A 125,778-nucleotide genomic window follows, 5' to 3' on the forward strand; every position below is an offset into this window, starting at 1 on the left:
TAAAAATAAATAAATAAAGAGAGAATTTAGGCTATAGAGAATGAAGAGAGTGAAGAGAAGGTAGACACTGCAAAGAAACTGCAAACTGTGATAGGGCTGGAAAATCTTGCTCTGAAAACTGATTACACATCCTAGGTAATGAAAATCATAACACATGCATGTCATTAGTGTCCAAAGAGAAAAGAACAAAATAAGGAATTAAGCACACTAATGTACACAAAGTAAATTTTAAAACCTGCAGCTTGGTTATTTAATGTGTATTAGCCAATTGAATCTTCCTATATTTTGTAGAAGCAATTTATGAATACCATAAATACTGTTTTCCAAAAGACCTTGCCTTCATATGTATAGAGAAAAGTCTGATAGTTTGATTTTATCTTAAATAACAGCAAGAAACAAACTTTGATAGAAATGCTTAGCTAACATAAATTCATTTTTACTAGTTTGTGGCAAATTATAAAAGCTAAGATTAAAAGGATTCCAAAGATGGCACTGCTTTCTGCATAATCAGGCTTGAAGTCATAATAGAGGTTATCATAATAAAATTATGACATTTGGAAGTCTACATTTTAAGAAAAATAAAGGAGAACAGGCATTTCAGAAATCACACCTAAGAAAAAAATATATATGTTTGACTTTGCATGAAGTGGATTCCAGATTCATACAAACCCCCACCAGTTATGTTTTCTCATGTCTTATTATTCCCTAGAAAGTCTCTCTATAAACATCAGATTTGTTTATTTACAAAATAAATGAATAAATAAATAAATAAATAAATAAATAAACCTATCTTCTGGCAACTTCTCATACTTCACTACAGCCATTTAATCAATGATTTCTACATGGGTAATTCTAACACTTATTTGCTGGATTTCATTACAGAAAAAATATATATATATATTATTCCTTATAATCTATGACACACGTACACATGGGATGGTAGAATAATATTGCTAATTTCAATCCAAAGATTGGAGGCACTGAAACTGACACTGAAGATTTAAAAAATAGTCTAAAATATCATGTTAACATGTGTGATTATATATTGGCAATGTTTGTTGTAGAGTGACTAAACTTTCCATGAATCGTTCATCATGACTAAAATAAGGAGGAACTAGAGTGTCAAGTCTTGACCTGGATGCAGATCTTTTAAAATATTCCAAGGATACAGTTTATGTATCCCTGGTTTTGGTCAGACAGCTGCAGAAAGTAGATTTTTTTTTTTCCTCTGAGTTAAGAGCTAAGATTTTTGTTTGGAACATCTTATGACTTCACCACAAATTATCTACTTAGGATGGGTAAAAAACATGCTGAACAAATGAGGTTCTTCAAAATTCACATAGTTCTAAAGATAAAAAATGGTTTCCAAAACCTGGCTTACAAAGAAGAAATAGAACAGAAATGTGAGATCTAGACTTCCAAGAGTCTGAATATAGTCTTCAACAAGATTTTTGGTATGACTCCTCAGCAGCAAGCTATTCACTCAGTGGTCTTCAATTTCTAATTCATCTGGAAGAATGATGTTCTTTACTGTCATGACTTATTAACTGGAATTCTATGATTAGAAGAATGTGACAACAAAGATCCCTGTAAATCAAAAAGTTTTTAAAAATATCATTCATGAATTCTAGAAAGTCGCTGTATGATGACTGCATTTCATAAAAAGCCAGGAAACTTGGAGATTTATGGGCTATTATATCTCACTTCATATCAGGAAAAAGTGATAAATAACCTGCTCGGAAATGAAATAAATCAACACCTGTATACATGTAATCTGATGGTGAACCAGCAAAATTTTGCAAAATATAGAAACTTTGTCATCATTTTATACTGTTATATGCAACTGCTAACACAGAGAACCTGGTTTTCTTGACTCTATCTAGAACTAAATTTAATATAATATAAATTAATTATAATATAAAAAATAATTAATAATTAATTATAATATAAATATAAATTCTTCAGAGCAGGACTCTCCGCTTCTTTGTCTTTGCATAAAGTCTAGAATTGTATGATTTTTATTCAGTTTGCAGTCATAACCACAGTGTTAATACTACTACTAATAATAATAAAGTAAAAACTTCTTTATTAATGTTTTATAAAAATATCAGCAGAGGTGGCACCAGTCTCAAAGTATATACCCTAATCAAAAATAACTATCTCCAAATTTCCAAAGTGTTTGGATATTAGGTATAGATTATAATCTATTCTTGACATAAACAGAAATAAATCAAGAGCTGGTAATAAAATTAATTATAAAATTATTTTTTTATAAGTAGTTAAAAATTGGACTACTGGATTCCAGACTTATTGTTCAGAATTACGGCAGTTAAAAATGAGTGTCCCAACCTTTGAAGTTACAACAGACTTAGACACTTGCTTCAAAAAAATAACGGCCAGTTGTTCTCTGCATATATTTCAGATGGAAAACTCTATGTTATAACAAAACTCCAGGGGCATTTAACTCTTCTTGAGGAAACATATGTTCTTCTCATAAAATTATTGTTCATAGCTCCAGAAAATTAAATGCCACCTAAATATGCTGAGATACACAATATAATGTTCCCTCCTTAACAGTCATAAAGAACTACAAAAAAAAAAAAAAAAAAAAAAAAAGGAGAAAGAGAATTAAGTTATGCCTGTGACTACTTAAACTCCTCAGTTTTCTAGCTGTACATCAATAATACCTGTGTGAAGGATATGGAAATATTTCATTTGACTGAATGAAGCGGTTGACTTTCTGTACTAAACAAACTACAGCTTTGACTTCAAAATACACAATACTTTAAATTCGGTCTTAATATTCCACTAAGTCCGGTGTGTATTTTTGCTTTATATACTAGTATAAAGTAGTAATCATAGTATTTTTTTAAATGGCATTGAAAAAAGAAATAAGAAGCATTTCTCCCCACTTTTTTGCAACAAAGTATTTTCCACAAGGAATGTGCATAAGTGCCTGAAGGGAGGTATTGAAGAACTGGAGAATCATGTCTGTTTCCTTTAGTTTTCAACTGGCGTCTGTCTACAGTAAAATTGACAGCTCCATCTGAAGGACCTACACTGAACTGGAAAATTATCTGGTTTTAATACAGTTCTTTTGAATTTTATGAAATTACTGTTGGGTAAATAGCTGCCACTTAAAAAACCTCTTATGGGATCTTGCTAACATGAACTAAAGTGAGATTGTTTCTGGCAAAATTAAATCTCTCCCACCTTTGGGCCAACATTCCTGTCCAAATCGGATACACCAGAGTGTTAAATGAATTCAAATGTTCCTTGACAGATGGACTGAAATAAGGGGAACTTTTTGCTGTATCTGTAGGGATGAGAACAATGTTATTTGTTGGCCAAGAAGTAATTCAGGATAGGACCATATTTCTGACAGCAGCAAAGAAAATGAAGAGCAGTTGTGTGTGCTTGTCTGTGTGTGTGTGTTCTGGACTTGGAGCGTGGGTTAGAAATACTCAGAAGGAAAGGGTGCCAGAGGGAATCACAACTTCTGCTGATGCTGAGTCCCTTACATCCTGAGTCTCCTCTAGTTCCCCAATAGTTCTGACCCACCATTGAGATACCAAAATTTCTCTCAGTCGCAAATACAAAGCTTTCCAATTCTCTTGACCCCAAACCCTAAAAAAAAAATATATATATATATATATAAACTTTGCTTTTTAGAAGAGCTTTCTCCTTACTAATCCACTTTTTACCGTAATCTCCTTAAAAGTACAAAACCTTAGCTTATTTCTCAATTGACACTGCACTGAACAAAAATAATAGGCTAATTTCTGAAAGCAAGAAAGAAAAACTTTTCCAGAAAAAGGCAAGGGACAGAAAAAAAATCATAAAATGTCTAAATCTAGTCAGTGTCTTATTTCTGCTGTGATCCTTGCCAGTATCATGAGCCCCATTAATAATGCTATAAGAACAGTCAACAAAAATGAAATCTCTGGATAAGTCCCTTGTCCACAAAAAATCTAGAAGCAGATTTAATACTGTGTGAATGCAAGATAAGCAGGATGCGTGTAAATATTCCTGTGCTCACCACTTGGAAAATGTCCACAGCAGGTCTCCACCAGTTCCCTGCTGACGCAGGAGCTGCCAGGAAATTGTAGGGAAGCAAGGAGCATTGTCTAGAGATGGAAGCATGAGAGGGACTGGTGGGGCAGTACCAGCAGCAATGCCTTCTATCATTTTTCTGTTATTTATCAAGCGAGCTCTTTCCAGCTTACTAAATAAGAAAGCCTCACAAGCAGATCTAGAGCCACCTGAAACCACCGATTCCACATGAGTAACAGGGATTGTTCTCCATGGCTTTTCACCCACGGTTCCTATGAGTCGAAGGACTAGTGCTACAGGTTTTGAGAAAGGTGGCTGATAAACATACTTTCCTTACTGTGACAGCTCTGTATGGGAGGGTCCAAAAGACTCCAAATCTAAAGAAACACTATAGCTCTGGCAAGCTCCAAAGCTACTCAGAAGTCTTTGACTGAAAGTTTCCAAATATTTCCAAAAGCTGCATCAAATTCTCAGCTGGGTGGGGAGCCAAGCAAAGCAAGCCCAGATGCGAGAGCATTAGCAGCTTCCTGCTTCTGTTACTGTCTTCTCATATCCAGGCTCAGATGCATATGGAGCATCTGGGTCCTTATAACACTTAAATTCTATTAATTCTGACCATTCACACTGTTTTCAGACTGGCACCAATGTGGTATGGGGAAGAATAGGATATTCGATCCCCATTTACATTGTATTGGCTTCTGTGTAACGATATTTGACAATAGGTTTACCAGTTTTCCACCAGTCACGTTTCCTCCTCCAGACTAGCTGCTCTTTCAGGCGTGACAATGGGTCTGTAACTTTAGACAGAAAGTGTGAAGCCTGAGCTCAAACACAGCAGCAAGACAAAAAACACTTTAGTATCATTCAACAACGATGAATTGCCAGCACATAGTGAATACAGATAGGCAGGAGATGTCTGCAGGACTCATTCTCACACAAGGAAACTTAAAGCAAACCTGTAGCAGACCTGGATAAGAGACATGGTACTTACAGCCCAAGTTCAGGTGAAATTAATTCAGATGAAGTTGTTAATGTTTTTGTGCCTCATGTTACGATGTCTTCCTATAATCTGATGATCATCTTTAGTTTGAATCAGAGCACTTCATTTCAATGAGAAAAGAATATTAAGTGAGTGAACTGACAGTGAAAAAGGAAAGTATCTATTTGGCCACTTAGGTGAATGCTGTAATTTTTGAAATGTCTTCTTATTTGATCTACCAAATTGCTGAAGCCAGAAAACTTTGCTTTGTCACAGAAGACTTGTTTGTACCTACAGGGAAAAACAGACTGTCAGCAAACTGGAATGGAAAGTCAGACAAGAGGCTTGATTTAATACCTCCCTCAGACAAGACCATTCTCTCTAGATTCAGAAAATAGATTGAGATGTTCAAAATTAACGCCTACCTTGCAGTGAGACAAGTCTACTGTCTCTGTTGCTGTCACTATCTCGCTTGTAAGTGTGGTAAGTGTTTTGAACTAAGGTGCTGGAAGACATTTCTTCTGTCCCTGCTTTCCTAGCTGGCGGTGGTCAGAACACGTCAGTGCACTTGGAGTCACAAGGAGATTACATGAAGTGTGGAAAGTACATCGGGGTTTACATGGATGGCACACATTCTGTGGCAAGAAGTTTTCTGACTTGATAGGACACTTCTCCAAAACAGCTCTTAATGACCACTGGGAACATCATAGCAGTCACTTGGAAGCTCTGACAGCCAACATAAAAAGCATCCTGGATGATTTTATCAGAGCTTTACCAGTAGAGTCATGTCTATTTTCAGATACATGTAATGAAATGATTGGCAAACATGCTAGTAATGGTTGTCAAAAGCAAAGCACTTGCTTAGTGCTTTGAACTCCAAAAATTTCTTTCATGATGATCCATTTGAACTGGCACATGATCCTGAAATCTAAGCATGGCTTTGCTGGATTGTTTTCTCTCTGGTTGTTTTCATGACTGAATGATTTCAGCTTACATTTGCAAGTAAAGAGACTAATGGCTTTGAATATGCACACTAAAACTGAGATCTCATCAAAAAAAAAAAAAAAGAGAGAGAGAAAGAAAAAAAAAATGAAAGAAAGAAAAAGAAAAATAGATTTTAACGTAAATAAGAGGTGCCCTTCATCATTTTTTTGGCTCACAGTGATCTGTGAAGTGAAGCAGAGGAGCACTTCTCAGTGTTCAAATGTCATTTTCTGTAATACTTCCTTGAAGTAAGCAAAGAGGGTGATTAGATAAGAAAGAGCAGTGCTGCTCTGGTTTCAACCTAGCTGCTATGGAGAAACAGCAAACTGCTTGAATTACCCAGCAAGGGTGACCTGATGCTTGAATTCAAGCAAGACCCTCTTACCTGATTACAGTAAGAGAGAAAGAAAGAGAACCCTGTCTTGCAGAGTTTATTATGCTCTCAATGCCATTCACAGCAGCAGACTTTTGTGAAGTTGGTTTTCAGTTTAGTGTTAGTGAAAATATTCTGTCATTACAAAATAGATGTTAAAAGAGATGTCTGTTTAAAACTGCCATCAATCCTATCAAACCTTCACTTTCTCTCTGCCAAAAAGCAATCTCAACTATCTCAAACTGTAAGTAAGTACACAGAGGTGTATCTGTTTCTCCCGTGTTTTATCAGCCAGTTTAAATATATCTAGTTAAAATAGTTCATTACAAGTACATTACAAATCAATTTATGTAAATAGTATTTCTCAGGATTCCATATGCCTAGTGAATAACCAAACACTAGAGGTTCAAAAAAAAGCATTTGTCAGATGTAGCACGTTTCCTGGAATAGGTCCACCTGTTTGGAAGGCTTTATTAAGATGACTTCAGATCATCATCAAGGCTCCCAAAGCTTTCAGGATAACACTGTTTTCTCTAGCTTTTGGAGATTAAGACATTGACCTTAGTACACCCATCTCAGTAAAGGATCTGTTTAGTCCCATTTATACATACTGTTCCATTTTATTCATGTTTGAAAAGTTCTCCAACACCTTCACGTGTAAAACACCAGGGCGGGACATGCTGGATCAGGCAAGAGAAAGAAGGAGATTAAACAAAAGTCCTAAACTTTGAGTATTTTCCATTCTGGAGCCTCATCTCTTTCATTTTTTTACCTCAGTTTTTGTTATTTTTAGGTTTCTAAATTCATTCAAACCAATGAAAATATGAAGAAATGTTTTACAAGACTTTAATTAAAATCTTCTACTCTCTAGTCATTCAGACTGTCATTTAATTCATATTAACTGTAATTTTGAGGCAAAACAGAACAGAGAATTTCTTCTCCATATATGAAACTTTAATAAACCAGGTAACGATGGAAATATTTTGTCTTCTGATTAAAATGAATTGTTAAGAAACAATGTTATCCTGAAACCTGAACACGCATGTTAAAGGGGAGAGTAAATTTTATTATGTGACCCATCTATTTATTTTAATCTGCTTGCTCTTTGAAAAAATGAATGAGAATTTAAACACACATGGCAGTTTTACAAGGAGCAAATTTTTTTTCTAATTATGTATTCTTTACTTATTAATCAGTGCTACAATTTCCTGTGACATTTAACACAGACACAAGTTATTTTCATTCCAAAAGTTAGCAGCTCACTGTATCGCTATACACATGGCACAAGCATTGCAAATGTAAATAAATGTAGGCGTCTGGGTTTTAACCACTGCTCTCAGAGAAATGTCTTTTTTAATGTGGTATAACTTGCAATCACACTGAATGTCATCACAGCTTTTGAGAGTGGGCAAGTCTTCATGCAAACTTAATTTTTTACAGAAAAAAATCCTGGCATTTGTGCAAAAATAATGAAGCCCATAAAAGAGGAAAGAGAGGAATGTAGCTAATAATCCTATTTATGTTCTTATGCACTACGTTTAATTTACTAGAAATAGCATGACTAAATTCTAATAAATAAATATACTAATTGGCCATTGGAAAAGCAAATTTCAACAACAATCTTTAATGCAGTATAATAAAACCCATTACAAGCACCAGCTTTGTAGATGCTTTGATTGTAAATAAGAGATTAGTTTTAAATTCAGATGTGCTGAACAGGTTGGCATAATTTCAGGTAGCAGTGGATTTAGGCTGCTTGCCAATCTGTGGGAACAGCAGATATATTAATACCTGCACTGTTTCTGCTCTCGTATATTCAGTCTGAGTATCTGTTATTTGCTACTTTAAATTATATTGGGTGGCAGACTTAAATATGTTTTTGTTTTCTAGTTTCTTACAGATCACTTCTCTTAGTTTTTGTATATTCTTTAAGGCCATATTGTCCTACAGCTTGTTTCACTTTTCCATCACGCCGAAAAAATATATCTTGATGACCACAGGATAAGACACCTCGCTGAAAATGAAAAACTAACATGTCATTTCCCCTGCAACTGGGATATTGCAAACACATGCCTTCACCATCCTTCATTTTCTAGTTAATGAGAAGAGTCTTTCTGTGGTATTGTCCATCCCACTACCATTGAAATCAATGAATAAACTTCTCCTATGGCAATTCTGCAGATGGTCTCAACTGTTCTAGCTCTTGGCCAAAGATTCATTTCTTTCCTGACATGACTTAAATTACCACCAAAAAAGGATATATCTCTGACATCATGACTAGACAAAGATCTTGGTCCTGCACCATGCAAGTCAGTAGAAGTGTTGGCCTTGGTGCCAGTGGGAGAAATAAAACACTTCATTTGAGTAGGGCCAGAAAGATGTGATTTACATTAATGTTCCTTGCTAATCTTTACTGTTTTAAAAACTTTTATCCTTCTAGATTCTATTTCTGTGGCTCCAAGCACTTGCTCAAGCCTCCCCAGGAGAAGAATATTTTACAGAGATGTTAACAAAAAGTATCTTATTTACCTGAACAGTACTGCCCTGCTGACAGATTATCAGATGGTACTAAGGCTCTTTGAGCTTTCCCAGCCTCTGCCACCTGTCTTCCTAAGATGAAGAATTCAGCTGACACCTTGGTAAACATGACTAATGAGTTTTGCAAGCTACACCTTTAAGATTTTCTAAGGCAACCTTATTCAGGTTTGGAAATGGATAGTTTTAGAACCTAATCTCTCAAGTCTGTTGAAAATTTATGAAGAGAACTGAGCCTCCCACTTTGCATGTACATATATGAAAATTAAGGTCACTCAGCATTTGGCAGCTTTTGGCTCCTACCACTGAAATTCTTCGGGGCTTCACCTAAGTAAAGCCAAAGCTTCAACCTGTGAGAGATAAAGTGACTTCTGTTATCTGAAATGAAAGATTATCAGTGTCACAAGGAGTCTGAGAACTTGACAGCCTAAGCACTAAATCACGATTGTATCTATTTTGTTGGTTTGTAAAAATACAGTAAAATAATAAAAATAAAAAAAATAAAATAAAATAAAATAAAATAAAATAAAATAAAATAAAATAAAATAAAATAAAATAAAATAAAATAAAATAAAATAAAATAAAAAATAAAATAAAATAAAATAAAATAAAATAAAATAAAATAAAATAAAATAAAATAAAATAAAATAAAATAAAATAAAATAAAATAAAAAATAAAATAAATAAAATAAAATAAAATAAAATAATAAATAATAAGTAATAAGTAATAAGTAATAAGTAATAAGTAATAAGTAATAAAAGTAATAAATAATGGCTGACTCTAACCCACTAAGTTATGCTGAGATAACCTACGTGGCCATGTGTTGCTGCCACTGGTTTCGTTTCCAGTCCTCTCGCCTTAATTATTGTCTCATATACCCACTTGTTGCATCCTGCCTTAGATTAATTGTAAATTCTTTGGTACTGGGACTGTTTCCAGTTCTGCTTTAGCATACCCCCAAGCACTGCAGTCTGAGCAGGACCTGAGGGACTTCTGTAATAGGAATAATAACTACTGAAACTGGGATGCTTTGGCCTGAAGGAGAAAAACTAAAACAGGGAAATTGATTGAGGTGTCTAAAATGAAATTTGTTTCCCTAAAAAAGGCCTGAGTGGCATCTCCGAGTGATGATATAATAGAGTGACAGATCTTTTTGATACACCAAGTCAGCACAGAACCTGAGGTAGACAACTTTGACATGTGCTCCAAACACTTTGGGGTGAGCAATCCCTCCTTGTCTTCAGGAGCAGGCAGCTACGTGCTTTATCTTGAAATTTCCCTCACATTCCTCTGTGACATATAAATTTTCTCAGGAGTTTTCATGGCCAAGACCCACCGAAAGTCTGGGAATCACACACTGTGTGCCCAGTATTTTTCCTCTCTCCCTTTTGAAAGGACAGTAGACTATCCCCAGCACCCTAGATTGTGTAAGAAACACCAGTTTAGCAACTGTTTGAAAATATCTGTTTTTCTTTTTTTCTTTTTTTTTTCCTCATAAGAAAGAATGATAAATTTCAACTGGCCTATGATAAACCCATGGGATCCAAAGGACAACCTACAGTTTTACAGACCTTGGACATAGGTTTTTACTGCTTTTATCATAGCATTACCACCATCGCAGGCTGATTAACATTTCTGCATTTTTTATAAGCTGAATACTGTGTGAAGTGGTCATACAGTTTGGTTAATAATCTAGAGTTCCCCGTGGGGCATTTTTCATTCTGCAGCATTGTCTTTAGCAATCCAAAGATCTTTATACAAATTTATCAATTATTTATGAAAAGAGTACTTAACTGTAGTATGACAGATCCGGAGACCAAAATTCATGCCTTGTGAAAGCAAGCCAAGCTGCATGTACTTCAGTTAAGGCCGGCCCCATTACGCTACTGCTACACTTTAACTGCCAGCCTGGAATATGCTGCACAGTTATTAATAAATTATCTTAATGACAGTTTTTAGCTAAAACAATCATTTGTAAATTTCCTGAATACTCCCACAAACCAAATTGCCACGATGTTTTACATTTTGATCTTTTATTTCTCATATCCTGTTGAATGCCCTACATAAATTATTCATTTCTAGCCATGCTATGTCCCTTTTTCTTAGTTATGACTTGCTGATGCCAATGAATAAAATGTGATTCAGCCCTCTGGTGCATCAGAAGGGCCCACAGGGCTGACTTCTGTCCATTCCCTGTCTTTGCAACCTGCTGGTTTTTTGCAAATAATTTGGTCTGGGGAAATAAAACAACTATTCTTTCAATATATACTTATATTTCAATATACTTTCAAGGTACTTTGGTACTAATGATCATAAAACACACTTCTCAACTCTGTCCCAAGAGAACTGTTCAAAGTTATTTTATGAGAGACTAGGGAGATCCATTAATGAGTGAAGTAATTGTTACCTATGGGTACAGATTTATGACGACTTCATACTTCAGATTCCAAAAGCACAAATATCTTTCTTACAGCCATGTCATGTGCAGCAAACAAAAGGGATTTTCATGGAGTCAGAGATATGGATGTTAGGCTGCACAATATGTGTTCTATTACATCCAGAAAAAAAAAAAAAAGCATTCATAGACAGAAGATTTGGTGTCATAAGCTCTTGTAAAACAAACAAACAGAAAAAAATCAAAACAATAAGTGGAGTAATATTCCATACAGCATGGTGAAATCTACAACATGCTGTTTATTTACAAGCATACACAAAATTAAACTACATTTCCTGTTTAATTTACAATATTAAACAAAGGCACAATACCAGATCCTGATACCACTGTGCCAATTCAGGATGTGCTCACTTCTGGTTTATTTCCAATATTTAGTTCTTAACTTAATCTTGGGTGGTATATTTATATATTTACATGTATATTAATTGATAAGATGATAGCATAAAATTAGAGTATAATCTATTTCAACGTAGTCATTTTGCACATTCCAGCAGCATCAAAAAGACTCAAAAACTCAAAAAAAAATGCAAAATAACCATCTTGTGGAACGATCTCTTTTATTCTTGGAGATGATTTAAAGGACTCCAGTAGTGCCCCACTCCACCACGAGGCACAGCAGAGGACAGGGAGAGGTGTTAGAGGTGTTACTCCAGGAAGGTGTTACTCCCTGAACATACTGAGAGTCTGTGAAGCAGAATACTTGCTTTCAATTTACCTCCTCTGTGTTTAGAGGGTTTCACTGAAATGATGTGACTATCCCGCTTGTGACAAGCACATGTATATTCTTGAACGTTAAACCTTTCTCTCCTTTCTCTCCAAATTCCTCCCTTGTTTGTGTGGGAATGAGACAAGTCTCACTGTCTGTGAGAGGTGGCATCACCACCTCACCTAAATTTCTGTGCCATCCCACCACCCCAAAGATCCATGGACTCATTTTCTCCATCGTTCTACCCACTCCGTTCCCTGCAGCTTAGCTGAACATCTCTTTCTCCAACAACTACTAATTCCTGAAGGACTTCAGTGTCAAGCATCCCAGCTGCCTATGATCTTTCCCTCAAAGTCAGTCTGTTCCCTTGTTTCATCTCTTACCCTTTTGTGCTGGCACTGCTCTACAGCTCCTGTGATAAGCAGATCTATGTAGGTGGAACAGGCTTGACAACTGCAGGAAACTTGATGTCTTCTCTCCAGGCATGTGTTGTTTGTGCCTCCAGGTTGTAAACAGATACCAATTTATAATCTATTCTTTCCGTGCTATTGTAGGCCAACACAACAGTTAAACATGAGCAATATGGCCAAGGTGCTGGATGCACAGCAAAAGAGAAGATTCAGAGTGAAGCCTCTCAAATATATAACAAATGTTGTGTTTTCTTCTCTGCCCCTGCTTCCCCAAATCCCCTGACAACCATGAGATGATGAAGGAAGGGGAAGGAAGCACCTGTCTTCATGCAGCCCTCCATCGTCCCTCTCAGTAGGAGCTTTTAGAGGCCTCCACTGTGTTGCTCTCTTAGAGGTATTAACTCATAATACTCAGGTATTAGCTTCTACAGCAAGCAGAGGCCCTTGCAGGGAAGCAGGCAGACTAGAACAAAAAAAAATGTGGGGGGAAAGGTGTATTTGCAGAGCAGAAAAATATTTTTTGTAAGTCATTTTCTCTGTTCCCTTTTGGTTTCACTTCCAGCTGTTTGTGGGTCTGTAACTGTTCCTCCTCAAGAGTAAGTTTTATCTTCTGGTGGTTTGAACAGCTTAATCGTGATCCAGAAGCCATTACAAAGGGTTTCATCACCTTCAGGTACACTCGCCGTTACACTCCTTCTGGGTATCCAGTTGGCAGGACACAAGGAGATGAGTCAGGAAGGACAAGCTCTTGTTTCAGAATAAATGCCTTCAAAAGTTAGTGGCTATGATCTAAAAAACTTTTAAAAAATAACTGCAAGTGTCGTGGTATAAGGTTCATTATAGATCACATTTAAAGGGCTGAAGAGTTTGCAAGTACTCAGTGGTTATGGCCAAGACAGGCGGAGAGGTCATTGAAAGTGTAGCTTAATGCAATCAAAAAGAAAATAAGATTTCTATTCACAAAAGGAAGATAACTAAAATAACACCTGGAAAACTGATATAATAGATTTCAGAATCTCACCCAAAGCACCAAGAAAGGTAATTACCAGATTTGTGTCATTCAGGAAACACATTGCCTAAATTTTTTATTTTTTTTTTTGATAGAGCTCGACTCTTTTGTGACATTAAAGTCCAACAGTTGCATTTTGCTCCTTTGAGGATTTCTGATGAGTTTATGTTAGACAAGGTCAGGGCTGGTTTATGGCCAGGCATGCAACAAACATAAGAGATTTTCTCAGCCCTCTTGAATACAGAATGCACTTTCAGTAAATGCGTACTTGGTGCAAAGCAACTGAAGCTGGGTATTATGTAATAAATTAATTTCATTTTACAGTCTACAATTGCGCAGATGATATTTAACTGACCTGAACTGGCTCTCATCTAACTAGTTATGTTATGTTCTGGAAGATTTTTCTCCTTTAAACAGTATTTTTTTGCTTTTGTTATGGATTTTGCATTTTATGGGGAAAAAAATACCCCAAAACCCCGCAGGGCCCCATCTATCTGTTTACTTAGAAGTACAATTATTCAAGACTTGATAACTGCTCCTCTGGTTATGTTCTGGAGTTTTCAAAAATGCATAACACAGCAAGCACTTTGACAAGGCTTGCAACATTTTTAAAGGAGAACCACCACCTACACTATGAGAAAATTTTTAAGGCATTTTCATTCCTGAAGTCATAGATTATTACTTACATGCTTTTGTGAATCTTATTACACATTTATCTTCAGCTTGAGTACCTAAAGAGGATAAAAATGTAACTTTGCTTGTTCCATCTTTTTATTCTTATTTTATATTGCTTGTTTTGGATTTATATCTCAAACACTTGTCTCAAATACAAATGAAACTTTTTTTTTTTTCTGCTGAAAGGTATGAATTCCTGAATGGCAATTTAGCATATACACTTCAGGGAAACACTGCATGACTTTTCATATGATTTAAATTAACCTTTCATTAAAAATGAGCATGATTTGGATCCTACTGCATAAGAGCAGCAGAAAGTAAATGATAGTCTCCAGAAACTGAAGCTTTTTTTTTTATCTAACTGGAGAGACTGAGGATTGCATGATTATTTGAAAATTTCTCCCTTCTTCTCATATGTTAAGAATGCTAAAGTAGCTGATGGGAGTAACAGAAAAATCCTGGGGATTAGAATAATTTTGGGGAGGGAGAATCATAGGGAGTATACTGGGCAGGGGCTGTCTCTGCTCACATCTAATAAAATATCCTATTCTAGTGGGAAAAGACCTAAATTTTAGACCCGATCCATTTGAACCAGTTTGCCCATTAACTTGTGTATAGTCAGGAGTACAGGGTTAGGATACACATTCTTGCCTGTTGGACTCCACACCAGCTTCGCTGGCTAAAATATACAATATTCTCATGCAGAAATCCAGAGTAAATAGGGATATTGGTCCCTGCTGGCCTTAAAATCTATGAATATATGGCCAATATAGCCACTTCCAAATGAAGATCATCTACCATGTAATTTTCAGAGGGATTGGAGCCACGGCAAAGGTGGGACAAGAATAGCATCAAATAACGGGAAATATTCCTGAAATCAGGTCCAGGATGGTGGTAGTGGGAAAGAACATCTGGTAGCTGGAAGGTAACCAGAAATCAGGAACATATGGAAAAGGGGCTGCGGAGAGGCGGGAATGGGGTTGTTTCCAATACCCTGTGTCATAATGTCTAACCCCAGATTTAGTAGGGGCCACTGAGCAGGTTTGTGTGGTGTTTGCCAGTGCTTTGTGCAGCATTATTGTTGCTTTGTTTTGTTTCTAAGGAGAATTACAATCTGTTACTGTATTAAATATGGGTGTGTGTTTAGGTTGGTGGGGTTTTTTTATGTATATAGAGATGCATGCATTTCTCTCCTGCTTTAAGGCATGGTTTTCAGCTTCAGAAATAATTTTCAGATTCAGAAACGGTGGAAGAGCCAACAAAACATGAATTGTTTGTCCACATTATCTGTGAACTACATGACTTGCTGTTTCCTAGGGAAAGCTCTATAATTTGATTGCAGATCTATATTTAAATTTGGGAAAGAGTCTAAAGGGGACCTGACACCTCCACTGTAAAAACTTAGATAATACAGACTTCAGGAGCGCAGAGTTCAAGGTATTTACATATTGATGTTTTCCAGCACTAGTGCAAGCAACCTAACAGTACAAGATGTGCTACCAACTGACTGTTTGGTTCAGGCTGGGGGTTTTTCAACTCTCATTTAAGTGTGAATTCCTAGATATCTGAATTTACAAAGGCAAGTCCACTGGATTTCCATTTACATATTTTTGGCAGCAGTCCACCTCATTAATGCAGGAGAGAATCAGCCAATATTATAAGAAAAACACATATGACACTCAAGGGAATTAGAAATATATTGTTAATTTGACGGCGTGTTAATAGGACCCCTAATGTCACCAGTTTTTCCTAGCAGTTGTCTGCAATGTTTATTTCTTGTTGGACCAACAAAATCCCAGTTCATATTATAGACATGAGCTCAGCAGTGATAGTGGCTCTTTAAGAGAGATGTGTTCCCAAGCAGGTTTTCAGCATTTAGTACTCCTCTTCATTTTAATCAAAGTCTCTAAGTCAAAGGAGGGAGGAAATCAAACTCTAACTTAAATCTCTCATGTAAAAGTAGATATTATTTTTGAATGATGCCTCCCAAGAAACTTTTCATTGACCTCTAAAGCAGGAAGGCTGCAATGGAACGGTTATCAGCTTTAACTTTGGTGACCCACAGCTGAAATCATTGTAGACTGGTGGCTGGAGGGAGATTAAATTCAGAATGTCCTGTAAGCTGAAAGAAATATGAATCTAAGCAGTGCTCTTTAAGAAGCATTAAAGAGAGTGTATAGAAACTTAAATTTCCTCTGTGTTAAGTTACTTGGTATTCCTTTGCAGTTCTTCATAGATTTATAAAGGACTACCCCATTATTTTTGACCTTTTACCAGTAAGGGCCGGGAGGTTACAAGTTTTGCTCTGGTAATTACCTATCAGTCTAACAAAGTAACCTTAATTAGTGGGATTTTTTTCATACCGTATATAGGAATGGGGCATGGTGTGAACACATGTTATTATGATTTAACACCTTGCTTGGATCTCATGTATATCCTTTGTCTTTTGCTGTCACCACTGTAATTAGGCAGCAGAGGTGCAATATATTCAGATTTTTGTCAATACCTGCCCAAAGCTCTAAATGCATGTGTGATAGAAATGAAGGCTAATATGCAAAGAAAAGCTATAATGACCATTGCAGACAACCGAGCTCCATTTAGCTCACTACAGGCATACACTTTGTTCATGTGATCACTCTCATTTCACCTAGACAGGCTATTGCTTAGAAAGAGTGGGGTTTTTATCTTTCATTTCAGTACAAATCTGTTTTATCTTCCCTCAACCTGACTTTTGATTAGAACAGGTTGAGGAGTGCTGCAGACAACACTAGCATTTCATCGTCTGTGCCTTTTCTGTTCAATCCGTACTGATTAACCAACTTCATTATGTATAAATCCTAAGCAGGAAATCACCAGCACCGACATTCCATGCTTCCCTCCCTCTCAATGCCCCAGGATTTGAAAAGCACAGAAAAAAAGACCTTCTCAGTGAACACAAGGCAGAATATTTTCCATCTTTCCCTGTCCGTCATATGTGCCCAGTTATTTTGTGCAAAGACCACAGGAAAATAAACGAAATTAAGATGCAGAGCTAAGTATTGCTAGAAAAAGTCTTTTGGTTAAAGTTTGCTTGTAGTCTCATAGGTTGGTCTCCTAAAATGCACCAGTTCCTTCTCATTTATTTTCTGTCTAACAAAGAGATCTCAGTCCCCAGAGATTTTCTCCTCTTGATCCCAAGAGCAAAATTTATTCAGCCAGGGATTAAAAACCATGCTGTGTGGTATGGGTAGCCAATCACAACTAATCACATAGCTCAGACATTGACTGTCAAATCATTTCAGTGAAATCTTTTCACCAAAAAAAGGAAAACACCACAAAAGCTGTTTTGAAGAAAATATGATTTTTAAGTCTACCAAGAGATAATCAGAAATCAAGAAAAAGGCAAATTTCACTAACTTGTTTATTTTAAATAACATGATGTCATAGAATCATAGAATGGCTTGGGTTGAAAGGGACTTTAAAGACCACCGTAGTTCCAACTCCCCTGCCATGAGAAGGGACACCTCCCACTAGACCATGTTGCCCAAAGTCCCATCCAGCCTGGCCTTGGGCACTTCCAGGGATGGGGCAGCCACAGCTTCCCTGGGCAGCATGATCCAGTGCCTCACTATCCTCTGTGTGAAGTATTTCTACAACAGTAAGTAATTTATTTCTAAGGACCCATATTGCAATTTCTGTTGTGATAAAATAGTACTTGTAACCAGTGAAATATGTGAGCTACCAGTTTCTAAAAGAATTTTTCTTATCATCTCCTACTTTTTTCACAATCTCATTGGAAATCTTCCTCCAAGCCACTTTAGGATATAGCTCATTAAAGCTGTGTACATGATGAAGAGCCACCTGGGAGGAAAGAGATGCTGCTACAATACATAGTAGGAGAATGGATGAAGAATACATAGGATGTGTATGTTGGGGGAGGGATGAGAAATGATGAAAGTGACATATGGGAATGCAATCTAAATACTGGGAAATATGAATTATTACAAAGGTCTTACATTAGGCTTTAAATTAGGTTGAACTATTCCTCTCATAAAAGTCCACAGGACTTCTTGAGAGTAAAGTAGTAACTAATATGAACAAGAGCATGTATCTTGCAAATAAGGTAAAAGCAGGCAGTCAAAAGTAGTCGTCTAGATTCAGGTGGATTGCCTAACTTTAATTCATAATTAGAGGGAAAAAAATAGGTTTTACAAAGGCAATTCATCCTAATCAAAAGAAGCAATCTAAAATAGGCCTGATGAACTGCACCTTATTTTTCCCTGTTGACTGCAATAGTCATGTAGAAGTCCAGACTTCATACAAATAAACAGTTCAGATGAAGATGTTTGTTTTTCAGGCAGCTAAAACCAAGTGAGGGGAACTTTATCCCAAGTTTGTACATATCCCATCAAACTCAGAAAACAAATTAGCAATATGGGGAATAAACAAAATTTTTCATTAATAAAAATAATATCACCATCTACTTCTCTGTAGTTTTCATTTTTATGATATAATAATTATCCTGCTCAGGTGGCTGATTGAAAAGTGAAAACTCTTGATACTGTGAAGCATACTTTAATGTATAAGCAAAGCTCCAGGATTTATTAAATGCTTCTTTAGTTATGTCTTTCAGTCTCAATACATAAGATTAAAATATTAAAAGCCAACTATCTCAGAAGTATATGTCATCCTTTACTAAGAGTTAATGCTCTGTAAATATCTACTTTACACATTTTGTCTAATGAAGACACAGTGAGAATCTTTTCTCATTAGGTTAATGTGCCAACATATCCAAGTTTCATCACCAGGATAATTTAAAAACATAAATGTATCAATATACGTACTTTTTCTTAGTACTTTTCTCTTTAGGAGACTATATCTTTAATACACAAAGTTAAGAAAAGAAGTATTGATGTACTTAAATCTAAGGCAATAAACCATCTTTGAAGGTAGATACGCAAGATGACCTTTTTTCTTTTTCTTTTTTTTTCCCCACTGGTTCCTGTGCAAGTGGCAATGTATTTATTTTCCCCAGTAGGTTTTCTTGCCAGAAAGCAAGAGCAATGGCTAAAAAACTGCACAGGAGGAAAAGCCTTCATAGCTCTACTCTTTTACAAGTCATCTGTATATAACAGGCTTTTAGAAATATTTTCATTTTTATGCACATTTTCATAGTATCCACCAGTACAATACCTCAACACTGTGCCCAACCTAATGTATGCTTAGGCATGGCTCAGTTCTTGCTCTGATTTCTACCAGTGTAACATTGACTTCAACATACTTATTCCAGATTTTCACTAAAGGAATTGAAATTGCAGCAGACCTCTTTGAGCAGCACTCAGTATTATGTAGCTCTGCAGAATTTACTCAGTTTCTATTAGCACTTATTCAAAGTTGGCCACAAGTGTCAAATGAAGCTCCCATTTATAGAAATCAAGGTACTTAATTAAAATCTTACCAATAAAAAGAGATTTTCCATTGTGTAATTGGAAGTCCAGATACTTAATCCTACTTAAAAATAACAAGTACTTGTACTTTTAAATAAAGAAGTGCCCCCTTTATTTTTTTAACTTTCAATAGTGTGTGAACAGTAAGCTTGCTATGGTTTTAACCACTGAATTCTTATAATTTAAATGTTTTTGAAATTCTGGTAAATGTTCATATTTGTTTTTGACTTTGAATTTTATTATGTCATTTTATACAGTGAAGTTCCCTAGAGCCTTGTCAGGATAAGTAAGTTTCCTCTAGAAATCAAGTTTTCAGGAAGATTAATGAAAGAAAATAGGTTGTATTTTTAACTAGTGTTGATAAATATCTAATATGGCTATTCATTTTAGCAGGTTAGGTTCAAATCCAAAGGGCTTGGCACTGCTTTTCTACCTGGCTGTCCAAGGCAAATCTTGAGATATTCAAAGTCTGTGTGAAAACAGCTAGCTAATATTATGCAGACCCTCTCACCTAGGGTCTTCAAGGGGCATCTACATCTCATGCCCTAATCTGAGAGATGGAGAAGTCAAGGTACACAGTATGCGTAAGATGTGTCTCAGGTTGCCCCCCAGCACAGCAGTAGGTCTCTGTGAGGCACCCAGTGCTATATCCAGTAGGTCAGGCTACCTGAAAAAGACATTGTCAGGACCTCAACCTCCACGGATCCCTTTCAGGAAGCAGACAAAATATGGAAAAATCAGTCCTGAGTACTGAATACACATATTTTGAGTCAACACATCTTTTTAACTAGTGGGAGTTCAAAATACAGAAAGACTGGTGCAATGTTATGTTGTAGAAATTACCCCATCCATTTCCACACTCACATCAATGATCATGCTCACTGAGATTCTTGAGGCACTACGGCAATTTATTAAATGATTGTGAAAGTATATATTTAGACATTGTTTAAACAGGACTACCTGGGAATTCTTTTTAATGAAAGCAGAAAATAATAGCTAACTTATTCTCATGGAGGAGTACTGTGCAGGGACTAATGTCTGCTAATGTGACCAAGTCAAATTATCTTGTTGCTTGTTCTGCGTGCTAGCCCAGTTATGATTCATTGTCTTTAAATAATTTTATCCAAAATTTGAGAGCATGGTAGCAGGCTAGATTTCAGTCAACAAAGTGGTTTTAATCATTGCCGAGGTGTAGCAACAGAAGGTATTTCCAGAGACTTGTAACTCTCACTTTCCTGCATTGGGTGGCAAAACTGTGAGGTTCTTCTCTGTAGAGCACCTCCTGCTCTCCAGAAATCACCATAGATTTTGGCAGAATTACATGCCATTTGGCAGGCTTTGTTCATGCTTGAGAATTGCCAGGGCTTCCTTTGCCAGGGAAGAAAACTGATTCAAAGCTTAAAGGAGTCAGTTGAGAGAGTTGGATTCAATGAACGTTAGAGCAATTCTAGGTCAGAGATGATGCACCATAATGAAGCATCTGAAAGCAACAAGTGTGACTTATCACCCACTACACCCCATAGGAGCCAGTTTGGTTACATGGTTATATTTGATTGACTCACAAGACTGACAGGGACCATTGAGGTTTCCTTGCTTCTCTCTCTCTAGAGTGTTTTGCTTTGGAGGATCACCTGGGCACTTCACCTAACACATGGGAACAGGAACACACTTAAAATACGTGCAGTTGTAGGGACCTCAGGTACTGAGGACCTGCAGCCCTTGATTTTACCTGCTGTCTTGCTGGGACACATAAAAAAAAAAAAAAGGCAAAGTTTCCAACTGCTAAGTTGCATTAAAAAGCACTGGGAACCAAAGTGTGTTGTACTAGGATTAACTCTATGGATATGCCTGGATCGGGCCCATACAGCCATGCGTTGCATCCAGCATCTAGCACTGGACTCGGTTACTCACAGTTCTTTTAAACCCATTTATTCTATGGATGCACAGTCCCAGTCAACAGGGACACTGGGATGCCTCTGTCCAGTGAAATCTGGTAGCTGTGTGAGTGTGAACAATACACCATCCTCCAAAGCCTGGTCAACATCAAAGGTTAACTAACTGTATGATGCCTCTCTCAGAGAAACAAGCTTCAGTAATATTACTTAATGGTTTTGAAGATGTCCAGTCCTATTTACCACTGACATATAAGCTCCATTTTATACTTATTTTCATGAGTAAAGTACCTAACATATTGAAGCTCAAAACACTCTCCCTCCTCTACATTTATTTTGATGAGTTCTACATTCTGGAGAGAAATACTGGAGACATAAGTTAGAGACTTAACTAAACTGAAAACTATGAAAGCCCTTGTCAACTATCCAGAATATAGACACAGGAATACAGTGCTTGTATTCAGGTTCTTTTCAAATGGGCAGATAGTCATCCACAGAAATTGCTCAACTTCTATAAGGTTTCAAGTCTTATGAAGATGTTTAACTGTCCTGCAATTAGGCAGCATTAAATCCATGAGTCAAAGTTAGAATCACTTTCGCATCCTATCCATAACCCGAGCTGTATGAAGTATTATTAGCCTAGAAGCTTACTCCAGGGGGTGTTTACAACAGACATAAAACAAACTATAACCACCATTTAGTTGATAGGATCACAACTGCAAATATAAGAATATCTGTTGTGCTCTTATTCTAATTATTATCCACTTTCTCCAGTTTTCTCCAGAGACTTGAGACTTGTTTGTTGCAGCAGACATATCTATTATTAATCTGTAGGTAGTTAGTAGAATAATTTGCAACATTCATTAACAAGTATCACCTTATGGATTACTAAAAAGCATCTATGCTTCTGCTAATGAGCCCCAGTAGTGCAATACTTTACATATTTTATAGCCAGACAATTATGTGATGCTTTGCTTTTATAGTCAATCTGAAAATAAATTGTTTCAGACATAAAGATAGATAGCTAACATGAATAGTTAGCACTGGGAAATCTTGCCGCCTGAGCTGCTCAGTTATAACTATGAAGAGATGACATATTTCCAAAGCATTCTTTTATTATTTCTAAAATCCTGCAGCCCACAAAAAATGCATGTTATTCACACTTAGGATAAATCACAAAAAGTGCAAAAAAATGAGCCAGAGTTTCAGATCTAAACTGTTCCTCCATTTAATGTTTTTTAATTTGATTTTAAGCAGGTTCCATCTAAAAATGATGCAGATATTTCATACTCGCCAACTTAAGGTAATAATAAAATCTGAATTACATCAGTAAGTAGATGGCAAAATCATTCATACTGGTTCACCTCCAGTAAGTGAAAGCACTCATCTATTTACATATGTGAAGAATTCACTCATTTTACCTCACATTCATCCAGGAAAAAATATTTGCTTCAGTTCCAAGATATCCTTGAGAAACAGCATGCAGTTCCTTTTTAATTCCCATGTTATTCTAAGTTTCTCATTTCTCCCTTTTGTCTTTAAAAACCTGGGTAAAGCAAACCCAGCACAAGTGGCAGCAGTTCAGGCTCCTAGTGCTGGCCTGCCAGTGTGCCCCTGCCCTGCTCTGGAGGGACCACCTTGAGGCATATGGGAATAATTTCCTCTCAATGCCCATTAAATCTTTAGCCTTCCCTTTGAGACTGTAACAACGGTACCAATTAATGTCAATTGTCGTGGTGGTTTATGGGACTGGGACACCTGCCCACAAGGAGCTGAGCAGAGATCACCAACTGAGACAGCGCAGCCCTTGCCTGTGGTGCTCTACTATACAAATAATTTCACAGGCAATAAAGCTGCGTTGACTCATCACAACTTTCATTCATTAGCAACATGAGTGGGATGGGAGCTAGAGCTTGACCACGAGAGGAAGGCTCTGCAATGCATCTCAGGTCTGCTCCAGCTTTTTCCTCTTGCCGTCACCTCTCTCTTGCAGTGGCTGACATCCTCTATTTCATTCTTTGCAAACCAACAAGAGTCAGTGTTCTGTTGATAGCTCCTGCTTACACAGCTTTGCAGGCCAGCTGGTATAGACCAAGCCTTTGGAAAAATTAAAAGAAAAAAGAAAGAAAAAAAAAAAAAGACCTGTATTCCATGTAAAACCAACCAACAAAACAAGTTCTGCAACAAGTGAAACATCTGGCTTTTTGCCTCAAGCTTGTCAGGCTTTCATGATGACAAGGTCGTATTATTCAGACTGAAACATCCTCAGAAATTACTTACTGCCCACCACCACTCCATATCGCAAGGAGTAGGAGATGTCCTTTCCATCACCATAAATTAGCTTTTCTGTGCACTGCAGAATGACATCCTTTAGGAAAAAGCCCCCAGGTCAGTAAGGCCAGCCTGGCTGCATGACAAGCCCCCAAGCCCCTGCAGCAGCTCTACAGCAGGGTTGTGGTTACCTCCATGCACAGTGCCTTCCCTGCTTAGCCTGCTGCACAGTGGCATGGATGGGGACCTTCTTGCATGGGGCTGCACCAGTTATAATCATGGCAGAATGTGTAGCATAATGCACAAGACATTTAGGAAGTTCTCAGGTTCTGTGGTGCAGAAACTTGAATTGTCTGAATCTGAAGCATTTTGCACAAAGTTCTCACCATTGATTATTTTTTCCCTACAGAAATATTCCCTTTTCCCCAGAAAAAAAAATAAAAATAAAAATAGCAATTAACAGCAGGATTTTATTTTCTTCTCCTTTACTAGCTGTCTCTTTTTAAAGTGTTCCTATGACATTTGTTTTTTTCAGCTGTGTCACCCAAAGATATATGAAAAAGAAATCAACAAAGGAAAAAAAAAAAGTGAGAATTAATTACTTCATTAAAAATGTAAAAACTGTCCATGGGAAATCTCACTCAAGCTTTCAGAAAACCAAAACATTTTAACCAACTCCGGTATCAATAGATAATACATGTTTCTGCATGTGTCCATGTGTTTATGTAACATTTGAGGTAGTAACTTCTCTGGAAAGTGAATTCACAAAAAAAATGCAACTCTCATTTTCTCTTTAAACTTCTCTCCTTTATGGAATCACTGCCATGCCAGATGCAAGTTAAAGTCATGTTTTTCTGTCCTACACCTCCACAGAATTGGGCTAGAATTATTCAGGAAGCTATCAGTTATCATGTTTTATCATTCTTTAGTTGTTTCACTCTATATTTAAAAAAAAAAAAAAAGAGGAGCATTAGTTAGCAAACAGCTCTTGTAAGCCACTACTCATTATAGCTCCCTGTTCTGTCCCACTAACTGTACCCAGTGTCTACTGGATATAACTGCCCACATATAGATTTGTGCTTCGAAATTCAGTGCCAAAGATATACCAGAGCTGCTCCCACTTTTTAACAAGAGGCAGCTAATTTTGAGAGTAAATACAGCAAAACAAGCTAGTTGTTTTATGAGCAGAGGGACCAACAAACCTGGGCTTCCTCCAGTCAGGCTTGTGCACCCTGCCCTTCCTACAGACCACACTTAAATTGGCCCTTCTCCCCTGTATATTTATATAATTCTTTTCCCAGAAGTAATTGCACACTGACTTTCACTGGAATAATATTTGGCCTTGTTCCTCAATTTTCAGTGGAGCCTCTGTTAAAATTAATTGGTCCCCCGGGACTAAGAGCATTTGGCAATATCCCCAATAACCTGTTACCGATTCTGCCCTCCCAGGGGAATAATTAGGGAGAAAATTCATTGGGGAAAACTTCATGGAGGTGTCTTACTCTTTTCCTCACTAGCATGGGCTTTGCTAGGAAATTAGCTTATGGTCCTGAAGAACTGATCTGGGTGACTGAATGAGTACCCCACCTATTTGAGCTCACTGTCAGCGAGGTCAATGAGATCTGATAATGTGCCACTGCATGAGATGAACAATAGTCCCTTTTCTTCTGACCTGTCCGGCTATTCCTCAGTAATATTCTGTTCTTAAACTGAGCCCATCACCTTGGCATCTGAGTCACCCATCTGTCAGTAAGCTGTAGGAACTGCAGAGGGGTCACACCACCCTGTAGCTAATTGTACAACATAATTAATGCATCTTCCAGGATTTCTGACTCTTTCTGACTCCAGAATTACAGAGGTGTTTCAGACTTAGGTGTCCACGAAAATGAGGTTCCTCTTTGCAAGAAGCTCCTGAAAATACTAAAGACTGTTCATGGCAAAATTAAATTATAGCAAGATATTTTTATGCCAGACTTGAGAATTTATGCATTGAATGCATATAGGCATGTAATGTACACAATAAAATAAAAATAATAATTTAAAAAAAAAAGAACAAAAAAATTTTTGAATATTAAATTTTGATGTAAGTACATCACGGCAACGTCTTTGTCTTCTTACAAGTTGGTATGTCATTGCACCCCTAAAAAAAAAGGACAGAATAAATATTAAAAATCAGATGTTTTAATTACTTTTCCAATCCCTGCAGATCTCTCACATGTATAGTGCAAAATTAAGGGCAGAGCCAATTCACTGGGCAATTGCATTCTTTCTTTGACACAGAGTAGAATTTTACCGGGATCAGAAAACTGCGGACAACATGGAGAAGTTCTCATTTAAGCTCCCATTTTCCTATCCCTTTGATGACGGACTCTCTGTAGATGAAAATGGCCACCCAAACACGCCCTTCTGTTTGATAGGGACCTTACCATCCCATCATCCTGATGTTGAATGGATGCAGTGGAGCTGTGTGAGGGATGACAGAGGCTTCTGCTCGTGTTTACTCCATCTTGGAGCAAGGTGTGATTGTCTGAGTGCTGGACACCGCACACTTACTGATGCGTAACTGCAGATTTTCTCATTTAGCCAATTGCCCTGCACTCTGGCTGGGGGTGTGTAATTTGCATAATCATTGCCCAGGTACAGTGCAGTGAGTGCATCCCTTGCTCTGGCAATCAGCCACCGTTCACCCAATCAGGGATTTGCATAATCCCTTTGCAGCTCTTTCCCAGCAGCTTCTCTCTGGATATGCAAATCCCTCCATTCTCGTTGGCTGCTGCAATTCCCCTGTGCTGATTGATTTCTCTGCTGTTTCATTTTTCAGATGTTTAAAAAAAAAAAAAAAAAAAAAAAAAAACAGCTATTCCTTTAGCTCATGGTGTCCCTTTCCATGAAAAGAAAGGAGAAACCACACAGGCGTCTCCATAGAGATTGGTGTCTCTGGTAACTTCCTCTCTCATTCCCTTTTGGTCTTCCCTGTCCCACTATCCCACTCTTGGCAAAAAGGACAAATGTCCATTTTGTGGTTCCCCCAGGAGATTCATGTTCCTCTTTGCACTCGAGCTTTGTAAGATAACAGGTAAAGCTGGGCTGTGGAGAGTTGCTTTTCTGATCCTTTGGGAAGGTGAAAGGAAAAACGGAGGATGCAAGGCTGAACAAAGAGCAGTTTAGAAATGATAGGTCACCTACAGAAATACTGGTCCTAATTACCTTATGGCACTCAGTCCACAAGAAAGACAGACCTCTTGGAGTGGGTCTAGAGGAGGGACAGGAAGTTGCTCAGAGGGCTGGAGCACCTCTCCTATGAGGACAGGCTGAGGGAGCTGGGGTGTTCAGCCTGGAGAAGAGAAGGCTCCGGGGGACACCTCATTGTGGCTATTCAGTACTTAAAGAGGGCTTATAAAAAAATGAGTGACTTTTTGTACCGAGAGATAGCAATAGGACTAGGGGGAACAGTATTGAACTAAAAGAGGAGAGATTTATATTGGATGTGAGGAGGAAATTCTTCAATCCAAGGGTGGTGAGGCACTGGAACAGGTTGCCCAGAGAAAATGTGGATGTCCCATCCCTGGAGATGTTCAAGGCCAGGTTGGATGGGGCTTTAGGCAGCCTGATCTAGTGGGTGGCATCCCTGCCCATGGCAGGGGGGTTGGAACTGTATATCTCCCTTCCAACATGAGCCATTCTATGATTCTATAATTCAAATAATTTCCTTTGCTCTTTCTGGCCTTTCTGGTCTTGAAGCATTGAGATTAGTGTGCTTTCAGGGCAATACAACACATAGAAGCAGCTAACACAAGTTCTGCAGTACCAGCAGCCTTCACGTAACCCATTTAATATCACTGTATGTTATATAGCTATGAAATCTAGGGGTAGTATCCTGACTTCTTCAGTGTCAGAAAATACTACAAGCACATTACATGAAAGCAGTAAATGGCTGTGGCTGATTTTTCCTTCAGCCCATTTTAAGTGGGTATGTGTAACTCCATTTGCTTTTAATGAGTTACACAAATGCACAAGAAAATCACATATAATGAGTGTATGATGAATCATCAGTTTCAAAAATAAAGTTGATTGCCAACACTAGCACAATCGTAATGTTGAGGTCATGGCTTCAATCTGGAAAAAAACATCTCAAAGATAATTATTTTGTTTTGGGAAAATAAAAACAAAAATTATATTAACTTCAACTGCTAATGGAGTAAAAGGTCCTTGCAGTCTGGCTTCTGAGGTCATAGGCTATTTGTGAAATATAACACCTTTTCCAAGACCTTTCAAGGAAATAACCTTAGCAATGATGTATGGTACAGCCTAATAGTCTAAGAAGAGTCTTTTGCTGACCACTTAAATAATAATGTGCTCAGATTCCCCACATTTTACGATGTCACAAAATACCATAATCCATAAATCTTTGGTAAATACCTACTTATCTCTAAAGCACCTACACATATTGTTGACAATGTTTCTGCAGAACTGTAAATTCTTACTAGTTACAGGTATTTTAATGTTTCTGCAACTCAGATATTTGCTGATGTGCCTTAGGAAGAAATATGCTCAAGGCAAAATTTTTACTTTATTGCTGTCTGTAATAGGCAGATATTTTTCTTGCAAGGGATTTCCTGCAATAAATACCATTGTCATTCTTACTACTGAAGTTGTTGCCTTGAAACACCTTGTCCTGAAATACTGCCTTTCCAAGCCATTATTCTATAATTACTGCAGCTTTTGACCTAGTTACACACAGCATACAGAAGGCTGCTCTTTTCTTTTCCCTATTTCCAGGGAAAGGACTAAGAAAAAATATTTATTATTCAGGTGAAAATTGTTAACTTAGAGCTACCAGGAGACAGGTGCAAAGCCCCTTTGTCTGAGACTGTCTGTACTTTGGCACTGGCTCATATTAATGGGCATATTCTAGCTCACTTCTCTTCCATTTTGTAGTTCCATCTCAAAATGACCATATCTTCCTATGGAAGTATCTGTTGCTTCTGTTACTGCTGTTCTATTCTTGTAAGGTTTTCTTCTTTCAACATTCTAAATTTCATTAAAAATGGGTCTAGAATAATCTTTGTATTTGTGGAAACAGAAGCAGAGTAGAGGAAAAGAAAGGTTCAATAGGGATAATCTAGCCAAGACTATAGCCACATTCAGCCACTTTGATGTACGCTCAAAACAGCACCTATAGTCCATGTCTGGATACTGAGGATAAACTGTTCTGGTTCCTGTCATAGAGTTATCTCAACCCAATAACTTACAGTGACTTCTGCAGAGGACTGTGGTTGACATCTTCACAGGGAGGCCTGAAATAACCTCAGCCAGCTGAACAGAATATATACAGCATACAGTTTAAATTTGTCCTTGTATTGAACAATTTTGTTCACAACAAAAACTTGTTGGGAAGCCAGGCGAGTATGGCAGATGAAAACCATTTTTTAACTAGTCTGAACTGTTGTTCTCTTTCCTCATTGCAATTTTGCCCCAATACTAGTTAGACAATTTTCATGCAATATTTAAGAATATTATATATGTGTCATGCAAAATGCACAAATGCTTGACTACTATCCCAGCTCTCATTGCAGTCTTCTAGTTTAATTTGTTTTCCCCAGACCATCTCTTTTTTTCATTCTGAAATGTAATGCTTGCTTCACCTGAAATGAAATGTTTGCTTTCTCACTGGAGTGCTGTAACTTCCTGTTTGCAAGTACTAAAAGCCACGCTCTTTAAGCCGCAGTTGCTATTAATAAGGGCTTCGATGACTGACAAGTCCCTACTTCATGCCTCTTTATTTTACCCATGGGAGATAGCTAAGCTTTATTGTTTGATTTGTGTACATTGACGTTCGGATAGCACTGGCCACTTCCATTTCAGTTGGAGTGGAAACATATTCCTTATTGGCTCCCGATTAAACATTTGTTTGGCGATTTTTATGTCCACTCAGAATCTCTTACTTTCTAACTACTTAAACACTGCTCTCATTTTTTGTCATTTTCTAATCTCACATAGTCTTCTGAGTGTGGGAAGAAAAATAACTCCCATATGCCTCGTTCTCCCTTAGCTTGCCCAGTTCTTCCAAAATGTCTCTGTATAATTATTGTGCTGTTAAACCACCTATCCAGAATTCCTTAGAAATTTACTTCTTATCTCCCTTGGAAGTAAATCACAGTTTAATCACCTGCCAAAGCTGGTATTAACTGTCCAATTAAAAAACAAACCTTTGCAGCTTATCACTTTATGCGGTAAGGAACAGGTGTGTTTTAGGTGACTGCTGGGCCAACGTCTATTGAATTATCTGGTAGGACTCCCACTGGCTTCAGAGGGTATGGGATGAGGCAGATGGTGAGGATTTGTTTGGGCTAAGAACTTGATGTATATCTTCTGAGCTCGGACAACTCCCCCAAGGCTGATTGAAGGTCGCAGGTCCCAAATTCCTAAGGATCTGTCCCTTTTCCTTATTATGTTCCACAGCCATACAGCTGGGATTTTGCACGTTGAGCAGAACTGGAAATGGCAAGTACTTAAGAAAACTTCATTAGGAAGAGCTGCTGGAAAGCTGGGGGGTCACTGGCCCAGGCTTCCTCGCCCTGTTTTTAGATGGTGAACACCTGCCACTGCAGCACCCAGTAATGTTACTGCTGTTGCCTGACTTATGGATTTGGCATGAAGTTTGTCCTGGCAGCACCATTACAGTTGTTCCATTATTCATGAGAACAAAGTCAGCACAATTTTGTGCAAACGACACCAAGAAAATGTTCCAATAAAGTGTTCAGATGACATTGCTGGGCATTCAGGCGGGTTTAGGCTGGAGAGGTGCTGATGTTTCCCACCACTCCTGAGGACATTTCAAAACTTCACAGAGAGCAGGCAGCAATCAGCGGAGCAGCGAAGTCTCTAGACTCAGATAACACCTGGAGAGTTTTGTTAGGGAAATAAAGGGCAGCAGTCTTATTTGCCTTGCCTTTCCCTGCCAGTGCTTTAAATCTGATCCCCAAGTGACACAGCAGAGCAGCACCAGTTCTCTTTCTGGGAATCTCTGTATCTGGGGAGGCGACCAGCCGTATTTGCTCATTATTGATCTGTAGGTATTCCATCACCGCACACAAAGAGAGACTATTTTCCTTATATTTGTGCTGTCCTATTTGTGTGCCAAGATTGAATTCACATACAAAGCCATGTGCTGTACATAAGAAGTGCAGAATCTCTTGTAAGTTTTTCTGGTCACCATCACCAGCCCAGCCATCTACAGTGCCACTGCCCAATCATTCCTACAGACACCAGAGACTCTCCTCTTCTACTGTGCACTGTTCTTCTGTGGTGCTGAAGAACGCACTGCACATGCTCCTGTTTGCAGATACCTTCACTCTTTAATCTTTTATGCAATCTTTACACGTGATGTGTGCTAAATGGCAGGGTTTTTTTTTCTGTATCCAAATGTTGTCATTCTACAAATGGGCCATTTTGTCATAAGAGGGTTCAAAAACTATTTCTGCTCCTTTACTAAATATCCTAGAGGTACGTCAAATCACAGAAGGTTGTGGCTGAATGGAAACTTCATGTCTTCAGCCATACTTCTGATTGACTCTGCCATTACAATGTACAAAGCCCTTTCCAGTGGGCGTTGTTGCAGATGGATACGTCTGGGTCAGACCTTGAAGATCCTGCCTGAGGAAAACTCCCGCTGAACTCAAGTCCAGAGTGAGAAGGGAAGGCAGACCCTAAAGTTCTGTTCAAATAAATCAGGGCTGATTATCAGTGAGTGATGAAATGACCGTTTTTGCACAATGATATGTACACATTTGGCTGTTTGAGTTTTTTGTAGTTACATTCATTTCAGTCATCCTATTAAATGAAAAACATATGCCACCATCAAGTATTAAAGCTCACAAAGATGGATTTTCACATTTCTTTTAGTGAGTGTTTTTATCAATAATACACATGAAAAGGGCCTGGGAAGTTTTATTACATTAATTTAGCCACCATAAATCAACACAGAATGCAAAACTCATTTAAATTACCACCTTAGGGCCAACACAGGAATGATGAAGTGTTATGTTCCAACCCTTACCGTGGATTTGGTGAAAATCCTCTCTTTAAACATTGGTGAAGTGATCATGAGGGAGTAAAGACTGATGGACTTTCTGACAGTTCTCTTCTCTCATCTAGAGAAGACAGAGAAGCAAAGGCAGCCCTGGTGCAAAGGCAGCTCACGGTGGGGCGTGTGTTATCAGCCCCTGCCTGGGTCAGTGCAGAGGAGAGGACATGGTGTTTGCTCAGCCTCAGCAAAGCTCATGTTTTCACCTGGGAAAGACACCAGTTGAATAGCTGGTGTGACATCTTCTGGAGGAGTCATCATGCAAAGGGGATTTGAGCTGTTGTAGGCAAGCCAGAAGGATGCATGCAACCCATGGGCGAGTCACAGGTCCTGTCCACCACACTGCCTCTCCACAGGGGTCTGAATTGACACGGCCTCTGGCTACAAAGGTAAGACTCTTTTGGCTCGTTCAGCTGGTGCTTTTAGCTCTAGAGGGCTGAAAACCCCAGTTCAATCCCTGCTCTGTTAGCCAAGATAGCAGCGGTCACAGATGCTTTCCTAATCCAGCCGCAGCTTGCATCTCACATCTCAGCCCTGCTTTACAGGAATCCCCTTCGGCTGTGCAATTGCTGCCATCCTCATACAGTTGTATAATTTTCTCTCATGAATTAATAATAATAATAATAATAATAATAATAATAATAAAAAATAACATTAACCATTGTTTTTATTTATGGTTGTTATTAATTGCTTGCTCAAACAGTCCTTGGCCTTCCTACAGAGATGGCCAGCATTAATGCCAAGCAGAAAACTGTTATTTTGTTAGAATACTGTCAGATGCCTCCTGAAACCAGTATTGAGACCACCAGTTTGTTCCAGAGAGCACATGCTCAAAAACTACCAGATGATCATGACTAATTGGTTCGTGAAGTCAGGTTAGTGGTCTAGAAGTGAAAGGATTTTTTTTTTTTGGTTGCTTAATCTCAATACCAATCCTCAGAGCCAGAATTGTTCCATTTTTGTCCCTCCATCAAGCTGTGGTTACACTGATTCGTCAGGATGGTTTTAAATTCTTTTCCCCAGCGCTTTGAGACCAGAGGCTTCTTTGTTCTTTAATATTTTCCTCTACTTGGTATATTTTAGGATGGTTCTCTAACCCTGTCTTGTTAAACCTAATTGGACAGGACCGTAATCGGGGTGACTACATCGAATGTCATGTTTTCCTCCTCTCTGACCAGTACTGTACCCGCTTCCAGGAGCTATTCTTTTAGAGAAACTGTTTCTTAGGAAGTACAAATGTTTGGAAAACAAATTAGCTCCAAATGTGACTAGCCACTCACCCATAAGTCATGATTTGCCTATTTTCCCATGCTTTGTTTTTTGTACCAGTCAAAGGAAAGCTAAAAACAAAATAGATTAAATGCTTTCGCAGCATAGCATCAAAGGCTATAATTTTGTCCATTCACGTAATTTAAACAAGATCTGGCTTAGTGAATACTTGGAAGGGACCCACTGTAAATTCACAGGAAACCTAAGTATTTCAGGAACGGATGGTGTCTGTGCAAAATAGGCAGTTAGTGCTGAAGCGATGCCACAGTGTGGTTTTCAGGGAAAACTGTGAAAAATTAATCAGTTTGATTAGATCTGGTAAAAAAAAGGAAACATTCTGGACATAAGATTTATGATTTCATTTAAAAGAAGCGTGATTCATTTACTACAGCATATCTTTTCAAAGAGCTTTGAATGGGAAAATGGTGCTTTCCAGTCACTGGGTGTTGTTCACATTGTAGGTTTTTCAGCAGCTATTCTGCTGACTGAAATGCAAAGCTAGCTTCTTGATTCCATGATACTTTCCAAAGCACTAACCACCCTGCTGAAGAAATGTGCACTGTGAACTAATTATCCAGTAAAAACAAGCCTATATTTTCTGCTTGTGAACTGTCACAGCAGAACGTGACTTCTGCAAGTACGGAAGCTGATAAGTTGCAATACCTTGCTAATTTGCAATGCTAACTAGGAAAGACAAGAAACCCTTGATGTAAGTAAGTAAATAAATAAATTAGGCTGGAACTGAGGGCTTCCCCAAACCTTTCTGATGATGTTCAAAGTGTGCAGCAACACGCCGTCCACCTCTTGTACCAACAGCACGTCTTCTCCAGGCAGCTGAAGCCTGGTGAGCACTGGCAGGCCTGAGGGGCTGCGTTCATTTAGCGTGGGAGCAAGGCAGCGAGAGAACTGCAAGCTCCTCCTCGTGTCCAACGGGCTCGTCAGCCCAAACATCTTACATCCGTTGCACTGGAGTCCTGGTGAGATACTACGTCACTCAGCAGGAAAAATATTCACATTTGGATCATCCAGATGCAATCCCAGGAGCTTATTAGCGAAACTGTGTTTGAAGACATTGAATCGCATTCAGTTATGTCGTCTAATAGTTGCCCAATTCCATATCTTACGTATTCCGCCTTGAGGTTGTCCACTTAAACGCCTTTGCACTGCTCATGAAAGCATCAATTGCTCTGTAAAGGCTAAATAAATACGTAATTGCGTTTCAGCAATATAACTTTCCCCAAAACAATTCTTAAAAACATTCACAGATAAACCCATTGCCATTTAAACTGTGTCTAAAACATGAGTTTTTATTCAGGGTGAAATCCTGGCCCCAATGAAATCAATGGGAGTTTTGCCATTGACTTCAGTGGGGCCAAGATTTCTCCCTTGATGCGCATGATATATTTTTCCTGACATTTAGTATGATGAAACAGCCCTGGTTCTGATTAGCCCAGGGTATAAATAGTATCAGTCAACTAGAGCAAAATTCAAATCAAACCTCAGGCATCTTTGCTGATGCCGCTTTGTTTCTGAGAGCTGCATACTAGAGAAGAGACCCAAGTGGCTATTTGGAGGCAAGGACCTCATCTGAATCATTTTTGGTGGATTTGAATTAACCATAAATCAGTGCACGGGGAGCAAAGGGTTAGTAATCATGGAGACATCTATTCATATGTCTTGTGACATACATTTTTCCAGAGTGAATTCTTCATTAAAAGAACCCTTGATGTCTCACAGCTTGTTACCAAATTGGGCCTTGACTCTTAATATAATTTAGATGTGTTTAAAATATGTTACTCAGAAAAAACGTCTCTGCATTTATGAAAATTATATACAATAATATTAGGAAGAAATCTTCTGGTTGTTTTGACAGGTTTTACTTTTTAATATCTTACGAATGAGCATATGAATATATTTTAACCTGTTGCTTTATATTTCAGTCAACAGTACTGTAGGGGAGAGCAGCACAGCTCATCTTCCGAGACCATTCAACAAATTGCTTGCACATTGCACAGCAGAGAAAAATATTTCTAATCTTTCCCTAGAATTCGGATTGATTTTTTTTTTTACACAAAAGCAAAAAATAAATGAGATGGTGTCTTCGGAAAACAAAGAAAAAAAAAATAACGGCGCGACGGTGGAAGAGACAAATGAGGCTAAATGCGAAGGGAACTGCTGCGACACGTCGTGCACTTCTCAGAGCTAATCCAACATTTTCCAGGGCCTTCTTGCGTAGGTTCTCCAGCCCACACAGTGCCCTACACCACCGCCGGGCATCTTTGTGCCACTGCAGCGCGGCGGGGCCCGGCCAGGCAGCCCTGGCACGGCTCCGATCGCTGCGGCCTGCTCGCCGGCCTCCCCTCCCAGTCCCTTATCCCGCTATCTGGCTCTGCCGCACATGTGGGGCTGTGATACGTCTGAGGGAGACGATAGAAAATAAGGACCTGTTATTTGCCTGCTATTCAGGCAAAACTCCCACTGGCATCTATGAGGCCTTAAATAGTACAGCATGTTGCAAGTGGAATTGTTTATTGTGTTCAGTCAGAGCCGGCTACAGCCAGCTCTCACTACTGACTCAACTACACGAAAGAGCTCACCCTCCTGTCATCCCACACTGCAGCGCTCACTGGGCCCAGTTCTGTTTCCACTTAAGTGCTGGAATAAATGGAGGCAAGGCAGCTCCACCATCTCCTTTCGCCCCATCTCCAAAAGCAGCTAGAGGCCTGGAAGACAGAGAGCAGGTCAGGCTCTGCGCCGGCGTGCAGGCCTGGCTGCCTAGGGCCGGCTGCTGCTGCAGCTTGCTCCCCTGAGCTCCAGGACTTCAAAACCACGGAGCTGCTCTGGGTGAGTGCCAGCAGCAGGATTCGGCCTCTCGTGGGCCAAGTGGATGCACTCTCCCCTGGCTCTCATGCTTTGCCCCTTAGCAGCATCCTGGCACAGCCCCTAGCCTTCTCCCAACGTCTGCACATGTCTAGCACTAGCTGGCATTAAGGCTTGCGGGTATTGCTGCAGTTTACTCGGCATTATAAGTTCTTCTTGCAGCCCTGTTCGCGCACGCCACTTGGCAGTGCTGCGTGCAGCAGGTTGTATTCTTGTTTTAGCGGTGTTAAAATTCATCTGGTATCTCTTTCCTGCTAAGTGCAGGTAGACACACACTCTTGAGTGAATAGGATATGCTCCACTTGTGAAGTGTAGAAGCAGGTCAATAGACAACTTTCAAAAGGAACCATTTAGGATAATTAAGCAGCACATACACACCAGCAAGAGTTTATTTTGTATTGGAAGGCATGTGGTTAGGGAAACAATAGCAGTTTTTTCCCTAGAGAATGTTAATTAAATTGAACACCCTGGAAAACTGAACTATTCTTACCACAAATCTATAAATCAAACTGTTCTGTTTGCTTAATATAATGCTTTGCTATTCTAGTCACACTGAAGTGGGCCAGCCGCACAATGCCAAGATATTTCCATGATGAGCACATTAGAAACACTGATTGACTATAGATCTTATGGATGTAAGGCCAAGCCCGTATCTCATTTACTCCGGAATAACTAAGATGAAAATCTGGCCCACGCTGTTCAGATTAGTACATAAATAACATGAAAGGTTTGCGAGCTCTCTAACAGATGCATTATGTACTTGTTAGTTGTACTGCAGAAGTCCCTGGCAGCTTCAGACACTGGCCAGGACTTTGCTGTGCTAGGTGGTGTACAAATACAGAGGAACAAGGTTTGTCCTCCTGTTTTGCCAAACTGGCTTGAAAACACCTGCACACACAGGGACAGCTTCAGGTCTCCTCCTAGAGATACTTCTGCGATGATCCAGAACCTGAGGAAAATTGTTCCCCTTTTCTTGACTGAGCTGTGACTCAGGTTCCCAAGGAAGACCCTTGGCATTCCCATTATGCACAGTTGGAAAAAAAAAAAAAATGTCATTTTAATTACAGTCTGCCAATTTGCCACCTGCATCTCACTCAAATGTTAAATAGACTTTAAAAAAAAAAAGAGAGGGAGAATGTGGAAAAGATCAGAAAGTTCATGTTCTGAAAGGAGTTTTACATATGCTGAGGAAATAAGTTTAATAGCAGGCTCTGTGCTCTGTGAAAGCAATGTGTGTGAGTGAGCATGTGTCCCTGAGACTGTGGCAGGCGTTACGAATGGTCACGTACCGAGAAACAAAGGAGCCACACCAGTGTTCACTGGGGTGTAGCATGAACCAGCAGTGGGTCCGTATCGCTGGGAGAGGTTCTCCTTAAATAGGCATGGTCCAAGAGATGCATAATTGTTAATGGTCCTTGTGGCATTCAGACGATTTTCTGGGCCATGTATGGATCACAGAGCCTGTATCAGTCAGCAGCACAAAATAAAGTGATCTAGAGTCAAATACTGTAGGAACACAAAAGCAGGAGGGCACACACGTGCCCTGAGCACCTCACACGACAGTGGCACGCCTGCTATGCCGCTGGCTGGATGGATCCCACTAGGCGGTCACCTGCAAGGCATCCCAGCAGCAAATGTCAGGGCTTCTGACACCAGGCACGTGCCAAGGCAGCCTCATTTTTCATGATGTATAAATCCTGCTTATTGAAAAATAAAAATTAAAAAAGAATAAAAAGAATAATAATAAAAAGGTGGCATCTTCCACTGGTCTCAGCATGACAGATAAAAATTTTGCGCAAATTTCTGCATCCATCCTTTTCCAAGAAAAGCTCACTCACTGCTTTTCCATCACTCCTCATCCCTGGTCCAGAACTGGAAGGGTTCACATTGTTTGGCCCAAAGGTTCCATTCAGAACAGTAATCTTATCATGAATTAATAACTCACGGTGACAATGGATAGGCAGGAAAAGACAGGGTGGTATTTTGTGTCACCCTAAAAAACTAAGAAAATGTGCCAGTGCAGAGCAAGGGCCATAAGCATGTGCAGAGCTCTTTCACAGCTCTGTCACAATTTGCTGATCTGCATGTGTGAGACAGCATGTAAAACCATTATTTAAGAGCATGTAGATTTGCTGGTCTGTGGCATATAACCCAGATATGCTACATATATCCACTGGAACGATTTAGCTGCTACTGTATTGCAGCTATTTTGTGTAAAAAAGATGGTTCTTCTGCATCAAAACAATGTCATGAGATGAACATAGCCAGAACTTTCCAAAACATGTAATTTGGCCTTTTTAAGAGAGTTATTTTAATTCTGACATGTATTAATGTTTCAGGCTTTCTCGCAAGATATGCAGAAGTATGTTATATTAAGAGAGAGGTCTCATATGAACCACAGTTGTTCAGCCAAGCACCAGTCACATCACAGGAAAAGATGAGCAGTTCTTTCTTGCTCTTATTTGACCCCTCCAACATTGCATTGTCCCAGCTAATGAGCTGAACATTTTTGCTGATTTGTTATATGTAGCAAATATAGAAGCAATGAAACCCATCTGTGTAATTTATTCATTGATTTGGACTCGAATCCAAGTGTGTTCTGAGCAGCTCTTGTCTGTGTGCATGTGCGAGAGAGAATAGCTCATCAGCAACAAAATGCCTTAAACTTACCTGCTTGAAATATTTGTGAATAATTAAAAAAATACCCTGGGCCTCCTTGTGTGTGACCCCGCAATCATTTCAGAAAAGTAACTGTTTCTGTTCAGTAAGGGACACTGGCCTGGGCCATTCAGTCGTAGTAAGAACACAAGATCATTTTAATCAGTTTCCCAGTAATTCCTCGTGAGGAAGGTTTCCCAGTAATTCCTTCAGTTTAAAAACAATAAAATAAAAAAGGGAAGTATGAAAGCTGCAATAAAATAAAGCAAACTAAAACACACTTTATGTCTTCCGCTTGGTGCTGACAAAAATACACCAGGGTAGTGGTAGTTATGTGGTTCCCATCCGATTTCCACTTTCTGTCAAACAATTTTAATCTGGGGACAAGCCGTGGTTTCAGCCCTGAGCTCTTCAAAACACCGCCAATTCCAAGTCACCTGTTAAAAATCATTTAAAGTGTTTTCGTTTCAGCTATGCGGGGGCCTATCTCTTCTTTCAGACGCAAAGTAACCTTGTGAAGGAGTTGTTTTTAAACAGTTGGTCTCAGCCTGTTCGAGTTCCCTTTGTGGACCTCAGCACCGGGGTGCTTGGCGCAGGCTGCGGACGCTGCACCGAGGCTCCCACCCAAACAGTCCCGCCTGTGCGAGCGGGACGGGAGCTCCCTCAGCACGTTGTTATGAATGAAGGAGGGAGGTTTGTGCTAGCCAAGTTTCTGAAGGCAGCGGAGGGGTGAAGGCCTACGTACACCTCCAGAACTTTCCGATCACACAGCCGTGTTCTGGCCGGGACGTGCAGAGGCAGAGATGCTGAACAGCACTCGCTGCTCTGCAGAGCCCCTCTGGTTCTTCTTTCCAACGGGCTGGTGCCAAACCTGCCGGGAGCCAAATGAAGGGGAGACAGTGCTCCAAAAAAACTGGGAGAACACGTTAAACCACAGGCGATACATTGCACTCAGCAAATGGGGTCACAGCCTGGCTGCAGGGCAAGAGGGTTCCCCCAGACCCTTATTTTCTCCTGGAGCTTTGCAGCCCCACCAGCTCTGAGATAAGCCAAAGACTTTTTTTTTTTTCCCTGCTTTTTACTTCTTCTTTTCCCCTCCTTTCCTGGCTGAGTGCTGGTAACAACAGACTGCCAGGCCACCGGCCTGGGGCTGGAAACCTCTGCCAATTCCCCGCTCATCACACTGCAGCCCGATGGCACCATTTGCACGCACTGCTCTCCCAGTACCACACCTGGTGACCCCAAAAAGCAGGATTGCTGCCTAAACCTGCCCATGTGCACCGTGGAGGGGGGATTTGGGCTCATCATCTCCGAGACGAATGTCCTTGCCCCTGCCTCCCCACCCGGGCAGCACGACCCCAACAACCTGGTTCCCGGCCGGGGAGGCAGGGGAGAGGCTGGCAAGGCCCCGAGCCTCCTTCTGCGTCGGCTTCGAGCCGCTGCTCTTCCCCTTCAGCCAGCAATTATGGCAAGAAACATCTGAATCAACACAGCATCATTTACTTAAAGAATTGACAGCCCTTCCACTTGAACTGCTTTAAATTAGGCGACACCACATTCTTTTCCTCCTGTGTGTTTTGTTTTGTAACATCCCGCCACCCCCCTTTATTTTTTATAGGAATATATAATTGCAGTAATTCACCCAGCCGAATGCGAAACAGCTCGGTGGAGGGCGAGGGGGGAGAGCAAGCCGGAGAGGGGAGGCTGAGCGGGGAGGCTGAGCGGGGAGGCCGGCCTCCCTCCCACCTTCCGCGGGAGGCTGCGGACAGCTCCGCCGGGACGGGACGGGACGGGACGGGACGGGACGGGACGGGATGGGACAAGGAGGGAAGGGAAGGGGAGAGAAGGGGGGAGTCTGGCGGAGGGGGGGCCGGCAGGGAGGGAGCTGCTACCTTCCGGCCGTGTGCAGATGGAAAAGCGGGGACATCCACATCAAATCGCATACATGCATAAAGGCAGAGCCCTTCGTTTGCAGCAGGCGTGATTAAACGGAACAGCTCGGGAAACCTCCTGTATGAATATTTCATGTTAAATGATGCGATCCCCCTGAAGGTACAAGAGCCCTTCTTAATTAAACCGGTGTAAACGTCGCCTGTTACTCCTTGCTCATTAAATCGCGGGCAGGAGCGGGAAGCTGCCTGAATTTCATCCTGGTGCCCCAAAAAGAGGAAGCAGCCCTGTCCCACAGGTGGGGACAGCGGAGCGGTGTCGCAGGTCCCGCAGCGCTGCGCTCATCCCCCGGGCAGCGCGCAGGGACCGGCTGGGGCAGGGACAGGGACACGGGGACACGGCGGAGCCGGTGACCGCGACACCCCCTTCCTGGGAGGGGGGGGACCCCAGGAGGGCAGCGCTGAAAACCGGCAGTGGCCAAGGTGAAGGCAGCGGTTCAGCTCCGGCATCCCACCGCCGCATCGCCGTCCTGCCCCGGGTCCCTTAGCGGGGGACAGGGGCGGTGGAGGGGGGACCCGGCACGGGGGGGGTCGGGGCAGCCCCCCCGGGCCCCAAAACTTCCCCGGTCCCCCCGGTGCTCGGCGCTGCACGGGCGGAACGGCCCCGCCGCCTCGCAGGGGCTCGCCGGGGTCGCTCGCATCTGCCCGAGACACGCGGTAAAAAAAAGCCCGACCCCAAAACCTTTCGGGACTTCGCCACAATGGTGGGAAGAAAGCGGATTTCCGAAAGCCCTTGACTCTCCCGAAGGCAAATTGGCGTGAATCTCCCAGCCGGTCCGCGGCTGAACTCGCGACCCTTCCCTGTACTCCCTGTGACACTTCTGGGTGACATCTTCATCAAGTGCCACGCTGCGAGCCGGGCTCTGCTCTCACGCTGCTTCCCTGCCTTCCCTTCCCTTTCCTTCTTTTGCTTTCCTTTCCTTTCTTCCTTTTTTTCTTTTTCTTTCTTCTTTCTTCCTTTCTTTTTCTCTTTCTGCGTCTTTCTTTCCTTTTGTCTGTCCTTTCTGTCTGTTCTTTTTCTATTTCTCTATTTTCTCTTTTCTCTTTTCTATTCCTCTATTCCTCTCTTTCTCCTTTCTTTCTTTCTGTCTTTCTTTTTCTTCCTTCCTTCTTTCCTTTCTTTCTTTCTCTCTTTCTTTCTTTCTTTCTTTCTTTCTTTCTTTCTTTCTTTCTTTCTTTCTTTCTTTCTTTCTTTCTTTCTTTCTTTCTTTCTCCTCTTTCTTTCTTTCTTTCTTTCTTTCTTTCTTTCTTTCTTTCTTTCTTTCTTCTTCTTTCTTTCTTCTTTCGTTTCTCTCTTTCTCTCTCTCTCTCTCTCTCTTTCTTTCTGATTTTAGTCAGTGCTTTTTCTTAGGTCTGGCTTCTTCTTATTTTGCATTCCCCAGGAATTAAAGTAAAATAACGTTATTCTTATGAAAAGACCCTTTCACGTGTTATTTGAGCAGCCGTTACTCTTCCAAATCCCGTCTTCCTCTTTCGTTCTTTTTTTCGTAGCTCCGAGGAGCGAAGTCTGACAGCCCACGTAAAGCAGGCACGGGTCGGGCTTAAAGACCTCTGCAAAAAGGCAGCGGCTTTGCCGGGACAAGGTGGGTGATACAGGAGATAACGCTCTGGAAAAGGCTTTTATAATCATATTTCGGTCCTAAATACCCCGTCATAGCAAACATCTCGAGCTTACATATGCCAAATAAAATAACCGTGATCGTGTGGATTACAAACGAGATCAGAGGAGAGTTTATCTGGGAATATCTCATTCTCGCAACCCACAAGAATGCATTTTCTTCCCTGCCTCTGATACCAACTTGCTGTTCGAAAGATAAAATAACAGCCGTGGCTGTATCCCCCTGCCCGGCCTTAGCGCAGCCGGGACTCCACGCACTCTGCGAACCCAGCAAAACCACAAAAAGGTTGTTCAATTACCGATAAAGCTATGAATGAAAGCCACAAAAACAAGGGAATTCAGGACCTTCTCACTGCTCGGGGGCTGGGCTCAGCAGCTCTTTCCAGACGCTCGGGACTTGACAGCTGAGTTTCCGCATCTTATCTAAATAGTTTGTTTGGGGCCAGGTCACCAGCACTCATTCAGTCAACGCTCGCAGTCAGAACTGAAATTGTTTTGAATTCTTCCTGCGTTTTTTTTTTTTCTTTAACACTATTATATGGCCAAAAAATAAATAAAAAAGCGGGTGAAACCGAGCACCGCCGATCTCTCGGGGTTGGCTGAGCCGCCCCGGGGGGTGGGTGCTGTGCCGGCCGGGGGTGCGGAGCGGGGACGGAGGGGCGCCCACCCTGCCCTCTGCTCTCCAGGACCGGAGCCCCGTTATCCCCGGGCAACAGGAGCTGGGGACAGAGGGACGGGTTCCCCCACAACCCCCAAAAGGGCGTTTTGGGGCGTTTTGGGGCGGTACCGGGGTTCCCTGCGAGATGAGCGCCGTGCGCGCTCCCCCGTGCTGGCCGGGCTGTAAACGCCTGGCGGGGGATCGGGCACAAATTAGGAAAAGGATGAAGGCTCCGGGCTCCTCCTCGCCGCCCCCCATCCCTCCCCCGGCTGGCACCGAGCTCCTGACCTCTGCCTTCCAGCCCTTCTCTCCTCCTGCGGGGAGGCTTCGTCCCTTCTCACCCCCCCGCGGGGAGAATCGCCCCCGTCCCCGGCCACCCTCACCCCCGGAGGAACCCCCCCGGCACTCGCTGGTTTGGGAGCCCCACGGTGACAAAGACCGAGGGTGACATCGGGTCCCGGCGTGTGCAGAGCATCGCGGGGGGGGGGGGTGGTCCTGGTGAAAGGGGGGGCCGGAGCTTTTCTCTCCCTGTCCGCCCATCAGGAGAGGGGGCTCCCTGCAGCCTCCCACCGCGCTGCAGCCCTGGGGCCGGGGGACTGGGTGCCTGAGAGCTCCCCGGCTGTCCCCAGCGACAGCTCCTCGTTATTTAACTGTCCCAGGGACAAAATCAGCCCGTCTTTCTCTCGGTCTCCCCTTAGGGAAGGAAGAAGGATTAATCCTGGGGGCGACGTGCAGAGCATTGGTGGAAAAGCGTGGACTTTGTTTTAAGACATCAAAGGGGAAGGACATAAAAGGATGGACACTACCTTCCAATACACTTTACTTAGCTGGTGACAAAAACTCCGGGCATGCAGTGAATGCGTAATTACCCCCATCTGAAAATTCCCTATCTAATTTGATATTTGGTGCTCAGCAGAAGCTAGCCTTCGTAAATAATATACAAAGTAAGAAACCTAATCCAGCAGGCTAGAATGTTTAATTCATCATTATGCGAGCTAATTGGAAGGTGATTATATGGTAATTGCTCATTAGTGGTGTATATTTATCGCTGTACCTTATGTCAAGGCCATGGGAATTGTGTAGAGGCTGTTCTCTCATTTCAAGGCTCAGTTTCGGGAGCAGGAGCGAAGCGGGCCGGATCGAGTTCTGCCCGACGTCAGCCCCGCCGCTTGCGGTGCCCAGCGCCCCTATAAAGCCGGGAGCGCTCGGGGGGCGCGGGGCAGAGCGGGGAGCAGAGCAGAGCCGAGCCGAGCCGTGCCATGCTGTGCCGTGCCATGCCATGCCATGCCATGCCGTGTCGCCGGCCCGGGGACAGCGAGGGGCAGGAAAGCGGGGGGCTCACCCGCAGCCCCCCGGTCTCCATCCCCGGGGCTCCCGCAACAGGCGCTAATTGCAGCAGGGTGATTAAAAACCAGCGGGGGCTGGCGATTAATGGCCCCCTTCGCTTTCCAGAGGAGGACCACGGCCTGGGCTCCCCGGCTAAGCCAGCTCCCCCGCCAGAAGGAGGGATGGGTTGCGGCTGGGGGCCAGGGGGGTCCCCTAAATTGCCACCTGCAGCCTTTGGCAGGAGTAAAAGGGAGCTGCAGGAGCACGGAGCAGGGAAGGAGGGCTGCTGGCTAAGGGGGCAGGGGCCGGGAGATGCTCCTTATCAGGGAACGCTGCCCTGACTTCGCCTATTTCCTACCAGCCGGGCAGATAGGCCGTCTGCTAATTAAGGGGAACTGCTAATTTCCGCCAAGCCCTGCGAAGTAACGGCGCGATCCATCAAAGGGGGGAGGTAAAAGGAAAACAGCGTGGCGAAAAGCCCCAAAGAGGGGGCTCCGAAGGGCCCTGCCCTCGCCCCCGGAGCGGCTCGGGGGGCAGGAGAGGGGTGCGGGGGGGGGGACGAGCCGGGAGGGGGGGGTGGTCTTGGGGGGGGCGGGAGCCGCCGGCTTTGTTCGAGGGAAAAGGGTTAAAAACCCCAAGGCGAGAGGGGCCAGATCCCAGGTGCGGAGCAAAGCTGGGAAGCGTCGAGGTCCGGATCCGGCCCTCGCCACCTCGCCATCTGCAGGGAACGGGCTGGGAGGAGGCGGCGGAGACGGGGTTTGGGGAGGGGGCCGCAACCGGGACCCCCCCCACCCCACCCCATCCCACCCCACCCCACCCCACCGCACCGCTTTGCGGCCGCTGCTCCGCGGTGACACGTCTGGGGAACGGACGGGGGGGCGGGGAGGGGGACACACACATTTAACCTAAAACCAGAGCAAAAGCGAGGGGGAGACCGCGGGGCAAGCAGCGGCTCCGCCACGCACTCACTCGCCAGCCCCTCGCCCCGCAGCCCCCGGCTCCGCACCGCCCCGCACCGCCCCGCACCGCTCCGCACCGCACCGCGCATCCCGAGCGGGGCGCGGGGGGGGGCGCGCAGCTGGGCCGGGGTCTGGGGGCTCCAAGGGCAGAGCCCTCTGCACCCCCCGGCTCCTCCCGTCCGTCCGTCGTCGTCGTCCGGGGGCTGCGAGCAGGCACCCAAAATCGCATTCGAAAAAGTGGCAAAAATCCGCCCGAGCCTGCAATTCGCCACCCGAAAAGTACCCTCCCTCCCCCACCCCGCGCAGTTATTTAATATAAAATGTATTTTTAAACACCGCTCGGATAGCATCTCGCCAATATTTATATTTCCACGTTGCCTGGCATCCACCGTCCCGCATTAGTCTTCTCCCTCTCTCTCCCTCTCTCTAATCCTGCCACTTTAAATAGATGAATTAATAAAGCAAATGAGGGTCTAATAAGCTGACTGTCCTGCCTATTGAGGCAGGGGGAGAGAGACTAGAAAGTGCGCCAAATTTGTTTGCAGTGGATCAAGGCTAGCCGCCTTTGCTTCACTTTCTTTATCTTAATTCCGACTTGAAAAGATATAATTATCTAGTTTGAACAGAGCTGCTATCAAATCCTTCTCTAGGCAAGGCAGGGGAGAGCTGGAGTGGATTGCAGTGTTCTGAGCCGCTTGGTGCAGCCGGAGATAGGGAGTAATGAAGTTGTGGAGTCCTGAGATACAAAGGGCATTAACCTCATTAGCATGAAACCTTTTCTTCTAACCATTGTGGGACCCTTTCAGACTCCTAATCCCCCCTATTTTCAAAGCTTGGTTTGTAATAAAGCTTTTAGGGTTTTTTTTCAAAGCTAATGGCATTCTCTGAAGATTTTATTGCTGTTACGCTACATAGGACGCTTAATTTTTTTCCCTCTCTCCCTCTTCTCTCCTCACTTTTTTTTTTTTTTAAAAAAAAAAAAGGAGGGGAAAAAGTATATGGTTCCTGCAGAAATAAGCCTTTTATCAAGATGGGAAACAATTTCTAGGAAGGCCCGAGTCTGCTGTTTAGCCGCGACCCGTTTAATGTTTGCCCATTTGCATGGGTTTGAAGTGGAGCGCAGGCTAACTTGGGCGAGGTGAGCGAGGGGAAATGTGCGCCCTGCTTCGCTGCACGACCTGCACCGTCAGCTCTGCGGGAAGGGGGGAAGGCGGCGGGAGAAGTTTACCTTGGGAATAGCTCCACGAAATAATTAGCCCGGGTTTAAATGGAAGGGACCCGCATTGCGACATGCGTCCGAGCCCTGCCTGGGCCTCTCTCTTATATTTGGAGCGCCGGTGAATGGAAAGTCACCGGGATTGTATAAGGAGCAATGGTAAAAAAAAATAATAAAATCGGATTTTTTTTTTTAAATAAAAATTTGCATAGTACCCGATAGAGCCAACACGTGCACGGAATGTCTAATCTTAACTTTTCAAGGCAGGATGTTTAACAAAGCTCGTATTTTCGCGATGCATTGTAACTTCGCCTTATCACAGTGTAAAGGGTAGTCAGATTGTCCTAAATTATGTCCAACTAGCCCCCCTGGATCCACGGATTAAGAGATTAAAGGAGACCACTGGGCAATGCCTCCTCTTTCCCCTTCATATTCCTGGTATGATAATTGCCTAAACTGATTTGCACTTTCACAAAAGCTTGCAGGATTCTTTGTAGCTCGAACAGAGCAGACGAGGTTTCTCTATCAATGGAAATAAAACTGATTAATGCAGTCTATCAGGCTAAGGAGCAAATGAAGCATGAAAAAACAACTGTGTACCCCCAGAAAACCAGCTAGTTTCCTCAAGGACCCAGAACAACTTTTTTTTTTTTTTTTTTTTTTTTTTTACTTTTCCCCCCCCCCCAGGTCTTTAAGGCTGGAGTTTTGCGCAGAGCCCAGAATCGCTCCCGCAGCGGCGGGGACACGGGCGGCTGGGGCGCAGCCCCTGCAGCGACCTGCGGAGGGGATGTGAAAGACAAGACCGGGGAAATTTAAAAAAAAATTAAAAAAAATCCTCTCCCGCAAAATAAAATACATATTTCTGCAAAGCAAACCCCTGCTGCAGCCTCACTCTCCCTTTCTGCCGAGCCGCTGCTGCGGACCAGCCTCCCATCGCGGCTCGGGTTCCGAGCGGGGAAGGGGCTGGCTTTGGTTTTTTGTGCCTTTCTTTTTTTTTTTTTTTTTTTTCAAGGTGTTTATTTACGGCGAGTGGGGCTCTGCGGCTTATTTTTAGAGGTCTGTTTACAAGCGAGCGGCTTCATGAAGGCGATGCGCCCGTGGCCGCAGGAATGCGCTGCGCGGCTCCAGAGCCCGGAGCGAGAAAAAGTCTGGGGAGAGGGGAAAATAGATGGCTTCAAATTGTAGGGCATATTGATAAATCTTTATTGACAAAATATTGACAATGACATACTTCTTGGAAGTATATAGCGTGTTAGAATTCTAACAAATTAAACACAAAACACAAAAATATTTACATTCTGGTATAGAAGACATGAAGGAAACATTTGTCACTTTTTTTTTTCTTTTTTTCTTTTTTTTCTTTTTTAGTAGCTCTATGATCTCGGAACGTTATAAGGTCAGTGCTTGAAAATCGCCCCAATGGCCATTAGGAAAAAAAAAAAAAAATCAATCCGCGATTTTAAGTCCTTTTTTTAAGTCCTTTTTCTCTGGATCGTCCCAGCCTGGGAGGTGTCCCCACCGCCAAACCTGGTGGCTGGGTTTGCGCTTTAGTTGTGGTAAAAAATAATCACCGGCCGTTTTCACGGTGGGGATATAACTGGGGAGGGGAGGGAGATGAGGGGGGTAATTTAATTTGATTTTCTTTTTTGGAAGAAAAAGTTATCACCAGCCCCAGCCCCCCCGTCCCTCCCCTGCCCCCCCGTGTTTGTCCATCGGGAAGGAACACTATGCTTTGTTACTGCTACTTCATTTAGCTTTCACAAACACTTTGACGCCAGAAGTTATCATAAAATGTTTACAGACTGCACATTTCTCGTAAAATAAAATTAAAAAGCACACAGAACCTGTCTTAAAGGGAGAAAAATTACAATTCATTTCTGTCTTTAGGAACCGGGGTATTTTTTTTTCATTTTTTCCTCTTTTTTTCCTTTTTTTTTTTTTTTTTTTTTTATGCCCAGACGGCTTTACACATGCAATTCAAGTTTCTGAAACAGGTGTGGGTTTTGGCTGCTTATGGAAATTTTTCTTTTAAAGACGGAAAAAAACTGTGAAGTGCAAAAAACGTCCTGCAAGGTGGTACTATTTCTTTCTCTCTTTTTTTTTTCGTTTTTTTTTTCTTTTTAAGATTTTTTTTTTTAAGATTTTTTTTTTCCGAAATTTTTTTTTTTTTTGACGTTACGTTTTTAAAAGTGGACTGCGAGAAACGGAATACCTGTCAATCACCTCGTCCCGGAGTTTTGGCTCTGATTGACAGATCCCCTTTGCCAGAGTTGTGCCAGCGGTGCCCCAGCCTGCACCTCTCGCGGTCTCGCCCTCGCTCGCTCGCGGCTGCCTTCCCAGACGGGGATGGCGATTTGATGAAGAAGATCCCGGTGTCCCTTCCCCGCACCGCCACGCCGGGGTGTGTGAGCCTCTAACACTTTATCTCGGTGGGGTGGCTGGCTTGAAAAAGTCCCAAAGTGCCAGTTTTGTGGTTTTTTGTTTTTTTTTTTTTTTTAATCGTCCGACGTGACGTCGATTTCTTCTGGACTGGCTTGTTTGGTGGCGATCCTCCACCGGTTAATGTGATGAGTCCCTTTTTTCTTCTGTTGTGAGTCTGAACCTTCCTCCTCCAACTTTTGCCGCTTGAACTTCGTCCTCCTGTTCTGAAACCATACTTTTACCTGCGGGACGAAAGGCACCGCCCGTTAGCCCGCCGCCCTCTACCTGGCCTCTACCCTGTTCCGGGGACCCCCTTAACCCTGGGACCACCTGAGCCCCTCCAGACACCTGCAGCAGCCCCCACACCCCCCTGCGGGGCCGCGCAGTTTCCGCGCAGTTTCCGCGCAGTGCCGCCGGCCGCCTCCCCGCACGCCCGCCCCGACGGCGGGGCGCCCCCCGGTACCGCTCCCCCCGGGGGCTGCGGGGCTCCAGCGGCTGGCAAGTGAGCCCGGGGGTGCTCCGGGGACACCGGGTCAGTTGCGGGGTGCGCCCCGCACGGGAGCCCCCGGCCCGGCCCGGTACGGCACGGTATGGCACAGTACGGCGCGGCCACCGGGAGCGATGCGCACGGAGCTCAGCGAGAAGCTCGGCCCTAAACGGGGTGTGAGGGTGAGAGCTTGCTCTTGGAGAAGTGAATAAAATGAAACCAAACCAAACACAAAAAAAAAAAAAAAGAAAAGGAAAAAAGGCCTAAATTAAAAACGTCCGGCGCAGCCCCGAGCGCCTCCGCGGGGCTCGCCGTCCAGGAGCGATCGTCTGACGGCGAAACCTGTCCTAAATGCCGTCCTAAATGTCCCTCCGGATTTGTTCAGCCCCGAATAAATCTGACTTAACCATCCGGCAGCTGACTTCAGTGCTTTAATTACAGATAGTATTGATCTGGGAGCTATCTCCAGGGCTGGCCACACTCCTCGTAGTGGCCAAAGGTAAACATTTTTTTTTTTTTCCCCGAAGCAGTTTAAACTCTGGTTCTGTCTGAAAGTGCCTGATAAAGGCCCCAGCGAGGGGGGAAAAGGGAACTGGAGCATTTTAATAAGCTGGTTTAACCCGCTTCGCTGCCTCTTCAGAACAGAGACCTGCCCGGCCGGACACACATCTCTGCTGCATTTTCATATTCTCCAAAAGTCCCCCATTAAAAAGCTGAGCGGGGAACAAGGGGTGAGTTTAATTTGCTTTTAGTTTGCTAATTGAAGGGGAGGACGGTTCATTTCTGCACGCTGATCTCCCAAAAGGGAGCTCATTTGTAGGGGACTGGGGGTTTGACATCCGGACAAAAGACCCCAACCAGCTTCGGAATCAAGCAGCACAAAGACCACCTTAAATACAGCTTTCCAGTGGAAATAAGCCTGTGACCGGTCCCTTGTTCGGAGAACCTCATAAAAGTGGCGATCCCTTTTTATTGTTTTGTTAGGGAGACATTTTAAAACAAAAGCTCCAACCTCTTTATTGCTTCCCCCACGAAAAGGAGTTAAAAAAAAAAAAAAGTGTTACAACTTAATCCGCCCAGAGAACGCTCTGTTTACTGGGAACTTTGAACTAGGCTGCGGCTGGGTATTATTATTATTATTTTTTTTTTAAAGTACAGTGCCACATACTGTAGCGAAGACAATCCCCATCTGGAGCCCTCTCTCCACGATCCTCCTGGAAGGGCGCAAAACAAAAGCCCGGCACCAGCAGCGGCACCAGCACCACCACCACCACCACAACAACCCCCCCAAAAGCCCGGCCTCTCTTCCGGCGACGAGAAAACCCCGTGGAAAGCGCCCTCGCCTCGGGGCCGAGCCGTCGGGGGGTGCCCGCCGAGCCCCCCGCTCCCCGGCCGGCCCCGAGCGCAGCGGGCTCCGCTGGAGCCCTGGACCGCGGCCAGCCGGCGGGGGGGGGGGGGAGGGGGGTGGTGAGGGGGGGGGGAGGGTGGGAAGGGGGCTCGTTGCCATCGCTAATTTCTCCGCTTTTATTTTTAATCGTCGTGCCCTCCCCGGCTGGTTCCTCGTTTCGCCTCTGCCGGACCCGGGGCTGGAAATGAGCGCAAAGCTATCCAGAAAACTGCATTTCCATCCCGGGATCCAAAGAGGTGTTTTGTTTTTTTTTGTTTTTGTTTTTCCTTCCCCCTCCGCCTTTTGTTTTCCGGGCTTTTGCCCTAACGTGTAAATATTTCCGAGGGGCACACCGGGCTCCCAAAAAAACCGAGCGGGGGCTCGCGTTTGCCGTCGGCGCATCGCCATCCCCGCCGCTCCCTTCCCACGCCGGGGTCCCTGCGGTGGCACCCGAGCTCCGGGGCTGCCTGCGGCCACCCCAACGAAGGCGGTCGCCCTCAAAACCGGGCGAATTTTTATCACTCGCAGCCACACGGGGACGGGAACCACGTCGCCCCCCCTTCCCGGAGGCCTAAACCTCCGCACGGGGTTTTTGCACGGGGTTTTCGCCCCCGTCCCCCGGCTTTTTCGCTTCGTCCCCGGCCGCAGCTGCTTCCCCTTACCTGAGTTTCCGTGAGGCTGAGGCTGTGTGCCAGCTGTTTTCTCTCTGCTCCTACTACATAATGGTTCTTCTCAAAGGCATGTTCCAGTCTCAGTAATTGGGATGGGGAGAAAGCTGTACGGATCCGTTTGGGTTTCCTGGCCAGTGCGTTGTGCAATAGGAAGCTCTCCGGGCTGGTTTCATTCCCTGGGCAGCAGGGCAAAACGGGGATTAGCAAAACACCTTCCCCAAAAGCACTCGAGAGGAGTTTTTAGCGCAAGAATTTGGGTCTCCCACCATTACCCGCCGGAGAGCTCTGCCTCTTCTTTCTCCCTCCCTTCCTCCCTCTCAGTCTCTCTCTTTTTCTCTCTCTTTTTTTTTTTTAATCCAGAAAGCGACCTTAAAAATATTATTTCGATAACTAGGTGCAAGGAATAAGCAGGGGAAGGAGAGAATTGGGAGAAAATCAAACCGTAAACACAAGGCAGGCAGCACTATTAAAAACACACGCAAAAAAAAAAAAAAAAAAAAGTAAAGGAACTGGCCAGAGCCCGGCTGCGGTGTCTGCGGCTTCATCCTGCAGCTGCCCTGCTCTCCCTCACCCGCCGTATCTCTCCGTGTTTGTTTGCTTATTTATTTCCTGAGAGGCAGGGCAAGGCTCCGAGCGCGGCCCCGGCCCGGCCCGGCCCAGCACGGCTCCGCTCCGCCGCCGGGCCCCGCTTCCCTCTCCGGGGCCTCCTTCTCCCCTTCGTCCCCCTGGTCCCGGGGGGGGGGGGTGGGACACACAAACTTCGGGGAGGCCCCGGGGTGCCCACCGGAGCCGGCCTGCTGCGGAGCAGGGATTTTTATTTTTTTCCCCTTTTTTATTTATTTTTTTTATATATATTTTTTTGGGTGGGGGGGTTCGCCCTGCCGGCCGGCCCCTGCATCTCCTCAAATCGGTCCATCCAAGGTGGAAAACCCACCGAGGGTCTCTCCCCGCAAGTGCCTTAAAAATCGTTGCAGCAGCAGCAGCAGGAGGAGGGTGTGTTTGGGAGCAGGCTGTGGCTCAACACCGGGACGTTTCCGCCTTTCATCTCCCGCTCCTTCCCAATCGCCTGATGGCTGTGACAAATAATTTGGTGAGCGAAACCTGTAATTTTATTCTGCGAGGGTAATAATCCAGCTCGTATCTCGGTCCGCCTGGCTTCGGGGAGAGCGGCTCCTTTTCCAGCCCGGCTGCAGCGGCTGCGGAAGGCCAGGGAAAAAGGGGGCTCGCAGGTGGTTTGTTTTCGTTGGGAAATAACAAATAAAAAATTGGAAAAAAAAAAAAGAAAAAAAAAAGGAGAAAAAAAAACAACAGATGGAGTCCTCCGAGAGGAGGCTGATTTTTTTGTTTGTTTGTTCGCTGGTTTAACGAAAGAAGCAGGACCCATTACTGGACCCATTACAGGAGGAAATCTTCTCCCCCTTCGGAGAAGAAGCTGCCGGTCGCAAAGGGTTAAAGAAGGGGGATTTTATTGATTGGGCGCCATTGGGTTTGGTTCTTTTCCCTCAGCTGGGCAGCGATCACTCGGCAGCCCGGAGGCTTTCCCTGCCTGCACCGGCCCTCAGCCCCGGCTCTCCCGGCAGCCCCAAATCCTCGGCTCTCTCATGCGCTGGGCTTTTATTTTTATTTTTTTCCCCCTTCTCCTTCCTCTGGGCTCCGTCCCAGCCCCTTGCTGGGGCGCCACCCGCGCACCCCTCCCGGCTTTCGGGGTCGCTCCGGAGGTTTGAACTAAAATACCCAGGCGGCTTTTCCAGCCCCGCTTCTTTCGGGGAGCAAAAACCCGGGGAAGCCGGGGCCGGCGGTGCCCTGATCCTGCTCGAAGGGAGCCCAAACCGAGGGCAAACCCGCGGCCGAGCCCGACCCGCCGGGCTCCGACGGCTCCCGGGGGCCGGGGGATGGATAGGGGCCGGGGGATGCCTGGGGACGGACGGGGGGAGCCCGGCCGCGGGTGGGAAAAGGGGGGAGAGGAGAAGTTGCACGTACCTTGGAACCTCTGGCCCAGATACCGGTAGCGGTGTATTAGCCAGGGGTAGAAGGTGGAGGGGTCCCTCTGCTGCGAGGCGAAGAGCGGGTGCGTGGAGTGCGAGGCGGGCAGCGGGTGGGCGGCCAGGGCGTGGGGAGGGGGCACGGGATGGACCGGCACGGCCGGGTTCGGCGGGTGCGAGACGGCCTCTGCAAAGACCAAGTCCGGGTTGGAGTAGACCCCCCTGCCGGTGGAGTGGAAGCCGTTGAGAAAAGGGTTCATCGGGCTGGAATTGGCATAGCTCAGCGCCGCCGGCCGGATAGGATCCTCGGAGCGAGACGCGGGCAAGGGGCTGTCTTTGGCCACCAGCGACTCGATGGTGAAACACCGCTTGGGTGCGGGCTGAAACATGCTGCCGCGGCGAGAGTCCCCGAGCGAATCTCTGCCTGGCTCTCTGGTGCGCGGGAGGCGATCCGGGGAAGTTTGCAGCAGGGAGTGACTTGAGGAGGGATAGATACACACATAAATAGACAGGGGCTGGAGGAAAGGAGGCAGCGGCAGCCAGCGGTACCCAAAAGGGAGACACACGCACGCACGCACACACACACACACACAAGAAAAAAAAAAGTTGCTGGGAGAAGTTTCCCTCCTGCAAGGAAAAGGCGGTCGCCCCCCCCCCCCCTCCCTCCCTAAGTCCAGAGACAATCCATGGATGTGATCGGCCCCTTCACAAGTTGTGCAAACGATTTGTTAGTTCATGAGCCTAATTAGTGCTGGGATCACATAAACAGCTTCCTCTGAAGCCTGGTAAATGGCTTGATGATTGGTCGCTATTACTCGCCTTGAGGTTGAAGGGGGAGACTCTTTAAAGTGCGTCAGAGGGGAGGCGAGCGCCGGGCAGCGCCATCGGGAGGGATGGAGCCGCGGATCGGAGTGCGCCGGGAGCGCGCAGAGCGGCGCGGGGGGAGCGCGGCACCCGCCCGGCCCTGCCCGCGCAAGCCCCGCGCAAACCCCGCGCAAGCCCCGCGCAGCGCAGCGCGCCCCCGGCTGCGGCCGACCGAGGTAGGGGGACGGGGGCGGCGCGGGCTGGGGGGTGCTCCGCATCTCTCCGCGGGGTGCGGGGAGGGGGGGGGGAAGGAGGAAAGCAGCGCGGCTCCGCCGGCCCCCCCCGGGGGTTACCTCGGTGTGCACGGAGCCCCGCCGTCCCGGGGGGGGTGCCCCGCTCGGAGAAGGCGTCGTGTGCCGCTGCGGGGACGGGCTGCCCTCCTCCTGCAAAGTTAGCGGCGCCCCCCCGCACGGCGAGGGGCCGCAGACAAAGCGCAGGGCAGCGGCATGGTGCGAGCCGGGCCCCGCCGGGCGCTCCCCTACGGGACAGGGGAGAGAGTCTCCGGTCCCGGCCCTGGCCGGATTTTCGCGATTACCTTTGGGTCCGGGGATGATTTTAGGGCTGAGTTCTTCTCCTCCCATTGGCTGGGGCCGCGGAATAATTATGATCACATCCTAATACTCTTGGCTGGTGCTTACTGTTTATTGGTAGTTAAGGATCTATTATCTATTCATCAGCCTCCCATTTTTGCCAATTACATTCTTCTAAAGTGAAGTACCAGCAGGTATTTTGCACATTTACAATTAATGATAAAAAATCTGGCGTGCTTTAAATCTATTACGCCGCTGTGTAATTTATCTTAAAGATGCAGAATTGCTAATGTAAATTAATGTTTCTGTCGAACCGAGGGGACGGGGGGAGGCTTAAAACCAGCCCAGCGTTTCTTTCCTTCGTTCACGCACTTTGTTTTCTTTTTCCTTTCCACTTTACCCACAAAGAATCCGTTACTCCGCCGCATTAAAACAGGCTCCAAATCGCTGTCGAAGCGGTGCCGGGAAGGTCCTCGCTTCTTTCCAGTAAAGGGCGAGCTGAACTCCGGGCGCCTTCCCCGCTCCCCGTTCGCAGCTAGCCGATATTTTCGACCCGATAGCAAACCGGGCTAAATAGATGGGACAAAACAGCGCCGGGCACGCGAGGATGCCGGGTTTTTACGCCTTTTGTTTAGGGACGCCTTTCCCTTTGTGTGCGCCGCGCTGCGCGCACTCGGTGCGGGGACAAGTTCGCTTTCCGTGTAAACGTAAACGCGCTCCCCGACTCGGAGCGGCTGCACCTACGGACACCACAGACACACGTGCGTGCGATGGCAGGGACAAAGTGAGAGAGGTGCTCGCAGGGAAGGCGTAACTCAAGGCTTCTGAGGGATTTTGCAGCGCGGTGCGGCTCTCGCACGGTTGGGAGAAGCTCTCCTCCCGGCCGCCGGGCGCAGAAAGGCACGGCCCCACCGGGCTGAGGCGGATTTACCCCCTCGTGTGCCTTGGGAACAGCCCGAGGTTCAGCTTTTCAAGTCCCCTCGCCCCTTTTCTGCAGCACCTCTCACCGAGCCGGCGGTACCGCCGCCCGTGCGGACGGCTGGCTGCGTTGGAAGGAGCCAGGCTCAGAAAGTGCCCCAAACACAGCGGGTGTTTGGGTGCTGAACCCGATGGGGTCTCGGTTCCTAAGCACTGAGAAGAAAAAGAGAAACTTTTCCTTCTCCTAGGAAGAGACGCGATCTGCATCTGCGTATTTACACTTCTCCGGGACTGCAACATGAATCTAAACTGGAAAAAAAAAAAAGTCAACTCTTTTTTTTTCCTTTTTTTTCCTTTTTTTTTTTTTTCCAGACATCCTGAGATAATCACAGGGCTGCTTTGAAAATTGCATCGAGCAGTTCGGCAGCCGGGGAGGGAGGAATTACACCCGTGTGAAAACCAGCCTCACCGGCACGCACGCCGAGCGGGGGAAAGCGGCCAAAAGGCTCACTCCGTTTCCCTCGCCCCTCTTCCCTGGGAAATAATCTCTAGGCTGAAATCCCCTCACGGAGGGAGACCCGTTGCTCTCGGGAGGAGAGGGGGAGGCCACGGCTGCTGCTCAGAGGGAGCAGGGACCTGGAGCTTCCCCTCCCCGACCCGGCTCGGCCCGGCGCGCCCCGTACGGCGGCTGTGGCCGCTCCGCTCCGCGCCCTGCTCGCCTGCTGTGCCTGCTGTGTACATCCATACGTCCCTATACATCCCTATCTATCGATGGATGTGCCTGCCTGCCCTCGGACAGAGCAACCGCAGGGTGCAAAGCCCGGGGAGCACCGGCTGCCTGGTTTTGTCACGGAGAAAATAGGCCGGGGATGGTCGGAAGAGAAACCAAGAGGGCTCGGGGTGGGGTTTCCCAGTATTTTCCGCGTCCCCCTGGTTCCCCATGTCACCCTCCAGCCGTGTCCCGGGGCACCTCCCGCCGCTGCCTGCGCTGCCCGGGCCGGGGCCGCTCGGTGCCCACCGGGGCACGGCTCCCGCAGCTCCTCTCGGGGGCTTTGCCGGCCCCGCATCCCGACGGGCCGCTCTCCCCTGTCCTCTTGGCGTCTACGAGGAGAAAATCTGGCAGGGGCTCCCTTCCCAGCAATCCCCGATCTGCTCCAAACACACTTGGAGGCAGCCTCTCTCGGAGGGAGGGGTGCGCTACATTCGCAGTCAAATTACATGGCTGGCCTCAGAGGCAACTAGCTTCGGATTTCCAAACTAATACTCATCTTTTAAAAGCCGAGCCAAGAAGAAAATGCGAGGAAGGCCTCAGATGCGGGAGACCTCGGGGTAAGGCGGTTGTTTACGGGCTGATCCAGGCTGAACTTTGCCGGGTGGGGGCTGGCGGGGAGGAAAGTTTCAGCCTGCACGGAACTTTTCTTGTTCCAGGCTGGATTTGTCCGTCCCCGCTCCCCTGCTCCCGGGGAGCTGTGTCCGCAGCGGGGCGGAGAGGTGGCACAGGCGGGTCGTGCCTGGAGAGGGCTTGCGTGAATTAGCGGGGTTAAACTCACAATTTGATTCCGTCCTGGGCATCCTAAAGCCCGGGAGGTAAGGCCGAGGGTGCTGCAAACCCTTCACAAAAGAGCGCTGCGAGAAGGGAGAGAGGCGCAGCGCCGGGCCGGGTACCCGGAGCCCCACGGGCAGGTGGATGTCCTCCGAGGGGGTCTCGCTGCCACAGCCCGGCTTTCCAGCGTGGATAGCAGCCCTAAAACCCTCCGTTCCCCTTATTTTGGCCCTGCCGTGACGGCCCAGCTTTAGCAGCACCTCCGAGCAGGGGGATGCGGAGGGGACAAAAGAGGAAAAAAACGGGGCGTCGGGTGGCGGCCCCGGGGCTCCCCACCGGGTGCCGTGGGAGCGGCTTTCTGCCGGCATCCCGCACCGCCCGGCCCCAGCGAAGCCTCTCCGGGCCCGTCCTGTCCCTGCCCGGGGCTCGGCGGCGGCGCATCCGCGGGCCCGGAGCATCCGCGGGGCGGCAGCGCCCTCTGCCGCCGGCAGCTCCCTTCCGCGGGGCCCTTTTTGCGCGCATCGGCCGCAAATTTGCGCGCCCCGGGCCGTCGCCTGTCCCCGCGGAAGGCCGCTGTCCCGGCCGGGCTCGGCCACAAGCAGCAGCGCCCGTCCAAAAAACCCGCAGCTCCGGGGATGCTCGCAAGCCACCCAACCATCCCCTGCGCTTTGCTTTTTTTTTCTTCATTTTTTAATTTGATTTTATTTTTCACACCTCGTGGCTCGTTGCACGCCGTTGATGGCAACGCCGTTGTGCGCTCCTGGATGAGGGGGGCATTTGTTAAAGTTGGTTTTTTGTTGTTGTTGTTTTTTTTCCCCACCACCTGCCGGGGCGCAGCCGGCGGGGCACCGGCAGCCCGGTGCTGAACGGCTGCCCTGCGAGCTGCGTGTTCCCGGAGGCATCTCTGCTGCGAAAGCCCTGATTCTGCCACCAGGGCTCTCCCGGCATGGGACGTCACCAGACTCAAAAACTCAACCGAGACCCGGGGCAGCGCTGCCGGGCAGCCGGGGCCGCACCAGCGGGGGGCTCCGAGCATCCCGGGGCATCCCGTGTGGGCAGAAAGGTGCTGGGGGAGCAGCGGCGTGTGCAGAAAAGCTCTCGCACCTGATGCTTATTTCTCTCGCTGGAAGACGGTGGATCCCAAAGGAAAAACGAGGGTCCCCTTCGCAGCCCCTCTCTGCACTTGGGCTGCTCCGCACCGGGGTGCGCAGCATCCATCCTCCGCCCTGCGCGGCCGGCTGCTGCCCTCACCCGCTGTGTCCCCCACCCCGGCCCCCCACATTAGTGTTTCCCAGCTCCGGAGCGAGCTGTGCGGCTCCGGTGTGCGGAGTTGGTTAAGAAAAGGAGTTTTCCTGCCCTGCCCGGTGCCCTCCGGTTCCAACCCCAAAGTCCCTTCAGCCCTGGGGCTCGGCCGCCCGAGGTTTACCTGGCGGGGCTGTAGCTGCAAACTTTCCTCAACTTTCCTCCGGACTGATTTTACCGCCGTCGAAAAGGAGGGAAAACAATAATTCTTCAAAAGATTAATTTTCTAAGGAAAAATAGAAAATTGCACTACTAGTTAACATTAGCTCCGCTCAGCACCTTTTGTTACTATTGGAGCGCTTTGAGTTTCTCCTCGAGACGTTTAATTTTGTTAGTTTTCCTTGTGTAAAGTGCTCCCAAAGGGCCCGATCCTGCCGTCCCGCCGAGGCACGTTTGCTTTTCATTTCACGGCACATTTCGCTGGCTATCAGGGAGGGTCGCTGCTATCTTCTGCGGGATCGAGGAGTTTCTAAGCACCACACGGTGCCATGCGCTGCGGCTGGCCGTGCCGGGGGCAGTCCCCGGGGAACCCCAAACGCCGTGGGGCGGCCTCTGCATCCTCACCCGGCAGCTGCGGACCCCGCAGCTCGGTCGAGCCCCGCGGCAAGTGAGCTCTGCCCCGAGCCCCCTTCCCCTCCGCCGTTAGCTCAGTGGCCCGTTCGTTTCTGTCTTCCCTCTCGCCCACCGGCTGGCGAAATTCGGGCTTGCAAAGAGCTGAGGGCATTGCGGGGGGATTCATACCCTGCACCCCTCACCACCACCGGCATCACCTCCAGGCATCTACCTCCCGGTGACCCGCATGAGGCCGAAGGGGTTTGCAGTGAAAGAAGCAGAATAACTCTCAAATAATTCTCCAAGCTTCCAAAGTACAGCGCTTCGATATTAGCACGTTGAAGTGTCGTTTAGCGCAGTAATCAATACGTATTTCATTTTAAATCATGCAATTATTTTTTTTTCGAGGACCTGAAGAAAGTAATTGCTTGCAGTGGCACCTTGGAACAGAAACCCAAGTGTCCTGCTTTGACACGAATAACCTTGCCGAATTCCTTCCCTGGCTGATGTGTTCCCAAATTTTCAGTCTTGCGGGGATGTGCGCGCTGTGGAACTCGTACAGCGTGCGTTAAAAGAGAGCTCCTAAAGCGAAATCAGCCTTTTCCATGGATGTTTTAGGCCCCCGAGACCCGAGGTGGCTTTTTATCCGTGCATAATCTATGTCCCGCGAATACGTGCGGGCTGTTTCTTAAACGGCGTGCGCGATTCCGTCGGGTTACCGCTCCGTTACGTGGTGTTGGATGCTCCCATCCAACAACCGCATTCAACCCTAGGCTAGTCCCCAATTAAAGGCTCTTTTACAGTCTACATTTGTTTTTTTTTTTCTTTCCTGGAGGGAGGGAAAAAAATAAGAGAAAAGCTTTTTTAGGAGTTTCGGCAAACTTCACCCCGGCGCGGTGCCTGAGGGAGGGGACACCTGGGGCAGGGGTGGCTGCCTTTTTTCGGATCGCCTCCCTGCCCGTTCCCGTCGGGGCACACAGCTCGCTAACCGCCCGGCCGCCTCTTTTCGCCGCAGGAACAAAGGGCGAGGTCAGGCCCCTCCGGGGGAGTCCCGCAGAAGCGCTGCGCCCTCCTGCGCGCACCCCGCTCCGCGGGCGCGGACGAGCACCGGGGTTGCGCTGCTTGGCCGACGCTTTGCCAGCCTCCAGACCTCCCCGCAGGTCCCCGGGCACAGCAGCCGGGTGGCAGGGCCGTGCCCAAACAGCCGCTGCGAGGGGCGTTTGCTGCGGGAGCAGCCGCTGCGCTCTGCGGGGGCTGCGCGCCCGAGCCCCCCGGCGCAAGGGGAGAGCGCAGCGCTGAGCGCCCGGCGGAGAGGGGTCCCCCGGAGCAGGGGGGACAGCGGCGGTGCTCCGGGGCTGCCGACCTCAAATCTCGCCCTGGAGCTTTGCGGGGCTGCGGCGGCGCCGGGGAACCGGCCTGTGCGCTCTCGCTCTGCGGCCGTTCAGCCGGCAATCGAAAGTGACCCCCTCGCCCAGCTCCTGCGAGGTCTGGGCTGTTTGATGCTGGAATCCAACGAAAGTCTGAACTCGAGGGGTAATTTTCTCCATATGGGCAAGCGAGCGCGCACGCAGCGGCTCTCTCCAAAAAAAATTGCCTACCTCCGATTGTTTTTCACTTTCCACAGACAGTTACAGGGAAGAAAAAAAAAAAAGGAAAAGTAAAAAAAAAAAAAGGGAAAAATAAAAGAAAAGAGAGAGATCATATGGTAAAGAAAGTGCTTCTTCTCGCAGGTCGGAGGAGGCGGCCAGGCTGCCCCGCCGGCGCAGGCTGCGCTCCCAGCAGCGCACACCCGCACCGCGCAGCGGGCGCCTCCGGCCGGGGTCCGCGGGGGTCGCGGAGCGGGAGAGCCCCCCGCAGACAAAGCGAGGGATGGAGAAGGCAGGGAAGGAGCCTGGAGCTCCGCGTGGGAGGCTGCGAGGAGCCTGCTGAGTGCCGCAGCGGAGCGACGCTGCTGAAAACGTGCTCGGCAGCTTCTCGGGGAAGCGGAGCCGAGCCCCGGGCAGCGCTGCCCGCAGCTCCCCGCGTCCTCAGGGCGCAAACGGGGGAGCGGAGGCCGGGCCGAGGGCGGGGAGGCGGCGAGGCAGCGCTCCATGGGCCTCCCGGCCTCCCTCCGGGAGCCTCGCACGGGAGGGTTTTCCCCTTCTTATTTCGGGAGAGAGGGAGGAAGAGGAGAAGCTGGCCGGGCAGGGAGGGTTTGGGGAAGGCTGCAGCCCGGCCGCCGTGCGGCATCGCGGGGAGAGACCCAGCCGCTGCGAGGGGGGAAGGAAAATCACACCCTCGCACTCGATATGATTTTATTTTATTTTTTACTTTACTGTTTTAAGACTTCAGTGAAGCTACCCGGCTTGTTAGCCGTTCGCTCCGTCCAGCCAGGGCAGAAATCCTCCCATCTACAAGCGGGGACGTGCGCGGAGGGGGCAGCCGGCACCCGCTGGTCCCACGGCGGCACCCAAGGGCTCCGCTCAGCGTTTTTCCGCAGCCGGGGCTGCTCCTTTCAAACGAGCAAACCTGCCGCGTTTGTTCGGTTGTTCGGGGCTTTGGTTGAAAGAGCCGTGCCGTTTTCCTGCTCGCAATTTAGCTGCCAGGGAGCCTTCTGCTCCCGGCGATCGCCGCCGTGACGTTGAGTTATGGAAACACTACAGGTGTTACCGTGGTGCCGGGGAATTAATTCGCCTTCCTTTCCCCCCTCCTCCTTCCCGGAGTTATTTCCTAGCCTTCCCAGATAGCTGGGAAAGGGTCCCACATACCCCGGAGCTGTAAATTGAGCGCTGAAATCCTTGATCTCGCTGATTCTTTGGAGAATTAAATCTGGCCTCAGTTTACAGGAGGAAGCGAAGTCAATCTCGGAGGTTTTGCGAAGAAAGGCTGTTATTTCCTAGAGGATAGGCGTTTAAGTTGTTAAATATTAGTTTTTAATTACATATTGTTCTTTTAAAAAATAATATTTATCCTCAACTCCGGGCAGGTATTCAATTGAATTTTCAAGCCATCAGCTCACCAGTCTTTACACGAGCGATGGAAAATAACGCAGCGTGCAAGAGCCCGGCTGGGCTCCTTCGGCTTGAGCGCTGCCCACCCGCTCGGGGCTGCGGGGGGGCCGCGGTGAAGCAGCTCAGGGGGCAGGGGGGGCTCCTTCTGCCACAGCCCCAAGGGGACCAAACGCCCTGCCGAGGGCACAGCAGCAAGGATCAGAGCCTTGGGCTGCCCCACCAGGTCTCTGAGGCCACATCTTCCCCCCAAGACATCCCTGCGAGGGGTTGATCCTGCCCCCCACCCGCACAGCACCGCTCCCCAGCACCCTCTGCTCTGCTCCTTACACAAAAACCCCGCTGCAACTTTCTTTTCGGGCCGTGCCCATTTGCCATCACTTTTCCTCGCAGGCTTCCCCCCCCAGCCCGCAGTTTCCCTGCACCCCAAGTGGCCCTTTGGCAAACTGAGCTCCCCCCAATCCCAGACCACCCTAACCCCGGCCTCAGCATCTCGGGGCCGGGGCCGGCCCCCTTGGGGTGACCCCAAAGGGGCAGGCACATGGGCACTGGGGGTCACAAGCGGATTTTGTGGGTTCGGAGGCAGCGAGGGCCTTGCTTCGACGTGTAAACGCTTCTGCTCCCCATAAAGTGGCAGAGCGCACTGAAATGAACATATGCGGGGCAGCATCTGCTCAGCTAGATGCATCTCGCAGAGGAATATTGCCTTTTCACCTCCAGGTCCTAAATGGGAAATATAAAGAGGTTGATGTCGTCTATTCTGTTTGCAATTGCCTATCCTAGGATTAAAGAGCTCTCCGTTTTACTGGCTGTCTTTCATTTAACTGTTTGGAGACCAGAGATGGAAAATATTTGCAGAGAAGAAAAGAATAGCTGCATGGGATCATTTGCAATTCAGTGTGAAAATATTCTAACAAACCCATTTCTATCCCAGTGCCGCTGAAAAAATAGCACATAGCCGTCAACAGCCCATTGCGCCCTGCTGGACAGCACGGAAAGTTTTAGGCAACTAAATTCCTAATCGGAGACAGCAGCAAACAGCACAATCATGTCTTTGACTAAACTGTGGGGCAGCTTTAATTGCAAAAAAAAAAAAAATAAATGCTCGTAATGGCTAAAATATTACGGGTTGGGTAAATGGGAGACTTCCCGCGAGTGGCAGAGCGGGCAGCCCGCAAGGGCAGCGCCCCGGGGGGCACACGGCCGGGCTGGCATGGGGGGGAGCCCCGGGAGGCACCGGGGGGGAAGAAAACGGGGAGGGGGGGTGAGGTTTTGGGGGCCGCACGCGCCGAGCATGCAGCTTTTTGAACCGAGAGCCACGAAGAAATTAGCGTCGGGGACACTAAAATCCCTTCCCCTCGTCCCTGCTACCACGGGAGGGACGCTTCGTGCTAAAACGCGCTGCGGGAAGGATGAGCAGGGCTCGCCGTCCCCAAATCGGCCCCAGGTCCCCCAGAGGGTCTCCCCCACCGTGTCCCCCCGCTCCCAGCCCCGCGGCTGGCCGCATAGTGCCCGCTGGTGGCTGGCCGGGTGGGGAGCACAAGGTGCAGCCAGCCCTGGCACGGGGCCGCCTGCCCAGGAGGCTCCTGGAGAAGGCTCCCGGCACATCGGCTGCTGGTTCTTGCTTGCACCGGGCATCCCAGAGTGGGAAGGAAGGGGGGAAGAAGGGAACGGGGGCGCTCATGTGTCCATTCCCAACTAAAGCTGTGTCAACACCCAGCACCCAGGGGAATCCCACCACTGCGCCGTTCCCGGCAGTCATGGGCAGGCCAACAGAGATCTTGTGCTCTGGCACCTAAGAGCCTTCTTGGAGGAGTGGTTGGTTGTGGATTATCCTTTTGCCTTGCCATAACACTTAGCAGACCCTGACAAGGGTTAGGGCTCCCTTATGCTAGGCTGCGCTATGGATGGAGCCAGATGACAGTCCCTGGCCCAGGGGTCTAAGAAAGAGGACAAAGTAAGTGTCTGCGTCTTGAATAAAGCAAGAAGAGAAAGTGTCAAAGTACAGTAAGCTCTTGGTGAGAAATGTTGGAGCTGAGGACAAAAGGACGTTGCTAACTCCTGTGTGCTCCTCATGAGCCTTCTTCTGCTCTGGCTTGAAGTCAGTGGCAAAATGTCTTGTTACTTCATGTGCTAGATTAAACCTCATTGCATGGTGATCTCATGATCACATCTAGTGCTCAAATAAGATTCTGCATCTTGCTTTTTTCCTACAATCTTAGACCTGTGTATCTCCATGCTATGCTGAGTATTACCTGGTACCAAGACAGAAGTGCTGAGAATGCCATAAACCAAATCTCAGGACAAGCCATAGAAGCAGGACGTGCAGCCACAGTGAAGATGACTTGCGTATGTGATTTAGGAATTACGTTGCAACACTTAATCTCTGCGCTACTGCGTCACTCAACAACGCTTCCTTAATGCTTTTTATGGAAAAAACTCCCTTTTTATTTAGAACAATTGAATAGTTACCAAGTCATCAAAAATGGCCATGTGAGCTTGGAGGAGTGCGCTTACTATCAACTTGCCTTTCTAAATATGACTATATAACCCATTTCTGTGGTCAAAATGAAGGAATAAACCTGAGGCCTCAGAGGGGATCAGTTACATCAGGTTCATTTGGCCTTGTATTTTTCTTGACTTTTCCAACTTTTTCAAATAATCGTTAACCACTGATTCTCATCTGTTATCCTTAGATTTGAGAGTCTCAGGCAATGGGTAAGGAAGCATAGCTCCAGTAAGTTTTTCATTCCACTTTAACCTGTCGGCAGGCAGTTAAGGTCCTGTGGCACACAGAAGTAAAAGGGAAAGGTAAAGCAGACACACACACACACACATACAAGCCTGGCCTTCCTTTCCAGCTGTGTCAGGCTGCAGACCTCACCTCCAGGACGAACTCCACCATCAGCCCCAAGCACGTTTCTTGCTGTCAGACATGTTCCGGACAAGATGCGTAATGGCATTGTTTTGGGGCAAACTATTTCCTTAGGGCTGTCTCTTGGGCAGCTTGCCTGCGACATAAACATGCTCTGAAATTTAGACCAGAAACATTAGCAACTACCAAACAAAAACATACAACACACGCAGGCAGCCAAAATACAACAAATTACCCGTCAGGTCTCTGCTATGCAAATACTTGCAGCGAGGTAGAGCCGTACTACGTTACCTGCAAAAAGTTCATTAAGAGGTTGCCCGAAGCTGTGTTTTTTACCCACAGCACTCACTTTTCAGGCCACTCACCATTCACCTAGCAGAGATCATGGGGCACTGGCTGCTTTATTTTGCATTCCTGTTCCTACGAGTGCTGTGCCAGGCAAGCAGGCTCCATGGCAAGGGAGAGAGAAACACTGAACAAAAGGATGGTCCCTGCCCCAGAGCACTCCCAGTCTTAACATAAGGTACAAAGCAGAGAGGGGAAAAAAAGGGAAAAAAATAAAAGGGAAAAGAAAAAGAAAACAGCAGGTGGAGACAGGGAAGTGAAAAGAAAGGATGAGACAGTGCTGATTGGTGTGATAGCGAGCGGCCTCAGCACAGCAGCTGCTATCTGGCATCAAATTCTTCGCATAAGCGGTGGCTGGATGGGGCCTACGGGGAACTCGCCAGCACATTTTACCACACGAGCCATACGTTCTGTGTCACAACTGCCAAAAGCGCTTTGGGGTTGTAAGGATGGTTTGTGGTTGTGGCTTGGCAAAAGGTGCAAGAAGGCAAGAGTGTGTGCCTTTCGACTGCTGATATGCCAAGAAGTAAAAAAAAAATAGCAAGACTCTCAAGGCCAGGCCTTGTGACATTATCATGAAAAGAAATGTTTATTTATAATGAGGGAGCGAACTTGTGAAGCACAAAACCTCGCTGGCAGTCTCCAGTGCTTTGGAAGTGGCATTCAGAAAGTCTTCCCAGCCTCAGCCCCCTGCCCGAGCTGCCAGGCCGTGCTGGAGGTGGGCTTGGAGCAGGGTATGAGAGCTCCCGATGCCTGCGAGCACCAGCCAGGTGTCCTCAGGAGGTCGGCACCTGGTCGGGGTAGGAGCTGGGCTGCCCTGGGTTCTTTGCTTGCCCGCATCTGGCACGGTGCACACCTCGGTTTGGAAAACTTGATCCGTATTAGGTTACACTCTGAGTTCAAAAATCATTCATGTCAGTTTGAAAACCACATCCCTTAAAACATCGTGTACTTTAGCATTCTTTCTCTCCCCCCCCAGGTCCCTTGCCTTTCATTTAGCAGCCTTTTAAGACCATCATGTGCTTGAACTCTGAGCTGCTCCCGGGCATCTAAAAAAGTAATTGGAGTGTTTAGGCTTTAAATGGATTCTCTTTTCAATCTAAATGGTATCACACATCAGAGATGTCAGAATGAATGGCTGAAGAGAGATTAGAAATTCTCCTAAACTGTCTGGTAATTAAATCATCTACACATCCACATATTTGGTTGAAGAAACTCTGACTGCCCTAGGCCCCATCTCCCATGTGCTCCCACCACCTCTTGACATGTTCCGTAAAAAATCAACACCCAATCCGACCTGAAAATACTGGCATCAGTCCCACTGTCAGCTGCCTGTTTGGGATGTCTCAGCGCCTCTCTCTGAGGGAACACTACTGTCCCGGTGGAGCATCCTGAACCTGCCTCGGTGCCTGACTCCAGCCAGCAGATGACAGAATTAGACACTGTCCCACCTTTGGGACTTACACCTTCATCTTTTATTCCTCCCACAAATTATCTAGTGCCTATAAAGCACTGCAAACAAAAATATGGTAAATAATGACTAAATTCTGCTCCAAGTTCAGAACTGAGAGCAGTTGTTATAATTAAGCCATATTATTTACTTAAATTTTTAATTACTTATTCTATGCTTACAAGTTTTTCTTTTCTCTGCAAGGACTTGTAAACCAACAGGATAATGTCTGGTACACATGCACGAGGTGCTCAGTACCACGGCGATGTCCTGCACAAACCCTCTCTGCAAAGCCCAGCCTGCCAGTAACAGCATAGCAAAGGGGCTATAAATAAAATCAGTCCTTCATCTTCCCTCACTCTAGACCCGTGTATTGATCTTAAGGCAGCACACACCTGAAGTGCACCTCTTTGATGGCAAGTGGCCCAAACGATCACTCTATAATGTTCTTAACTATCAGCTGTTTGTTTTCATTTCTCCCTTAACTCACAGAGGAGCTGCTGCACAGATGCTCTCACCTTTTGTTCGTCTGACTGAATTTGGAGAGCTGTGTGCGGGCTCATTGCTGACACGGGAGCATAGACAGGCCCTTTTCCTAGTCCTTCCCTTCCAAAAGAATTTCAAACGATGAAGAGGTCAGCAGCTGAGAAGGCAAAACAAAAGTTTTCCTATACTTTTCATTGTGCTCACTAACGTGGGAATAGCAATGGCAACTCTTTTAGCAACTGCACCATTGGTTGCTTATCATGACAATTGTTACAATAGCTCCAAATTTCATGGTCTCAAATACGTGCTGCCAGCTATACTAATAGATAACAACACTTTAAAGTCACCAGCATTGAATCTAACCATGTCAACTAACCCTTACCAAATATATTGTCTGAAAAAAAAATAAATAATAGAACAATTGGATTAATTGTATTCCTCTACTCTGTCATTATGCTTGTGTGGTCCCCTTCCAGCATGCCAGCTGATGGTAACAATGAAGTGCTAACCCTAAACAACAAAATCTTCTGTGTGGGTTTTACATACTGGAAGATCATTTTCTTCATGCCTGGAAAGGAGTTTGGTGACTCAGAGCAGCCCAGTAACCAGAGTTAACCATGCAATATATAGGGTAACTCCAGCAGGTTCCTCCAGGGCACTTGTTCACACCCTCTGCCACAAGCCACAAAGCACCTGAGTGCTGCTCAACACATTTCAGGTACTTCATACAAAACAGCAACCTTGCAGTCAGCATCTCCAAGCCACTTGGGCTTGGGGAATGTGCATTACCACGGGAGAACCCCCTGCATCTTAAGTGCAGTTTAAAAACAGAAATAATGGCTTTTAAGCACTCCCCTCTCTTGTCCTAAACTACGAGCCCCAAAGCAGTCATGCCCATGGAAACCAAGAGCAAAGTGGCAGGGCATGACAAACCAGTTCTCTTCCAAGTGTCTGCAGCCTCCACATTTGCAATTTCATTTGGGCTTTATGAAAATGCTCTTCAATGATCTGAATTACTTTCAGTTGTAAATCTAAGATGGAAAAATGCAATATTAGGCATATCTGCTCTCTATCCCTCAAGTAATATCCATATGCACATTCCTTCCCCTTGCCAATCTCTGTTTGCTCATGACTCTGCTGGATTTCAAGCAAAGGACCTTGCAGATGGTAACAGCACTCCAGTGGTCACAATTCAAGGCAGCTGTAGATTTCTAGATGAAATACAATATGGAAGTCCTTAAAACAAATGGAGCCTCTTGGGCTTGTAAGTACAGAAGTGCTTGAGACCCACTGCATACACACAACAGCTCATTCCTTGTGCTTCTGAAGCTCGCTGGAGGAAGCAGGGCTTGTCATTTAGTATAGTAATTATAATGATTCATTATTACGATTATTAATTATAATCATATAATCACAGTAATGATTAATAATTACAGTCATTACTATTCATATGAGAAGAGGACCTAGAGGCCCCAGTCAGAATACGGGCCTCACTGTGCCTCTTGCAGCACGGACAGGGCAGTAATGGTGTGGAGATTTTGGATAAGGACCCAGAGCCTTCAGATCTGCGCCCTGTGCTTGCAATATGCATAACCTAGCGGGGAGCCACGCAGGGTATGGATGAAAATGTGCCACTCTGTCAGGAACAGGGGGCCAAAAGGCAGAGGGCACCCTTGGGAATGACAGTGGGACAACGACAGGAGAAACACAAAGTGATGGTGACAACTTAGAGAAGCGACCTGGGGCTGCAATGTTTGCAGAAATGGGGCCTGCTTCTGTGCATCTCCGGGTTCTCTCACCCCAGGCTTGAGGCACGGTGCCAATCACTGCCCAGAGCCAGGGGCTGCCAGCTCCTCAGGCTATTCTTGCCCTGTCAGGCCATGCAGATGTCCTTCTTGAGGTGTGTTTTTATTTAATGCTGCTGGAAAATTGCCCTGACTTCTCCAGTGCCCTTCTCCATGTCATCTACATGGTTTAAAATTTTGACTCTGGGATTTATAAACATTACCCTCAAATGCTTGTGTAAATGCTCATATCTCATTATACCATAACTTCTACGAAGCAAGGGATGACAATCTGTCTTGTCTGCTTAGGAACTGCCTGCAGTAATTGCCCAGCCTGCAGTTTGCTGTCATCGAGCCTCCACAGAACACTTTGCTCACCCCTGGAGTTTGCTCTCTGCAGCAGTTTAACATATTGCATGTTAATGCAAGAGCTTAATACTGCATGCTCAGGGGCCTCTTGGAGCCAAGGTACTACCAAAATTACCGGGCCTAATCACAAGTGTAAAGATAAGTGTGCATAAGTCTTTGCAAGATTAAGCCCTTGGCCTTTTGTTCTGCCTGTGCGTAAATTGCTGCTTGCTTGCCACCTCCTTGTACGTGTTTAGCTTTTGAAGAGGCGAAAGGTAGGGAGTCCTACACCCAGTGCTGCAATTTATCTGTTCTTCTCCAGTTTGCTCCCAAACAGAAATTTCTTTGTTCTTCTAGTCTAGCTCCAAATTGTTTGGTTTATAAGTAAAAGCTATTGGGGGTTATTCAATTTAAGGACTGCAAGACAGATTCAGCTACTGAGGTATAAGCCAGCCTAACTTAACTAACTTAAAAGGTGTCTGCACTAGATCAACTGATAGAAACAAGGAACAAAGCCTAACTTTCCAGGGTTGTAAAATGGGTGAAAATCCATTGCTTCAAAAACTGTGGAATACAAAAATGGTGACATTTTATATGTTGCTCTCCCAAGTCCCCAAAGCAGGGAGAAGCACAGGTGAGAATAGGCTTATCTTGTTATTATCAGACGCTGCAAAGTTGATCTCATATTGCATGGGCAGATCTGCTACAAACTTCATTAGGAAACTTAATGAAAGCACATTTGGTATGTGCTCCATGACACAATGCAAAGAGAAAAACAGGAGCGGCCCTGGAGGTACTTGGGTTCTTTCAGTAATGCAAGAAAAGATACTGGCTGGTGCGCAGGTACAGACGTCTTTGTTTCTACAGGACAGTGTTGCTGCTTAAAAAAGATTGCACGATGTGACGGGATTGTTCAGGGGATTATTTAGTTATTATTAAAAAGCTTTGCATCCCTAGGTATTCTCAATAAAAACGTCCACAGAAAGGAAAGCTAAGGCTAGAAAATGAAGTTTGGAAATGACAAAGTTAAAGTTTTTCTTATGACCCGGTTCCTGATTACGTGATCACATATGTATGTTGAATAGGGAGTGAGGCGGAGCTGGAGAGTCCAAGTGGGTGAGTTATGGAGGAGCCTTGTCTGATTCACTACAAAGGTTAGATGGTATGCACTCTATGAGACATGTGGCTGCACAGCAAACAATGAGCATAAAAATAAAAATTGAACAGCTGCCTCATTTGCTAAGCACGTCCATCTTGTACGTTGAGCAAGTCTGGGTTTCTGCAGAAAAAAAAAAATAACGTCTGATCGTATTAGCTATATATATACACTCCATGCGGATACATCAATATCGGATGCTTTATAAGGCTGGGATATGTCCTGGACTCCAGACAGATATAAGAATAAAAGACATCTTAGAGAATATTGCATTTTTGGCAACATGTGTTGGCTCAAAGGAATTGTAAAGGAAGCAAATTAAATACTACTAAGAATGTATATATTTATAGCACTTTTCATACAAGGATCCCAAAACACCTCTCAAAAAATTAAGCCTCACAACATTGCTGTGATCTAAGTAACACGTATAGTTTTTTTTCTAATGTGCAAAGTGAATCAGAAAAAGAAGAGGTAGGTTAACCAGACCATCAAGAGCAAGAATGTCTGAATTTTAGACTCTCGTTTTAACTCCCAGCCCAACTGTCTTCTGTGAAAACATCCAGGGAAGCTATTGATTTTCATGCTCTCTTGCCCTTCTCCAGCAATCCAGCACTATGCTCAGGCATATGGTTAACTTAAGGCCATTGATTCTTGGCCTAAGTTTCTGAAAAACATTTTGGAGTGCAGTAGGTATGGTGCTGCAGAGAGAAAAAGTAGGTTTATAAGAGCATCGGTCGTTTTACCAATCATGCCTAGAATTTCCTGGACATTACGAATGTTCAGCAGAATTCCCAGTGTCAGACTGTATTAAAATACTGTCCTCAAAAAGGAACATTCTGAATTTCCATGATCCTTGCCAGTTTCCAATGATTTGACGTTTATTTGAGCTATTGTGCAAAGTTTTCTGTTGAGTCAGATCATTCAGGGCTAGCTGCTGGGACCACAGAGTGTCAGCAGGACATAATTCATCTGCAGCTAATGGCAGGAGAGTTTATTGGGTAGGTAATGCTTCTGCTTGCAGAGAGATGCCACTGAGAAACTTTTTTTTTTTAATTTATTTTTATTTTTGTTGTTGTTGTTAAGAAAGGAATTAAGCATTCTGTTTCCCCTTTGGTCACCTGTTGGATTTCTTTAGGAGGAGAAATGACTCTGGTATCTTTGTAGGGTGAGAAGAGGGAGGGAGAAGCAATATATTGATTTAAATTATGCCCATGGCATCCTGCTCTCTGTGCTTTGTGTCTTTGTGGACTGATTTGATTTTATCTTTCTGATTCCTACAAGTACGCACACACCTGCTCGACCTCTGCATTTTCTGTCTGTTCTTAGGGGAATTTCCCCAAGTGCTCGTACCAAGCTCTTTTACTTTATAAGAGAAGAAATACCCACAAAGATTACGCCTCGCTCTTGCAGCATGAGCTACAGCTGAACAAAACTTCCCCGGCTGCACAGTGAGCCCAGGTCTTTGAGCCTACATATGCTTTTTGTGAAAAAGCTTGCCTGTAAAGGTAAGAAAGATTTTTTTATTTTTTATTTTTTCAACTGTTCTCAAAAGTAAGTCTGCATGGAGCTCTAATTAGCTTTTACCTCCATAGATGGAACATCTTGGCTTGCAGATAGAATTTGGGTTGACTTAATTGCTTAGATCTTAAGCCGTGCAAGGCAAAGACCCTGTGCGCTGCGTGCCTGTGTAGTACCTCGCAGCGCTGGAACCAGCCTGACGTTCCTCAGCAAGACCTCAATGCAAATAATGAATGCAGCTACATAAGAGGACATTGAGTGACTCATTCTAAACCACAAGATGTTTGGACTGCAAATAAAGAAAGATATGTGGGATATAATCTGCTGCTGAGTTTTAACACAATTCCTGTTAACTTTGAGCCACGCACGGACAGAACAATAGCAGGCTATAGATTTTGTTTTCGTCCTCAACATTTTACTAAGTGCTGTGAGACTAAAACGTTTTGAAGGTTATATCCAATGTCCTGCGGAACGAACGACAAATGTCAACTCTTACACTCCTGCAAGATCTGAGCAGGAATAAGACAACTCTATAGACTGAGGCAAGTTTATTATTACAAATACCTTATTAAATCTAAATGGTAATGGCATTCCAATTAGCTCATTGTTAGGAATCTTTCATGTTTGACTTTCATTTAGACTGATTACGGGAATAATGCAGACCCTGTATAAGTAATTGGCACAAAATAAAAGCATTTGAGCTGCAAAAACCCTCCTAGAGGCTGTGCTCTTTAAAAAAAAATACATAAATAAAAGCTTCCTATCTTTCCCAGCTCATGAGCTCTCTCTGTTCACCATAATAATGAGACAACCCATTGAGTCTCCTGTGGGCCTGGTGGTATCGCAGTCCCCTTTTTACCTTCCCCTCTCTTCTCAGCAGCTGTAGGGGGGCTCCTTCCCTTTTCCTCTCCACCCTCCCTTTCCCTCTCCCGTCGCCGCAAGCCTCGGCACTGTTCCATTGATCCTGCCCAGCCGTGGGTTCTTTCACACCCAGATCACAGGCTGGCCTCATCGCCCACACCATCCTCCTCCTCCTCCGTCTCCTCCTCCTTCTTCTTCTTCTCCTCCTCCTCCTCTTCCTTCTCCCAGCAGCCGTGCCAGCCTCTCCAGCGATCAGACGAGCAGCAGGGAATGTGCCTTTTGGTGTAGTGGCTGCCTGCTGCTGGCAGAGAAAGGTGTTTTGTTGTGCAGCAGGGCCTCCATGAGTCTGAGAGAGGCTGGTGGGTGACTCCTCACAGTGGGTTCTGCTCGCTTCCCTCAGAAAGGAGGGCGTGGAAAGGGACTTTTCAAGACGTTGCTATGCCAAGGCTTTGCTTTACAAGATAACTCAGGCCACGAGATTCCCCTTTCTTCCCCAGCAGGGACGAAGCCCAGAGCAGGGCACCCACCATGGGGTCCCTGGGGCCATGGTGGGCTCAGGGCACACAGGGCCTGCAGGACCCAGCTCCCAGCAGGGCGCAGGCTGAGGAGGAAACATCATGTTGTGAAAGAAGCTGGTTTCGGGGAAAGGCATCCCAAACCACCGCCTGGAGCCCCAGCTCATTAGGCTAAGGGAAAGAGCAGCACGAGATATTTGGTGAGAAGGGAGAAGGCCGCAAGCATTCATCTCTGCCAGACTTCCCTTCCTCCGTCTCTGACTAATCTGGTGCCAGCTCCGTCCCGTTCTGGGCACAGAGGCTGCAGTAAAATGTGCACCGTAGGAACATTTTCCAGCTCTGGATGCGTGCCTCGGTCGCACCCTGCTCTGCACCGGGGCCAGACACAGGCCTACACACACCTCGTGGCCCGTCCCACACCGTGGTGGGGGCAGGAGACCCAGCAGGTGGGCTGGGGGCCTGGCCGCGCTCCAGCCCCTTCCCCACGATGGGATCGAGCCGGGAGCAGGGCTCTGGATCCCAGCTTGCTGGCAGGGCCGACACAGCATGTGTTAACCGTATGACGGCGCGCCAGGAAAGGTCTCTCTGGTGTGGGAAGGGGAAGGGCCAGCAGTTCCTATTTGGGAACTATTTGGCTTCTGCAGGGCTCTGGCTCTGTAGGGTGAGCTAGAAGCTGTGTGTAAGCAGCAGCAGGGTTTTGGGAAAAGCTGGGGAAGTAGATAGCAACAGCAGGCAACTGTTGAATAACACAGAAAGGCTGTGAAATCCTCATCCTTGGAGGTTCTCGAGGCTCAGACAAACAAAGCCCTGAGCAGCCCAGCCTGAATTCAGTGCTGACCCTGTTTTGAGCGGGAGCTCAGAGTAGAGATCTCTGGAGGTCCCTTTCAAACCGAATGGTTCTGTGATTGTGTGACGGAACGTGGGCTGGGAACGCCTATTTTGCTGTCTCCATTTGGTGAAAGTATCTTCTATTTCTGACAGCATTGGGCACAGAATCTCTTCCATCACCAGAGGAGCAGTGTTCAGAGAAACCCGTCTGTGCTGGGAGCATTGTCCCTGAGGTGCCAGTGCTCCCCACGCTCACTGGACAGTCAGACTGCAATCCCATAGATGAGCATGGTAATCCTTGGCAGCCGATCTCCTGCAGTGCTTCTGCAGGGTGAGGGACTACCAGCCTGCGGGCAGCGTGCCTTCCTTCCTTCCTTCATCTTCCCTCTTGAGAACCGGTGATACTCCTGATGACATCAGGGGAAAGATTTCCATGGATTTCCATAGGTGGGTCAGGACTTCCAAGTTTTTTGGGCAGTGATGCTTAGTGGACCATCTCTACAAATATTAATAGTGTTTTATTCAGTAACATTTGATCTATCATAACCTGGCATCACAGTCTTGTTAGGAATTAGATGCCTGGGTTTTTGTGTGTGTGTGTGTGCAAATAATGAAATAACTGGCTCAAAAAGGTGCAACAGGTGAAATGACAAGTTATGGGCACGTGCCTAACTAATGCACATAGTGAAGCATGTGCTTAATTACTTTTCTGGACTGAATATGAGTACTTTCCTGAACTGAAATGGAAAACTGCTCCAGAGTTGAAATATATAAACAGACCTGCACAAGAGAAGTCTGTATTGTGTGGATGAGAAATATTCCCATGGTTGGCTAAGTTTTAAATTAACTCTGATTTTTTATGGGACTCTTTGAACCAGAAACCACTACAGAACTTTTAATACTAAGCTGGCAGTAATTTAGGCATGGCCATATTGTCAGGCGTATTTATCCTGCCTTTGTATTTGTAACTGGTTTATATTTACTTGTCACATTAAAATAACCAAGAATTCACTTTTGTATGTTTGAGCCATTCCGATGAGGTATGTGCAGATAAGAGCCTTGCTATCTGTCTGCAGTAATAAAGATGAAAAATCTGCTGACATCCCAAACAAGCTGTAAACTAGGGCATTTAGCAATGTTCATTTTAATGCTTAAAACCTCTATATTGTCATTGTAAATTAGGAACCTCGATTGAAATCTTGGATGTGTTGAAGTCATCTGTAACAGTGGATCCAAAGGAGGTAACTAGCTTAATAGCTACAGAAGTCTTATGAATAACCCTACTTCCACTTCTGCCTATAAGGTTAACCAGAAAGGAAATTATGCAGAGTAAATTTTCTCTGTTTAAAACCCGTAAGCCTTACAAATTATATTTACATTTAATTAAAAAGTAGACACATTAGCTATTTTTTCTGCACTTTTTTTTTTCTTCCCAGATTCTGCACTGGTTCAGAATTTCTCTACAAGATGTTTAATGATAATCTTTTTATAGATGTTAAGATGTTTAGATAGGGTTGCCTTTAACCCGGAGTCTTGATTTGTAAGTTTAATAAGTTTCCAAACATATTATTAAGAAGTGTGGACAGAAAAGAAAAAAAAAAAAAAAGGAGCAAGAACAAAGAATCAAGGTGCGTTACTAGTATTCAGGAGTGATATGTTCAGGGAGAGGTGAATTCCCTCTGTAGCCCTTGAAATGTAGCCTTCCTGTCTGCTTCAGAATTAAATCATCTCCTTATCTCAGCTGTATATCCATACTGTAGTCTTTATCTCAGCGTATAGGCTCTGTCAACATCCTAAAAGTTATAGCCAGAAGGATTAGTGATTTTGGTATCTGGATTTTGACGTGTCTGCTCAGAGAGCGCCTAATTTGGGTTGTGATTTTTTTTTGTTGCTGTTTATTCTGTGCCTTTTGTTAAGAAGTGTATTTAATTGTGGGAAAAATAGCTGGAGACTGCAGAATATTAGATTTCCAAAGCCAACATGAATCCTAAGCACCAGTCAGCTACCAAGAAAACTCTGTCCTCTGCTTACACCAGTATTGACCCACAGCCTCTGAGGAAGCTGGATACATGAAACAAGTATGGAGATGAGGGACAGAACCTTGTTCGATGGTGAAAGCAGACCACAAGGACAACGCTGTCCCTAAGCTCTGCGTTGCTGAATTATCACCATCTGAACCAAATTAAACATTTGGGGGATCAAGGTAATAAAGCGTGGAAGCCATAAATGTATTGCTCATAGCGAGCAAGTTCAAATGAGAAAGATGAGATAATCAGGCCAGGGGGAGGTGAAAGAGGGAATTCTGATGATTATAGTTATTTGGAAATCCACGGAGGGAGGATCCCTATGGCTGAGAAACATTTCCACACCTAGAATTTGTGGAGGATGAGGTTTTGGTGGTGACTAGCACTTTGATGTCTTTTCCTTTCCCCGCCTTTATCTAAGCTTCTCTTTAGCCTCAACCAGCAGCTTGCTCCCAGGTGAGGTTAATTCCTAGATGCTGTGGGGAGCTATCAGCCAACTTATTAAAACCCTGTTTAATTAGTAATGATATTGCATTTTCACAATGGAGGCATGTACACAAAGGGCTGTATTTACGAATTACAGTAACAGAGGATAATCTACAGAGAGACAACAAGAGATATTAATGCAGTGCCCAGACTTGCCCATGGATTGTGCTTAAAGCCGTCCAAGTGATGAGTGTGTATGTGGGATATTTGACTAAAGGCTCACATAGCACAAAACAAAATAAAGCAAATAGAAAAGGGGAGAGAGAGAGAGAGGAGAAGAGGAAGGAAAAAGGAAAACTGTTTCTCGAGGCACCATGTCACTATGTCAGTTCAGAAATCAATAATCTTCCACTGGAGAGGCACTCACTCTGGGCAAAAATGAGCCAGGAGGCTTCCCCGTGTGTGGCGTGCTGCAATAGCACAACAACTCTGATGGTGCTTTGGAAAAGCCTAATTAGCTGAGCACTAAGAAAAGTGTTTTCTCTTTATATCTGGTGTAGAGAACACAAGCAGTACCAATCTTTCCCTGCAGGAATTGCAGTAAGGTCAGAACTCTGTGGAGAAGATTTGACCTTAGCAGGGTAAGTTAGGGTGGCTCTAATTGCTTGTAAACTAGGCACAGCTACTGGTTAACCAGGAAAACCAACATATTTTATGGGAAGTATCTTAACAAAATAGGTCTTCAACAATAAAATATCCCAATGAGGATTTCTCAGGTTTCTGCCATTTTCTCAGTAAACATGGCATTATTGCATTCCAGAATTTCTCATTGCTTTATTCCAAAAATGCCCTACCAAAATTTACACTTTTTCTGCTCTTCTTCTTTACAGTGTGAAGGTCCATCTGTGTTTTCCACTGCAAGTTAAGAAACCAGCACTTTCCTTCTCCTGGAGAGGGTGATTTTGTTTAAGATCTTCAAAGGGGAGTGAGCCACAAGGCTATCTGTAGGCTTGCAGTTCTACCGACTCATGAGGAATTCAGCAGGGGAAGACGAGGCACGTGCTCGATGGTGTGTCAGTCCCGGCGTGATGGAGAGCTTCCCATGGGATCGCACCAGAGCTGATGTTAGTGGTGAGTAAGTGCAACTGGATGAGTCACAGATTGTAAGGAAAATCTAGAACTTCAAAGGTACCTGACTCCATCGGTCCTAGATCCTTGGAGCAGTATAGGCATGTAATGGCCATCGATCGCAGGGGGTCTGCAATAATTGCAGGGGGGTCACTGTAACACGCCTCCCTGTGGATCTGAGAGCTGAGCAGAGGCCTTGGACTTCAACCTTTACAAATAATAATAATAATAATAATAATAATAATAATAATAATAATAATAATAAAATGGGTGACTTTAGGATAACCCAGAAGAGAGGAACGAGGGTCAGTACGGGGTCACTACGTGCAAATAACCCCGCCGAGCGCCAGGTTTGCTAAGGTGTATGGCTCACTGAAGTCAATGAAAGAATCCTTCACGATTCCAGTAGATCAGCCCCGGAGCTTTACTTTCCAGCTGAGCAGGCTGGAGCTCTGCCTGCCTCCTGCCTCCTCCTGGGGCGAGCAGCCCAGAGACAGCAAGGCAAGTTCGGCTTTTGATTTAAGCAAGGTTTGGCCAGGGCCCAGGCTGGCCCGGTGCGAGCCTCTGATGGGATCAATAGCTGTAAGTGACTTAGCCTGTGTCAGAGTGCAAATGACATCTCCGGCTGCCACGTGCAAATCCTGCAACAGTAAAGACGTCATTAGATATTCCACATCTGAGGCAGACCACTCCTGCCAAGCCCCGGCCCCACAGAACTTGGCATGACTTATAAAGATTAATCTATTAGTATATATTATAGTTACCATTTAATATTATTCTCCAAATTGTCAGCAGGGGAGTTGAGACTGTGGGTAACCTGCAGGCCAATGAAATTTCAGGAGGAGCAAACTTCTGAACTTCTGGAGCTGTTTCTCTTCCCTTGCTTTCCACGGAGTATTCCTGGCTGGCTGAGCGATGCGTGGAGCTAGGGTGACAGCCTGTGGCAAAACAGAAGAATTTCAATATCTGAAGCCTTTTGATTTCCACTCTCTTTTGATCTTTTCTCTGCTTCCTGCTTGTCAGGCCAGACAAAGGTGGTGAAGTTTGGGTTGCTACCATCAACTTGGGTTTGGAGGATGGAAAATTGCCATCCTTTCTCCCACTTCTTTCTCCCCACTCCTCTTTATCACAGGTCTTTTCAGGTGCTGCACTAAATAACAGCCTGTTTGACAAAAGGGTGCAGTTCCTGGCTGCATAACATGAAGGACATAATCTTGTGCACATCTTTGCAAGTGTCTGTCTGGTGGGATTGCTGGTTGGCTCCAAAAGAGAAGAGCAAGGAAGCAGCCCAAACCTCAGTTCTGCATTTTTCCACATTTCTGTCCTATTCCTCCTTCCGTGACACGGGCACTGTTACAACCACCTCGTGTTGGCGTCTCTTGGTTGGCAGGGCAAAAATCCTCTAACTCAGGGGCAAGGCAGCAGCCTCTGCATTCCCAATAACACATTAAGCATTTTTTCACTCCCATAAATGTTTATTTTGGGTCAGGATTTTCTTCTGCTGCTGTTTTTTCCTCTTGAACAGGAGAGTTTTTTTAAAAAATCTATATTCTTTCTATGCTCTGCCTGAATTAATCAAATAAATTTTCTTTAAAGTGACACTAAATGAGTTACAGATGGTTTTGCCCTTTTACAGGTTGCAGAAATCACCCATTACAGTTCTTTTAATTTATCAGTGAGGGAAAATAAAATGGCCTCTTGCTCCCTTTGCAATAATAATCAGAAACAGTCTATTTGGAGTTTAATTTACCCCAAATACGTATTGATAGTTGCAATGAGGAATATGTGACCTCTTTGGGAGTCACCAGTGGATGGAAGGTGGATAGCTTTTATAAAACCACCTTTAATAAAAAAGAGTGTTATATTGAGTATGTTTGGTGGTGTATTTAAGCATATGGTTTCCATATCAGGAGCTAAGATGGCAAACACATGCTTTACCTTCTGACTAACCTTTCTTATGCTCGTCACTCCTTGCAAAAAGAAAGCTGCGAGGGATTTTCATTTTTTTATTTATTATTTATTTTACAACGCTGATAATATGGAAGAGCTGAAGAAATTTCTCAAGGAATGCAAAGCTCGTGACGTGTCTGCTTGTTTTTTTATTTTTTTTTCCTGCTTGCACAAAGAGAGGAGGAGATGAAATTTGTCCGTGGGCTTTGCCCGGCTCCTCCACGCTCTCGGTGGGAGCTGAGGGAAGGGGACGAGGCACAGCGGAGATGGGATCCCGGGGGATCCCAGGGCAGATCCCCACGACTGGATCCACTCCCGCGGCTCCCAGCGCTGTGACCCCCGCCCGCGGGGCAGGGGCAGGGGCAGGGGCAAGGGCAGGGGCTGCCTCGCCCCGCCAGTGATAAATCTAGCGGTCCCCTCGCTTTTTCGTCACTTGCCTAATCCTGTGCCCTTCTTTTCATGTGCGGTAATTGCTACCAGCTGCTCCCGCAGCCCGAGCCGTGCGGAGTTTGCAAACGCAGAACAATGGCAACAGCTGTTTCATTTCGCCTAGGGCCAGCGCTTCCTGTTCGGTCTACATCTGCCCTGCTGTGTCCAATTTATGTTCCGGGTGTTTTCCCCCTGACCCCGCTCCGGGCCGAGGAGGGGCGTGGGGGGCCCGCTGCCCCCGCCCCGGCACAGCCCCGCCGGCTGCCCCGCACGCCCGGCTGGGGAGATGTCCTGCCTCCGCTAACCCAAGTCATAACGAGTGGCACGGGACAAAAGGAGGCATAGTAAATAAATAAATAAAGGAAAAAACTCATGGGAAGGCGAGCGAGTGCAGCCCATGCAGAAGGGAAGGAGAGCTGCTCCATGGTGGGATCCCACAAGGGCTTGGAGCCAGGAGCCATCCTGGGTAGGCCGTGAGCTCATTTCGGGCTCTGGAGTTGACCAGGATGAGACCCAGAGTATGCAGGATCCTTGCTCTTCACCTTTTGGCATGAATTCTTCCTCTCCCTCGCCAATTTTATTTATTTTTTTTTCCCTGAGAAAGCCGCTGCATTCTTTCCCGAGTTAATTGTATCTCGCTGGGTTGGATAAGGCATATCTCATTAGAGGGGGAGAGATTTACCGTGAACTTTAAGCTGCCTTCTCCATGCTACAGAAAAGAGATCCCTAATCAGCACAGTATATATTTTCTATAATTGCTCTCTGGCATTCCCCGCTCTTTTCTTGCTAATTAAAGTGAAAGAAAACTGTGGTGAAATGTTCCAGTGTGTTTTTATAGGAGAAGAAATACTAAAACCCCATTTTGTTTATAAATACAGAGTATTTTAATGGTCCAGAGAATCAGCTGTTTTCACAGGCACGCTGCTGAAATTTATTACTATTTTTCTTTCTAGAGCATGGCTGCACTTGGGGACCAGCTTCGTGGGGGAGCAGAAGAAAGGTTGTTCCCTCCTGCACTGCACAGCAGCCCCAACCTAAGGTATTTCAGATTAAAATACTCGGCACCACGTAGTGAAATATTACTATTTTTTCTTTCAGGACTTCCCTCTACTGAGAACTAAAGCAATAAAAAGTGAGCAAAGTGCAAACGGTAGCGGGGGTCTGCAGCTACTGCTATTATTTCGGGTGTTCTGGAGCTCGTACGATGATGTCTCCCTGTCAGAAGGGTTCGTTTCCCCCTCCCTTCACCTTCGTGTTTTGGAGCCTGAATATCTGATGCACACACATGGCAGTGGCCCTGGCCGCTTCTCCCCATCACCCGCAGCCTGTGTCCCCCGCGCGAGTTCCTGCAGACGGAGCCCAGGGTAGGGGAGAAAAGAAGAAACCTGCAACGTTGCGGGGTCAGTATTTCATCCCAGGTCTCCTGGGACGGGTACTGGATTTTCTTTATAAAGCTCTGAGAGCTGGGGGTGTAAGGGAGCAACAGGATTATCCTCTGTTTGGTACTTAGGAAACTCTGAGCGTTTGGAAACTGCACTAATCGTCAGAGGCAAGAAAAATAGTGAAAATACTTGCAGATGTGAGTGAGTCTAAAATCAGAACCAAAATGAACAAAGTCTTGGATATACAATTTATTTTTCAATCTTAAGATTATTTAAGCTAGACTCTAGCTTTTAAGTAGCCAGTTCATGGTTTCTAGAGCTAACACCAGTGCAGCTGTTACAGCAGTGGGATTTACCATTCTTCCCTACACTCAGTGTGTAATAATATTTTATCCAGGTATAAAGGCATCTGAGGGACTTTAAGAGCAATCACTCCATTGGAAGGGGCTGAATGAATTCACAGAGTGCCACACACCTCCAGAAAGGCAGCGTGTGCTTGTTCCTAGCAGTTGAGGATAGCTTGCTGAAAGGCTGCCAGCATTTTCTTCTTATGGGAGATGGCATTATATACACTTAGTGAGTGCCTGTGTGTATCCATATGTATTGTGAATGTGTATGTAAGGCTGTTTCTTCCTATTTATGAGAGGAAGGCTAGGTGGCACTAAGCAGTTCGTGCTGTGTCAGCTCTCTTTTGCCATCTTCTCTTTATGTGAATTTATTTGGGACAAGGGCATGCCCTCTACTGCTGAGGACAAGAAACCTTCCAAGCCTTAAAGGAGCCACATGGAGAGGGAACAAGACAAGGAAGACACGGATCTGTCTTCACTGCTGCTGGGCCTCTGGCTTCGGTATTTTGGGTATCAGGAGTGCGGCACTGGGTGATATTGGCCACCATTCACCTGTTTCCCAACCCACCAGTAATTCCCAGCTCGAGGTGGTGATGATGCTGGTCTCATGCTCCCTGTAAGCCCCAGCCACTGCAGTAGAAGACTGGGCAGATGTGTCTAAGAACATTGCCATCATGATGAACAAAGGTGTCCCACGCAATGACACACAGTCACAGACACTCTGCAGGTCCTCTGAGACTGGGAATTATTCCTACATTTTTAGGAACTCTGCCCATACAATGTTCATGTGCCCCTCACCAGGGAAACACACCCTGTTCTTGCAATGTGAGCATCTTGTGCTTTTTACCTAATAATACCTCTCTACAAGTTTTTGTGATTTGTTCTCAAGGTGGTGCTAAAAATAGCTCCTTCTCCCCCTCCCTTCCAGCCCCTTTTTAAAGAGAGATTTTAATTTCTCACCCTGAAACCAGTCTTACTGGAGGGGGCTGGAAGAAACACGGTCACTGGTGTGTCCTATCCTCATTCTGCACCTGCTGACCATAGGGCTGGTTTTGTCTCTGGTGCAGTTTTGTTTCTGTTGGGTGATACAGGAAGGGCATTCAGGCCCCAGGAGGCCACAGGAGTACTGCACCCCGACCTCAGGGGCAGCCTGGGGGCTCTGCCCATCACGTGTTCCCTGCTAGGGATCAGGGCATGAATTCCTCCTGAATGGGAGAAAATGTTAAAGTTCCAGGTGCTGCCCTTTGCCACAAGGCTGCCATCCCACTTTCCCCTCCAAGATGGCTGGTGAGTCTGAAATAGCAGCTGCTGTATTTATTTTCCTATGGGCAGGCTCTTTCTAGGGGAGATGTGGCCGCAGCATCGGTACCTGTTCGCTGGACGGGAACTCCTGCATCACGATGCTCATACTTGGAATCTTTCCAAGTCTAGTGGGATTTGTTTCAAGACACTGGCGACACAAAAATAAATATAGATGAAAACGTGCTGTTTTTGCTAAGCAAAATGCATTTTAATGCACATTTAATGGGTCCCTGATCTGAGAGGTACCTGCAGGGTGTAACCCACCAGTTCATGGCGCTGTACTCACGGGACACACAGAGCCGGCTGCCTGCAGCACGAGCATCTCCCTCGCACCCTGTGGGTGATGGCACCCAGCCGGGGAGCACCCCTGTGCCCACCCCATGCTGCCGGGTCCCATCGCACCGTGCCTCTGCTGACTCTGGATCCCAGCGCCATGCGCGGTGCAAGGCGCAGGAGGGGATTCAAAGGCGCTGGTCACACAATGGAGTCAGAGTAACTAGCTGCTGACAGATTTATGGGTTTTAGTCCAATTAAAGTGCTGTTTATTGCTTTTAGAAGGGGCCTGTTTGTTTCTAATTTTAGAAGGAGGTTTGGGAAGTGAGCAGCTCGGCTGTGAGCTGCGAGTGTGGGACCTGAGATTTTCCACTTGGGCTGATGTTGTTATTGATTAGTAAGCATCACTAATAAGTATTTAGCCTGGGACCTCATTCCACCACGGCAGGGCAGAAATTCAGAGCACCACCCGAGCAGCAGCAATAACTTAGCTGTGAACAGGCTGGGCTTTGCTCCTCTCACCCTGCATGGCATCCCGCCAGCGCTCCCCTCGCTGCCCCGGCTCTGCAGCACCAGCCCCCTGCGCCGGGCCAGGGATGCCTCGGGGAAGCCCCGGAGCTGATTGCAGAAGGGATACCCCAGGCAAGGAGCAGCATCTGTGGATTTACTGCTCTCAATGGGTGTAGCATCTGCATCCGCTGATTTCGGTGTGTGCTTGAACCCGTCGCTCCTTAAAGAGCTCTCCTCGTTCCCCTCACACAGCATCTCGTCTGATCTCTCAAGTTTGGGGATTTCATGCATTCATTTTAAAGAGAATAATAAGCGGTGTGAATGATCGTTCCTATCTCTGGCCAGCAGTGATGGGAACCTTGGGCGAATTGCCAGAAAGGAGTGGAGAAATACCAAATTCTGCTTTTGAAAATAGAGCTGGAATCAGAACCCCTATGGCCTGTCCCTAAACTCGTGCAATTTTGCTGTGCAGCAATGGGGAAGTCACTTTGATGTCAGCTCCCTACCATCCAGAAAAGCTGGAGTAAATAGCTGTTGTAAAACTCAGTTACTTGTTTCTGCAACGGTGTGAGAGCCTCCAGTGAAAGGCAGCGGATAGCTGCGTGGCTCCCTGTGGTTTGTAAAACATGCACCGAGCACCATTTACCGAAGGCAATGACAGTGGATTTTAAACAGGGCTCGACCCAGACACAGGATCCTCGTGTTTCCAGGTCCCGGGGAGGTTTAAGTTCTGAACTTGCATCCAAGCCCGGCGTCTCTGCAGCAGGCAGAAGGAAAACCACACGCCGGCACGCCAGCCTTGGGAGCAGGAGGACTCAGGGGCTCGGCGCCATCCCCTGCCTGCTCGGGTTTGATCTCCTGCTGCAATTGGGGCATCCCAAAAAAGCTCTTCTTGGATGGAGGCAACTGCCAGAGCCCAGTAAGCCTTACCTTTCCTTCCTCCGCCCTGAGTCATCTGCAATAATTCTCCAGATTCTGGCTGAAGGCACAAAAAATAAAATACAATAAAAAAGATAAAAGGGAGCATGAATCAACTTCTGTGGTAGCTGAGGCTTCAAATATGCCCGAAGATCACTTAGATTGCATACTGCTTGGGCCATGTGCCATCCTTTTATTGCTTATCCATGTACAGGAGAGTTTGCTGACATTCTGTTAAAATATATATATTTCTTTTGGCCAAATTCAGAAATTTTTTAGAAGAAAGCAAAAAGATTTGAGCTGAAACTGATTTTTCCCCCAAACTGATTTCTTTTTTTCTTTTCAAAAACACATAGAAGAAAGCAGGTATTTTTTGAGTTCAATAAAAATAATATACTTCTGCTGAAAAACACTTTCAAGACAGTTTTTTTTTTTTCCTGTAGCTAATTTTTTGGCTATGTGTAACATACGGAAGCTCCTTAGAAATACATCTGCTGTAAATGGGATTATTTCTGAAAAACAGAAGAGTGTTCAGATGCCAAGAGGGGAAAACAAAATCTCACCTTTTTCTTTTATCCTAGCAAATAGCTTCAGTGAGCTAACCATCAAGAAGGTTAAAATATTAATGGATCTTGCACAGACCACACCAGATGGAAAAGATCTGAGGTGGGCATAGAGCTCCTTGTTGAAAGTTGTTGCGCTGTTAAGCAAAACCTTTTCGGAAGGGTAGAGCACCAGGCGAAGGAGCATCTTGCCATTTGGACACATTTTTGCCATACTTCAAAGGGAAAGTTGAGAGTTATTACTCGCGGCGTCAGTGATGCCTGTTCCTTCTAGTGCTCTGAAAACCTTCCTTCTCCAATGAGGTTTGGTCCCGTGGGTCACTCGTAGGAAAAAGTCCCAAATCGTGCTGTTCTGCCGAACTTGGAGGGGGGCAGTGCTGCAGCAGGGGGAGGACTGGGAACGCGTGGGAAGGGAAACGCCCCAGTGGTTTTGGTTTGGCAGCTGTATCCCACTGCTGCCCCATGCTTCCCAAGGAATTTGGAAAGACCTAACAGCGTGGAGCTGCAGAGCATCAGCTGGGCTTTTGGTAGAGACAAAGTCAGCAGGGACCTTGCCCTGGCTGCCACTTAAATGGGCAGGAGGCAGGAGAGGCACCTACAGGGGCTTCACAGGTTCGTAGATGCTGACTGTCGGACTTAGGAATCCTTCAACATCATCAAGCCAACTTCATTAGTTGAGGGAATGATTGCTCTCAAATTAATTGGATGCATATTAACACTCAAATTTCTGCCTAAATAACCATTAGTATACTATATGATGAAAATAAATATGTTGAAGGAGCTTTCAAGCCAGCATGTGGGCTTTCTGCTGACCTACTCTGCAGCCCTGGGTGAATCTCTGACTTCCAAGTACCTCTGGCTGCCTCTCTGATGAGTTCCTGCTTGTACAGCCCTGCAAAAAGACTCAGGAGAAAGACACAGGGAGACAGCAGTGGCGTTTGGTAGGTAAAGGAAGAATATTTTCAGATCATTGGATGCCAACAGCCTGCTGGCAATAGGGCATTTGGGAGAATCTACTCTTCTGGACATGTCACAAATGTAAAAAAAAAAAAAAAATAAAAAAAAATGTGATGCTCACGATCTAATAACGGGGTGTGTTGTGTTTCCCAGACACATCCCTGACATGGGCTAAGATTTCAAAACTGATTCCCTCTGTAATACCCGGGGGGCAGAAGTGAACCCAGAAGATGCTAGCACACCAAGCTGTTGGGGTAATGGCATTTTAAGTAAAACCTGGGCTCCTTTTGGTGCTTATAAATGGTGCGACTGGCAACACGAGTTCCAGCTCACAGAAGTCAATTGGATTCATGGCTGATAGCCTGATCTTTGCTGGACCTACTCTCAATATGGCACACATCCTGCTGATAGGTATTTGTGAGTATGATTGCGGGTACAGAGCTGTCCCTGTAAACAGCAAATCCGGATTAAAATCTAGTTCTCTTTCCTCAAACACTTGGGAATATTGCTCATAAGTGGTGCAGGGCTCCGAGGGCTTACAGCAGCACCACATCGAGCTGGAGCTGCGGTCAGCCTTCCGGGCGGAGTGGAAACCGAAGCCTTTTGTACATGTGGAAAAAGCCTGTCGTTTGTGGGCAAGGCCAAGGCCTGGCAAAATGGGAGGTACGCTGTCTGTAGCCAGGCTTGGCGGAGATTAATGAAATCTGATTAAAAAGGCTCACAAAACCAAAGTGATTCCATCCCTTTCCTTTGTGCCCAGCTGCTCTCCACCTTCTCCAGCACGTTTAATTGCCCCTTTCCTAGGCAGGAAAGAAACGTGGCTCTGTGTATCACGGCCTGGTGGATGTTCCCGGCACTGCCACATGAAATGAAAGCCCTATTGTTTTGGCTTTTTTCTTTCTTTCTTTCCTTTTTTTTTTTTTATTTTTTTTTTTTCTATCTGTTTGAATATTAGATGCCAGAAAGATTGGTAAAGATTTCAGAAAAACAAATCGACATTTGGCCTAATAAAATATTGCACACAGTTTTTCCTTTCTGCTTTGACTTGGCAGAAGGTTGTGCGAAAGCTCAGAGGAGAAATATTCAATTTTTTCCTTGAGGGAGACAGGAAACTATTAACAAACAGTGCCGGAGCACAATATCCTGATATGCCCTTTAAAGTTAGCTCATAAGGGCACAAAAATGTGAGATCTGTACATTACGATTACATTCGGAAATCACAAACGTTCTGGTAGGAACCGCTCTCTCTTAAATGAGATATCTTGTCAGCTCTCACAATTTCTTCATGATGCACGCAGTGCTTTTCTTAACACTCCAGCTGCTGAAAGCATGCATAAGGAGAACGCCTCAGATTTTTGTAATTAAAGCAAAATCTATTTTTGAGGAAAATATCCTTAAAGTATGGTAGAAATGGTCATAGCTCCCCGGCAAGTTCCCAGATCCCAGTAAGGGTGAGAAGAGCAGCTCCCGACACCTCGCGGGGCCACCAGTCCGACCTGCCCAAGCTCCCAGTGCCCCCTCCTCAATTTTGGGACCCGCTGCAGCTCCCCGCCCTACGTTTGATGGCTGCTGTGCGTGTCAGGGTGCTGTGGGCAGCTCCCAAAACAGGGCGGCTGGGTCTCGCTGCGAGCGGTCCCTGCCTGTTGTTAAAGCCAGGCTCCTGCAGGAGCTGCAAGCTGCATTTTATCAGTCCAGTAGCGGGGAGGGTCAAAACCTCCCGTGCTGCAACTCCGTCGTGACGGCTCTCGGCACAATCCTGCGGCAAACTGGGGGAAAGATAATAAAATTAAATTTACTATCGAAATAAAAGACAGAAGGCGCAGCGGTTTCGTTCGCTAAAACCAGCCGCTTCTCAGCTTACTGGAAGTCATTGTTGTGCTGCCAGTTTGCCATGGAGCAGATGGACCAGATGCCATTCAGGGGCTTTGGCTGGGGGAGCTGGCAGCTCCTTTCCTACAGGCTCTGGAGACGACATTAGTGCTTGAAGTCAAAAACATCAATAATTTTGATCTGTATAACTGGAAGGGATGGACAGCTTCGGGGAGGTTTGGAGCTCTTTGACTTGGGTCTGTGGGAGCGGGGTTTAGAGAAGTCAGAAAGCAGCAGGGGTAGAAATGACAGAAACAAAGAGTTAAAAGCCCCATGGCTGCAGAGGAACTGAGCTTCTCTGCCAGGGAAAAGCACAGCGAATTATAACATGATGGTTGGGAAGAGGAAGGTCCCTCTCCTCTCCCCCGTCAGGAAGGAGCAAGGAGATGGGACCTGCTGCGAGGTGAGATCTGACTCCATCAGAGCCCAAGAAGAAGCCGGGACTGAGAAGGAAACATCCTGAATGGGGTCCTAAAACAACCTCCAGGGCCCACGCCAGGGCCGGGGCCGTCGGAGCGAGTCCTGGCGCCCACCAGGCTCCATGCTGGAGCACCCGCCGCGCCGCTTTGCTCCGACATTAAAAATAGGGCACAGGCAGGGGTGTCAGAAGAAAAACAGCTTTAAGTGCTGTCTGCAGCGAGTGCGTGCACAAGCCGCTACTGGGAGGCAGCGGCTGTCGGCCTGGCAGAGGCTGGGCCGGATTTTCAGCTGGTGTAAATCAGGAGGGCTCCTTTATTAGCGCTGCACTGGCTCACAGCAGCTGAGGCTCTAGCCGAGTCACTGAAGTGGTAAATAGTGCTGACAGCAAGTTGTGGCTTCAACAACCTTAAATGAACTCCATTAAGTGCTCGCTTCTGAAGAGAATGTTGTTGAAACCTGGAAATGAGGCTTTCAAAGGTTTAACATATTTGTCTGTTGTAGAGGGTTTGTTTTGAAACCAGATGCAGCGAGAGAGGCCGCGCCGCTGCACATGGCAGGAGGGGCGGCGTGCGAAGGCCGGATCCTGCTCCCCTTCCTGCTGGAAGGGGAAGCGACCTCTGCAGAGCCAATGTCATCACATCAGCGCCGGCGAGAGCCGAGGTAGGGCAGGCGGGCGCAATTCCTCCCAGCGAGATGAAGACGATGACAAGCTAAAAACCTATCTGAATAATTGAAAAATGTTGGTGCTGCTGCATTCTTGGAAATAAAACTGGCACACGGTCCGCAGAAATCGCAAAGGGGTGGGAACAATTGATCGTGACAGGGTTGGGTGAAGAAACAAAACTGTTCCCTTGAGGGTTTGAGCAACCCGCAGGCAGTTTTAGGAAGCGAGTGGGCAGGGGCAGAAGCAGGCGGCACAAATAGGAGCAGCATCACTGCGGCTGCTTTGGCCCCGTGGGCCAGGCTGGAGACGTGGGGCTGGCCACTGTGACATGGACATGGTGCAGGATGGTGAGAGCTTATCCAGAGGGACAAATGTGCTACCCAGTTCACAGCTGACAACATATGGAAGCCTCGGGTTAAATTTGGCAAGAGGGCTCTCTCATGCATTGATTTTTCAGGTTCTTGGTCAGACACCCTGTTGGCTGTGGCTGTGGACACCTGTGGCTGTGACAAAGCAGACTCAGGTTGGACGCAGTGACTGGATCTTTAACCTTGACCACCAAACTCAAAGCACCTGCATCGTGAAGGCACAGGCCACTTTTTGCGCTAACATCCCTCAGGATGAGAGATTATGGCATTGAGTTGGTCCAGGAGGGCTCAGAGGCCCCAACAGTTCCCTCCTGCATGTACCCAGGGCTGATGGAGAACGAGAAGCCGTGCGTCACCGGGGCTCCTGCCCCCTTGTCAGGTTGGGGCTCTCCTGTCTGTAAGACCAGGCTCCTCCTGGCACACGTCTGGGATGATCACTCCTCGTAGAGAGCGTGGGACCAGAATTCAGCCATGATGTCCTCCCTCCTTCAAAGGCAGCATCCTTGGCACCATGCTGAAACATTTCTGGCAGAGCAGCAGGAGCCCTTCCTGAGTGCAGAAGATAACTCGGTGTTCTTTGTGAGCCGGGGGTCTGGAGGGACAGCGGGGACGTACGGACACAGCTCTCCTGCCCCCAGTTAGGATGCTCACATGCATCCTAACGTGGAGCTGGGGTTTCCAGCCCTGCTTCCAGCCCGGGAAGCAGCCTGGACATCCACCGCTGCGGAGGCAGATGGAGCTACAGAGGTGCTGGCCGGAGAGCAACAGCCCAGCAATGCCATTCCGCCTGGTGCAGGGAAGGAAACACACCTTTATTGCGGGCCTCTAACTCTCAGGATTTCCGCTGGAGGAAGCCTCCTTACGGGCGAGCCTAGCAAGAGGCTACAGGTGACCACATGGGCTTGGAAGGAGACAAAGAGCAAAGGCAAATGTGGACGGGATCTTGGAAGGCTACAAAAGGTCGATGTTTCAAACCACCCGCTGGTCTCAAGAGTGCTCTGGGAGGTGCAAAGAAGGGAGGAGACAATTTTAATCCAAAGCATGTGCTGAAACACAGCTGACATCAACTAGTTTTCAGGTGGATCTGCCTGGGAAAAGAAAATAAGCTGAGCAGCCTAACTGATCCACAGTACTAGGATTGCTCCTTTCCTAGACCTTCATTTTCTTAAAAATAAACAACGGCAGAAAGAAACGTATGAGAAAATGTTTTTTGCAAGTCAGATAACAGAAACTTTATTGGCTTCTGATGCTCTGCTTGAGTCTAATGCTGGTTCATTCAGTGCCACAGCCTTTGAGAAAGGAATTGAAAAAGAAGCTGGCTGCCTAGAATCGCAATAGCGTAGATGGACATGTTCCACCATCACATTAAGGCTCCTCACTAGCCCACATTCAATTCCTTGGCCAGATCCAGCAAAGGACAGAGGTATCTGTGAGAAGAATTTCAATAGAATTCCAGAGAATTACAATGGAATTACACAACAGCACAGAAAATAAAATTTGTTAGTTATTATGGTTTGTATTTCTGTGGGTTCCAAATAAACAATCTCAGTGTAAATATTCCAAAAGCCATTGGAGTCCATTCTCAAAAAAATAAAAAATAAAAAAGAGCCAGATATAAAGCTCTACTCGGTGCATTGTTTATGCAACAAGCATTCAAAAACCGGTGCCATCCAGACACCCCAGCACCACGTTGTTCCTACCTCAGAGAGGTTACGTGCTGAAGATCTAAGCTAGAGAAAACTCAAGCTATAGGCAAGAGGGAAGAGCAGGTGACAGACAAGGTTTCCTTTAGCCTGCAGTATCTGAGGGACAGGGACAGTCTTTTTGCTCTGTTTATGCCATCCACAGCACAATTGAGGCCCTAGGGCTTTTAGGCTTGACTGCAGTACGAATTATAAACACCAATAACACAATAAGGTCTCAGATATTTTAAGGTTGGTTGTCTGGAGCAAACTCTCATGCATTCATCATGTGGCAATGTTAACACATGCTCTCTATGCCTAAAATTAGGAGTTTTTTTTCAGTGAGTTCTGAAAGCTATTTGTTTTTCAACTGAAGTGTGCAATCTGCTCATCCACAATGGCATATTGATGATCCCTGTGTAATATTGATATTGTTTTGCAGGCTGCAGGCATGTTTATTGCTGGGGCATCATAAATGTGTTTCTTTTTTTCTTTTTTTCTCTTTTTTCTTTTTCTTTTGCTGCTTTATGCTGTATAAGGACAGAAACATTTCTTTGATTATGAAAGCCTGTTTTTGTTTTTTTTTTCCAGATTTCTTGTTGACATGAATAGTCTTTGTCTTTTGTTTTCCCACATTGCTGGAGGATGGTAGCAAAAACATTAATGGATTTGGACCAGCAACATCACTTAGAGTCTGGGAAAGGAGAAAGAATGTCTCATCCTTCACTACTGAAGCCTTAAAACTAACTCACTAGCCCATCCATGGCACCAATGTTACTGCCAGCAGATGCAGAGTTTCCAGAGGCAAATGAGCCACTAAAGGGTACAAAGTCTTTCCCAATACGGTTTAACACTTGAGCAACACAGACCAAAAAAGAAATCAACTCATGCATATTACCATATCAGATTAGAACAAAGGACGTGAATTCTTCAGTGAATAAGAAACCAGAAGAAAGATCATGGCGGTCAGATAAGAAGTTGGAAATGTTGTGAGCCTTCAAATAAAGAGGTTAATCATACAATTAAAACCACAAAGCAAAATAATAGTATCTGTTGTAAGCTGCATGGATAATCAATACTGAAATGTGATGCCTTTTAATCAGGGGGTCTTTTAAACAGCTTGAGGGGAGGCAAGGTTGGAGGGGATAAGTATTTAATTGCAAGAGCAAATTTGCTACTTGGGAAGTTGGAATCCATGTCTGTTAGCAAGCTCCCCCAAAAAAACATGGGTTGCAGTGAGGATGGTGTTAAGCAAGAGCGTTCATAGCACTTAGATTGCCAGCGAGATAAAAGGCCCTATTTATTAAAGATAGTTCTTCTGGATTAATCTCTTTTCTGTTCTCAAAGCACAATGAGGACATTGAAGTGCCCTACCAGATGATTCTCTCCAGACCTATGATACAGCAATTGTGAATGAAAGCTCCCTGACCACAACCTCTGGACAAAACCAACACCACCCTAGAGCTAGTAAGCTGGAAAGGCAGCTATTTCCCAGAACCTCAATAGTTCCCCCCAAAAAAAGCATCTGAGCAAACTGTTCTTTTACATTAAATTGTCCTCAGCCAACGTGAAGTGGGTTATTGTCTTACTAGAATACGTGTTGTTTTTTTTTAAACTTAAGAGCTTTTGACAACTCGAAATTGCTTCCCACAGCCACAGCGCATCCTCTGCAGCCCGCAGGATGCCTGGTGACCCATTAGGCTGCAGCTTTCCTTCACTCTCCGGCTTCTGCATGCTGCTGGATCCCAGTTCCAGTTGGCACGTGGTGGCTCTCTGTTGATGAATGAGCGCCATGGAGCAGATGGGATGGAAACAGAGCTGTTCTTGCCATTCAGTCAGCTCCTAACGAGCAGTGCTTTGGCACCAACGTGCTGAGACGTGCCCAATTCTTAAGAGCTGGTTTTTCATTTACGTGACCCCATGTGACAGCTCCCTCTCATGAGATTTCCTCGGACTTGATTTATGAAATCTGACTTCCAGCTGTACGCTACTTGGGGCACAGACCAGTGTGATGATCCTTGTGAGGTTCCCAGCTTGCAGTACACAGCAGACACAACAACGGTTTTAAAAAGTCAGCCAGCGGCCCCAAAAAGATTTGTCAAAGCTAGGGGAGGGAGGGCCATCTTTTGCAGGCGAGGGGAAGCGAAGCAATGCAGGAGCTGTGCTGTAGGAAAATCTTCAGCTAAACTGTTTTCTTCCTTATACGATTGCCTATGCTGAGCCTATTCAAGGAAGTCTTTGGGAAAATACCTAAGAGGATTTTTCCTTTCAGATTAAGTGATTTTTAGATGATTTTACCCATAGCATATCAGCAGGGGGGTGAGTTCAGCTGCACTTTGCCTACACCAGAGAAAGAGAGGCTCACTCTTCTGAAAGTCATCCACTAAATTAATGAAGACAAGAATGTACATTAAGCTGAACCTATTTAGCTTATTAAAGGCTCCTCTCTCAGATCATTTCCTTCTGTGTGTGTCTCTACATCACAGGCTCTTCTGTTTGTAATTTCCAAAGTTTAAAAAAAAAGAAAAAAGAAAAAAAAAAGAGAGATTGTATCTTTTTAAGGGGTTACCCTCAGCTTTCAGCAGTCAGAAACTGTATGTACAGTAGTCAGCCTAAAATCCCATAGGAAGATAAAAGACCTGCCTTGTACAGTTAATGCAATAATAACGACTGTCACTCTGCTCCTCAAACATAAGATGAGGTGAGTGTCATGATTAACAAGGTGGTAAGAACCTAAATGAGACATCAACGTACGTTTTGTTGTGCTGGATGTATTACTGGAATCTTTGTGCTCCAAAACTTTGGCTAGGATCATTCTAACTCTCCCGAGGAAAATAAAATGTTTTGTCATTGCCAGTTCCTTTGACTCCCATTGTTTTCACTGGCTTTGGAACAGATCCTTATTTTTGCTTTATTTTTTCATTCTTTTTTTCATCCTTGTATCTAATGAATAGGCTGATGCACGAACTCAGCAAAGAAATACTGAAAGGAAACTGCACTGAAGGAAAACAAGGAAGCTACAAAAAATTGCAGGGAAGCCATTTTTCCAGGACAAAGTGGAAAAAAATCCTAAAAGACTACGATTTTTTTCCTCATGGTTTGAATACTCCTTCACTATGTGAATCGTGAAATAGGTTTTATGAATCTGAAGATAGTCCAGAAATTAAGCCCCTTTCAAAAGTTTCTAATGATTTGATGAAGTACAACAGTCTTTTGCGTTCCTTCAGCACCTGCTGTACATTGTTGAGCAGCATTACAAAAGAGCTACACTAAAGTCCCCAGCCCTACAAGTTATAATATGTGGAGAACAGCCTTCGTCAGCAGGAGTTGGACCACATGTAGCATGGAGAGGGAGATAGAGTCATCCTGAGCAGTTGCCCAGGGAGCAAGGGACCCATCCTGACCCTTCTCCCAGCTCCATGCCTGCCTCAGCCACAGGGGGACTGGGGAGCCAGGATCTGGGGTCTTGTTGCAGAGCTTGGACCTGCAGCTGCAGAGGAAGAACCCTGCCTGCTCTGGGTGTCTTCCAGAGCACTTTGTGTTTAGGGACTTTGCTTTGATAACTTTTTTTACTTATTTTTCCTTTTTTTTTTTTTTTTCCCCAGCTACACTTCTGTCAAATCCCAGTTTCCACATGAAGTTTTGCACCAAACTGAGTGAAAGCGCTAAGATAACCTATTTGTAATAAAATACTTTCCCTTCGCTTTAGTAAACTTAGCGCTTCCCTGTGAAAACAAACTCTTTAGTTATTCAGGTGTGACTAGTCACCGTATTAAATCACTATACTACCTCCTCAGCGTAATAATGCATTTATTTAAAATTTCATTTTAGAATCACTCTTCTTTTGCTGACATTTAATTTTGCACAGGAGTAACACTATCATAAAAGAGCCCAGGTGCAAAAATATTACGTTTTTAGTAATGATGTACTGTCCATTACTACTAAAAACTAGAAAAACTATCAATGTTGCACAAAATTGACTGGAATTACTAATCTTAAACATTTAAGAGGACTCATTTAAGAGTCATGTTGCAGTATAAATGCCCGTGTACCTCTCCTACACTTGGCCATTTGCTGATATACTTTTATAAGTGAGACTGTAAGCTTTGGAACAGGTAAATATTTTTTACTATTTCTGCCCAAAAAATTGCAAACAGAGAGTTTTTTCAGTAGAGAAGAGTTTGAGGAAGAGAAGAGGCAAGTATGAGTTGCATGTTTAGTGAATGCCATTTTGACAGGTTTGTATCTATGGTTTTCAGATGATGTTTTGGCCTCTCAAATGAAGTTCAGGCTCCTCTAACGGGAGCAATTATAACTGCAGTAGCTTTCACTTCTATCTTAATTTGGTATAGTAGTGGCTCTTTATGATGGAACTTGAAGGATCTTGACTGTAACCCTACAGCGAGACATACTGGAATTAATCTCTCCAACCTTTGATGTCGTAGTTTACCAACTAGGTAACTTGTAGCTAACCAGCTAGGCACCTTCTTTCCTCGTGGAGAAACATAATCTCCTGGGAATGGGACTGTGAGAAATCCCAATGAATATTCATGACCTTCTGATACAGGCATCTATACCAGGTGTACCAGTATGCATGGCTGCTTCTTCATAGACCAGAGCAGTCAACCTGAAGGTTTTACTTAGATAAAACATCCAGCCTGAACATTGCTAATGTTTGCTCAGAAGGATCCACCAGATGACTTTGACATGTTTGGATGTCCTACAAGGGCATATGCAAGTGGAAATAGAGTTTGATGGGAAATTTTTAATTAAGCTCTTTTGTTTGGAGAAATGTCTCTATATTGTTTTGCCGAAATTCATTTTTTTTTGCTAGCATAAGGGGACCGTGTTGGTTCTCACGGTGACTGGAAAAGATTTTTCAGTCCAGGATGAAATTTGTTATCAAAATGAAGAAAAGATCCCAACCCCAAAATAACCTTGTGATGACACTCTTGAGATAGGTGAGAGCTGGTCATAACAGGCAGACATTGAGCTCATGAGATAGCGTGTCCCGGTGATGGTCCTGCTCTTAATCTGGTTGTTTATGTAAAACTTCAGGGAGCCATGGCTTCATTCTAGCACAAACCAGACCATTTTTACAATAGAAGTTTTTATAGAGTAGAAAATATTAATTCCCCTTTCGTCACTCTTAAAGAGTATTCCAGGCAGCAGACAAAAGTCTTCACTAAATACCAGTTGACTTGGCTTTTTGGCAGTCTTGCAGTGGCCAATATTGTCTTTGCTATGCTAACAAGAGTCAGTTCACCCAGTTTTGACACCGTGAGATTGAGCTTACACTCTCCTACTTATTGTTTGGGCCGCTACAGTTGTCTCAGAGCCCTAGCAGGAGTGCTGCAGAGTGCAAAAACGAATGAAAGGACAGCCTCTCTTCTGAAGAGCTTGCGATGGCTGATGTTTGCTCTCGGAGCTGACCTGCTGTAACGCGGCAATGGCAGCACTATGCTGCGGTGCAACTGAAGATCCAATCTTCAGGCAGAGATGCTTGAGGTGAGGAGGAGGATCTGCTCTGTTTTTTCCTTCTTTCATAATTTGTCCAGTAATTTGTGAAATTCTCCAGAGCTATTGCAACTTTTCAACTCCATAGTCCTTGAGTTTCTTTCTTTCACTTGTCTCCTTTCTGCCGGCCTTTTGGCACATCTGGATCTCTGAGCTTTCTCTTTATGTGATTATTGCCCTTATTTTTATTCGCTGTTTTCTCTCGGAAAGTTTCTGCACATTGTTATCTGCAACTCCAATCTCTGCCTGTTTGCTGTTCTTTTTCCTGAGCTGCAAGTGGTTTGCATGGTGGTTTCTCCCGTCATGTTTTTATCAGGCATCCCCCAGTAACAATCCTGCATTCGTCCTTTTTTGCCCAAGGTTCTGTTTACCTTCTCTATCTGCTCTGGTTCTCATGTTTTGGGGCTGTTAGATTTCTCATAATTGCAAGGTTTGGGTATTTTTTAAGGGTTGGGTTTTTATCTAACTAAGATGTATGTTTCTCTTTTCTTCATGCATTGGACTGTTCATTTTAAAAACTTTCTTTTAATCAAATGAAAGGAATTAAAAATGAGGAGAGAAAGTCCAAGAATTTAAATTCCAGTCTTTTTTCTACCACAAGGAACCAAGAATTCTTTCTATTTAAGACGGTCACAGATTTTATCATTGTGACTGGTTTCCATTAACTTTGTAAGTAGAAAGACATTTAGTAAAGTTGAAAGCTGTCTCTTATGTGATGACAGACTTTGCCTGTTTTAATATTTTTACTGGTTAACTACCAAATCCCGAGTCTACCACTGTCTACAGCCAACATTTAGTGTTCACTACTCCTCTGGCAAGAAACGTGACTTAGAAATATATCTTCCATACTAAGCTTTTGAAAACTCATAGTATTTTGTGTTATAAAAACAACAGTTTCAATATGTGAGAGGAATCACTACTGCAAGGCCTCCTCAAGAGAAAGAAACAGCAGAAAAAAGGGTGCAAAGGGTCAGGCAGGGAGTGTGCTCTGTAGTCAGCTGCCTTGTCAAGAGAATCTCATTAGTACTCATGCATACAATTAAAGCAGAATGAACTGGTTATATAGATTTAGAAACTGAGAGCTTTTCTGTTACAAAAGTTCTTCTCTGATGTCCTTCTACACCACTTCTTCCCTCCATATCTGAGCTTCTGAAAGGCTCCAATATTACAGGCCGCGAAAAGTCACAGTGGGGCCCATGAATCAAACTCTACAAAATTCCCTTCGAAAAAAGTATCTTGGAAGGGGAACCTCATTCTCTTCTTCCAGAGAAACAGATGCCGTGTCCTGTGGGACAGGGAGGACCACATCCAGCCTCACTGCTATCTGGAGACGCATAGCCCTGAGTCACTGGCGGCAGGCTCCCAGCCTCCTTCTTCTCCGGCCTCACAACTGCAGGGCAGCTGTCCTCCCACACATCCTTCCCTTGCCTTGCACCTCAAACTCTCTCTCAAGGCGTGCTGAAGGCAGCCTGAAGGCCAGCAACTCGCAGGTAGGAGCTAAGTTCATCCCCAGGTTACTGCCTGCCATATCGAGTGACCTCGAGCCTCCGGGCTGAAGCTGCCTGAGGTTGACTGGCAGGGATGGCGTTAGAGGTAGAGTGGAGCAAGACCTCTACGTGTGGCATCTCCTCCAAGCCAGGACTGAGAGGGCTTGGTCAAACCAAGCGTCATCTAACCCCTCCTGCTCTGCAGAACTGCACTTTTGGCTTTTAATCCTGGGTGCTTGCTTCTATACAACTATATACAACTTCTATACAACTGTTGCTAATTTCATTCTTAGTTTATTATTGGAGAAAGCCTTCCCTATTTAATTATTAGAAACAGAGAATCCATAATATATTCAAAGCTGTGAAAACTTAATCCTGGTTAATTTTTTACTCTCTGAGAAAAGTCGTTATGACTGATCTATTCTTTCAATCAAGTACACCCATTTAGTTTATTTTTAACATTCCTTTCATTATGTTATGAGCTTCTTAAGGATAATGAAATAATTGCTTGTCTCTTTGATTGATCTTTGTTTTGAAAGGAAACTTTAATAGTGTTATTTCTACAGCAGGCTTACGGTATAATACAATTAAAGGAAAATATGACATTAAAACACATTAAAGCACATGTTCCAATAATTAGACATACAATCCTAGTCATCTAGAGGACAGTGCAGGGAGGAGTTACTGTTAAAATTTATGAGGGAAGAATTCATATTATTTTGCTTAATAAAGCAAATAAAAATATATTACTAATTACATTTATTAATAGCCGTAGCAATATACGAACAAGCTCCTTACCCAGACTGCTCTGGAAAGCCATCCACATGCTACAGAGAATCCTAAATTCTAGCATTTTATTTTACTAACACTAAAGCATGCCAAAAATATGGTATCTTGGGATCTAACTTCACCCCGTGTGAAAGATTTTGAGGTTCTTCATCTGGGAAATGTACGTTCATCCTGGATCTTCCTTTGCTGAAGACCCCCTGCCACCTCTCCTGGTGCTGGCATTGCCCCCGAGCAAGCATCACCTCCCTGGTTCCCTGGCAGCAGGACCAGCGCCTGCTCACAGCAGGGCATTTTCAGCACTACCTGAGCATACAAGGAAATTGAAAGCAGACGGATTGTGCAAACTCCCAGGAAAATTCGGGATGGGTTCCTGCCCTTCCAGACCATTTGTTTCCAAGGTATCACGCTAAATGACATATAGGCACAGGGTGTAAGGAGCCACCTGTGATGGTTTGCTAGTTGCCAGTCTGCCTTTGGTAGCCAAATGGCATCTTCCAGTTACACCTCTCCTACCTTGATTAGCAGTGGCATGGATCCTCTTCTGGCATAGCTTTAGTGGACTTACTGTCACTTACATCTTTCTGACCAGATTTGCTTTAAGTCTGGTTCACCGGGAAGAAAAATAGGCACATATTTATTGACTATTAATACACATGTTCAGCCAGCATACGTGGGTGGTTGTGTTAAATGAACTCATGTGTCAAGAAAATATTATCTATGAATGCAGGACACAATTCACACCACTGTACACAAGGAGATCTTGAAAACAACTGTATGGAGGAACAAATCTACTCTATATTTGTTCTTTTCCATGTTAGCATGTCCCATGTCCCTCATCAGCTTTCCAGAAGTGAATTAGCAAATGGAATAAAAAATTAGTTGTATATATTAAATAGAATTGATGCCAGGCTTTGTGACTCTGTTTAGGACACTTACTGTATGGATGAACGTATCAAAAACAATGCTGATTACCTAAGAGCTGCCAGGTTGCCTAGAGTTTAGAAACAATTTCCTGTTTAGAAGAATAACTAAATATCTTTAAAATCACTTATCCTTTAATAATGCTTAATGCCCATCTCTTGCTCTTAAAAGTGAATTGTATTTGCATTCTTGGTAAACTGGATGCTTCTGTACTGTAGGAGTAATCTCTGTTTAAAGCTTTTATTCAGCTAAGAAATGGAAAGAATCCTTAGAGCAAAGCATCACTAGCATATCAATGGAAAGTAGCATAGAGCAGTGCTTTGACAAGCTCCAGGCTCTCAGAAGTAAGAATTCTAGTTTACACAACTCTGTGATATCACACGGCGGAGGAAAGTTCAAAGACTTTGATATAATTGGGTATCTCTGAAGTGTGGATGTGCATCATGCAAATTAGAAGGGGGGGGAAAAAAGATAGAAAGAAAACAACAGAGATCTTGAACCTGCCTGCACGTGTTGTCAGCTTGAAATGCAGCTGTGTTCCTGTGCTGATGACTAGACCATAAATGAGATAGTGTGGGCCAGCTATACTAGACTGTACCAGCAGGAGCCTCGTGGTCCTACCAAGAATTAAAACAGAATTGGTCAGAAAAGCCTTTCATCCTTAGACAACGACATCGCAAAGCCTTTTAGGACACTGACATAAGGGCAAGGAGGAAGCACTGGGATCAAGTATTTTCTAAGATGTACTTTCTTTCTTGTCTTCTGTAACCTGATTTCTAGGTGACAAGTCTGACATCCCAGATAATCAAAATATTCAGGGATTTTATTTTTTTTATTTTTTATTTATTTTTTTTGTCCAGATGCAGTTGCGTTCAATTTAAATATTTGGGATTTGGCAGAGAAGGGCAGAAGAACAGAAATTTTTCAGTTCTTTGAATCCTAGACCCAATAATCTTTTAATTCTTTATTTAAGACCAGTGAGATCACTTAGAGACGATTAGTTTGGCTGGACTCGTGCTGGACAGACAGCCTGCCCTCTGACTCAGAGGAAGGGAGAAGCAGGTCCGGGCACCCCGGGGTGCTCTGTGTGGAAGGGAGGGCACTGAGGTGGCTCTTCCCAAATGCTGAGTTTGTTTCCTATGGAGTCAAGCTGGGTCACCCTAGGTGCTACACGGCAGAATCGTTCATTTTTCATTCTGTGTGATCCCAGCATCTGTCTGCTGTGCATGGCCCAATCCTCAGACGAGGTACAAGGATGTTGTAATTCTTTGGATGTTGTAATTATTTTAATTATTATTATTTTTTTATAGGAGATGAGGATTCACTAATGATAAGACTTTTTTTAGCATCCACCCACGCGGGGCACTAACAGCAGGAAACCACACCAGCAGTTACGCAGCGTCTTACGGCGTGGTTTGGCAACTGAAGAGGGAAAGTGAAGAACGTAAGTGAACAGAGATCTAGGTAATGCTCTGTACTTTCCCAAACTGGAATCACGGGTTTAATATTTCTGTTCTTGAGAAGTTGTGCTGCTGGTGAAGCCGGCCAGCGTTACATCTGCAGTGTGGATGGGATCTTCCACTCTTATCGGAGGGGCCTCCAGGTTGCAGGTACAGCTAACGGGGAGCTCGGGCCTGGACCTGTCTGGACTTCTGAGCTCACGCTGGACAAGGATATTGTCCTTGTTTTTCAGGACGCTTATCAGCATGCATTAGTAAACACAGATGATGGCAATTAAGCCTTTGGGAGAATCTTGGCACATTGGAACTGACCGCTTTTCTGATTGAAAACCGAGATAGGAGGAGAAACCTTTATTCCATGGCTGAACAAAACATCTTGAATCTGTTTGTGTGTGTATGAAAAAAAAAATTAATTAAACCTCTACGGGATGGATTCCTCAAGGATGATAAACTCTCAGCTGCCTTAAGAGTCCTGTACAAAGAAATATGGGTTAACCTGGTGAGCTTTTTGACTCAAGATAAATTGGAGGGGCAGGGCTACGGGGCACATGTAACAGGATGCCATCACCAGGAAAGGCCATGACTTTTTTATGCACAGAGCTGGTACTGAGACCCTCGGGTGTATTTTACCCACTTGGGTGTTTTTCACTTTGTGTTGCTAATAAAGCCAATAAATATCACCCCTCTCTTGCTTTTATTTGGTGTCCTAGAGGCCACAGCCCAATCCCTGCCAGGATGAGTGAGGATCCTGGCTCAGGGGCAGATAAGTCTCAGAGCTTCAGTTTAAGGAGCGTGAGTAGGAAAAACACAGAAATGAAAGACTGGTTTCTCTGGGAGCTGGGCATGGGAAGGTGAGCCCAATCTCACCTCCAAAACAGGTGATGGCCGAATGTATAAATGGTCTGGTTTAATCTGCCAGAACTGACAAGTCACAGGTCAAACCAAGCCTGCTGCCCAGCTCAGTGCCCCATCCAGGTCCCTGGAGCATGGGAGCTGAGGAAGGACCCACAGCTCCGTGAGACAAGAAGCTGCTCAAACCCCAGGCTGCTTCGATGATTCGTACTTTCTCTCTCAGCCCACCATTCCCTACACAGCAAGATGCTGATGATGGTTATCTCCCAGAGGCAGGATTCAAATCCCTTTCCCCAGAGAGACCTGAACCTGCATCTCCCACATCTTGGCTGAGTGCCTTAAATATTTGGTAAAGGATCTGGATATCCTCCTCAGTGTTGTAAACCTAGGCCAAAAATAGTTTCCAGCTGCGATTATATGACTAATTTGACCTGGGACTACTTTTCAGGGGCAAATATTTTATTAACAGAAGAAAAATAATTGCCCTCTCCTGTGAAGAAGATAGAAGGGAAGAGGCTGTGCTGCTACAGGAAATGAGCCATGGGATCTTGTAGACAAGGTTAGGACTCCACACTAATACACACAACCTTTTCCTAAGCTGCAGTTTGAAAAATTTGGAGTTCTCCTCTTGCATATAGCCATATCATCACTTACATGCTGGTTTCCAGGATATCTCAAAGTCACAAGCATGTTCTCAAAAAAAACCCAATGTGAGGTAATGACAAAATACATTTTTATAGGTGTAACCCCAAAGAGACAGTGTAGGTGGATGCCTCAAAATGCACAATGTCTTTCCAGAAAAACAAAAAAAAACAACAACAATAACAAAAAAATGAAGACTCAAATTATTTGACTTCCTACTCCTGTGTATCACAACAACAATTTCTGTGGGGAAAGGAGGGTGGAACTTGAGCTACCAGCTCAGAATATCTTATACCAGTTTCTCAGTGTGGTTCTGTTACATCAGTGCATTAATATATTCATAATATTAGTAAGAAGTTTGCAAAACACTTTGTTATGTGTAACTTCACTGGGTACAAGTACTGGTTCTAGGTTTTAAAAAACATTTAAAATTAGGCTAATAGGATCATATTTAGACTTAAAAATAAATAATTCAATTTTCATATACGCTATGTTCAGCAGCTTCTCATAGCACATGCGGTTGCAGCTGCAGGGCCAACATTTTTGAAAATCAGGATATTTACCCAGGGACTTGAACACAGGCTTGAGATGAGGATTTGCAAAGGGAGCTAGGTGCCCAGTTTCTATTGAGACAAGATTTAGGAGTTTCATGAGCATAACTTTTAGGTGTCCATTAGGAAAATCTCAGCTTTGCTGTAAATGCCTGTGGATTCCTTAGATTTCATTCATTTGGCAGCCAGGCACCTAGTCCTGTTGTATGATCCGAAAGAAATGTGCAGAGTTCTGTATAACTTATGTAGTCTTTCTTTGGAAAATAAATAAATCATTCAAATGGAAATACTCAAATAGCTGGGCACATGTCCAGATACAGTATGCCTAGCTTAGTGGCAAAAAAGTTACGGCACACATCCTGTATTGTCGAGGACACTGAATGTTTTGGCTGCCCTAATAGAAAAACAATAATTCAATCATGTATTATGAAGGAATTTCCTGGAGAAGTTTGGCCCCACTCAATCATCCTATTAGATTTTTTCTTAATGTGGAAGAACAGCACATTAAATTCATTACATACATTAGACCAGCTACATTTATTTCCAGATGGGTTTCCATAAAGTGGTTGAAATGCCTAAAAAAAGACATTTTGAAGATGCCTTTATGAGTAACTCATATAGCATAATAACGGCACTGCAGCCTTACACCACTGTATGCTCAATAATTCTTTCTCACAGTGCAAGGACGCATTTAACACAACTAGCTGTGAGTAAATCAATAATTGCAGACCCACAGGGCTGGGATCATTGTTTTATTTTGCTGGCAGCGGCCCACAGGGCTCAGATACTATGCAAAGGCGAGAGAGGTTGTGCGAGGAGATAGTTACGCTAATACACACTATTTCCCCCTCCCTCTCTCCTCTCTGCAATAACTGCCTTAATGTTACACGTGTTGATGTGTCCTCAGCAGTTCCAAATTAACTACACCTGTTGGCTCTGGCACATTAAATAAATACCCAATTAAACATCACAGCTAAGCCTCCTTTCCTTAAAGGCTCTTACAGAGCAGAATCCTGCCTGTTGGTAAAAACGGTCCTCTACTGCCCGACCTTCTCTCAGCAGCAAACCCACAACTGTCGGCATTTTCTCAGCCTTCACAGGGTATGTTTTAATATCTCAGGGTCTTTTAGATGCTCCCACCTCACAGTCACTGTCACCTCATGAACCCACTGTGTGTCCTGCTGCCTCTCTCTGGCTTGGAGATGCCCAGATGCGGCTGGATAGCCAAAGGACCGCTGGTACCTTTGTGCTGGGGGCCCAGGCCAGAAGAAGAAGAGCATTTCGTGTGCCTGCAGGTGTTCCTCTAACAAAGCAGCAGGTTATGGACATGCACCCACCCTTCCTTCCTCACCCCATGTGCTCAGGCCCGAGCCCACCCTGCAGCCCGCCCCATGCCACCCGTGCCCCTCCAGGGATGCTCGTGCCCACCAAGCACTGCAACACATGAGTCTCATGGGGCAGCTGCTCCATAACAGAATCAGGATCACCTCTGCTCCTCACTCACCACCTGCATTTCTACCACCCCCACACCCAGGAATTTTTGAGTAGCAATAATCCATGTGGTTTTTCAGCTCTGTTCCTTTTCATTCAAACCAGATTCGGGCAAAGGTAATCATCTTGGTGGCAACCTCCCTCCTGCAAGGTGCTGCTCTGAAGAGCCCAGGAAGGTTTTCGAGCAATGCTAACACAACTGTGCACATGCCAAACGCTGCTCCCAGCTGCACAATCAGCACTGTGACAAGTTAGCATCAACACAGCCAGGCTTAGGGAGCGTCTCCCAGGAAAGTTCCTGATTATTGATTTGTTTGCACTGCCGAGCGGTACTGCTTTAACCCTCTCTCCCCAGGGAAAGCAGAACTGCTTCTCCAGAGTGCAGATAGCTTATCAGGGGAGGATGGAATGTGCTGTTCTGGTGTACAGCACCTGCTCTGGTAACAGCATTGCACACTGCAGATGTGCAATGATGGGCCGGCCTATTATTTCAGTAATAATAATAATCATAATATCAGCCCTGAACTGAAATTGTATAAAACTGCATGTAGACTGGGCTTTAAAAATACCCATTACTGTAGTAGCACTGGAAACTTAGCTAAAGCACTTCTTTTTTTGCTTCATGCTTTTGCATACGCACAGTGCCAGACCCAAACAGGAGCAGGACACAGCTATGATCCTGAAACATCACAGAGCAGTGTACCACATTTAGCTAAACTGGGGTGGGTGCTGTGTGGGTGCTAGTCCACCTCCACTCCTTTTCTGCCAGGAGAACCAGAAACATGGAAGTTTCATAGCAGAAGTCTCGACTGGTGTGGATACAGCGAGGCATTAATTACACGGCTCGCATTCACATACCAAGTGACTGCAAGCTGTCGTTTCAACTGTACTCAGTGCTGGGAAAGGCTTACTATTCTTGGATCTGCCACAAAAACATTTCAAGTTGTTACAAAGCCTGTCTGAAAAGAGGCAGAATGCTCCAGTATTTCAGCAGTGCCAGTGCAAACAGCTTCTTAATCACCTACCCTGGAGCTTCTCCTAATGGCACCCCTGGACCTGCTTTGCACTCCAGAACACATATGCTCTCGCATTTTTCAAAAAGAAATTTGAATCTACATCACAACATCTACATGTTGTGCTTGTGTAAATATTCCTGCTTTGCATTCCTGAGTGTAATACATGTATCACTTTCCTAAGCCTACAAGATTCCTAACTTTACCAGTGCATATGTATGCCTTCTGCATGCCTAGAAATGCTATCTAAGAGATGCGTGTGCCAATGTTTTTCAGGAAGGAATCTGAATTGGGTAATATCTGGAAGAGGAGCCAGGATCTGTGATGTATGCCCGCGAAGCACCGTGTGCCGTGTTCCCTCCAGGACAGCAGCTGGGGCAGGCAGGCTTCTCCCCGGCTGTCCTGCAGCAATCCCGCACACCCACGGCTTTTCAGGAAGGTCCCCTGGGTGTCCCTTTGCACTCTGCTCGTAGGATTTGCTGGTAATATAATTTAGCATGTGTTTGGGCTGCCTCTGGAGGCTTAGAAAATGTTAAAAACGTACATATTTGTCAAAAGGCTGGGTTGCCCAATGTGTTGGAATATCGCGAGATGCCTGCAGTGAGTTCCCTTTGGTCAATATGAAGCTTTTCCCTCTTAATTTCTGCCAGGTTTGCCACAGTCCCAAGGGGGTAAAGTCCTCATCTATCAGTTCCAAATTGCTAGAACCGTACGGCTGAGAACATCGTGGTTACTGAGAGCTCGGGACTATAAATGGAGGGTCTATTTATAATACAGTGCTGTTCGGTCTCCTGCTGTGCTGAATCCAGTGTCCCCGCTCTTAAAGCTGTAGGTCCTTTGTTCTGCGCTGATGGAAACAGTTTTGTACAATTTCAGATGTCCCACCGGGACCCTTCATTGTAGTTGTTACATTAATCTTTCTTTCCTCTGAACTCGCAATGTCCCTAGTTCTAGGTTCGTGCTTGTAGCCATCCTCCATCTGTAAATTTGTAAGTTCCTCATTTTCCCCACCTTTCTGAAGTCAGAACCCTCCCTTCCTCACCATTTATGAGTGAAAATGAGGGACTAAAGATAAGAGTCCAGCTGGATATCTCCTTATGAGGTTTTCTGTATAGCATTTAACTTAAATGTTTATAAAAAGTGGAGAAACCCTGATGAAAAAAAAAGCAAAATCATTACTACTTACCCTGTCAAGACTCAGTAATAAATTGTTGCTCTTGCTACAGGGAAACTCAGTACATTTTTTCACCTTGAACGTTTTCCAAGCTTATTTTTCTCCACAACTAATAATACATTGCTGGAGAGCATAGAGTCTCTGAATAAAGCTCCACAGACATACTGAGATTATAGACTGCATTCTGATTTCCCCTATGTTAAAGAAATACAGTATCATGCCAATTACTTCAGGGGGAATGACTCTGGATTTATACCACTGTATCTGAGATCATAATTTGACTCCTTGTGAGTAATTGAGGTCATGTGTCTTCCTTTTCAACCTCACCACTGTAATGCCTACGCCTCATGCTGGAGGGTGAGTAGCTTGAACCATCCCAGATGACTGAGTCATGAACATTTTTTCTAGATGAATACATGAGAGTTTATATGAGAGCAAGTAATTGCTCTTCATATGTGCCTGGGATATTATTTCATTAAGCAAACTACTCCCTGTTCATGCAGAAGCCCTAAAGATCAAGCAGCTGCTGGTGCCAAATTAAGTTTTCCTTGGGGTTAGAGCGCAAAGTCAAAACTCTCGGGTCCTTTTTCATTAACTTTCTCAATTTGTGACTTTGGACAACCTCCCTAGGATCTCTGTGCATCAGTTACCGATCTATAAAGTGGAGGTAAACATTCCTTTATGAGGGAAAGGAGATGTGAAAGTTAAGCGTGTAGGGCCAAATTCTGTCCTCTTACTCATACCGAAACAGTTCCTTACTCTGTGCTCCTTAACGGCTTGGCTCCGTGACATCGCCGAGGGAAGCCGGACTTGGGGTAAGTTTGTGTGTTTACCCCTGGCTCTCCGAGTTGGTAAAACACTCAAATTCTCCGATGAAAGCTGCCCTATAAATACAAAATGTTCCTGTGACTCAGGTTCCCTCTTTGTTTGGTTACAGATCCAACGTCTCACTTATGAGGCAGGTTGTTATTGCAGTGTTCTTTCCTACCTCCTAACACTTACCTAAAAAGAAATCACTTCTCCTACTCTCACACTGAGGGCACAGCGATCTATTTAAACTTTCCTTTCAACGTGAAGGAAATCATTAAAGCCAACCTCAATCCCTCTCCCTGACGGAGGACTGCTGACTCCCTACACCACACCTCAAGGAAAGTCTATTACATGTCTTTACCTTTCCTTTTCTTCCTCGGGAAGGACCTTACAATTGAGGCTGAAGACACTCCTCGAAAGCCACAAGCAGCATGAGATAGCACGAACATGGGAAAACAGAAGTTCCCCTCCCCACGGAAAGAGATTTAATATGCCTGAAGAAGGGATCTAAGACTGCAGGCTGGGACTTTTGCACCATGACTCTTAAGTAGCACTCTGTGGCATAAAATCACTGTTTTGAGGGGAAACAGGGCATTATCAGTTATATTTATACTAGCAAATTTGAGAATATATTATGCCCATTATATGCATGTGTAAGTGGCTATATAACCTATCATACCATAGAGGTCTGTTTTGGTAAGTTTTCTCCCTACGGTGGTAACTTACCCACCCTGTATGTAACACTTAAGCTATAGTAATCAGGGCTAGGGATAGAAAACTCTTCTCTACCTCCCACAGCTGCCCAGGCAGCAGGTTGCAATAGCAGCAGGGGGGGATCAAACCGAGCATCGCTGAGCCCCAGCAGACACAGAGCCAGCCCCCTGGGCACACACACACACAGCGGACACTTCTTACCTCGCCTTCATGCACACGCCTCGGGGTCCGGAACCACCAAACCCAGATGTGTTCCAGAGACCTATTAGTGCGCACACTAAAGAGCATATTTATGACACCACAAAAATCTAAGTGTGGTCTCTGCAAGTGGGAGGAGAAACTGCTCGCTCCAAAAGCTTTTGGCCACAGGATTTCCCTATCTTGCCAGCCTCCATGCGTCCCCCTGAAGCTGTGGGTTCGGTGGGAAGGCCTCCGATAATCATCTGGCATCCCTTACAACGCCCATAATGGGAGCTGGTGAGGACTCCTTGCATAGTTTTGTATGCATTCAGGTTTCCACGGGACAAAGCAACGCTTCCAGGAAAGGAGGGTGCGCGTGTAGTTGGTGTCAGGGTGGTCGGGGTTTTTCTGCCAGGCTGAATGCAAGGAGCGGGGAAGGAAGGACCCTGCCAGTGTCTCTGGGAAAGCTCCGGCCAGCTCCAGCCCTCCTTGCTTTCTTGTTAGGAAAACTCATCTTTACTAGTTGAATATATGGTGTGATTTTGAAGTGAGGCTGATGCAAATAAGATTTAAACTTGATATTAAGTCTCCTTTTTTCAGACTGATAAATGGCTTTCTGGCAATATGCTGCTTTACAGAGTGGTCACCTTTTCCCCTAGCTCGAGCAAAAGCCAGACTGAGCCTCTGTGAAATCGAAGTGGTCTTTGTCCCAAAGTTTACATCTTCAGCTGAAAACAAGGGATCAGATTCACTGCCTCGGGCTGAGTGGCTCCTTACCCCGCGAGTAATCCCGGTGAAATCAACAGGACTGCTGGCGGAGCTGAAGGATGTGTTGGCACAGCGTTAGGTTGCTGGCTTTGGTTCCCAACATCCACGCACGGTGTTTACCTCCGTGTTAAAAAGCTTCTAACATCTACACTCACTGCAATGTCGTGGGGCTAAGGTGCAGGCCAGATAAAGAAATACAGAGTCTGGAACGATGGAGCAAAATTCTGGCCAAAATATCATTTTGTCTTCTGGTTGATTTTTTTTTTCTTTTTGTGCTTCTTCCTCCCTCCAGTCATACTCCCAGTCACACTGGCAAAGTGAGCTCTGCTTCACTGGTTGATCTGTCTTAAAAAGAAAGTAGCTTTTTCACTACCAGAGGAAAAGGACAGATCCCATATGTATGGTCTTGCTGCTTTTTTTTTTTTCTTTCCCTGTGCAAAGGCAGCTGATTAACTGAAGTACCTGCCCTGCGTATCCCCTCTGCTGTTACAGGTAGGTCCTTCCTTCATTTCCCATGACATTAATCTAGCTCTGCATGTAATGTCATTTCCCCACGGCATTAATATTGCTCCGCATGTAAGGAAATAGGAGGCGAAAAGGAGCTGTGCAGAAGACCTCCTTGTGTTATCCTTTAGCTTTCGCTAAAACTGGCTGGAAATTTCGGAGAGAAAAAAAAAAAAATTCCACTGGCAAACTGCCAGGCTGATTAAATCAAAATGAACCTCCCAGCAGAAATCAGACGAGTTTCTCAGGTTTCCGATGAGCTCAGTGGGCTGGTAGGCTGCTGCAGAGCCTGGTGACCGGGAGAGCCTCAGCTCAGTCCCGTTAGATCCACGGCTCTGTTAGATAACTGAGAGTTAGCCGCTGCTATCTTTGCCTGGGTATGTCACCACAAGTCACTCATCAAGCTGACGGAATCCACCACCAGACCAGTCTCCTGGGTTGGGTGAGGACACTCCGAGGCCACGCTCTGCTCCTCTAGAGCCTGTTGTGGAGCTCAGGAACCCCCGAGCTCAGCAGTCCTGAGCTGCTGAAATAACTGAGCCGCCCTGAACGGCACCCCACCCCAAGCCGGGTCGCAACAGGAAGATACACGCTCTGAAAATTACACCCACAACACTTCAAGGAGGCAAGGAGGAGTTCAAAGGCGATGATTTTGGGTTGCCTGTAGCAATTCCATCCTGAGCATAAAATCAATTCTCCATCCCTCTAACCAACTGGTCCTGTTCTTCTCTCTCCTCCCAGGCTGTCTTCATGGCTTCCCACGTAGGACCAGATTCCAAGACCGTCTGGTCCCAGGTTCTCCCCTCCCCATGAAAACCCAGTCTCACCCAAATCCTCACGCCAGCGCTTCTGTTCTTGCCCCAGTTCCTGCCCCCTGTGTTCACATTTACTCACCTCTCCTCGTTTGCCTAACCAGAGGCCAGTGGGGCGGAGATGATGGCAAGCCCAAGAAAGACAGGGTCTTTATTCCAGTTTTGGTGAGTGGTCTGGTCCCAGCCCACAGCAGCTAGGAGCAGCAACGAAAACACAAGTCTGCACCCCTGTTCCCCATCACCGGAGCATCTGAGCCTGGCATATAAATGGCTTGGGGACCCCTGCTTGCCTAAAGGGGATAAATGTTAGATGAGTCCAGTTGTTAATTTTTACAAGTCTCTACTGAGTATACGTGATTTCTCTTTCAATTTTCTTTCTTGAAAATAGATTAATAGTTTCTCCCCCTTTTTTTTTTTCCAGCTTGAGGCAGAAATCTAACAGAAATTTTCAGCTTGAATGATGAAAGTTTCGTGAAGCTGTACGGAATGGGAAATAGCTTCTTCTTCTGGGAAGTGCTGAGCGACCCTGACGTGGGCTGGGACTCTCAGGCGGCGCAGGGTGGTCTGGCAAAGCCTTCAGCAGGGCACTGCACTGGTCGGGCAGGTAGGTGATGCCAGAGCACTGCTTTTAGTGTGTAAATGCGTAGGACCTGGCCTGATGTCTCAGGGAAGCAAGGCTGGTTCCCGATTCCATGATGTTTTCTATATAATATTTCCAGGAGCTCCTTTTCTTTCCTTTTCTTGCCAATAAACCCCAGTCTCATCCAAATCTTGATGTCTTCTCTCTTCCCCCCCGGTGCTGCATTTCATCTGCTCATCCCTTCTTCTCTGTGGGGATACCAGCAGAGCAGAGCAGATCAAGAATATCACCGAAAAGGATCTTTTCATCTCTGTTACCTCCTTCGTTGCAAGCCTTCAGAGGCAGACCTGCCTCTCACTCAATGTCTACGCAAGTGTCCTGTGCAGTGAAACTGATCTAGAGAGAATTGAGCTTTAATGACTTGGCAGCTGCTTTCTTTTTACCACTTTTTAAAATTTATAGTACACGGGATCAATCTTTTATCCCTGAGAAAAGAAGCAGACTAATAGAAAAAGCGAGGTGAAGGGGGTGGTGGTTGGCTGGTCCTTAGCAGCAGCTCCTGGCAAACAGTAGAGGAGGTGCGTGGCACCCAAGTCGGGGGTCCCCCAGCACATCAGCCCTGATGTGCTCCTGCTCCACGCTGCCCTTGCTGTTTCCACTCTGATCTTGACGTGGTGTCATCGCTCAGAAGGTTTTTCCCCCTCCATCCCAAGGTCTCTTCCCCTGTGAGTTGTCTGGCACCCCAAGGAAACCCGCCTGCGAGTGTGCTCCTCTGCATTTATAGGCAAGGTGACAGACATGCGGTGCTGGCTTAGGAGAATGAGCTAACGAGTTCTCATAAACAATATTAATAAGTGAAATAGTATTTCATTTTCTCCAAATTAGGAAGGCTTTTGTTTTGCTCTCATAGAACTCTGCTGGTCCTCTGAAATGGATCGGTAGTGACATCCAGTGGCCACGAACTGAGACAGCTGTAATAATTTGGGGTCGTAATAGAGTCATCTGGATTTACTGCTGGTTAGAAGCATCGTAAAAGCGTTCTGTATGCAAAAACCTGTCTATGGTTTTCATAAGTACCGCTGTCCAGGGAGTGAAGAAAAACAACATATTCACCCAAAGCCTCTTCTCCAGGGCTAGGGCAACAACTTCTTTGCTTTGGAGCCCTGGCTCTGCTCTGACCCCCTCAATCAAGTAATCATTTGGACTGGCCTTTGCAAGTAGCTTTATCCACTCTACAAGGTATTGTGAAGTGAGTTAAAGTAAAGATCTGATGGAATAATTTGGATTGCCTATGCAGGTTGCCAACTTGCTGTTACCAGTTTTCTCAAAGGGCTTTGTGACCCTCACACGGTTCCCATTTATCTGCTTGGCTTCTGACAATGCTGGCTGAACCAAGGGGCTATCTTCACTATACAGAGCTTTGCAGGTGTCAAAGTTTGTGTATGAAGGGGTAAGAGAACTGCTGATAATGCTTCGGGGGTGTTTGTTTGTTTGAGGAAAATGTGCTTGAAATCCATTTTCCCAATGCAAACACTGATTAAAATGTCAACAGCGGTATTTTCAGGGTTTTAGAAACGGACATGAGATCTAGGTAGTCTGAGTCCAGCTTGGCAGTCCGACATTATGAGTGATTTTTTCTTTTCTTATCATGTTATTGTGGTGTTCCAACCTGCAACGTGCTAAATACAGCAGAGCACATACTTCAAGCATCCCTGACCTTGAGCAAGCACAGCCAGGAGCACTTTGTTGGATGGGAGCCACACCGCTTCACTTCTCGCTGATCCAGGGCTTCAGTGCGACTCAGGTGCTGATCGAGAGTATGCAGCAGGCCACCAACTCGTGAATCAGCTGTTTCGTGTGACTGAGGGAATTCGGAGAATGGTTTGCTTCTCTTTCTCAGTACTGTAGAAAGATACCTACCAGCCTAGTGTGCAGCCGGGAGACCAGCACATCTTCAGCCGTGCGCAGAGCGCTTTTCACTGACTAACTGTGAAATGGGAAATTCTCAGCTCTCCCTAAAGAGACAATACGCCTTTCTTAACCAAAGTGCTGACGCTGTGACTCTATAGAGTAAATCCTCAGGAAAACGCTGTTTCTCACTTGCAATTTAAGAAGGTAAATTTACAGACCCTCCGACAGCCCTCTGCCTCGCGCTGGATCCTAATCTGAAGTGACTGCTGCGGTTCAGCTCAGGGCTCAGACAGATAATCAAGTTACTGTTGGTTAAAGAGTCACTGTGTGTTCGTCGAGGCTGGAGGCTCAACCACATGCATACTTCCAGACCCTCACAAGCATACGGCAAAAATGCATTATCTTAAATCTTTTTTGCTGACATTTCAATGAACACATTTTTCCTCAAATATGTGACAGGCCGAGAGCATCTGGCTCCGCTGATGCTTAGTGAGTAACTCATTACACTGCAGGAACTCACTTATTTTTGAGCCCTGAGCTTTGTTAATGCTCTTGCCTGTGTTACAGTGCTGGAGCACTTGATTTGCACTTGAGCTGGGGTGTTAGATTTAGGTGCTTGAGCAACAAAGTTTGCAGAGATCCAAACCTTTAATCCATAGCTATGGGAAGCGCTGGGGTAAAAACCCTGCTCATTACTCGTTGCTTACATTTAGACTATGGATGCTTTGAGGAGTGTATTGAGTCTACAAACTTACAGACTGAAACTAAAAAGCAGAGGCAAGTGTGCCAGCCTTTCAGATCCTGCTGATACTTTATCTGAGAGAGCAACCTAATAAAACACCCTCCTTGTCTCTCCAGTAGGGATGCTTAGGACCTTTTGATGGCTGACACTTCAAGCATATAACTTTTAGTTCTGTGATTTTAGGGATGGCTCTCATTTCTCCCCTTCTCCCATTTCCTGTAATGCATGTTTACTTACTTAGTAATGCTCAGTCCTCTTTGGGGATTAGAAGATGTTAAGGCAACAAATAAGACACAGATGGCAGCAAGCTCATATTTAATAGTAAGGCACCGAATGCTTATAATTACTTTTACTAAGCTATTACTTAGTCATGTGGTAGATCATTGATATTATTTTCTAAAAAAATAGGTATCTTCAGAAAATCAGATTCTGTCCCTTTCAGAAAAAAAAATCATAATTAATCAAAAATATTATAATAAAGGAACTTCCAATACTGCAGTGATAAAATTACCATCTCTCTCCTAATGTGCTGAACAGAACAAGAAGTTCATCATTATCTAGAAGTCTGATTCCTGCTAAGGAATTCAAAAGTTATTAAACAGTGACTGTCTCCACAAATACTGTGAGCTACTGTGCGAGCCATTACCTGGATACCATGCCACAACGGGATTTAACATATCCTTTGAGCAGGACAGAGTTAACAGATTGCCACTAACAGATGTCAGATTTGTGCATAGCATCTGAGAAAAATATTAGGCTGCAAGGGAGGAGTTAAAAGTGGACAGCTTTGTGTAATTGGTCTCAGACTGGGTGACAGAACAGGTTGGTTGAAAGGAAGGAAGAAGGAAAAAGTGAGCAAGACTGGTCTCTACCAAAGTATGAGTGTAAATATAGCAGGAGCTAATTGTCCTGTCATGTAGAAAGTAATAGGATTAAACTTGACTGAATATAATGCAAATAGCGAGATTTGCTTTCTTGGAGAGTTTGAGATCTTGCAGGTTTGGCAGTTCACTAAAAAATGAAACTTGGAGAGGGGTGGTTGGATTATTATCGTCGTCGTCGTCATCATCATCATCCAAACAAATGGATTGTTTGGAAATCCAAACAATGTATAACTGCGTACCTTGAACAGAAAACACAGCACTGACCTTAAATCTGTCTTTTAGCTCATGTAAAGGGACCAACCCAGCTCCCAGAGAAGAAATAAGAGAAATATAAAGGGGTCGATAAGGTACAAAACCATGTATTAACTTATGCTAAAGTACTTTGTGCATCTGTAAAGAAAAGTCTCAGCTATTGAGACAACTGGGCAATAGGATGCTTGCTTTGGGGTGGTGTCACTACCGCCACTGGAAGTGGATCCCCCAGGGGAGTGGGGGTGAGTGGATTCAGTGCTGGTTTTAACTGGGCCTCTCACGGGCTCTTCTAAATACAGAAAGTTGTGACATTTGCTGGCTATCATTTATTTTATTTCACTTATCCTCTGCCATAGAAAACAGTTCATTATCTACAGGTGAGGGAACTCAGCTGAGTGGTGGGAAATGTACTCATGCTCTTCAGAAAATGTTAAGAAATGTAGATTTTGCTCCCTAGTGAGAGATGCAGTTGTATCATTAGCCAGAAATGAAAAAAGGCATCTGATGCTGCATAGTTTTACGCGTGGGGTCATGCTTTCTTGTGCTCATTCTAGCTCAGCAGGGGCTCAATCTGGAGCAAAAATAGGAAGATGCCAAAAGTTCTCTTCATTGTAATAATTGCTTGAGTTTGCCTATACAACTACAAAGCTTTCCTGTTAATATCAATATGAGGGCTCCCTACATTCTTACCTACATGAAAATGTATTTTCTTGTGACCATCCTCTATGTGCTTTTTCATCCACTCAGTTCTGTTTGTGTACAGTATCACTTTAGCAGTGGCTCATTTGGATGTACGTGTCCAGCAAATTCTTGTAAGTTAATCATTGGCATCTTTATTGCATTTACAAATAACAGACTCTGGTTATCAAGTTCTCCTCCAGCTACTTCATCACAGCGCACAAGAACATACACACTGTCTGTCAGACCAACTCGGGACTCAATTAATTTCCTTAGATGAGCTAATGAGCAAACAGGTGCCAGCTAGAACAGGATGAACCAAGGCACTGCCAAAAAAAGTCAGTCCTGTTCCCAGACAAAAATAAGAAAAAACAAATGCATTAAATTCATTGAGCATGAAATCTTCAGATGATAGGAATCAGCTTTTGCAAATTTTCGCTATTCATCAGGGTTTCCGGACTAGTGGAGCACTCAGTACATCAGTGGTATTGCTGAAACTACTGCCAGTCGGATCCCATATGTAAGCAGTGGGCTATGGAAAGGAGATGTGCTTGCGTGAAGATAAGCACTCCTCAGACAAGCTGTGAAGCTGACCTCTTAATAGCCAGCAAGAATCATTTTTATATTGTTTACCAAAACCCAGCATTCCTAAATGCTTCTCTACTAGAAAATGGTGCTTCGTGTTGTCGGTAAGTGGGATAATAAGGAAGTGTGAAAGATGAGTCACCAAGCCACAGGGAGAGAAAATGCAGTGCGAGCAACCGCAGCACCCTCACTTGGCCCTGTGGTCCTTCGATAGGGCGTAACGCAGCTTCCTGCAGCAGCGCTCTGCAACCAGGGCTCAGTTCAGCTCACTGCTCTGGGCGAAGGTGAAGCAGATTTATTCTAGCAGCCTCAGATGTGCCCACGCGGCCTTCATGAACAAGTTATCTAAACAGCTTGTAATTTTAGCAAGCACATTTATCAGGTGTGACTTCAAGGCTTAAAGAGCTAAGCCCCATCTTCTCAAGGGACTCAGGTAACAACCTTCCCCCTGAAGATGGGAAGCGACTGTTGTGAGAGTTAGGGCAGGGGCCCTGTCTAATGGGACTGTCCTTTCTCTCCAAGTTTGATATCCAAATAGTTACAATACTGTACCTGAATGTTGGGATGGGGAAGGTTCATGGCAAAACCACCCTGAAAACAGGGTAAGTTGAGCCCAGGTGCAGAGTAACACAGGAACAAAATGCCGAGGCAGAACGATGAGCAGGGAGGAAAGACAGGGCTGTGCTGCTGAATTCTGACCGAAACATGATTCTGTAGATAGTGCTTGTGCCAAAATAAACAAAATAACAGCAACAAAAAAAAAAATGCAAGCCAACAACCGTGGTACTACCAATATGGCTACTAAAAGTTGAAAGTGGGGGAAACAGAAGAGAAAAGTCAGTGGTGTGTGGCAGAGTAGCAATAACTTTTCAAAAACCTTTCTTAATTGCTTCTGTGACCTCCTCTTTTACCTAAATTTGACCCCGTGCAAGCTCTTAAAGGCATCTATCTTGCGTCAGGTGAACTGTCTCTGTCAGTGAATGCATCTTTCCAATAAAAGATGTTAAAAACAAAGTTGCTGTAGAAGAGTCATGCTGATGTGAGTAGCTGCAAGATGAAAAGAAGAACTTGGCCTCGTGGCAAAGTAATACTTTCACTGTTCTGCGTGGGTTTCACAATTAACTTGGTGTATACTTTGAAAATGTCCTTGCCAGTGCCCCTTCAGTGAGAAGCAGGCATGCTCATGTTACAGCACCAGGCAGGCTGAGCAACTGGTGGGGAGGAAGCGCTAATGCCCAGAAATCTCCTGTGTAAAATCAAACCCAATTACCTTGACTATGAGCCTATGGTGTAACAGCCTTTATCTAGCTGCTCTTTGGCACGAGTCCTGAACAGACCTCGCAGTTGGTCCTAAATCTTGAGTTACTTCCCCCCTGACACATGCACACTTTGTTAGTAGCTGTACCCATTACATTCAGCATTTACACAGCTGCTGGTGGCTGCCCTTTTCCTAGAGATGCCGACAGCTCAGCCAAATTGCCATCGACAGGCTCTGTCCCAGGCTTTCCCAGTAAAACAGCCAAAGGTCTAAGAGAAAGGGGGAAGACAGTCCTGAAGGAGAACTTCCTAGATAACTGCCATCCAGAACACAGCAGTGATCAGATGGAGAAATCTGTGCTCGCTTCCTAACAGAAGGGAAAGAGGAACACCCCAGACATAAGGCTTTGATACCAGCTCTCCCACCCCAGGCAACCCTGTAGCACCAGGACTCACCTCTTTGCATATCTGTAAAAGAAGAGATTTAGCATGGGGCAAAGCTCACTCATTTCACTTGCCCTGGCCTTCGCTGATATACTGTTCGTGACAAGATCTGTTGTCAAAACCCTAGTCCTTTTTTTCCTGCCATCCTTCTTACCATGTAATTTGAATGTGTTTATCTGTGGTTGTCTCTTCCCCGGCTTTTAACATCCTTTGCACCCACGCTCCTCCAGAGAACAAGGAGGGGTGTGTGTGTATTAGCAGAGTGGGCAAAGGATGAATACATTCTCGTGCTCCCTGGGTTGTGCTCCCTCCAAATCAGATCATTTCTGCAGGGTGCAAGCAGCATTGCCAGACTGTACTTTAAGCATTTAAGCTAATGAAAGAAAGATTAGCATCTCAGAAATCTATTAACAAACTCAGGTGGTTTTTGTTGTTGTTGTTGTTTTTAAACCAGTGTATTATGTTTATATATTATTAATGAAATCCAAATCTTGTACAGTATATGCCTGCGTTACTCCTACATCACTCCTGTGCACCGCAGTGTATAAATTATTCCTGTTACTGGCCCTTGCTGCTTGTCTCTTGAGAAGGTAGCAATGCAAAGGAAGAGCTTTCTGCTCCTTGCAGAAATGAAGCTACCACACTGAATGTGCGTCTGACTGGGACTAAACCTGCTCTCTACCTGGTTTAGGTCTCTGAAACCTGCATTCCCTCTGAAAACTGCTTTGCCTTCTGTAGGGCTGAGAAACCAGGGGAAGTGACAGGACTACTCTCAGATAACAAAGGAAAATGCCAGGTGTGAGAAGGTCTGGAAATCCATGCCAGCCTTAACTCTGTCTTTACACTGGATTCAGTGGGGGATGAAGCTCTTGGGAAACGATTCGGAAGGACAAGCATTCAAGAAAAAAAAAAAAAAAGATGCTTTATTTCTGAGAAAAAAATATTATCTCCCTTCCTGCTTCTCCTACAGAAGCAGCCATTTCTGATCCTTGAGATAAAACCATTTTCTGTCATCCCTCCTCCCTTCACCAAGCTCTGCTTCTGCAGCAGCTCCTCTGCTGCAGTGTCTGTGCTTGTGGGCAGTGGGAGCTCAAGGAGGTGCCTTCCAGTTCCCTCCTCCTCCTCACCACCTTACCTGCTCCCTCTGCCTCCCCAGACCTGCTCCTGAGCACAGTGTGCCTGGACAGCCTCTGGTTTTCTACCTGTTTTCCATTGATTGTGTGCAATTCATTTGGGGGCACAATCTGCTCAGGTTTTCCTCATTAATTCTATCGTATTCCCTTATCCTTTACCCCTCCCGAGAGAAGAGGAAGTTCTCACAGGTTAATTTTCCGGACCAGCTGCATGTCAATAAACAATTATGCAATATTTAGTGGATATTTATTTAGAGCAAAGGAAAAAAGCCTGCAGTAATCTATGGCAAAACAAAGCAGGGATCATCTTTTCATGCCTCAACAATGGAGTTCTGTTGGGTGACTAGCTCATAGCAGCATCTGCAGTGGAAGCAGTTAATATTTGTATTAAAAAAAAAAAAAGAACGTGAGACTAAGGTAGAACATTTTAAAATAACTTTTCTTAATGTTGCTACGGAGACCTCTATTATAGCCATTGTACGTGATGTGCAATGATTATATTCCACGTAGGTAACATTTCTCGCTCAGACGAGTAGAAGCTGATGATTCTCCCACTCATACAAGACGGTATGTAAAAGCATGCAGGTCGTGGCAGAGAAGTTTACTTTGGTTTTCAACTCTTAAAAAATGAAACGTGCTGTTTTAGTACTCTATTAACAATTTCTCACCCTTGAAGATATCCCTTGTTTAACACATTCTGCCTTTTCTAAAGCAAACATGCTTAGGATTCTAGTAATTGGGATGATAAACATAGCAACCCTATCATAAAAATAGAGGCTATAATTGATACGGTTGGCAGGGCATGCATCTAGAGCTCTGTGTTAAAGCTGAGTAGTTTCAACAAGTTACCTTTGAATAAAAAATATATTGACTACTTCAAAGCTTTTATTTGTGCTTTGAGCCTGGCTGATTAGGCCACAGTGCTAAACTCAGAAAATGTATTGCTTGTGTTCTTGCAGGAACATGGACTGCTTTTTGAAAATACTGCTGAGAAAATGCTGCTGATCAAAAGCTGTTAAGTCAAAATCTGGGGAAAAAAAAATAGTTTTCATTACTGTATTCTAAGCTATACCCAGTCCAATAAAAATAACAGTAGATGGAAATGCAGCCCTCACAGAACTTCAGTTTCACTTCTATGACAGTTTTCATCTTCCTGACTTTTTTTTTATAATATTGACTTGGATTAAATAACCTTGTATGGATGACAAATTTTTGCAGAAATTATTCAGGAAGCCAAGCTTCTTTAGGGCTTATTTCGTAGAAGTTTTAAATTTCATATTGAAAATATTTACTTCAGTTTTTCCATTTGTTAGACCGACAGCTCAATAAGTAAATTCAAATAGAAGTGTATAATGCTGCATTTCAGGCAGCTGTGGTTTTACAGCCAAGCTTCTAAAATCATTGGAATAACTGAAAAGTTGTAGGTTGGTAGTGGGAGGAATTTATAAATAATTTGCTGAGATACTGAGGACAGCAGACAAGTTCCTCGCTTCTTTCAGCCTTCAGACCAGGATTCTGCTTTCTCAGTCAGTCCATTCTTCTAAACATCAGTGAATGCCCAGGAAAAAAAAAAAAAAAAACAAAAAAAAAAACAATGCAAGTTGAACAAAATGAAAACTGTATGAATATACATGAGCTTTGCCTTTTGGCTTACTGAAGCTGCCCTAAAATGGGAAAATTATTCTTCAGTTAAGAATTATTTGATTTTTTTCCCTGTCAGTAATTTGGAAATGAACATGAAAAACATGGATTTAAATCACACCTCTGCCAGAGGTTATCTACTATTTTTACTAATAATCCAAACATTAGAAGAAAAAAAAATATATCTAATATTTTTCTTAATTATTTTTGATACTTTCCTTGTCTGTGCAGTTCATTTAGCCCATTCCTCTGAAGTCTTAAACACAACCTCAGTGTACAAGGGTAAGACTAGACAATATAGCTTTCCATGTGGCAAAATGTTTGTGAAGCTACAAATTGCTTCTGTCCTAAATGACACTTTTCAGGGTGAAACATGAGGTAATGTTTATAGGTGCATTCATATTTGGCTTGAGTTTGCCTTGCTTTGAACAGATTCTGAGCAGAAGCAGTGCAGACATTAGTATGAAACCAGACTATTAAATAAACTGTAACAGGATGAAGACAGGAATGGTAGCATTATGCCTTCTCAGCAGAAATGTGTTACTAATGGTACTTACATAGATTTCATTAATACAGCTATTTGTCTTACACAGCTGAGCAGAGTAATTTATGTTATTACAAATATGTAGCTGGGGCTGCCTGGACTGCAGTTAGGTTTGCAACTATTATTGTCATTAAAACTAGTCTTCAGGCCATATCCTTAAGACAAGCTATTTGAGTTTGTGCAAAAATATTTTGTGATAAAACTACCTGCTTAAAGGTTGGTCACGTGAGTCATGCTCTCTCTTTTCATTCTTTGAATCTAGAAAAATCAATAGAGGCACAGGAAGCCTGTTGTAAAAAACTGTTCCTGGGGAAGAGCAGAAATGAGACTATGTGAATTAATGTTTCTGCTTGTTTCTGTTTACCTTTCCCTAGCTTGCTGCCAATACAATGGAAAAAAAAAAAAAGAAAGAAAAAAAAAGGGGGGGGGGGGGGGGGAAAGCCAACCTACTGCTCAGTGCTCAAATGGCCTTGAGTTTGTATGAGGAAATGAAATGAAATGAAATGAAATGGCCATCTTCCAGCTCTGCTGTGGGAACTGAAGAAACTGTTTCTTTGCTTAGTGCTTGTCAGACTCATCTCTAAAATAGGTATTTTTCCCCAAAAAAAGTTATTTACATCAAGATGCCTGGTCCAAGTTGACTTTCTGTAACGAGTTCTTTTCAATTTAAAAGTTTAAGTTGGGTGGAGGGGGGTGCAAACAGGAGAGAAAATGAGAGGATCCTTCAGATGTTAGTGAGAAGTTCTGCTCCGCAAACACCTCCCTGTGTGTTTAGACGGACAACTTTTATGTGCAGACAGTGAGACTGCCCATGCTGCAGACACTGAGGGGGCTCGCAAGTCGCAGGCTGCCGGCAGAAAGGCATGCCTGCAGACCCAGTTACACAGCACACCTTCTCCATACGGCAAGCAGATGAGCTGACTGGTAATTTCCTTTTTCCCTTTTCAGTGTCATGAAACTCAGAGGCGATCAGAGAGGCAAAGGTAAATAACAGATAAATCCCAGACACTTCTTCTTCCAAGAAACCTCACAGATCTAGGCTAAATTTTCTGAGATGCTCTCTCTGGCTTTGAGAAGCGGTGCAGATTGCCTCACAATTCTGTACTGTTCCCTTGTCTTTTCTTTCCAGGACACCAGGACACATGGGTGCTACTGAGCAGTGACTGAAACCCAAGACCTGCCGCAGCATGACACTGGTCCCGGCCGTAGACCGTGAAATGGGATGGCCGAGTATTTGCACGAGGAAGCACTGCCCGGAGCCCAGGACACAAATCTGCTCAGACAGTTAGGGCACCGGGCAATTCTTCCCCTGGTCACGGCAGTAAGGTATTAAACAGCCTCAGCCCTGCTCGGAGATGGCAGACACACAGCCATGTGCTCGGTCCTGAGCTCACAGCAGGACCGATAGCCTCTGGCAGCAGGGCGGCTTCTGGCAGTGGCCTGGTTCAGCCAGGTTTACCTGGAGGCCGGCAGGACACAGCGAGCAGCTTGACCTGGCCTGCAGCCCCTGAGCGTAACCAGGCACCCGCAGACACTTAATGAAGGGCGAGCGAAGCACAAAGCCTCGCAGGGACCCTCGTCTCAAATGTTGTGATTATCCCTGAAGCATGCATTAACTGTTTTGCTGCTGAGCCCTTCCACAAAGTCAAAACTGCTTTCTAATGCAGTTTGTTGAGGCCTACACGTCAGCCAGAGGCCGATTTGGACTAATCCAGGAAGGAAGCCAAGTATTAAAAAAAAAAAAAAAAACAACCTCTGAGGTTGTGGAACATCTAAAACATATTGATCATGGTGTAATTACACTTGAAATGTATTAGGGGAAGTAGCTAAAACAGTCTCCACTCTGAGAAAGATGATGTGGGAGCATGCAAGAGGGCCTCGGGGAGACTGACTGGAATTCTTATGAGGGATGGTGAACCTGTTTCAGAAAATGTAAAGAAAAGTTACCTGAGTGAGCATTAAATGACAGATGTGGTAATGACTATCTCAAACTTCCATTTTCTAAAGATTTAGCTACTATTTACATGAATATCAGAAGTCAGTGAAGCAGACGCAGCAAGAAGCAGCATACATGTGACAAATCTCACTTGCGTCTTTGAATTAAAAAGCAGTTCCTCAACTTAAGATGTAATGACAGGCTGGAAATAAAGGAAGTCTTCAGTTTGCCTTGGATACTGGTAATATAAAAAGACTGAATTTGTTACATTTACATTTAAAACGGCTTTCTTTCCTTTTTTTTTTTTTAATTTTTTTTTTTTAATCTTGGATAAGTTATCTCAGAGCTGCAGTTCATAAGTGGAGGATCTTGTTCCATGACATAATAAAAGCCAGGGTCTGGTGAGACAGTAGCAGAATCCCTAATTAAGAGACAGGATACTCTAAGCTTGAATACGAGCCTCTTGAAGTAAGTATCCAAAGCACCTTTACATCCAAAATGTTAAGCTCTTGATTAAACAAGCATAAAGTACTTTTGATGATAATTAAAGATGAGTTTCAGTCAAAATACCGGCTTTGTGTTTGGGCTGAACTAAACCTAGGATTCAAACTCTCACTATCTTTTTGTTTTGACATGTTGTGATCCAAACTGTTTGGGCCCTTAAGCCATTACTAGTAACCAGCTCAAGTACTTTACTTGTTGCATGTAGGATTGCAAAGCTGTTCATAAACAATCAAGTAGTTGACAGCAAGTTGACAGCATGTTGACAGCAAGTTGAATATGAGCCAGCAGTGTGCCCTGGCAGCCAGGAGGGCCAACCATATCCTGGGATGCATCAAGCACGGCATCGCTAGTCGGTCGAGGGAAGTGATTGTCCCGCTCTACTCTGCGCTGGTGCGGCCTCACCTCAAGTACTGCGTGCAGTTCTGGGCACCACGGTACAAAAAGGACATTAAACTGTTGGAGAGTGTCTAGAGGAGGGCGACAAAGATGGCGAAGGGCCTAAAGAGGAAGACATATGAGGAGCGGCTGAGGTCACTTGGCCTGTTCAGCTTGGAGAAGAGGAGGCTGAGGGGGGACCTCATCGCAGTCTAAAACTTCCTCGCGAGGGGGAGTGGAGAGGCAGGTGACTCCGTTATCACCAGTGACAGGACCCATGGGAACGGTGTCAAGCTGAGGCACGGGAAGTTTAGGCTAGACATCAGGAAGAGGTTCTTCACCGAAAGGGTGGTTGCACACTGGAACAGGCTCCCCAGTGAAGTAGTCACTGCACTAAGCCTGTCTGAATTTAAGAAGAGATTGGACTGTGCACTTAGTCACACGGTCTAAACTTTTGGGCAGACCTGTGCGGTGCCAGGAGTTGGACTTGATGATCCTTATGGGTCCCTTCCAACTCGGGATATTCTATGATTCTATGATTCTATGATAAGTATTCCTGTTGTAAGACAGTTCATATTAGATGGGTAAATTGAGACATGAAAAAAAAAAAGCTTTTTTTTTTCTTTTTCCTTTTTTTTTTTTTTTTTCTCAGAAGTGAACATTAATTTGGGGTATCCACATCTTTGGGCAGTCATGAGAGGCTTTTTTTCTTCCCATGGCACACAGTCGTCACAATTCCAAACTAAACTGGTTTCTTATTAACACTGAAAATGGAGGTTTAGGCATCTCAGGTAGGGTCTATCCCAAAAGCAGCATTTAAAATCCATTCAAATCCCCAAGACATCAGCCTACTTTCCTTTTCTGAATTCACTATGAGTCAGTTCTAGGATAGAAATAAAGCCCCTTAAAATTCTCAGTCACCTCCCTTAAAAATTACTAAAAGTTGGTAAAGTGAGGAATGGAGGAACTGAGCTCTTGATGGTGAACTGTGCTTGAGGGATTTAGAAATGAATGCTGAGTCAGAAGAGATGGACCATCCTCTGTGCAGAGAATGGGAAGAAGGGACACGACAGATGAGTTTCTCCAGGTGAGTTGAACAGGAACCTTCCAGGAGACAACCAGCTGGAGGAGGGGTGAGCCCCTTCTGCCAACACTGGGAGCAGATTCATATTGCAACCTGCCTCTTCAAAAGGCAGAATTAAAACCGAGGGAAAATA

General features: G+C 45.2%; 1 protein-coding gene and 2 long non-coding RNA genes across 15 annotated transcripts; 2 read left to right on the top strand and 1 right to left on the bottom strand.

Moving 5' to 3' along the window:
- Nucleotides 1–47,570: 47,570 nt before the first annotated feature.
- On the bottom strand, nt 47,571–53,962 carry EMX2 (empty spiracles homeobox 2). Of its 2 annotated transcripts, XM_013195577.3 has the most exons (3): nt 53,335–53,725; nt 51,346–51,530; nt 47,571–49,051 (listed from the first exon to the last, which is right to left on the bottom strand). In XM_013195577.3, exons 1-3 carry the CDS (start codon nt 53,723–53,725, stop codon nt 48,884–48,886), a joined length of 744 nt encoding a protein of 247 aa, XP_013051031.1. In that variant the 3' UTR covers nt 47,571–48,883. The 2 variants fall into 2 exon arrangements, with proteins under 2 accessions (XP_013051031.1, XP_047913274.1); XM_048057317.2 differs by lacking the exon at nt 51,346–51,530 and having other exon boundaries at nt 53,335–53,962.
- A 190-nt stretch (nt 53,963–54,152) lies between these two features.
- LOC106045231 (uncharacterized) lies at nt 54,153–102,623 on the top strand. 10 transcript variants are annotated; one of them, XR_010833002.1, is made up of 8 exons: nt 54,153–54,376; nt 71,803–71,981; nt 74,352–74,645; nt 75,381–75,439; nt 77,539–77,779; nt 81,109–81,194; nt 92,002–98,417; nt 101,435–102,623. It is a non-coding gene; the product is annotated as an uncharacterized lncRNA (long non-coding RNA). The 10 variants fall into 10 exon arrangements; XR_010833009.1 differs by lacking the exon at nt 75,381–75,439; XR_010833004.1 differs by lacking the exon at nt 71,803–71,981 and having other exon boundaries at nt 101,435–102,622.
- A 6,548-nt stretch (nt 102,624–109,171) lies between these two features.
- LOC125182250 (uncharacterized) lies at nt 109,172–114,717 on the top strand. 3 transcript variants are annotated; one of them, XR_007161609.2, is made up of 4 exons: nt 109,188–109,308; nt 110,221–110,271; nt 111,517–111,699; nt 113,365–114,717. It is a non-coding gene; the product is annotated as an uncharacterized lncRNA (long non-coding RNA). The 3 variants fall into 3 exon arrangements; XR_010833012.1 differs by lacking the exon at nt 110,221–110,271 and having other exon boundaries at nt 109,172–109,308; XR_010833011.1 differs by having other exon boundaries at nt 109,265–110,271.
- The last annotated feature ends 11,061 nt before the right edge of the window (nt 114,718–125,778 follow it).

This window comes from Anser cygnoides, chromosome 7, assembly GCF_040182565.1.
Source record: "Anser cygnoides isolate HZ-2024a breed goose chromosome 7, Taihu_goose_T2T_genome, whole genome shotgun sequence".
Lineage (NCBI taxonomy): Eukaryota > Metazoa > Chordata > Aves > Anseriformes > Anatidae > Anser > Anser cygnoides.

Excerpts from the sequence above, each read along its gene's own strand:
- EMX2 (XM_013195577.3), bottom strand. The coding sequence starts at position 53,725 with ATGTTTCAGCCCGCACCCAAGCGGTGTTTCACCATCGAGTCGCTGGTG. Across the intron at positions 51,531-53,334 it reads TCTGGGCCAGAGGTTCCAAG|GGAATGAAACCAGCCCGGAG; the intron begins GTACGTGCAACT and ends CCTGCTGCCCAG. Across the intron at positions 49,052-51,345 it reads TCAGCCTCACGGAAACTCAG|GTAAAAGTATGGTTTCAGAA; the intron begins GTAAGGGGAAGC and ends TTCGTCCCGCAG.